Source organism: Arachis ipaensis, chromosome B2 (assembly GCF_059453495.1).
Source record: "Arachis ipaensis isolate K30076 ecotype BB chromosome B2, ASM5945349v1, whole genome shotgun sequence".
In the NCBI taxonomy this organism is placed as follows: domain Eukaryota; kingdom Viridiplantae; phylum Streptophyta; class Magnoliopsida; order Fabales; family Fabaceae; genus Arachis; species Arachis ipaensis.
Window position 1 is genome coordinate 3,902,498 of NC_142437.1, and position 142,908 is coordinate 4,045,405.

At 37.9% G+C, this 142,908-nt stretch overlaps 14 protein-coding genes and 4 pseudogenes across 17 annotated transcripts; 11 read left to right on the top strand and 7 right to left on the bottom strand.

Moving 5' to 3' along the window:
* The first annotated feature begins 781 nt into the window (after positions 1 to 781).
* On the top strand, positions 782 to 4,243 carry LOC148572855 (putative disease resistance protein RGA1). The gene is made up of 2 exons (XM_088506280.1): positions 782 to 3,522; positions 3,811 to 4,243. Exon 1 carries the CDS (start codon positions 782 to 784, stop codon positions 3,482 to 3,484), a length of 2,703 nt encoding a protein of 900 aa, XP_088362406.1. The 3' UTR covers positions 3,485 to 3,522; positions 3,811 to 4,243.
* Positions 4,244 to 10,382: 6,139 nt separating this feature from the next.
* LOC148572856 (putative disease resistance protein At3g14460) lies at positions 10,383 to 15,432 on the top strand. Its single transcript, XM_088505501.1, has 4 exons — positions 10,383 to 14,277; positions 14,525 to 14,643; positions 14,727 to 14,841; positions 14,977 to 15,432. Exon 1 carries the CDS (start codon positions 12,719 to 12,721, stop codon positions 14,261 to 14,263), a length of 1,545 nt encoding a protein of 514 aa, XP_088361627.1. The 5' UTR covers positions 10,383 to 12,718; the 3' UTR covers positions 14,264 to 14,277; positions 14,525 to 14,643; positions 14,727 to 14,841; positions 14,977 to 15,432.
* Positions 10,603 to 12,719, top strand: LOC148572857 (putative disease resistance RPP13-like protein 1). Its single transcript, XM_088505553.1, has 2 exons — positions 10,603 to 12,620; positions 12,713 to 12,719. The coding sequence occupies exons 1-2, from the start codon at positions 10,603 to 10,605 to the stop codon at positions 12,717 to 12,719; spliced, it is 2,025 nt and encodes a 674-aa protein (XP_088361679.1).
* Positions 15,433 to 15,813: 381 nt separating the features above from the next.
* Positions 15,814 to 18,114, bottom strand: LOC148572858 (uncharacterized; annotated as a pseudogene).
* A 2,231-nt stretch (positions 18,115 to 20,345) lies between these two features.
* On the top strand, positions 20,346 to 23,923 carry LOC107623322 (putative disease resistance protein RGA1). The gene is made up of 2 exons (XM_016325533.3): positions 20,346 to 23,225; positions 23,514 to 23,923. Exon 1 carries the CDS (start codon positions 20,485 to 20,487, stop codon positions 23,185 to 23,187), a length of 2,703 nt encoding a protein of 900 aa, XP_016181019.2. The 5' UTR covers positions 20,346 to 20,484; the 3' UTR covers positions 23,188 to 23,225; positions 23,514 to 23,923.
* Positions 23,924 to 30,071: 6,148 nt separating this feature from the next.
* On the top strand, positions 30,072 to 34,795 carry LOC148572859 (putative disease resistance RPP13-like protein 1). The gene is made up of 4 exons (XM_088503621.1): positions 30,072 to 33,982; positions 34,230 to 34,348; positions 34,432 to 34,546; positions 34,682 to 34,795. Exon 1 carries the CDS (start codon positions 30,306 to 30,308, stop codon positions 33,966 to 33,968), a length of 3,663 nt encoding a protein of 1,220 aa, XP_088359747.1. The 5' UTR covers positions 30,072 to 30,305; the 3' UTR covers positions 33,969 to 33,982; positions 34,230 to 34,348; positions 34,432 to 34,546; positions 34,682 to 34,795.
* Positions 34,796 to 35,535: 740 nt separating this feature from the next.
* On the bottom strand, positions 35,536 to 37,819 carry LOC148572860 (uncharacterized; annotated as a pseudogene).
* Positions 37,820 to 40,043: 2,224 nt separating this feature from the next.
* Positions 40,044 to 43,621, top strand: LOC148572861 (putative disease resistance protein RGA1). Its single transcript, XM_088505426.1, has 2 exons — positions 40,044 to 42,923; positions 43,212 to 43,621. Exon 1 carries the CDS (start codon positions 40,183 to 40,185, stop codon positions 42,883 to 42,885), a length of 2,703 nt encoding a protein of 900 aa, XP_088361552.1. The 5' UTR covers positions 40,044 to 40,182; the 3' UTR covers positions 42,886 to 42,923; positions 43,212 to 43,621.
* A 6,148-nt stretch (positions 43,622 to 49,769) lies between these two features.
* Positions 49,770 to 54,816, top strand: LOC148572862 (putative disease resistance RPP13-like protein 1). Its single transcript, XM_088506338.1, has 4 exons — positions 49,770 to 53,680; positions 53,928 to 54,046; positions 54,130 to 54,244; positions 54,380 to 54,816. The coding sequence occupies exon 1, from the start codon at positions 50,004 to 50,006 to the stop codon at positions 53,664 to 53,666; it is 3,663 nt and encodes a 1,220-aa protein (XP_088362464.1). The 5' UTR covers positions 49,770 to 50,003; the 3' UTR covers positions 53,667 to 53,680; positions 53,928 to 54,046; positions 54,130 to 54,244; positions 54,380 to 54,816.
* A 400-nt stretch (positions 54,817 to 55,216) lies between these two features.
* On the bottom strand, positions 55,217 to 57,517 carry LOC148572863 (uncharacterized; annotated as a pseudogene).
* Positions 57,518 to 59,887: 2,370 nt separating this feature from the next.
* On the top strand, positions 59,888 to 62,590 carry LOC148572864 (putative disease resistance protein RGA1). 2 transcript variants are annotated; one of them, XM_088506354.1, is made up of 2 exons: positions 59,888 to 60,900; positions 61,033 to 62,590. In XM_088506354.1, exons 1-2 carry the CDS (start codon positions 59,888 to 59,890, stop codon positions 62,588 to 62,590), a joined length of 2,571 nt encoding a protein of 856 aa, XP_088362480.1. The 2 variants fall into 2 exon arrangements, with proteins under 2 accessions (XP_088362480.1, XP_088362479.1); XM_088506353.1 differs by having other exon boundaries at positions 59,888 to 62,590.
* Positions 62,591 to 69,490: 6,900 nt separating this feature from the next.
* Positions 69,491 to 74,516, top strand: LOC148572865 (putative disease resistance RPP13-like protein 1). Its single transcript, XM_088506308.1, has 4 exons — positions 69,491 to 73,383; positions 73,631 to 73,749; positions 73,833 to 73,947; positions 74,083 to 74,516. The coding sequence occupies exon 1, from the start codon at positions 69,707 to 69,709 to the stop codon at positions 73,367 to 73,369; it is 3,663 nt and encodes a 1,220-aa protein (XP_088362434.1). The 5' UTR covers positions 69,491 to 69,706; the 3' UTR covers positions 73,370 to 73,383; positions 73,631 to 73,749; positions 73,833 to 73,947; positions 74,083 to 74,516.
* A 403-nt stretch (positions 74,517 to 74,919) lies between these two features.
* Positions 74,920 to 77,220, bottom strand: LOC148572866 (uncharacterized; annotated as a pseudogene).
* Positions 77,221 to 79,583: 2,363 nt separating this feature from the next.
* LOC148572867 (putative disease resistance protein RGA1) lies at positions 79,584 to 82,286 on the top strand. Of its 2 annotated transcripts, XM_088506316.1 has the most exons (2): positions 79,584 to 80,596; positions 80,729 to 82,286. In XM_088506316.1, the coding sequence occupies exons 1-2, from the start codon at positions 79,584 to 79,586 to the stop codon at positions 82,284 to 82,286; spliced, it is 2,571 nt and encodes an 856-aa protein (XP_088362442.1). The 2 variants fall into 2 exon arrangements, with proteins under 2 accessions (XP_088362442.1, XP_088362441.1); XM_088506315.1 differs by having other exon boundaries at positions 79,584 to 82,286.
* Positions 82,287 to 86,389: 4,103 nt separating this feature from the next.
* LOC110269137 (putative disease resistance RPP13-like protein 1) lies at positions 86,390 to 107,640 on the bottom strand. The gene is made up of 3 exons (XM_088505554.1): positions 107,104 to 107,640; positions 98,545 to 98,683; positions 86,390 to 88,596 (listed from the first exon to the last, which is right to left on the bottom strand). Exons 1-3 carry the CDS (start codon positions 107,509 to 107,511, stop codon positions 86,390 to 86,392), a joined length of 2,754 nt encoding a protein of 917 aa, XP_088361680.1. The 5' UTR covers positions 107,512 to 107,640.
* Positions 105,175 to 106,421, bottom strand: LOC110268640 (uncharacterized). Its single transcript, XM_088506275.1, has 2 exons — positions 106,409 to 106,421; positions 105,175 to 105,512 (listed from the first exon to the last, which is right to left on the bottom strand). Exons 1-2 carry the CDS (start codon positions 106,419 to 106,421, stop codon positions 105,175 to 105,177), a joined length of 351 nt encoding a protein of 116 aa, XP_088362401.1.
* Positions 107,641 to 109,014: 1,374 nt separating the features above from the next.
* Positions 109,015 to 111,559, top strand: LOC107623328 (uncharacterized). Of its 2 annotated transcripts, none has more exons than XM_021115194.2 (2): positions 109,015 to 109,305; positions 109,377 to 111,559. In XM_021115194.2, the coding sequence occupies exon 2, from the start codon at positions 109,441 to 109,443 to the stop codon at positions 111,439 to 111,441; it is 2,001 nt and encodes a 666-aa protein (XP_020970853.1). In that variant the 5' UTR covers positions 109,015 to 109,305; positions 109,377 to 109,440; the 3' UTR covers positions 111,442 to 111,559. The 2 variants fall into 2 exon arrangements, with proteins under 2 accessions (XP_020970853.1, XP_088359660.1); XM_088503534.1 differs by having other exon boundaries at positions 109,380 to 111,559.
* A 530-nt stretch (positions 111,560 to 112,089) lies between these two features.
* On the bottom strand, positions 112,090 to 116,960 carry LOC107623334 (putative disease resistance RPP13-like protein 1). The gene is made up of 4 exons (XM_016325551.3): positions 113,242 to 116,960; positions 112,876 to 112,994; positions 112,677 to 112,792; positions 112,090 to 112,541 (listed from the first exon to the last, which is right to left on the bottom strand). Exon 1 carries the CDS (start codon positions 116,904 to 116,906, stop codon positions 113,256 to 113,258), a length of 3,651 nt encoding a protein of 1,216 aa, XP_016181037.1. The 5' UTR covers positions 116,907 to 116,960; the 3' UTR covers positions 112,090 to 112,541; positions 112,677 to 112,792; positions 112,876 to 112,994; positions 113,242 to 113,255.
* Positions 116,961 to 142,908: the final 25,948 nt, after the last annotated feature.

The following is a 142,908-nucleotide window of genomic DNA, read 5'->3' on the forward strand; positions in this document are numbered from 1 at the left end:
AATGGACACGAGGACAGAGTTACGAAACATAACACCACAAATAGAATTTACGACGCGGTAAGGGTGATGACATGGTGAGGTGTGACAATGCGGTGAGAAAGGTGGCGGGGGTAGTTGCAGAGAGGTTGGATGGAGTATGGACAGTATTAGGAATTTCTTAATTGAAGAAGGGTTATGCAAATAAAGATTAGGAATTTTGGATTTCTATATATATGTGTATGAGAAATGACTAAAAAACATATATAAAAAATAAACTATTAAAAATAATTTAGAAAATTCATAATTTTCGGAAAATAGCGAAAATGGAACGGGAATCCTCGCGCCTGCTTCAGAAAAATTTTGTTTCCCATCCCCATCCCCACAAAAAAAATTCCTCACAATCGAATCTCCGTTCGGGGCAGTCCCGCAAGAATCCCCGCCATCCCTAGTATTTACAAGAGAAGTGACTTCTGAACCCTTCCCTGATAGTAATAAATGGTTTATTCTCCAATGTATAAAAATGGATTGCACCATTTCCCCCTTGTCGATAACATCACCGTTCCATTGCATACCCTGTAACTAAATTTTGCCCGTTGGCCCAATGATGCATAAGGAGCGTGCCAATGGTTCCGACCTGGCCCCCTAAAATAGACTTGTCCTGAGCTCAAGTCTAACCAAACAAACTAACAGAAAACAGATACATACATTCGCGAGTGGCGTTCTTGTTATTAATATTGGAGTTCCGCTACGTACCTTCCTGGGTTCTCAAACACTCAAACAATCAGAAAACAAAGTGATTACCATGGGCAATAATCGCGATACAGTGATCATGGCAGGAGCAAAGGTTTTGGAGAACGCGGAATCTCATCATGAGCCGAGGGCATCAGAGATATCCCTTGCTGTCCTGGATGTCATCGAAGACGCAGAGAAGAAACAAGTGAAGCATCTACAAGTGAAGTCATGGTTTCAGGGCATCAAAGATCTATGCTATGAGTTAATTGATGTTTCTGAAGAATTCGAATTAGTGCAACAGGCGAAGAGGTTACGCTTTGTAGGCCTTCCACTCCTTCAACACCGTAAGGTGAGAAGAATCATTCGTGAGTTTGAGACCCTAATTAAAGACGTCAGCGACTTGAAACTTAGTTCGAGTTCGGAACTACCAGTACCCGAGGCTGAGCTTGAGCCAGTAAATCTTCATTCGAATATTATTGGCAAAGAACTCCTGGTTGGTCGAGATGCTGAAATTCAAGGCTTAATTAGAAGGTTGACTAAGGGATATCATAGATGCATATGCATTGTTGGTGAAGAGGTTGGAACAGGAAAGACAGCACTAGCCCGAAGTGTCTACAACAGTACTCAAGTGAAAAGTAAGTTTCATTTCATGGCATGGGTAACTGTCTCTCGACAATTCAATGTGAAGCGAATTGTTAAGACTATGCTGGAATTTGCTCCTGAAAAACCAGAGTACGTTGGTGATGAATTTGAATTATTGGAACTTGAGCTTCATAAGTTCGTAGTGGACAGGGAAGTCCTTCTTGTTCTGGACGACGTCGTCAAGCTCGATTCGAACCACTTGTCAGATCTAATGAACGTCTTCCGTAGTTCCTCGTGTAGAATTTTGATAACCACGAGGAAGAAGGAAGTCGCAGAAGTAGCAAAAGAAGTAGAAGAATCCACACACACCGTGTTTATGACAAGTCTCTCCCCGGAAGCTTGCTGGTCAATTATCAAACATAACGCATTTGGTGATGATCTGAAGAATGAGTCAACCGTGGAAAGGATATTCGGCCAAGTTGGAAGACAAATAGCAGAAAAGTGCGAGGGGAAGCCAGTTGTTGCTAAATCTTTTGGTGTTATGTTGCGTGGCAGATCTTACGAAGAATGGCATCATGTAATGATGAGTGAAAAGCTGTGGTGGTACGACTTGACATCTGCATCCATGTTGAGTGAATACTTGTATTCTAGAATGCCTCCTGCTTTGAGACAATGCTTGCTGCATTGTTCCATCTTCCCTAAGAATCACTCCATTCAAGTTGACAAGCTCGTCAAACTGTGGATGGCACAGGGCTTTATTGCCTCCCATGAAGAGGACAAGATGGAAATACAAGGCTGGAAATACGTCAAACAATTGCGAGATTGCTCTGCCTTCCAAGAATTTGAACCGGATGGCGAGGGCGCCTTCGTATGCAAATTGGAGGAAGGAATGCATGAATTTATCCAAGATCTTGCGCGAAACGAATACTGCATAAAGTTTCTTGATGAAGGGGCAACCGTGGAAGAGTCCGGTGACAGTGACACCTTAACAAAGCCTCCTCGCTATCGTCACTGTACCCTGTGTCTTGAAGATCAAACCTCTTTCCCAGATTCAATTGACAATGCAGGTAAACTACACACTCTAATGGTTTTGTCCGAGTCTTCCGACATAGATCCAACAAATCTTGCCAGCCTTCTGTATTCTATGAAGAGGGTCAGGGCGTTGGATTTGAGCTCTTGTGCAATAAAGGAGCTTCCGTTGAAGGCAGCTGAATTGCTACATCTAAGGTACCTTAACCTGTCTTTCAATCATGAGCTAAAAAAGTTGCCTTCTGCAATAAGTAATTTGCTTAATTTGCAAACTTTAAATCTCAACGGATGTGATAGTCTTCAGAAACTGCCAAAAAGTATAGGAAAATTGATCAAGTTGCGACATCTTGAGATTCTCTGGACAGCAAGCCTTAGCTACCTACCAAAAGGGATTGCAAGCTTAACCTTGTTGAGAACCTTAAATCGATTCTTTGGGAGCAGTGGTGGTGCTAGCAGAAGCAAAGCATGCAGTCTTGGAGATTTGGAAAATCTAAATAATATCGAAGGGTGTCTTACCATAGATGGATTGGGTGGTGAAACTAAAATTTCTGAATCTACAAGAGCTGGTCTAAAGAACAAGAAAAATCTGCGTGGCTTGGAACTGTGGTTTTCAAAGGTAGGATTGAAGGGCGACGATCAAGTCCTACTTGATAGTTTAGAAGCACCTCCCCAATTGCAATTCCTTGGAATATTTTTCTACCGAGGAAGTTCATTCCCCAACTGGATGATTGAACTGAATGAGCTAAAACATCTAATGCTTGTTAACTGCAGTGAATGCAATGTTTTGCCGCCTTTAGGGAAACTCCCATTCCTTGAATCACTTGAGATCAAGAATATGCCTAATGTGGAGATGGTAGATTTCCAATTTCTGGGAATAGGATTAAACCATGAGGATGCTGGCAACGAAGGCTCCTCATCTGATGAAATTGCATTTCCCAGATTGAAAAAGCTTCACTTCATAAAGTTGGATAAGTGGAAAGGGTGGACTGGAATCAATGTTGATGGTGGAGATAAGAAGATTATGCCTCTACTATCTTCTTTGTCAGTTGTAAACTGTGAAAAGTTAGAATCACTTCCTGACTACATCAAGAGGAAGGAAAATCTGAAACCAGTTATTGAAGGATGTCCTTTGCTACCAGAAAACAAAAAGGCACAAGAATAGATGAAGAGCATGGAGTTCAAGAAACAAAGCAGATTAAGGTAAGCTATTCTTCAACCTGTCCTATAGTAAACATTGTTGGAGTTAATATCTTCTATTAGGTAGCTATATTTCTTTGTCAAATATGTGGATTCTGCATAGCATACAACTGTATTCATAGTTTCAGTTTGCTTGTTTTGCAATTTATGTACATTCATTTTAAGCTAACACTTTAAATAGACTCAGCAATAATTTTTTAAAATGATTAGAAGTTACTTCTTACACTTGTTAGCAAAACTATGCTTGTCAGTACCTATTAACGTTATTATTCCTCCTTACCTGTTAATCAGGTTCAGTTTAGTGTGTTCAAAATCTGCAACCACTGTGGAGTCTACAAAGAATGTTGCACAGATGTGTGTTTTCAACTTTTCTGTGCTCTAGACTAAAAAATCTATTAAGAAGTTGAAGATTGAAGGTCTGTGGTGTCTGGTGCCGAAATTAAAGTCCAATTTCTCAATAAATTGTGTCCAGATATGATAGCACAGTTGTGTGATTTCAACTCAGTTTGGCAAACATCTAAGCTTTGCTACTATGATCATGATGTAGTAAGTTATGGCTATGTACTTGCATGACTATTGAGTTTGCTTTCTATATTCTGTGAGATTTCACTGTAATTTTCCTCTTTCCATGTGTTTCCTCAGAGAACTTGTAACACCATGATTCTGAATATAATTAGTAGCCTTCTCAGTTTGAAGTAAAATTGGTGGTTTTTATTTTTGGAAAGTAGTAAAATTTGTATAAACTATAAACTAGATTGACTATTAATCATGAATATTACTAATTTACTATGAGTTTTATATCGATTATTGTAAGAACAAAATGCTATTATTATATATATACCACTATGGACTATGGTTTCTATTTGTTGGTGATTATTGGCTTGTCATATTATGGTTCTGTAAAATGATGGTAGAGTTTGCACAATGTTAATGGTGTGCCGTAAGTGCTGTGTATTTCTTTTTCTCCAAAAAGATAGTCAAGATATTCTATTTCATCAGTGTTGGAATATGCTCGAAAGGTATAATCTTTGTAGTAAGTTGACTAAGTTCTGTGTATTTCTATTTTATCCTTTATTTTTAGGGTTAACATTATTAAGCATTTTGTTTCTTGTCAAAGCAATATTTGTTTATTGATTTATATATCTTTTAGGTTCTGAACAAGAACAATAACCGTGTCTTGAAATCATATTGATGATCAATGCAACTACATAGCTACCTTGCTCTTTGCACGAGTCAAGAAAGCGTTTTTCCTCCTAGTGGAATTTGCAGGGAAAGATTATTGAGATTTTAGATCCCTATTCAAAGCAAATTGTAGGTTTGGAACTAATGGTGTTATATCATTTTTTTATGTGCATGTTTCTAAGGAACCTGGTTAATGCAAATATGCAATGTTTGTTGTATCTACTACCATGCTTTTGAAAGTTTCATATATGTGGAAAATTGAGGCTATGCACATATTATAGGTTCAGTTCAATTGATTGGACAATGTTTCTACAGCATTAGTATCCTCACAAAATATAACCTTAATCAGTGATGGTGAACCTGAAAATGACATACGTTGATCAGTTGATGTACGGAAATTTATGCATCTATGTGTTTAATTGTGGTAACATGGGAAATATGAAGATCAGAGAATTACATGCTCAGAAATATCTACTAAGAAAAATATGTCCTCTTTGATGTGAATAGTGGGGGTGTGGGAAAATTTGGGCCAAATTTGTTCATGCTTCTGCTTGCAACGATGTTGAGGCAGCTGAGGCAGCATGCAGCAATTGTTGCAATACTTCAGAGATACACGTGTCATGTTTCAGTAAGAAGTAGGAACAATGTCCAACCCAATTTGAAAATATTGTACCCTTGTATCCCTTGATTTTCAACTCCTTCAGACAGACCATTGTGCGGTTGCAAACTGTATATCTCTTTCCGTTTGTGTTTGGAACCATATCATCAACTGAACACCATTCTTTGCGCTCTTTGCTTCTTTCAGATCAACAATATCCTCCTACTTCTTGGATTCCATTGTCTTTGCGCTTGCCCACGACAAAGGATCTTAAAATCCCAAAGTGTTTTAATTTGCTCATTTTTCCGGGCATTTCTTTCAAATTTTTCCTAATAATGTAATTACTTAAATGGATACAATCAATTAATTCTTACCTGAATTACGTAATAAATTTCCTTTTCTTTCACTTTGTAGTTGTAGATAGACTTGTAGCTAAAAGTCACTGCTATGTGTGATACTTATCTTCCATATTTTTCAAAAAATCGAATTTGAAGAGGAACATACGAATCACCATGAACTAAATATTGAAATACTGGAATCAAATTTACTGTTTTTACCATCTTCTGCAGGTAGCTTCAGGATTTCAGAAGAATATGGCAGGAGAAAAGCTGTCTTCCTCTCTATCACTACTTCAAATTCAAGACTGTCCTTTGCTCGGAGAACGCTGCAAGAAGAGTTGCTGCTGAACTCTCCGTAAAGGTAACTATAAACTTGATGGATCTATAGTTATTGATATTTGAAATTGCTCTATATGAATCTAATACCAACTCAAATAGACTTTATATGGGCCTGAAGAGATAGAGAACTACTATGGTCAAGATAAGGATCTGATTTCATTATGGATTCAACCATTAGAATGTGCATTAGGACAGCTTCTGTGGCAGTTGCAACTTGGTGAGCATGTAAGTACTTTTCTAAAAATTTTTCATTGTGGTATTGTTATTTTGATATCAAACTTTTCTCAAGCTGAGTTTATCCCTTTCAGTTCTGTTTTCAAAGCTAAAAAGGATGGCAACAATGTTGAACACATCATTGTGCATTTATCAAAGCAGGTTCTGATCATTTTCTTATGTGAGTGTCTCTCTATATTCCCATTATTAGTGACACATTAAAATGTTCATCATATCATAATTTTATATAAAATTAACGTTTATTAGGAACAGCTTCTAAGAAAAAAGTTTAAAACTTTGCAACAAAATTTCCACAAAGAAAATAATTCCATTGGTCACACAAAAGGCTTGAATGATACTCCTCTCATGCGCTTAGTATACTTTAGCTGGTATTATAAGATTATGTTTGCAAGCTTAATTTGGATATTCCTTTTGAAAATTTGGTAACATAAAATGCTAATTATATTATTGGATTGTAACTGCTAGCTTTCAACTAAACTCTCTATGAGGATTAAGCTTGATGATCAATGGGTATTCAATCTTTTTTTTTTTGGTCTTGGGGGTATTCATATTTCATATCGCTCTATCTCGTGCATTTCTTGTGGATATCAACTAAAAATAGATTTTCTAGAGGGCCTGAAGATTTTTTTTGTTAATCTAGTTCGGGGATTTGGGCTGGACTTTTTTTTTTCAGATTGACATATACATCATTGTACAAAAAATTAATGGAACAAATTCCAAGCATGAGTATTGAGTGCTCATTTTATGTTTGATAGGTAGACAGTGTAAAACATAGTTATTTTTAACCTCTGTTATATTATATAATTAGATGTATGTATAAAATAACGAGAACGCATCAAATTAAATTCAATAAGAAATGACATAAAAAGCAAGAAAGATCTAATTTTCAAGAGGGTCTGAAGATGAAATTCTGAAGTAAATTTTTTTTGTTAATCTACTTCGGGCTGGGCTTTTTTTTCAAATTGACACATACATCGTTGTACAAAAAAATTGATGGAACATTGCTTATGGGATGAATTCCTAGCATTAGTGCTCAGTTTATGTTTGATATAGGTAGACTATGTAAAACGATGAACCACATCCTTTTTTTTTTGAAGATTATTTATACAGTTAATGTAAAACATAGTTATTTTTACCATTGTGATATTACGTAATTGAATGCGCGTGTAAAATTAATTTATACTGATAATATATTAAAATTAAATTCAATAAGAAATGACATAAAAAGCAAGAAAGATCTAAACAGAGAAAACAGAATTCCAATTACATGTACCGATGATGTTCTAATATTACATTGAACTTGTTAAATATCTTTTTCTTGACAAAGGTATGTTTGTTTTCACTATTACCAACCCAAGTAAATGTTAGGTCCCAAAAAATAATAATAACATCAACATGAGCTGCTCCTCACTAATATTAGCATTAAGAGTATCCAGATGCTCATTTTAAATAAAAGCAACCTCAGTGAGCGATAAAATTTGTAGAAGACCGAGTAAAGATTTACTTCATTTGACAAACAAATTATGGACCATCTTGTTATTAGATAAATAAATATTTGTTTCTATGGTTTAATAAACTAAAGTTGATTCATCTGACCAATCACCTAATTAAAGATTGATAACTATTACCTTTGTCGTGATTCATGCCACAGTTGAAGCCTTCCTCAACTTGCAGTTTTGTTGCATCTTAGAGACTTAAAAAGATACAATAAAAGTTCAAAACAAACTATCTAAGACTAAGGCATTAAATTATTAAGACAAGTACCATGCATTCTTGTTATTAATAACTTAATAATATAAGGGTAATGCTAGGGAGATAAAAAAAAAACAGCCAGAACTTACTTTATTTAGCATTCATTAATTATCGCAACAATTAATATGTTACCATGATATACATACAAAAATCTGGTGCCAAAATGCTCTTAGTTTTATATAGTAAGTTTCCACAAAGACTAGTAGTGTCAATTGGTGACGCGGAAACAACACCACTTGCAAGAAAGAATTAAAAAATGAGTTAGAGCAAAGCCAATTAAGCACTCCATTTCTATGAATTTTCTAAGTTACCTCGGAGACCGATACCGTGTCTTGTTGCTATAAGGAATCATTGACCGCGTCTAAGTATATACCACTTTTTTTGGAAAGCTTTCTTGGGTTAGAGTATAATTAAGATCAATTAGCATTATTTAGCATATTTAAATATTAATTATAGGATATGTTATTTTTATTATATCGATTTTTTTAATACTTATAAATACTCTTCTATATTTTATCATGAGGAATGCTAGGGGGCCAGCAATTTTGGTGTTTTGTAACCATCAATTGGCCATCAATAGTATTTTTAATGGTGTGAGATTATATCTAATGGTGGAGATCACTCACTTTTGATTTGATGGTTAAGTGCTGGCCAGAAAATACAAAAGTTGGTGGCCTCCTAGACTTTTCCATTTATCATTTCACACAACTTAAATACACTCAAACCTTTTCTCTATCGTCCTCTTTTACCTTTCTAACACTTGGTTTTAACTCTCTAGAATTTCTTGATAATGTATTTCTCTAAGAAGACAACAATATTTACATCCAAAAATTCAATAAAAGAATCATTATGATAATTACCGAATGCTGTAATTACCTAATGCACGTTTAAATTTTGGTCGTGCATCAGTTGAAAAATGCTTCCTCAACTTGCAAATCTAATAGCTTTATAGCATCCCTGGGAACTAAAAACACAGAATGTGCATACAAGGAGAAAAATCATCGTTTCTACCAACAGCCACATTTTTCCAACCAAAAACGTGGCCACAAAGTAAGCGTAGCAATTGATACCAAAATACGTGGCTATAGAAAATTGTCCACAGTTGAACAGGTGACCATTTGAAAAGCGTGACCAGTTATAGCCACATTTTTCAGCTTTTCAGTACACTTCTAATTAAAACATGGTATAAGACAAATTTTCTTGTAGTAATATAACCGGAAAAAAAAAAAAAAAGAAAACTGAATTCAATTTGGTTGTACTCAACTTAAGAATATGGATTAACAATTTGGTTGTCTCTACTAGCTAGGAATATATTATTGAAAAAGTAAGGATATAATGGATTATGTTTTACAAATGTAACCTTACTTCATGTATTAGAGCATGAATTCCATAAGTAATCTGCAGGATCAAGCATCATGATCTTAACAATCTTTAATCTGACTGCTCAAATAATTGCATTTATTATTGGTTGCATATTTCACTGTCATTGATTTTTGGTATCAATATTAGTGTGAAATATAATTTTCATATAGATTTGTTGTCATGCAAGTATATTTGCTACTAATTATTTTATTTTCTGAGTAATTACCCAAATCAGTCCCCAAGGATTTTAAAAGTGGACACTTTAGTCCCCAAGAAAAATTAATACACAGATTAGTCCCCAAGGTTTTATTTTGGCGGACAAATCAATCCCAGTTCATTTTTCGGGCAAAGTAATTACCAAAATCAGTCCCTAAGGATTTTAAAAACGGACATTTTAGTTCCCAAGAAAAATGAATTGGGGACTGATTTGTCCGCCAAAGTAAAATCTTGGGGATTGATCTGTGTATTAATTTTTCTTGGGGACTAAAGTGTTCGCTTTTAAAATCCTTGGGGACTGATTTGGGTAATTACTCTTATTTTCTTTTACAAAATGTACATATTTTCTTTTATTAACCGTACTAGCTATTACCTTGGTTGTGCAAAAGTTTGAAACCTTGCTCAAGTTGCAATTTTCATTTGTTACATCTCTCTCGGAAATAAAAACACGAAAAATGATCATAAACTAAGCATAAGACGTTTGTTTGGAATGCTAAGAATTAGAATTCATTGAAGAATTGAATTTTTTTTATTGTTTTGGAACAATTTAAAATGAATGATTTGAATTTTTTTGAGAATTTCAATTCTCATCTTTCGACCAAAAGGGAATTCTAATTTTCAAATTTACTCACACACTCTTTAAACTTGAATTCTATTCTATTAATATATTATAGTCATTTCAAATTATAGAATTGAGTTTCAAATATAAATAAATTTTTTTCTTAAAAGAAATAGAGTTAAATGGTTTCCAAACAACTTCACAAAGGTGCTTAAAGACAGGTACCGCGTGAAGCCAATGTCTAAACACTTAATTTCCACGAAGACTAGTTTCCATTGGTCACGCTCTAGATTTTTTGAATACTTTGTTTCATCCTTCAAAGAAGAAGAAGAAGAAGATAAAAATGAAGTCAACTGCAAAGTCAGCTATGCACTCCACTGCTTAAAATTATCCCCTATTATTGCTGAATACCTTTACCTTGCAGCATTATTGCACTCTCTTCTTTACATTCTCAAAATCCAATCACTCACTCATTCATTTCCTGTTGTTGTGATCATCATACCATGGCTGGACCACTATTTTCTGGAGGTTTAGTTTCTGGCTTGGCCAACGTTGTTCTAGACAGGCTCAGTTCACATGAGTTTGTCTTGGTGTGGGGCAACAAGCTGGTTGAGAGGCTCAGGACTGCTATCCGGGTTGCAGAAGATCTGGCTGCTAACATTGAGCAGGAGCAGTTTGGAAACGAACTTGTGAGAAAATGGCTTGATAGTTTCAGGGATGCTCTCTACACTGCTAATGATTTGCTGGACGATGTGCTCACCAAAGCCGCCACTCAAAAGGTGGTACGTTTCTGGCGCTTTAACTACGTCAATCCTGAAGGTAGGCAGACAGTAGTAGATAAGATGCAAGAGGTGGTTGAAAGAATAGAAGAACTTGCGAAAAGGGAATCTAGCCTTGGTCTCATATTTATTCCAACGGGTAGCCCCTCATTGAGATTGAGACCTCCATCCACTTCTCTTGTGAAGAGGAATGTGTTCGGCAGGGATGGTGACCAACAGGCACTAATCAAGATGCTCAATGACAACAATCATCATAACTTGTCCGTCATCTCTATTGTTGGTATGGCCGGGGTTGGTAAAACTACTTTAGCACAATGCCTGTACAACAACATGGATGTGAGGATGGAGTTTGATCTAAGAGCATGGATTTGTGTTTCTGAACATTTTGATGTTGTTGACGCTACAAAGAATATTATAAAACGGATCTCTTGGGGTGTTTGTAGTCTTGACAGCTTTGATTTACTTCAACAAGATTTGAAGGAAAAACTGTTAGGAAAGAAGTTCTTCATTGTTTTGGACGATGTTTGGAGTGAAGACGCTGACAAGTGGAATAGTTTTATCACCCCTTTTCAACATGGGAGAAAGGGAAGCACTATTCTTCTAACTACCCGCAAGGTAAATGTTGGTTCAGGGATCCAAAATTGTAACTCATACCCTCTTGAGAAACTGTCGGATGATTATTGTTGGTCTATTTTTGCGGATAATGTATTCTTTCCTAAATTAAATGGGAGTTCAGACCTCGAAAGAATCGGCAGAAAGATTGTCGAGAAATGTGATGGCTTGCCGTTAGCTGCAGAAACACTTGGAAGCTTTTTGCGCGCAAAGCATGATGCGAGGGAATGGAATAAAATACTATCGAGTAACATTTTGCAAATTCCTACGATAGAAAATAAGGTTATGTCTTCATTATTAACAAGTTACTATCATCTGCCGACATATTTAAAACAATGTTTCATTTATTGCTCGTTGTTCCCAAAAGATTATTATTTTGATAAAGATGAACTAATCTTGCTGTGGATGGCCGAAGATCTGTTACCACCACAACGGCGGAGAGAGAGTTTAGAAGAAATTGGTTGTAAGTGTTTTGATGAACTAGTTTCCAGATTATTTTTCAGAAAGATTCAATTTCATCACAATTATTTTGTGATGGATGATATCTTGCATGAGTTAGCAATACATCTTGCTGGAGAATTCCATTGCAACTTGGAAAACCTTGGTGAAAATGAGGAGATAAAGATTCAGACTCGGTATTTGTCCTTTGGAATGTTGAATAGTCGTAATTCCATTGCTAAATTGGAAAATCTAACGACATCCTTGTGTGTGGACGATTTGTTTAGCATGGAAAGCATAGCATCAAATTTAAAAAACTTGAGAGTTTTATCCTTTTGTAAACTTGATGTATTGCCTGAAATAATAGGTGAATTGATTCGTTTACGCTATTTGAATCTCTCTTGGACAAATATTAAGACACTGCCAGAGTCGTTGTGCAACTTGTACAATCTACAAACATTAATGTTGTATGAATGTACCAAGTTGACCATGTTGCCTAGTGGCATGCACAAGCTTGTGAAGTTAAGGCATCTTGATGTTAGGAAAACTCCTTTGAAAGAAATGCCGGGAGGAATAAGCAAATTGGAAAACTTGCAATTTTTAAGTAGCTTTGTTGCGGGCAAGCATGAAGATAACGGAATCCAAGAAGTAGGAGGGCTTGCTAATCTTCACGGATCATTTGAGATTAAGAAGTTGGAGAATGTTGTTGACGTCAGCCAAGGAAGGAGTGCAAGGATAATAGATAAGACGCACATCGACGAATTATGCTTGGAATGGTCTTCAGCTGCTAATGTGGTTCAAAACACAAACAGAAAGAGATATACTGGAGAGCTTGCAAGCGCACGATGACTTGAAAGTGTTGAAAATCAAGGGATACAAGGGTACAACATTTCCAGATTGGTTGGGGCACTCTGCCTTCACCAATATGACAAGTGTATCTCTGGTGTCTTGCAACAATTGCTTCAAGCTGCCTTCACTTGGAGAGTTGTCATCTCTAAAGTCCCTGCGCATTGAAAGGTTTGATCAACTCAGGAGTATTGGCATGGAGTTGTACAAGAACGAAGGGGATCATCATTCTTCGCATATTCCACCATTTCCCTCACTGGAGACATTGGAATTTCATGATATGCCATCTTGGGAGGAGTGGCACTTACCTGACTTTGAAACTTTTCCTCAACTCCAGAAGCTTCAGTTAACAAATTGTCCAATGTTGAAGGGCGATATGCTTAATGGCGTATTCTTGAGGATGGTTTCTTCTTTGTCAGATGGTTTGGAAGTTCGCAAACTACATATATCAGAAGTTCCAGAGGGATGGAATCAAGAGATGATACTTAATGGCTATACTTTATCAATTAAGGGATGTGTGTCGGTGGTGGATTCTGCGTTTAAGGCAATGAGCAACAACCATCTAAGTCACCTCCAAGAAATGCACATCTCAGGGTGTTGGTCTGGTTTATCCTTTCCGGGCAATTCTTTACCCAGATCTTTGCAAAAGTTGAAGATCATGGATTGCAGAAAACTGGAATTCCCCCAGCAACAGCCGGAGCAGAAGTATGATTTGGTAGAGCTACAAATTGAAGACAGCTGCCATTCACTTACCTCATTATCATTGGATTCCTTTCCCAATCTCACGAATCTCGAGATATCGTTGTGTCTGAATCTGGAATCAGTTTCAATGTCAGAGCCACCGCACGCTGCTCTTCAACGTCTCACCATCAATGGATGCCATAAATTAGTGTCATTTGCAGGAGAAGGACTGGCTGCACCCAACTTGACTCATCTCAGCATCACATATTGTGACAAGTTGGAGGCATTTCCGAGTCACATGAATACTCTTCTTCCAAGTTTACACTCTCTCTGCATAGGAGCTTGCCGGAAAATCTGTAAGGTGCCAGAGGGTGGTTTTCCGCCTAACTTGAAAGAGCTTGTTTTGGAAGGTAGCGACGAGCAAATGAAGGAGCTATCATGGATGGCCAACTTAGGCGCCCTCACTAAGCTTACTATGGATTTTTCTTGCGTGAGGTCATTCACACAGGTTGGTTTGCTGCCTTGTCTTCCCTCCCTTACCACTTTGCACCTTTGTTACTTTCAAAATCTGGAGACTTTGGAGTGCAACCAGCTTCTCGGCCTCACTTCGCTCCAACAATTACACATTTCATATTGTCCAAAGCTGGAGAAGATGGAAGGAGAAAAGCTGCCTTCCTCTCTCTCACTACTCAAAATTCAAGACTGTGATTTGCTGGGAGAACTCTGCAAGAACAAACATGAACCAATTTGGCCTAAAATTTCCCACATCCCCACCATCGAAGTCAATGGGCAACAAATTTCTGAATAGAGATTTCTGACAAGGTAATACTCTAATCTTTCATGTTTGTCATACCACAGTTAAATTCATACATGCTTAAATGATACTTCTTAACACATATTTTTCTATAAAATTGCATTTAGAGCAGAACAGAAGATATTAATTAGTAATTACCATGAATTAAGAGTTCATTCTGGGTGGTTAAGTGGACTAATATGTTAGGAATCGTAAGACTTGATTTCTATTTTAGCTTCAAGTTGGTACTTTATTCCTCGCCATATTTTACTTCAGGTTGGAGAAATATGCTGGGAGAGAAACTGCCTTCCTCTCTGTTACTACTTCAATTCAAGACTGTCTGTTGCTTGGAGAACACTGCAAGAAGAAGAGTTGCTGCTAAACTCTGTATGAAGGTAACTATAAACTTAATGGATCTATAGGTAGTGATACTTGAGATTGCTCTATTTAGTAACATTTCTTATGGATACCTACTCAGATTTTCCAGGGGCATGAAGAGATGGGTAACTACTAGGGTCAACCTAAGGATCTGCTTTCTTTATGGATTCCACCATTAAAGTGTGCATTAGGCAGCAATTCAACTTGGTGAGCATGTAAGTACGTTTGTAAAATATTCTATTGCAGTATTGTTATTTTTCTCAAGCTGAATTTTTCCCTTTCAATTCTGTTTTTGAAGCTAAAAAGGAAGGCAACAAACTTGATCTCATCCTTTTGTATTTATTATGCAGATCATTTTCCTTTATGTGAGCAAACACTTTTTGGGGTTCCTCTCTAAATTCCCATTAGTGTATTAACCTCATCAAGTGAACGATCGAATGGTCAAATCTTTTCTTGTCTAAGTGGAGATTCTTCACTCATAGTACTTCAATTTCGAGGTGTGGTTGTGATCTGAGCTCTCAAGTCGAACTGCCAGAAAGTCTGTAAACAAGCATCATTGATTTCATTTTGTTGATGTGTATGTGTCCTTGTACAAGAGTTGTATATGTATGCTTATTAGTACTTCTAAGTTTTGAGACATCTTTGTAGCTTTGATTTGGATAATAGTATACCTATATACCTTCCTGTGGGTTTTTTTGATCTCTCACATTGAGAGGTTTTTTCCCACATTAAACTTTGGTGTTCTGTTTTTCTGCATTTTCTTCAATATTTTACTGCTATTAACTATTATCATAGTGTGACTATATTATGTTTGCCTTTGTCAGGTCCATTCCCTTCCCACTATTCTTAGATTGAAGTCAAATATAATTGAGTATATTGCTTATGAACCATAAATATATAGGATTCTCACAAGATTAGAAGCCTAAGCAAATCATATTAAGGTGCTTAATGTTTCCAAATGCACACAAAAGGAGAAAATCTTGGTTTCTAGCTTGGTGGAATATGCCATATAACCTAAGGAAACCAAATTCAATTTGGTTGTATCAACTCAAGAATATTGATTAACAACGCTGCTAATATTTAAAACTGAAAATAATGCATCAACTATTAATTAGCCTAAAATGTTTTCATAGGTGTATACAAGAACTAATATCTTGGCATATACACTTTACTGGAATACAAAAATGAAAGTGAAGAATCATCCTCTTCCAAAAGGGAATATAATTCATTAAGTATTTTCATGGCATTGTCAGCGGTTAAAATGCTTTAAACAAGAGTTGGCTTGGCTGATCAAGAAGATCCAAGAATGACAACAAACATTTTCTTTTAAAAATATGAAAAACAGAAGATCATAACACCATACAAAGTTGAATTTGCTGCATCACTTATAAGTAAGAACTTAGTAATTTACTTCTTACACATCCCCATCCATCATTTTGGGTTTCTACACTGAGTCCCTTCCGCCCAATATCAAATTGTTCGCTCAAACCAAGTTCTGCCATGAGAAGACAAACATGAGTGAGAAATTCTCCTCCTCTTCGGAGTTGCTGAGCATGTGCCTCCCATTCACACTGACTTGCAGCATAAGTAAGCATCTCTATCCACACATTACAAATCACTTCCCATGAAACTCTCTGATCTTCAATCTGTGAAGCAAGGCGGCAACCTTCATGGAGCAAAGACTTGCCAGTCTTTTCCACTCGAAGTTGTTCGAGTGGCTGGTGACACTGCGTGTACATTTGAATCAGCAATGTTGAAGCGCTTGCAGCATCTTTCACCGGCAGCTGCTCACGCTGCAATATCCTTATGGCTTCCCTGAAAGTGTTCCGAACGTGAGTAATCCTGTTGATCCATTTAGGCAGCATGAGTGGACGCAGGAGTAAAAGATACAACATATAATTTGATATTCTTTTGCTCACTTCCCTGTAGTCCTTTTCGGATTCTTCTGTTCTAGAGTGGTAGCATATATCAGTTGCAATATGCCAAATGAGTAAGCTATGACCGAATTCCACCTCAACACTCCAGCCAATATTTTTTATTGAAATGGAAGCATTGTCACCTTTATAAGAGAGCAATTTCTTGAGAAAATTGTAATCAAATCCTTGTTCTTTGTACAGCTCTTGTTTTTGTGTGAGATGTTTAAAGATAAACTGTTTGAGATCAGCATCAGCATCTTCCCATGTCCTTTGCCTGTATAATTCCATCACAAAGTAGCTTCTGAAAAGAAAATCATTTCGAATGCATCTTGTTACCCTCTTCTTCATGCAAAAATTCAACAAGTTGTGTTGAGCTAACTGCCCTGACCACCTTTTCCGACAACGAGACAAAACCCAGCATATGAAATTCTGCAGTGAACTATGCTTGTTGACAACTAGCCAATTCAAAGTCCAATCCGACAAAACAAGGGACACAAATGCATAAAGCTCGAGTAAAAAAGCCCCAATAAATAAACAATATGTTATAGGAACATCAACCCTTGAGTACTCATGCTCATGAACATTAAGGAAGACAACATATGAAGCTAAAGCAGACACTATGGATAAAACACAAAACGAAAAATGAGACCTAGTAGAGAGTAAATTATAGTTGATTTCGTGTAAAGCAAGTCATACAAAAACAATTGGTAGGTTCGCTGACCCTCAGCGAACCTTAGGCTCAGATTGGCATAGAGACGCTTGAGAACAGGAAACAAGTAGTATCCTCTGTGAACATACTCCAGCTCGGCATTGGCATAAGAAAGCTTGAGATTTGGAGGTTGTATGGCCGGAGCGGAGAGCAAAGATTCTTCAAGTTGTTCGGCGCTAGCGGATCTCAGAACCCAAGTGCGCTCTGCATACTTAATGATCCCGGAAACAAACACTGCAATGGCTATAAAAGTCAAGGCAGTGGTGCTCCAAGATCTTAAGTAGATGTAGAAGGCCACGGAAACTTGGACAAGTAGACCGAGCAAATGGCGTAGCCATAAGGTGTTGTCTTCTAAGGCGTAAGCAGTGATTGTGTCGGGGCCGCCGAGATGGAGGAGAAGGAAGGGAGCCCAAATGGTCTGCAGGGCGTGGTTCCTATCTTGTGTGCTCGCGTCTCCTTGGTTGTTGGCAAGTGTGCCCAAAGAAACCGTGGCTAACCAATCTGCTGACAAATATGTTACCCAAACGACGAAGCGGATGAAGCCACCACGGGCACGCTTCCTCCATGAGCCACAAATGATGAGGACAACCTGCCATGTTAGGCTTAGCAAAACCAGCCCCCTCAGCTCCCATTCGTTCCACAGATGTCGCACGTGTTCTGGGAAGATCTCCATGTTCTCAATTAAAAATACACTTGGAAGTAAGAACGTGAACCTCTCCAAGCTCCTCTGTCACGGTTTTTATGGTGCACAAGTGCTGAAAAGACTTAGAGGCTAGACAGAGGTCTTGATTGTTTTGTTTTGTCACAGTTTAAAACGCCTCAAAACAGTGGCAAAAGGATGAATCGACTACCTTTTTAGTTTTTACCCACCACAGTCTCATTCGTCGCCACGGTTTTCACGTACATTAATAACGGTTTTAGTCTATTTCTCTTGTAGTGCAACCCAAATTCAAATGAAATACAAGAGAATTAACCAAAGTAATTTACGATTCTACTGTAAGAAAAATTATTTTTAATATTACGCAAAAGATAATAAAGAATAGGAAAAGTATAGGTAAATAATGAAAATATTAAATAATGTAAACAGTAGATATATCGGATATTCATTTTATTAGTGTACGGATGGTTATTTTAATATTAAAATTTAGATGATTAATTTAGAGGTGTAGTTGGTTTTTATTTGATTGGTGGTTATTCATGTTGTTTAAAATAGTCATTATTTCTCTAGCATTCTCCTAAAAAATATACCTTTGCCAACAAGTTATAACTCAAATGATATAATCTCTTATACTTATTTAGAGGTCTTAAATTCGAGTCTCACTTATAATTTTAAAAAAATAAAATAAAGAATATATCCTTGTGTCTTGTATAAATCTCTACACCGAATTCAAACCATGACTAAAAGATTTATATATCTCTTATTTATAAAAGTTAGAGACTTATTTATATTTAAATTTGATGAAAAACTTATTTGTTTTTGTGATAAAAAATAGAGATTATTTATTTTTTTAAATAAAAATTGATAGAATTAATTTTTATTATATAATTATTATAAAATTTATTAGGATACAAATTTTTTGTTTTAAGAGTTAGATAGATTATTTTGTAATTAATTATAGAATTTAAAAATTATTTATTATTTATAATATTTAAACAATTATTTATAATTTTTTTAATATTATCTTCAGGAGAGTTGCCAAGAAATTGCCCTCGGAGGGCCCAATTTGGGTAGGCCAATAATCAGTTGCGACTCACACGGAGTCGCGGACTGTTGGGTCAACCTCGACGACTCAACTCTGTATATATGGTTCAATTGTTTTAGTCCTCTCTTTCTTTCCTTTTTTTAAAAAATAATTAACTTATAAAATTACATTTCTAAATCTAGTTATAAACAAATAGTGCATTACACTACTCAATCAACTGTGTACTGTTTTTTCTTTTACGGAAACTGTGTATTGTTGTACACTGCATGCTGCATAGCACATGTGAAATTATTTGGGTCCGAATGTAATGTTCAAATATTCGAGTAAAAATAATTTTGATGCTTAAGTCAATAAGAATTTTAATAAGTTTTTAGTAAACTAAAATTGAATGGTATCTAAATTTGATGAGGTATTTACTAGGAATGTCAACGGGATAGGACGGGAGACGGGGAATGTCTCCCTGTTTCTTATTTTCGCCTTTAAATTTGTTCTTCATCCTCGTTCTTATTTTCTGGTCGTGGAGAAATATTGTTCTTCATCCCCATTTTTTACGGGTTTCATTTTCTGCGGGACTCCATTTCCCATCTACATAATAATTCTAATTAATTATTAATTTCCATATGAATAGAGCTCTTATACAAAAACTGCAAGATTTTATACAAAAAGTCTAAATGACGCAATGGGGGGACAACGACGAGCCAAAGGACAAAGCAGTGGACGAGGTGGGAGACACGGCAACAAAGAGGAGAATGGACACGAGGACAGAGTTACGAAACGTAACACCACAAATAGAATTTACGACGCGGTAAGGGTGATGACATGGTGAGGTGTGACAATGCGGTGAGAAAGGTGGCGGGGGTAGTTGCAGAGAGGTTGGATGGAGTATGGACAGTATTAGGAATTTCTTAATTGAAGAAGGGTTATGCAAATAAAGATTAGGAATTTTGGATTTCTATATATATGTGTATGAGAAATGACTAAAAAACATATATAAAAAATAAACTATTAAAAATAATTTAGAAAATTCATAATTTTCGGAAAATAGCGAAAATGGAACGGGAATCCTCGCGCCTGCTTCAGAAAAATTTTGTTTCCCATCCCCATCCCCACAAAAAAAATTCCTCACAATCGAATCTCCGTTCGGGGCAGTCCCCGCAAGAATCCCCGCCATCCCTAGTATTTACAAGAGAAGTGACTTCTGAATCCTTCCCTGATAGTAATAAATGGTTTATTCTCCAATGTATAAAAATGGATTGCACCATTTCCCCCTTGTCGATAACATCACCGTTCCATTGCATACCCTGTAACTAAATTTTGCCCGTTGGCCCAATGATGCATAAGGAGCGTGCCAATGGTTCCGACCTGGCCCCCTAAAATAGACTTGTCCTGAGCTCAAGTCTAACCAAACAAACTAACAGAAAACAGATACATACATTCGCGAGTGGCGTTCTTGTTATTAATATTGGAGTTCCGCTACGTACCTTCCTGGGTTCTCAAACACTCAAACAATCAGAAAACAAAGTGATTACCATGGGCAATAATCGCGATACAGTGATCATGGCAGGAGCAAAGGTTTTGGAGAACGCGGAATCTCATCATGAGCCGAGGGCATCAGAGATATCCCTTGCTGTCCTGGATGTCATCGAAGACGCAGAGAAGAAACAAGTGAAGCATCTACAAGTGAAGTCATGGTTTCAGGGCATCAAAGATCTATGCTATGAGTTAATTGATGTTTCTGAAGAATTCGAATTAGTGCAACAGGCGAAGAGGTTACGCTTTGTAGGCCTTCCACTCCTTCAACACCGTAAGGTGAGAAGAATCATTCGTGAGTTTGAGACCCTAATTAAAGACGTCAGCGACTTGAAACTTAGTTCGAGTTCGGAACTACCAGTACCCGAGGCTGAGCTCGAGCCAGTAAATCTTCATTCGAATATTATTGGCAAAGAACTCCTGGTTGGTCGAGATGCTGAAATTCAAGGCTTAATTAGAAGGTTGACTAAGGGATATCATAGATGCATATGCATTGTTGGTGAAGAGGTTGGAACAGGAAAGACAGCACTAGCCCGAAGTGTCTACAACAGTACTCAAGTGAAAAGTAAGTTTCATTTCATGGCATGGGTAACTGTCTCTCGACAATTCAATGTGAAGCGAATTGTTAAGACTATGCTGGAATTTGCTCCTGAAAAACCAGAGTACGTTGGTGATGAATTTGAATTATTGGAACTTGAGCTTCATAAGTTCGTAGTGGACAGGGAAGTCCTTCTTGTTCTGGACGACGTCGTCAAGCTCGATTCGAACCACTTGTCAGATCTAATGAACGTCTTCCGTAGTTCCTCGTGTAGAATTTTGATAACCACGAGGAAGAAGGAAGTCGCAGAAGTAGCAAAAGAAGTAGAAGAATCCACACACACCGTGTTTATGACAAGTCTCTCCCCGGAAGCTTGCTGGTCAATTATCAAACATAACGCATTTGGTGATGATCTGAAGAATGAGTCAACCGTGGAAAGGATATTCGGCCAAGTTGGAAGACAAATAGCAGAAAAGTGCGAGGGGAAGCCAGTTGTTGCTAAATCTTTTGGTGTTATGTTGCGTGGCAGATCTTACGAAGAATGGCATCATGTAATGATGAGTGAAAAGCTGTGGTGGTACGACTTGACATCTGCATCCATGTTGAGTGAATACTTGTATTCTAGAATGCCTCCTGCTTTGAGACAATGCTTGCTGCATTGTTCCATCTTCCCTAAGAATCACTCCATTCAAGTTGACAAGCTCGTCAAACTGTGGATGGCACAGGGCTTTATTGCCTCCCATGAAGAGGACAAGATGGAAATACAAGGCTGGAAATACGTCAAACAATTGCGAGATTGCTCTGCCTTCCAAGAATTTGAACCGGATGGCGAGGGCGCCTTCGTATGCAAATTGGAGGAAGGAATGCATGAATTTATCCAAGATCTTGCGCGAAACGAATACTGCATAAAGTTTCTTGATGAAGGGGCAACCGTGGAAGAGTCCGGTGACAGTGACACCTTAACAAAGCCTCCTCGCTATCGTCACTGTACCCTGTGTCTTGAAGATCAAACCTCTTTCCCAGATTCAATTGACAATGCAGGTAAACTACACACTCTAATGGTTTTGTCCGAGTCTTCCGACATAGATCCAACAAATCTTGCCAGCCTTCTGTATTCTATGAAGAGGGTCAGGGCGTTGGATTTGAGCTCTTGTGCAATAAAGGAGCTTCCGTTGAAGGCAGCTGAATTGCTACATCTAAGGTACCTTAACCTGTCTTTCAATCATGAGCTAAAAAAGTTGCCTTCTGCAATAAGTAATTTGCTTAATTTGCAAACTTTAAATCTCAACGGATGTGATAGTCTTCAGAAACTGCCAAAAAGTATAGGAAAATTGATCAAGTTGCGACATCTTGAGATTCTCTGGACATCAAGCCTTAGCTACCTACCAAAAGGGATTGCAAGCTTAACCTTGTTGAGAACCTTAAATCGATTCTTTGGGAGCAGTGGTGGTGCTAGCAGAAGCAAAGCATGCAGTCTTGGAGATTTGGAAAATCTAAATAATATCGAAGGGTGTCTTACCATAGATGGATTGGGTGGTGAAACTAAAATTTCTGAATCTACAAGAGCTGGTCTAAAGAACAAGAAAAATCTGCGTGGCTTGGAACTGTGGTTTTCAAAGGTAGGATTGAAGGGCGACGATCAAGTCCTACTTGATAGTTTAGAAGCACCTCCCCAATTGCAATTCCTTGGAATATTTTTCTACCGAGGAAGTTCATTCCCCAACTGGATGATTGAACTGAATGAGCTAAAACATCTAATGCTTGTTAACTGCAGTGAATGCAATGTTTTGCCGCCTTTAGGGAAACTCCCATTCCTTGAATCACTTGAGATCAAGAATATGCCTAATGTGGAGATGGTAGATTTCCAATTTCTGGGAATAGGATTAAACCATGAGGATGCTGGCAACGAAGGCTCCTCATCTGATGAAATTGCATTTCCCAGATTGAAAAAGCTTCACTTCATAAAGTTGGATAAGTGGAAAGGGTGGACTGGAATCAATGTTGATGGTGGAGATAAGAAGATTATGCCTCTACTATCTTCTTTGTCAGTTGTAAACTGTGAAAAGTTAGAATCACTTCCTGACTACATCAAGAGGAAGGAAAATCTGAAACCAGTTATTGAAGGATGTCCTTTGCTACCAGAAAACAAAAAGGCACAAGAATAGATGAAGAGCATGGAGTTCAAGAAACAAAGCAGATTAAGGTAAGCTATTCTTCAACCTGTCCTATAGTAAACATTGTTGGAGTTAATATCTTCTATTAGGTAGCTATATTTCTTTGTCAAATATGTGGATTCTGCATAGCATACAACTGTATTCATAGTTTCAGTTTGCTTGTTTTGCAATTTATGTACATTCATTTTAAGCTAACACTTTAAATAGACTCAGCAATAATTTTTTAAAATGATTAGAAGTTACTTCTTACACTTGTTAGCAAAACTATGCTTGTCAGTACCTATTAACGTTATTATTCCTCCTTACCTGTTAATCAGGTTCAGTTTAGTGTGTTCAAAATCTGCAACCACTGTGGAGTCTACAAAGAATGTTGCACAGATGTGTGTTTTCAACTTTTCTGTGCTCTAGACTAAAAAATCTATTAAGAAGTTGAAGATTGAAGGTCTGTGGTGTCTGGTGCCGAAATTAAAGTCCAATTTCTCAATAAATTGTGTCCAGATATGATAGCACAGTTGTGTGATTTCAACTCAGTTTGGCAAACATCTAAGCTTTGCTACTATGATCATGATGTAGTAAGTTATGGCTATGTACTTGCATGACTATTGAGTTTGCTTTCTATATTCTGTGAGATTTCACTGTAATTTTCCTCTTTCCATGTGTTTCCTCAGAGAACTTGTAACACCATGATTCTGAATATAATTAGTAGCCTTCTCAGTTTGAAGTAAAATTGGTGGTTTTTATTTTTGGAAAGTAGTAAAATTTGTATAAACTATAAACTAGATTGACTATTAATCATGAATATTACTAATTTACTATGAGTTTTATATCGATTATTGTAAGAACAAAATGCTATTATTATATATATACCACTATGGACTATGGTTTCTATTTGTTGGTGATTATTGGCTTGTCATATTATGGTTCTGTAAAATGATGGTAGAGTTTGCACAATGTTAATGGTGTGCCGTAAGTGCTGTGTATTTCTTTTTCTCCAAAAAGATAGTCAAGATATTCTATTTCATCAGTGTTGGAATATGCTCGAAAGGTATAATCTTTGTAGTAAGTTGACTAAGTTCTGTGTATTTCTATTTTATCCTTTATTTTTAGGGTTAACATTATTAAGCATTTTGTTTCTTGTCAAAGCAATATTTGTTTATTGATTTATATATCTTTTAGGTTCTGAACAAGAACAATAACCGTGTCTTGAAATCATATTGATGATCAATGCAACTACATAGCTACCTTGCTCTTTGCACGAGTCAAGAAAGCGTTTTTCCTCCTAGTGGAATTTGCAGGGAAAGATTATTGAGATTTTAGATCCCTATTCAAAGCAAATTGTAGGTTTGGAACTAATGGTGTTATATCATTTTTTTATGTGCATGTTTCTAAGGAACCTGGTTAATGCAAATATGCAATGTTTGTTGTATCTACTACCATGCTTTTGAAAGTTTCATATATGTGGAAAATTGAGGCTATGCACATATTATAGGTTCAGTTCAATTGATTGGACAATGTTTCTACAGCATTAGTATCCTCACAAAATATAACCTTAATCAGTGATGGTGAACCTGAAAATGACATACGTTGATCAGTTGATGTACGGAAATTTATGCATCTATGTGTTTAATTGTGGTAACATGGGAAATATGAAGATCAGAGAATTACATGCTCAGAAATATCTACTAAGAAAAATATGTCCTCTTTGATGTGAATAGTGGGGGTGTGGGAAAATTTGGGCCAAATTTGTTCATGCTTCTGCTTGCAACGATGTTGAGGCAGCTGAGGCAGCATGCAGCAATTGTTGCAATACTTCAGAGATACACGTGTCATGTTTCAGTAAGAAGTAGGAACAATGTCCAACCCAATTTGAAAATATTGTACCCTTGTATCCCTTGATTTTCAACTCCTTCAGACAGACCATTGTGCGGTTGCAAACTGTATATCTCTTTCCGTTTGTGTTTGGAACCATATCATCAACTGAACACCATTCTTTGCGCTCTTTGCTTCTTTCAGATCAACAATATCCTCCTACTTCTTGGATTCCATTGTCTTTGCGCTTGCCCACGACAAAGGATCTTAAAATCCCAAAGTGTTTTAATTTGCTCATTTTTCCGGGCATTTCTTTCAAATTTTTCCTAATAATGTAATTACTTAAATGGATACAATCAATTAATTCTTACCTGAATTACGTAATAAATTTCCTTTTCTTTCACTTTGTAGTTGTAGATAGACTTGTAGCTAAAAGTCACTGCTATGTGTGATACTTATCTTCCATATTTTTCAAAAAATCGAATTTGAAGAGGAACATACGAATCACCATGAACTAAATATTGAAATACTGGAATCAAATTTACTGTTTTTACCATCTTCTGCAGGTAGCTTCAGGATTTCAGAAGAATATGGCAGGAGAAAAGCTGTCTTCCTCTCTATCACTACTTCAAATTCAAGACTGTCCTTTGCTCGGAGAACGCTGCAAGAAGAGTTGCTGCTGAACTCTCCGTAAAGGTAACTATAAACTTGATGGATCTATAGTTATTGATATTTGAAATTGCTCTATATGAATCTAATACCAACTCAAATAGACTTTATAGGGGCCTGAAGAGATAGAGAACTACTATGGTCAAGATAAGGATCTGATTTCATTATGGATTCAACCATTAGAATGTGCATTAGGACAGCTTCTGTGGCAGTTGCAACTTGGTGAGCATGTAAGTACTTTTCTAAAAATTTTTCATTGTGGTATTGTTATTTTGATATCAAACTTTTCTCAAGCTGAGTTTATCCCTTTCAGTTCTGTTTTCAAAGCTAAAAAGGATGGCAACAATGTTGAACACATCATTGTGTATTTATCAAAGCAGGTTCTGATCATTTTCTTATGTGAGTGTCTCTCTATATTCCCATTATTAGTGACACATTAAAATGTTCATCATATCATAATTTTATATAAAATTAACGTTTATTAGGAACAGCTTCTAAGAAAAAAGTTTAAAACTTTGCAACAAAATTTCCACAAAGAAAATAATTCCATTGGTCACACAAAAGGCTTGAATGATACTCCTCTCATGCGCTTAGTATACTTTAGCTGGTATTATAAGATTATGTTTGCAAGCTTAATTTGGATATTCCTTTTGAAAATTTGGTAACATAAAATGCTAATTATATTATTGGATTGTAACTGCTAGCTTTCAACTAAACTCTCTATGAGGATTAAGCTTGATGATCAATGGGTATTCAATCTTTTTTTTTTTGGTCTTGGGGGTATTCATATTTCATATCGCTCTATCTCGTGCATTTCTTGTGGATATCAACTAAAAATAGATTTTCTAGAGGGCCTGAAGATTTTTTTTGTTAATCTAGTTCGGGGATTTGGGCTGGACTTTTTTTTTTCAGATTGACATATACATCATTGTACAAAAAATTAATGGAACAAATTCCAAGCATGAGTATTGAGTGCTCATTTTATGTTTGATAGGTAGACAGTGTAAAACATAGTTATTTTTAACCTCTGTTATATTATATAATTAGATGTATGTATAAAATAACGAGAACGCATCAAATTAAATTCAATAAGAAATGACATAAAAAGCAAGAAAGATCTAATTTTCAAGAGGGTCTGAAGATGAAATTCTGAAGTAAATTTTTTTTGTTAATCTACTTCGGGCTGGGCTTTTTTTTCAAATTGACACATACATCGTTGTACAAAAAAATTGATGGAACATTGCTTATGGGATGAATTCCTAGCATTAGTGCTCAGTTTATGTTTGATATAGGTAGACTATGTAAAACGATGAACCACATCCTTTTTTTTTTGAAGATTATTTATACAGTTAATGTAAAACATAGTTATTTTTACCATTGTGATATTACGTAATTGAATGCGCGTGTAAAATTAATTTATACTGATAATATATTAAAATTAAATTCAATAAGAAATGACATAAAAAGCAAGAAAGATCTAAACAGAGAAAACAGAATTCCAATTACATGTATCGATGATGTTCTAATATTACATTGAACTTGTTAAATATCTTTTTCTTGACAAAGGTATGTTTGTTTTCACTATTACCAACCCAAGTAAATGTTAGGTCCCAAAAAATAATAATAACATCAACATGAGCTGCTCCTCACTAATATTAGCATTAAGAGTATCCAGATGCTCATTTTAAATAAAAGCAACCTCAGTGAGCGATAAAATTTGTAGAAGACCGAGTAAAGATTTACTTCATTTGACAAACAAATTATGGACCATCTTGTTATTAGATAAATAAATATTTGTTTCTATGGTTTAATAAACTAAAGTTGATTCATCTGACCAATCACCTAATTAAAGATTGATAACTATTACCTTTGTCGTGATTCATGCCACAGTTGAAGCCTTCCTCAACTTGCAGTTTTGTTGCATCTTAGAGACTTAAAAAGATACAATAAAAGTTCAAAACAAACTATCTAAGACTAAGGCATTAAATTATTAAGACAAGTACCATGCATTCTTGTTATTAATAACTTAATAATATAAGGGTAATGCTAGGGAGATAAAAAAAAAACAGCCAGAACTTACTTTATTTAGCATTCATTAATTATCGCAACAATTAATATGTTACCATGATATACATACAAAAATCTGGTGCCAAAATGCTCTTAGTTTTATATAGTAAGTTTCCACAAAGACTAGTAGTGTCAATTGGTGACGCGGAAACAACACCACTTGCAAGAAAGAATTAAAAAATGAGTTAGAGCAAAGCCAATTAAGCACTCCATTTCTATGAATTTTCTAAGTTACCTCGGAGACCGATACCGTGTCTTGTTGCTATAAGGAATCATTGACCGCGTCTAAGTATATACCACTTTTTTTGGAAAGCTTTCTTGGGTTAGAGTATAATTAAGATCAATTAGCATTATTTAGCATATTTAAATATTAATTATAGGATATGTTATTTTTATTATATCGATTTTTTTAACACTTATAAATACTCTTCTATATTTTATCATGAGGAATGCTAGGGGGCCAGCAATTTTGGTGTTTTGTAACCATCAATTGGCCATCAATAGTATTTTTAATGGTGTGAGATTATATCTAATGGTGGAGATCACTCACTTTTGATTTGATGGTTAAGTGCTGGCCAGAAAATACAAAAGTTGGTGGCCTCCTAGACTTTTCCATTTATCATTTCACACAACTTAAATACACTCAAACCTTTTCTCTATCGTCCTCTTTTACCTTTCTAACACTTGGTTTTAACTCTCTAGAATTTCTTGATAATGTATTTCTCTAAGAAGACAACAATATTTACATCCAAAAATTCAATAAAAGAATCATTATGATAATTACCGAATGCTGTAATTACCTAATGCACGTTTAAATTTTGGTCGTGCATCAGTTGAAAAATGCTTCCTCAACTTGCAAATCTAATAGCTTTATAGCATCCCTAGGAACTAAAAACACAGAATGTGCATACAAGGAGAAAAATCATCGTTTCTACCAACAGCCACATTTTTCCAACCAAAAACGTGGCCACAAAGTAAGCGTAGCAATTGATACCAAAATACGTGGCTATAGAAAATTGTCCACAGTTGAACAGGTGACCATTTGAAAAGCGTGACCAGTTATAGCCACATTTTTCAGCTTTTCAGTACACTTCTAATTAAAACATGGTATAAGACAAATTTTCTTGTAGTAATATAACCGGAAAAAAAAAAAAAAAGAAAACTGAATTCAATTTGGTTGTACTCAACTTAAGAATATGGATTAACAATTTGGTTGTCTCTACTAGCTAGGAATATATTATTGAAAAAGTAAGGATATAATGGATTATGTTTTACAAATGTAACCTTACTTCATGTATTAGAGCATGAATTCCATAAGTAATCTGCAGGATCAAGCATCATGATCTTAACAATCTTTAATCTGACTGCTCAAATAATTGCATTTATTATTGGTTGCATATTTCACTGTCATTGATTTTTGGTATCAATATTAGTGTGAAATATAATTTTCATATAGATTTGTTGTCATGCAAGTATATTTGCTACTAATTATTTTATTTTCTGAGTAATTACCCAAATCAGTCCCCAAGGATTTTAAAAGTGGACACTTTAGTCCCCAAGAAAAATTAATACACAGATTAGTCCCCAAGGTTTTATTTTGGCGGACAAATCAATCCCAGTTCATTTTTCGGGCAAAGTAATTACCAAAATCAGTCCCTAAGGATTTTAAAAACGGACATTTTAGTTCCCAAGAAAAATGAATTGGGGACTGATTTGTCCGCCAAAGTAAAATCTTGGGGATTGATCTGTGTATTAATTTTTCTTGGGGACTAAAGTGTTCGCTTTTAAAATCCTTGGGGACTGATTTGGGTAATTACTCTTATTTTCTTTTACAAAATGTACATATTTTCTTTTATTAACCGTACTAGCTATTACCTTGGTTGTGCAAAAGTTTGAAACCTTGCTCAAGTTGCAATTTTCATTTGTTACATCTCTCTCGGAAATAAAAACACGAAAAATGATCATAAACTAAGCATAAGACGTTTGTTTGGAATGCTAAGAATTAGAATTCATTGAAGAATTGAATTTTTTTTATTGTTTTGGAACAATTTAAAATGAATGATTTGAATTTTTTTGAGAATTTCAATTCTCATCTTTCGACCAAAAGGGAATTCTAATTTTCAAATTTACTCACACACTCTTTAAACTTGAATTCTATTCTATTAATATATTATAGTCATTTCAAATTATAGAATTGAGTTTCAAATATAAATAAATTTTTTTCTTAAAAGAAATAGAGTTAAATGGTTTCCAAACAACTTCACAAAGGTGCTTAAAGACAGGTACCGCGTGAAGCCAATGTCTAAACACTTAATTTCCACGAAGACTAGTTTCCATTGGTCACGCTCTAGATTTTTTGAATACTTTGTTTCATCCTTCAAAGAAGAAGAAGAAGAAGATAAAAATGAAGTCAACTGCAAAGTCAGCTATGCACTCCACTGCTTAAAATTATCCCCTATTATTGCTGAATACCTTTACCTTGCAGCATTATTGCACTCTCTTCTTTACATTCTCAAAATCCAATCACTCACTCATTCATTTCCTGTTGTTGTGATCATCATACCATGGCTGGACCACTATTTTCTGGAGGTTTAGTTTCTGGCTTGGCCAACGTTGTTCTAGACAGGCTCAGTTCACATGAGTTTGTCTTGGTGTGGGGCAACAAGCTGGTTGAGAGGCTCAGGACTGCTATCCGGGTTGCAGAAGATCTGGCTGCTAACATTGAGCAGGAGCAGTTTGGAAACGAACTTGTGAGAAAATGGCTTGATAGTTTCAGGGATGCTCTCTACACTGCTAATGATTTGCTGGACGATGTGCTCACCAAAGCCGCCACTCAAAAGGTGGTACGTTTCTGGCGCTTTAACTACGTCAATCCTGAAGGTAGGCAGACAGTAGTAGATAAGATGCAAGAGGTGGTTGAAAGAATAGAAGAACTTGCGAAAAGGGAATCTAGCCTTGGTCTCATATTTATTCCAACGGGTAGCCCCTCATTGAGATTGAGACCTCCATCCACTTCTCTTGTGAAGAGGAATGTGTTCGGCAGGGATGGTGACCAACAGGCACTAATCAAGATGCTCAATGACAACAATCATCATAACTTGTCCGTCATCTCTATTGTTGGTATGGCCGGGGTTGGTAAAACTACTTTAGCACAATGCCTGTACAACAACATGGATGTGAGGATGGAGTTTGATCTAAGAGCATGGATTTGTGTTTCTGAACATTTTGATGTTGTTGACGCTACAAAGAATATTATAAAACGGATCTCTTGGGGTGTTTGTAGTCTTGACAGCTTTGATTTACTTCAACAAGATTTGAAGGAAAAACTGTTAGGAAAGAAGTTCTTCATTGTTTTGGACGATGTTTGGAGTGAAGACGCTGACAAGTGGAATAGTTTTATCACCCCTTTTCAACATGGGAGAAAGGGAAGCACTATTCTTCTAACTACCCGCAAGGTAAATGTTGGTTCAGGGATCCAAAATTGTAACTCATACCCTCTTGAGAAACTGTCGGATGATTATTGTTGGTCTATTTTTGCGGATAATGTATTCTTTCCTAAATTAAATGGGAGTTCAGACCTCGAAAGAATCGGCAGAAAGATTGTCGAGAAATGTGATGGCTTGCCGTTAGCTGCAGAAACACTTGGAAGCTTTTTGCGCGCAAAGCATGATGCGAGGGAATGGAATAAAATACTATCGAGTAACATTTTGCAAATTCCTACGATAGAAAATAAGGTTATGTCTTCATTATTAACAAGTTACTATCATCTGCCGACATATTTAAAACAATGTTTCATTTATTGCTCGTTGTTCCCAAAAGATTATTATTTTGATAAAGATGAACTAATCTTGCTGTGGATGGCCGAAGATCTGTTACCACCACAACGGCGGAGAGAGAGTTTAGAAGAAATTGGTTGTAAGTGTTTTGATGAACTAGTTTCCAGATTATTTTTCAGAAAGATTCAATTTCATCACAATTATTTTGTGATGGATGATATCTTGCATGAGTTAGCAATACATCTTGCTGGAGAATTCCATTGCAACTTGGAAAACCTTGGTGAAAATGAGGAGATAAAGATTCAGACTCGGTATTTGTCCTTTGGAATGTTGAATAGTCGTAATTCCATTGCTAAATTGGAAAATCTAACGACATCCTTGTGTGTGGACGATTTGTTTAGCATGGAAAGCATAGCATCAAATTTAAAAAACTTGAGAGTTTTATCCTTTTGTAAACTTGATGTATTGCCTGAAATAATAGGTGAATTGATTCGTTTATGCTATTTGAATCTCTCTTGGACAAATATTAAGACACTGCCAGAGTCGTTGTGCAACTTGTACAATCTACAAACATTAATGTTGTATGAATGTACCAAGTTGACCATGTTGCCTAGTGGCATGCACAAGCTTGTGAAGTTAAGGCATCTTGATGTTAGGAAAACTCCTTTGAAAGAAATGCCGGGAGGAATAAGCAAATTGGAAAACTTGCAATTTTTAAGTAGCTTTGTTGCGGGCAAGCATGAAGATAACGGAATCCAAGAAGTAGGAGGGCTTGCTAATCTTCACGGATCATTTGAGATTAAGAAGTTGGAGAATGTTGTTGACGTCAGCCAAGGAAGGAGTGCAAGGATAATAGATAAGACGCACATCGACGAATTATGCTTGGAATGGTCTTCAGCTGCTAATGTGGTTCAAAACACAGAAACAGAAAGAGATATACTGGAGAGCTTGCAAGCGCACGATGACTTGAAAGTGTTGAAAATCAAGGGATACAAGGGTACAACATTTCCAGATTGGTTGGGGCACTCTGCCTTCACCAATATGACAAGTGTATCTCTGGTGTCTTGCAACAATTGCTTCAAGCTGCCTTCACTTGGAGAGTTGTCATCTCTAAAGTCCCTGCGCATTGAAAGGTTTGATCAACTCAGGAGTATTGGCATGGAGTTGTACAAGAACGAAGGGGATCATCATTCTTCGCATATTCCACCATTTCCCTCACTGGAGACATTGGAATTTCATGATATGCCATCTTGGGAGGAGTGGCACTTACCTGACTTTGAAACTTTTCCTCAACTCCAGAAGCTTCAGTTAACAAATTGTCCAATGTTGAAGGGCGATATGCTTAATGGCGTATTCTTGAGGATGGTTTCTTCTTTGTCAGATGGTTTGGAAGTTCGCAAACTACATATATCAGAAGTTCCAGAGGGATGGAATCAAGAGATGATACTTAATGGCTATACTTTATCAATTAAGGGATGCGTGTCGGTGGTGGATTCTGCGTTTAAGGCAATGAGCAACAACCATCTAAGTCACCTCCAAGAAATGCACATCTCAGGGTGTTGGTCTGGTTTATCCTTTCCGGGCAATTCTTTACCCAGATCTTTGCAAAAGTTGAAGATCATGGATTGCAGAAAACTGGAATTCCCCCAGCAACAGCCGGAGCAGAAGTATGATTTGGTAGAGCTACAAATTGAAGACAGCTGCCATTCACTTACCTCATTATCATTGGATTCCTTTCCCAATCTCACGAATCTCGAGATATCGTTGTGTCTGAATCTGGAATCAGTTTCAATGTCAGAGCCACCGCACGCTGCTCTTCAACGTCTCACCATCAATGGATGCCATAAATTAGTGTCATTTGCAGGAGAAGGACTGGCTGCACCCAACTTGACTCATCTCAGCATCACATATTGTGACAAGTTGGAGGCATTTCCGAGTCACATGAATACTCTTCTTCCAAGTTTACACTCTCTCTGCATAGGAGCTTGCCGGAAAATCTGTAAGGTGCCAGAGGGTGGTTTTCCGCCTAACTTGAAAGAGCTTGTTTTGGAAGGTAGCGACGAGCAAATGAAGGAGCTATCATGGATGGCCAACTTAGGCGCCCTCACTAAGCTTACTATGGATTTTTCTTGCGTGAGGTCATTCACACAGGTTGGTTTGCTGCCTTGTCTTCCCTCCCTTACCACTTTGCACCTTTGTTACTTTCAAAATCTGGAGACTTTGGAGTGCAACCAGCTTCTCGGCCTCACTTCGCTCCAACAATTACACATTTCATATTGTCCAAAGCTGGAGAAGATGGAAGGAGAAAAGCTGCCTTCCTCTCTCTCACTACTCAAAATTCAAGACTGTGATTTGCTGGGAGAACTCTGCAAGAACAAACATGAACCAATTTGGCCTAAAATTTCCCACATCCCCACCATCGAAGTCAATGGGCAACAAATTTCTGAATAGAGATTTCTGACAAGGTAATACTCTAATCTTTCATGTTTGTCATACCACAGTTAAATTCATACATGCTTAAATGATACTTCTTAACACATATTTTTCTATAAAATTGCATTTAGAGCAGAACAGAAGATATTAATTAGTAATTACCATGAATTAAGAGTTCATTCTGGGTGGTTAAGTGGACTAATATGTTAGGAATCGTAAGACTTGATTTCTATTTTAGCTTCAAGTTGGTACTTTATTCCTCGCCATATTTTACTTCAGGTTGGAGAAATATGCTGGGAGAGAAACTGCCTTCCTCTCTGTTACTACTTCAATTCAAGACTGTCTGTTGCTTGGAGAACACTGCAAGAAGAAGAGTTGCTGCTAAACTCTGTATGAAGGTAACTATAAACTTAATGGATCTATAGGTAGTGATACTTGAGATTGCTCTATTTAGTAACATTTCTTATGGATACCTACTCAGATTTTCCAGGGGCATGAAGAGATGGGTAACTACTAGGGTCAACCTAAGGATCTGCTTTCTTTATGGATTCCACCATTAAAGTGTGCATTAGGCAGCAATTCAACTTGGTGAGCATGTAAGTACGTTTGTAAAATATTCTATTGCAGTATTGTTATTTTTCTCAAGCTGAATTTTTCCCTTTCAATTCTGTTTTTGAAGCTAAAAAGGAAGGCAACAAACTTGATCTCATCCTTTTGTATTTATTATGCAGATCATTTTCCTTTATGTGAGCAAACACTTTTTGGGGTTCCTCTCTAAATTCCCATTAGTGTATTAACCTCATCAAGTGAACGATCGAATGGTCAAATCTTTTCTTGTCTAAGTGAAGATTCTTCACTCATAGTACTTCAATTTCGAGGTGTGGTTGTGATCTGAGCTCTCAAGTCGAACTGCCAGAAAGTCTGTAAACAAGCATCATTGATTTCATTTTGTTGATGTGTATGTGTCCTTGTACAAGAGTTGTATATGTATGCTTATTAGTACTTCTAAGTTTTGAGACATCTTTGTAGCTTTGATTTGGATAATAGTATACCTATATACCTTCCTGTGGGTTTTTTTGATCTCTCACATTGAGAGGTTTTTTCCCACATTAAACTTTGGTGTTCTGTTTTTCTGCATTTTCTTCAATATTTTACTGCTATTAACTATTATCATAGTGTGACTATATTATGTTTGCCTTTGTCAGGTCCATTCCCTTCCCACTATTCTTAGATTGAAGTCAAATATAATTGAGTATATTGCTTATGAACCATAAATATATAGGATTCTCACAAGATTAGAAGCCTAAGCAAATCATATTAAGGTGCTTAATGTTTCCAAATGCACACAAAAGGAGAAAATCTTGGTTTCTAGCTTGGTGGAATATGCCATATAACCTAAGGAAACCAAATTCAATTTGGTTGTATCAACTCAAGAATATTGATTAACAACGCTGCTAATATTTAAAACTGAAAATAATGCATCAACTATTAATTAGCCTAAAATGTTTTCATAGGTGTATACAAGAACTAATATCTTGGCATATACACTTTACTGGAATACAAAAATGAAAGTGAAGAATCATCCTCTTCCAAAAGGGAATATAATTCATTAAGTATTTTCATGGCATTGTCAGCGGTTAAAATGCTTTAAACAAGAGTTGGCTTGGCTGATCAAGAAGATCCAAGAATGACAACAAACATTTTCTTTTAAAAATATGAAAAACAGAAGATCATAACACCATACAAAGTTGAATTTGCTGCATCACTTATAAGTAAGAACTTAGTAATTTACTTCTTACACATCCCCATCCATCATTTTGGGTTTCTACACTGAGTCCCTTCCGCCCAATATCAAATTGTTCGCTCAAACCAAGTTCTGCCATGAGAAGACAAACATGAGTGAGAAATTCTCCTCCTCTTCGGAGTTGCTGAGCATGTGCCTCCCATTCACACTGACTTGCAGCATAAGTAAGCATCTCTATCCACACATTACAAATCACTTCCCATGAAACTCTCTGATCTTCAATCTGTGAAGCAAGGCGGCAACCTTCATGGAGCAAAGACTTGCCAGTCTTTTCCACTCGAAGTTGTTCGAGTGGCTGGTGACACTGCGTGTACATTTGAATCAGCAATGTTGAAGCGCTTGCAGCATCTTTCACCGGCAGCTGCTCACGCTGCAATATCCTTATGGCTTCCCTGAAAGTGTTCCGAACGTGAGTAATCCTGTTGATCCATTTAGGCAGCATGAGTGGACGCAGGAGTAAAAGATACAACATATAATTTGATATTCTTTTGCTCACTTCCCTGTAGTCCTTTTCGGATTCTTCTGTTCTAGAGTGGTAGCATATATCAGTTGCAATATGCCAAATGAGTAAGCTATGACCGAATTCCACCTCAACACTCCAGCCAATATTTTTTATTGAAATGGAAGCATTGTCACCTTTATAAGAGAGCAATTTCTTGAGAAAATTGTAATCAAATCCTTGTTCTTTGTACAGCTCTTGTTTTTGTGTGAGATGTTTAAAGATAAACTGTTTGAGATCAGCATCAGCATCTTCCCATGTCCTTTGCCTGTATAATTCCATCACAAAGTAGCTTCTGAAAAGAAAATCATTTCGAATGCATCTTGTTACCCTCTTCTTCATGCAAAAATTCAACAAGTTGTGTTGAGCTAACTGCCCTGACCACCTTTTCCGACAACGAGACAAAACCCAGCATATGAAATTCTGCAGTGAACTATGCTTGTTGACAACTAGCCAATTCAAAGTCCAATCCGACAAAACAAGAGACACAAATGCATAAAGCTCGAGTAAAAAAGCCCCAATAAATAAACAATATGTTATAGGAACATCAACCCTTGAGTACTCATGCTCATGAACATTAAGGAAGACAACATATGAAGCTAAAGCAGACACTATGGATAAAACACAAAACGAAAAATGAGACCTAGTAGAGAGTAAATTATAGTTGATTTCGTGTAAAGCAAGTCATACAAAAACAATTGGTAGGTTCGCTGACCCTCAGCGAACCTTAGGCTCAGATTGGCATAGAGACGCTTGAGAACAGGAAACAAGTAGTATCCTCTGTGAACATACTCCAGCTCGGCATTGGCATAAGAAAGCTTGAGATTTGGAGGTTGTATGGCCGGAGCGGAGAGCAAAGATTCTTCAAGTTGTTCGGCGCTAGCGGATCTCAGAACCCAAGTGCGCTCTGCATACTTAATGATCCCGGAAACAAACACTGCAATGGCTATAAAAGTCAAGGCAGTGGTGCTCCAAGATCTTAAGTAGATGTAGAAGGCCACGGAAACTTGGACAAGTAGACCGAGCAAATGGCGTAGCCATAAGGTGTTGTCTTCTAAGGCGTAAGCAGTGATTGTGTCGGGGCCGCCGAGATGGAGGAGAAGGAAGGGAGCCCAAATGGTCTGCAGGGCGTGGTTCCTATCTTGTGTGCTCGCGTCTCCTTGGTTGTTGGCAAGTGTGCCCAAAGAAACCGTGGCTAACCAATCTGCTGACAAATATGTTACCCAAACGACGAAGCGGATGAAGCCACCACGGGCACGCTTCCTCCATGAGCCACAAATGATGAGGACAACCTGCCATGTTAGGCTTAGCAAAACCAGCCCCCTCAGCTCCCATTCGTTCCACAGATGTCGCACGTGTTCTGGGAAGATCTCCATGTTCTCAATTAAAAATACACTTGGAAGTAAGAACGTGAACCTCTCCAAGCTCCTCTGTCACGGTTTTTATGGTGCACAAGTGCTGAAAAGACTTAGAGGCTAGACAGAGGTCTTGATTGTTTTGTTTTGTCACAGTTTAAAACGCCTCAAAACAGTGGCAAAAGGATGAATCGACTACCTTTTTAGTTTTTACCCACCACAGTCTCATTCGTCGCCACGGTTTTCACGTACATTAATAACGGTTTTAGTCTATTTCTCTTGTAGTGCAACCCAAATTCAAATGAAATACAAGAGAATTAACCAAAGTAATTTACGATTCTACTGTAAGAAAAATTATTTTTAATATTACGCAAAAGATAATAAAGAATAGGAAAAGTATAGGTAAATAATGAAAATATTAAATAATGTAAACAGTAGATATATCGGATATTCATTTTATTAGTGTACGGATGGTTATTTTAATATTAAAATTTAGATGATTAATTTAGAGGTGTAGTTGGTTTTTATTTGATTGGTGGTTATTCATGTTGTTTAAAATAGTCATTATTTCTCTAGCATTCTCCTAAAAAATATACCTTTGCCAACAAGTTATAACTCAAATGATATAATCTCTTATACTTATTTAGAGGTCTTAAATTCGAGTCTCACTTATAATTTTAAAAAAATAAAATAAAGAATATATCCTTGTGTCTTGTATAAATCTCTACACCGAATTCAAACCATGACTAAAAGATTTATATATCTCTTATTTATAAAAGTTAGAGACTTATTTATATTTAAATTTGATGAAAAACTTATTTGTTTTTGTGATAAAAAATAGAGATTATTTATTTTTTTAAATAAAAATTGATAGAATTAATTTTTATTATATAATTATTATAAAATTTATTAGGATACAAATTTTTTGTTTTAAGAGTTAGATAGATTATTTTGTAATTAATTATAGAATTTAAAAATTATTTATTATTTATAATATTTAAACAATTATTTATAATTTTTTTAATATTATCTTCAGGAGAGTTGCCAAGAAATTGCCCTCGGAGGGCCCAATTTGGGTAGGCCAATAATCAGTTGCGACTCACACGGAGTCGCGGACTGTTGGGTCAACCTCGACGACTCAACTCTGTATATATGGTTCAATTGTTTTAGTCCTCTCTTTCTTTCCTTTTTTTAAAAAATAATTAACTTATAAAATTACATTTCTAAATCTAGTTATAAACAAATAGTGCATTACACTACTCAATCAACTGTGTACTGTTTTTTCTTTTACGGAAACTGTGTATTGTTGTACACTGCATGCTGCATAGCACATGTGAAATTATTTGGGTCCGAATGTAATGTTCAAATATTCGAGTAAAAATAATTTTGATGCTTAAGTCAATAAGAATTTTAATAAGTTTTTAGTAAACTAAAATTGAATGGTATCTAAATTTGATGAGGTATTTACTAGGAATGTCAACGGGATAGGACGGGAGACGGGGAATGTCTCCCTGTTTCTTATTTTCGCCTTTAAATTTGTTCTTCATCCTCGTTCTTATTTTCTGGTCGTGGAGAAATATTGTTCTTCATCCCCATTTTTTACGGGTTTCATTTTCTGCGGGACTCCATTTCCCATCTACATAATAATTCTAATTAATTATTAATTTCCATATGAATAGAGCTCTTATACAAAAACTGCAAGATTTTATACAAAAAGTCTAAATGACGCAATGGGGGGACAACGACGAGCCAAAGGACAAAGCAGTGGACGAGGTGGGAGACACGGCAACAAAGAGGAGAATGGACACGAGGACAGAGTTACGAAACGTAACGCCACAAATAGAATTTACGACGCGGTAAGGGTGATGACATGGTGAGGTGTGACAATGCGGTGAGAAAGGTGGCGGGGTAGTTGCAGAGAGGTTGGATGGAGTATGGACAGTATTAGGAATTTCTTAATTGAAGAAGGGTTATGCAAATAAAGATTAGGAATTTTGGATTTCTATATATATGTGTATGAGAAATGACTAAAAAACATATATAAAAAATAAACTATTAAAAATAATTTAGAAAATTCATAATTTTCGGAAAATAGCGAAAATGGAACGGGAATCCTCGCGCAAGAAAAATTTTGTTTCCCATCCCCATCCCCACAAAAAAAATTCCTCACAATCGAATCTCCGTTCGGGGCAGTCCCCGCAAGAATCCCCGCCATCCCTAGTATTTACAAGAGAAGTGACTTCTGAACCCTTCCCTGATAGTAATAAATGGTTTATTCTCCAATGTATAAAAATGGATTGCACCATTTCCCCCTTGTCGATAACATCACCGTTCCATTGCATACCCTGTAACTAAATTTTGCCCGTTGGCCCAATGATGCATAAGGAGCGTGCCAATGGTTCCGACCTGGCCCCCTAAAATAGACTTGTCCTGAGCTCAAGTCTAACCAAACAAACTAACAGAAAACAGATACATACATTCGCGAGTGGCGTTCTTGTTATTAATATTGGAGTTCCGCTACGTACCTTCCTGGGTTCTCAAACACTCAAACAATCAGAAAACAAAGTGATTACCATGGGCAATAATCGCGATACAGTGATCATGGCAGGAGCAAAGGTTTTGGAGAACGCGGAATCTCATCATGAGCCGAGGGCATCAGAGATATCCCTTGCTGTCCTGGATGTCATCGAAGACGCAGAGAAGAAACAAGTGAAGCATCTACAAGTGAAGTCATGGTTTCAGGGCATCAAAGATCTATGCTATGAGTTAATTGATGTTTCTGAAGAATTCGAATTAGTGCAACAGGCGAAGAGGTTACGCTTTGTAGGCCTTCCACTCCTTCAACACCGTAAGGTGAGAAGAATCATTCGTGAGTTTGAGACCCTAATTAAAGACGTCAGCGACTTGAAACTTAGTTCGAGTTCGGAACTACCAGTACCCGAGGCTGAGCTCGAGCCAGTAAATCTTCATTCGAATATTATTGGCAAAGAACTCCTGGTTGGTCGAGATGCTGAAATTCAAGGCTTAATTAGAAGGTTGACTAAGGGATATCATAGATGCATATGCATTGTTGGTGAAGAGGTTGGAACAGGAAAGACAGCACTAGCCCGAAGTGTCTACAACAGTACTCAAGTGAAAAGTAAGTTTCATTTCATGGCATGGGTAACTGTCTCTCGACAATTCAATGTGAAGCGAATTGTTAAGACTATGCTGGAATTTGCTCCTGAAAAACCAGAGTACGTTGGTGATGAATTTGAATTATTGGAACTTGAGCTTCATAAGTTCGTAGTGGACAGGGAAGTCCTTCTTGTTCTGGACGACGTCGTCAAGCTCGATTCGAACCACTTGTCAGATCTAATGAACGTCTTCCGTAGTTCCTCGTGTAGAATTTTGATAACCACGAGGAAGAAGGAAGTCGCAGAAGTAGCAAAAGAAGTAGAAGAATCCACACACACCGTGTTTATGACAAGTCTCTCCCCGGAAGCTTGCTGGTCAATTATCAAACATAACGCATTTGGTGATGATCTGAAGAATGAGTCAACCGTGGAAAGGATATTCGGCCAAGTTGGAAGACAAATAGCAGAAAAGTGCGAGGGGAAGCCAGTTGTTGCTAAATCTTTTGGTGTTATGTTGCGTGGCAGATCTTACGAAGAATGGCATCATGTAATGATGAGTGAAAAGCTGTGGTGGTACGACTTGACATCTGCATCCATGTTGAGTGAATACTTGTATTCTAGAATGCCTCCTGCTTTGAGACAATGCTTGCTGCATTGTTCCATCTTCCCTAAGAATCACTCCATTCAAGTTGACAAGCTCGTCAAACTGTGGATGGCACAGGGCTTTATTGCCTCCCATGAAGAGGACAAGATGGAAATACAAGGCTGGAAATACGTCAAACAATTGCGAGATTGCTCTGCCTTCCAAGAATTTGAACCGGATGGCGAGGGCGCCTTCGTATGCAAATTGGAGGAAGGAATGCATGAATTTATCCAAGATCTTGCGCGAAACGAATACTGCATAAAGTTTCTTGATGAAGGGGCAACCGTGGAAGAGTCCGGTGACAGTGACACCTTAACAAAGCCTCCTCGCTATCGTCACTGTACCCTGTGTCTTGAAGATCAAACCTCTTTCCCAGATTCAATTGACAATGCAGGTAAACTACACACTCTAATGGTTTTGTCCGAGTCTTCCGACATAGATCCAACAAATCTTGCCAGCCTTCTGTATTCTATGAAGAGGGTCAGGGCGTTGGATTTGAGCTCTTGTGCAATAAAGGAGCTTCCGTTGAAGGCAGCTGAATTGCTACATCTAAGGTACCTTAACCTGTCTTTCAATCATGAGCTAAAAAAGTTGCCTTCTGCAATAAGTAATTTGCTTAATTTGCAAACTTTAAATCTCAACGGATGTGATAGTCTTCAGAAACTGCCAAAAAGTATAGGAAAATTGATCAAGTTGCGACATCTTGAGATTCTCTGGACAGCAAGCCTTAGCTACCTACCAAAAGGGATTGCAAGCTTAACCTTGTTGAGAACCTTAAATCGATTCTTTGGGAGCAGTGGTGGTGCTAGCAGAAGCAAAGCATGCAGTCTTGGAGATTTGGAAAATCTAAATAATATCGAAGGGTGTCTTACCATAGATGGATTGGGTGGTGAAACTAAAATTTCTGAATCTACAAGAGCTGGTCTAAAGAACAAGAAAAATCTGCGTGGCTTGGAACTGTGGTTTTCAAAGGTAGGATTGAAGGGCGACGATCAAGTCCTACTTGATAGTTTAGAAGCACCTCCCCAATTGCAATTCCTTGGAATATTTTTCTACCGAGGAAGTTCATTCCCCAACTGGATGATTGAACTGAATGAGCTAAAACATCTAATGCTTGTTAACTGCAGTGAATGCAATGTTTTGCCGCCTTTAGGGAAACTCCCATTCCTTGAATCACTTGAGATCAAGAATATGCCTAATGTGGAGATGGTAGATTTCCAATTTCTGGGAATAGGATTAAACCATGAGGATGCTGGCAACGAAGGCTCCTCATCTGATGAAATTGCATTTCCCAGATTGAAAAAGCTTCACTTCATAAAGTTGGATAAGTGGAAAGGGTGGACTGGAATCAATGTTGATGGTGGAGATAAGAAGATTATGCCTCTACTATCTTCTTTGTCAGTTGTAAACTGTGAAAAGTTAGAATCACTTCCTGACTACATCAAGAGGAAGGAAAATCTGAAACCAGTTATTGAAGGATGTCCTTTGCTACCAGAAAACAAAAAGGCACAAGAATAGATGAAGAGCATGGAGTTCAAGAAACAAAGCAGATTAAGGTAAGCTATTCTTCAACCTGTCCTATAGTAAACATTGTTGGAGTTAATATCTTCTATTAGGTAGCTATATTTCTTTGTCAAATATGTGGATTCTGCATAGCATACAACTGTATTCATAGTTTCAGTTTGCTTGTTTTGCAATTTATGTACATTCATTTTAAGCTAACACTTTAAATAGACTCAGCAATAATTTTTTAAAATGATTAGAAGTTACTTCTTACACTTGTTAGCAAAACTATGCTTGTCAGTACCTATTAACGTTATTATTCCTCCTTACCTGTTAATCAGGTTCAGTTTAGTGTGTTCAAAATCTGCAACCACTGTGGAGTCTACAAAGAATGTTGCACAGATGTGTGTTTTCAACTTTTCTGTGCTCTAGACTAAAAAATCTATTAAGAAGTTGAAGATTGAAGGTCTGTGGTGTCTGGTGCCGAAATTAAAGTCCAATTTCTCAATAAATTGTGTCCAGATATGATAGCACAGTTGTGTGATTTCAACTCAGTTTGGCAAACATCTAAGCTTTGCTACTATGATCATGATGTAGTAAGTTATGGCTATGTACTTGCATGACTATTGAGTTTGCTTTCTATATTCTGTGAGATTTCACTGTAATTTTCCTCTTTCCATGTGTTTCCTCAGAGAACTTGTAACACCATGATTCTGAATATAATTAGTAGCCTTCTCAGTTTGAAGTAAAATTGGTGGTTTTTATTTTTGGAAAGTAGTAAAATTTGTATAAACTATAAACTAGATTGACTATTAATCATGAATATTACTAATTTACTATGAGTTTTATATCGATTATTGTAAGAACAAAATGCTATTATTATATATATACCACTATGGACTATGGTTTCTATTTGTTGGTGATTATTGGCTTGTCATATTATGGTTCTGTAAAATGATGGTAGAGTTTGCACAATGTTAATGGTGTGCCGTAAGTGCTGTGTATTTCTTTTTCTCCAAAAAGATAGTCAAGATATTCTATTTCATCAGTGTTGGAATATGCTCGAAAGGTATAATCTTTGTAGTAAGTTGACTAAGTTCTGTGTATTTCTATTTTATCCTTTATTTTTAGGGTTAACATTATTAAGCATTTTGTTTCTTGTCAAAGCAATATTTGTTTATTGATTTATATATCTTTTAGGTTCTGAACAAGAACAATAACCGTGTCTTGAAATCATATTGATGATCAATGCAACTACATAGCTACCTTGCTCTTTGCACGAGTCAAGAAAGCGTTTTTCCTCCTAGTGGAATTTGCAGGGAAAGATTATTGAGATTTTAGATCCCTATTCAAAGCAAATTGTAGGTTTGGAACTAATGGTGTTATATCATTTTTTTATGTGCATGTTTCTAAGGAACCTGGTTAATGCAAATATGCAATGTTTGTTGTATCTACTACCATGCTTTTGAAAGTTTCATATATGTGGAAAATTGAGGCTATGCACATATTATAGGTTCAGTTCAATTGATTGGACAATGTTTCTACAGCATTAGTATCCTCACAAAATATAACCTTAATCAGTGATGGTGAACCTGAAAATGACATACGTTGATCAGTTGATGTACGGAAATTTATGCATCTATGTGTTTAATTGTGGTAACATGGGAAATATGAAGATCAGAGAATTACATGCTCAGAAATATCTACTAAGAAAAATATGTCCTCTTTGATGTGAATAGTGGGGGTGTGGGAAAATTTGGGCCAAATTTGTTCATGCTTCTGCTTGCAACGATGTTGAGGCAGCTGAGGCAGCATGCAGCAATTGTTGCAATACTTCAGAGATACACGTGTCATGTTTCAGTAAGAAGTAGGAACAATGTCCAACCCAATTTGAAAATATTGTACCCTTGTATCCCTTGATTTTCAACTCCTTCAGACAGACCATTGTGCGGTTGCAAACTGTATATCTCTTTCCGTTTGTGTTTGGAACCATATCATCAACTGAACACCATTCTTTGCGCTCTTTGCTTCTTTCAGATCAACAATATCCTCCTACTTCTTGGATTCCATTGTCTTTGCGCTTGCCCACGACAAAGGATCTTAAAATCCCAAAGTGTTTTAATTTGCTCATTTTTCCGGGCATTTCTTTCAAATTTTTCCTAATAATGTAATTACTTAAATGGATACAATCAATTAATTCTTACCTGAATTACGTAATAAATTTCCTTTTCTTTCACTTTGTAGTTGTAGATAGACTTGTAGCTAAAAGTCACTGCTATGTGTGATACTTATCTTCCATATTTTTCAAAAAATCGAATTTGAAGAGGAACATACGAATCACCATGAACTAAATATTGAAATACTGGAATCAAATTTACTGTTTTTACCATCTTCTGCAGGTAGCTTCAGGATTTCAGAAGAATATGGCAGGAGAAAAGCTGTCTTCCTCTCTATCACTACTTCAAATTCAAGACTGTCCTTTGCTCGGAGAACGCTGCAAGAAGAGTTGCTGCTGAACTCTCCGTAAAGGTAACTATAAACTTGATGGATCTATAGTTATTGATATTTGAAATTGCTCTATATGAATCTAATACCAACTCAAATAGACTTTATAGGGGCCTGAAGAGATAGAGAACTACTATGGTCAAGATAAGGATCTGATTTCATTATGGATTCAACCATTAGAATGTGCATTAGGACAGCTTCTGTGGCAGTTGCAACTTGGTGAGCATGTAAGTACTTTTCTAAAAATTTTTCATTGTGGTATTGTTATTTTGATATCAAACTTTTCTCAAGCTGAGTTTATCCCTTTCAGTTCTGTTTTCAAAGCTAAAAAGGATGGCAACAATGTTGAACACATCATTGTGTATTTATCAAAGCAGGTTCTGATCATTTTCTTATGTGAGTGTCTCTCTATATTCCCATTATTAGTGACACATTAAAATGTTCATCATATCATAATTTTATATAAAATTAACGTTTATTAGGAACAGCTTCTAAGAAAAAAGTTTAAAACTTTGCAACAAAATTTCCACAAAGAAAATAATTCCATTGGTCACACAAAAGGCTTGAATGATACTCCTCTCATGCGCTTAGTATACTTTAGCTGGTATTATAAGATTATGTTTGCAAGCTTAATTTGGATATTCCTTTTGAAAATTTGGTAACATAAAATGCTAATTATATTATTGGATTGTAACTGCTAGCTTTCAACTAAACTCTCTATGAGGATTAAGCTTGATGATCAATGGGTATTCAATCTTTTTTTTTTTGGTCTTGGGGGTATTCATATTTCATATCGCTCTATCTCGTGCATTTCTTGTGGATATCAACTAAAAATAGATTTTCTAGAGGGCTTGAAGATTTTTTTTGTTAATCTAGTTCGGGGATTTGGGCTGGACTTTTTTTTTTCAGATTGACATATACATCATTGTACAAAAAATTAATGGAACAAATTCCAAGCATGAGTATTGAGTGCTCATTTTATGTTTGATAGGTAGACAGTGTAAAACATAGTTATTTTTAACCTCTGTTATATTATATAATTAGATGTATGTATAAAATAACGAGAACGCATCAAATTAAATTCAATAAGAAATGACATAAAAAGCAAGAAAGATCTAATTTTCAAGAGGGTCTGAAGATGAAATTCTGAAGTAAATTTTTTTTGTTAATCTACTTCGGGCTGGGCTTTTTTTTCAAATTGACACATACATCGTTGTACAAAAAAATTGATGGAACATTGCTTATGGGATGAATTCCTAGCATTAGTGCTCAGTTTATGTTTGATATAGGTAGACTATGTAAAACGATGAACCACATCCTTTTTTTTTTGAAGATTATTTATACAGTTAATGTAAAACATAGTTATTTTTACCATTGTGATATTACGTAATTGAATGCGCGTGTAAAATTAATTTATACTGATAATATATTAAAATTAAATTCAATAAGAAATGACATAAAAAGCAAGAAAGATCTAAACAGAGAAAACAGAATTCCAATTACATGTACCGATGATGTTCTAATATTACATTGAACTTGTTAAATATCTTTTTCTTGACAAAGGTATGTTTGTTTTCACTATTACCAACCCAAGTAAATGTTAGGTCCCAAAAAATAATAATAACATCAACATGAGCTGCTCCTCACTAATATTAGCATTAAGAGTATCCAGATGCTCATTTTAAATAAAAGCAACCTCAGTGAGCGATAAAATTTGTAGAAGACCGAGTAAAGATTTACTTCATTTGACAAACAAATTATGGACCATCTTGTTATTAGATAAATAAATATTTGTTTCTATGGTTTAATAAACTAAAGTTGATTCATCTGACCAATCACCTAATTAAAGATTGATAACTATTACCTTTGTCGTGATTCATGCCACAGTTGAAGCCTTCCTCAACTTGCAGTTTTGTTGCATCTTAGAGACTTAAAAAGATACAATAAAAGTTCAAAACAAACTATCTAAGACTAAGGCATTAAATTATTAAGACAAGTACCATGCATTCTTGTTATTAATAACTTAATAATATAAGGGTAATGCTAGGGAGATAAAAAAAAAACAGCCAGAACTTACTTTATTTAGCATTCATTAATTATCGCAACAATTAATATGTTACCATGATATACATACAAAAATCTGGTGCCAAAATGCTCTTAGTTTTATATAGTAAGTTTCCACAAAGACTAGTAGTGTCAATTGGTGACGCGGAAACAACACCACTTGCAAGAAAGAATTAAAAAATGAGTTAGAGCAAAGCCAATTAAGCACTCCATTTCTATGAATTTTCTAAGTTACCTCGGAGACCGATACCGTGTCTTGTTGCTATAAGGAATCATTGACCGCGTCTAAGTATATACCACTTTTTTTGGAAAGCTTTCTTGGGTTAGAGTATAATTAAGATCAATTAGCATTATTTAGCATATTTAAATATTAATTATAGGATATGTTATTTTTATTATATCGATTTTTTTAACACTTATAAATACTCTTCTATATTTTATCATGAGGAATGCTAGGGGGCCAGCAATTTTGGTGTTTTGTAACCATCAATTGGCCATCAATAGTATTTTTAATGGTGTGAGATTATATCTAATGGTGGAGATCACTCACTTTTGATTTGATGGTTAAGTGCTGGCCAGAAAATACAAAAGTTGGTGGCCTCCTAGACTTTTCCATTTATCATTTCACACAACTTAAATACACTCAAACCTTTTCTCTATCGTCCTCTTTTACCTTTCTAACACTTGGTTTTAACTCTCTAGAATTTCTTGATAATGTATTTCTCTAAGAAGACAACAATATTTACATCCAAAAATTCAATAAAAGAATCATTATGATAATTACCGAATGCTGTAATTACCTAATGCACGTTTAAATTTTGGTCGTGCATCAGTTGAAAAATGCTTCCTCAACTTGCAAATCTAATAGCTTTATAGCATCCCTGGGAACTAAAAACACAGAATGTGCATACAAGGAGAAAAATCATCGTTTCTACCAACAGCCACATTTTTCCAACCAAAAACGTGGCCACAAAGTAAGCGTAGCAATTGATACCAAAATACGTGGCTATAGAAAATTGTCCACAGTTGAACAGGTGACCATTTGAAAAGCGTGACCAGTTATAGCCACATTTTTCAGCTTTTCAGTACACTTCTAATTAAAACATGGTATAAGACAAATTTTCTTGTAGTAATATAACCGGAAAAAAAAAAAAAAAGAAAACTGAATTCAATTTGGTTGTACTCAACTTAAGAATATGGATTAACAATTTGGTTGTCTCTACTAGCTAGGAATATATTATTGAAAAAGTAAGGATATAATGGATTATGTTTTACAAATGTAACCTTACTTCATGTATTAGAGCATGAATTCCATAAGTAATCTGCAGGATCAAGCATCATGATCTTAACAATCTTTAATCTGACTGCTCAAATAATTGCATTTATTATTGGTTGCATATTTCACTGTCATTGATTTTTGGTATCAATATTAGTGTGAAATATAATTTTCATATAGATTTGTTGTCATGCAAGTATATTTGCTACTAATTATTTTATTTTCTGAGTAATTACCCAAATCAGTCCCCAAGGATTTTAAAAGTGGACACTTTAGTCCCCAAGAAAAATTAATACACAGATTAGTCCCCAAGGTTTTATTTTGGCGGACAAATCAATCCCAGTTCATTTTTCGGGCAAAGTAATTACCAAAATCAGTCCCTAAGGATTTTAAAAACGGACATTTTAGTTCCCAAGAAAAATGAATTGGGGACTGATTTGTCCGCCAAAGTAAAATCTTGGGGATTGATCTGTGTATTAATTTTTCTTGGGGACTAAAGTGTTCGCTTTTAAAATCCTTGGGGACTGATTTGGGTAATTACTCTTATTTTCTTTTACAAAATGTACATATTTTCTTTTATTAACCGTACTAGCTATTACCTTGGTTGTGCAAAAGTTTGAAACCTTGCTCAAGTTGCAATTTTCATTTGTTACATCTCTCTCGGAAATAAAAACACGAAAAATGATCATAAACTAAGCATAAGACGTTTGTTTGGAATGCTAAGAATTAGAATTCATTGAAGAATTGAATTTTTTTTATTGTTTTGGAACAATTTAAAATGAATGATTTGAATTTTTTTGAGAATTTCAATTCTCATCTTTCGACCAAAAGGGAATTCTAATTTTCAAATTTACTCACACACTCTTTAAACTTGAATTCTATTCTATTAATATATTATAGTCATTTCAAATTATAGAATTGAGTTTCAAATATAAATAAATTTTTTTCTTAAAAGAAATAGAGTTAAATGGTTTCCAAACAACTTCACAAAGGTGCTTAAAGACAGGTACCGCGTGAAGCCAATGTCTAAACACTTAATTTCCACGAAGACTAGTTTCCATTGGTCACGCTCTAGATTTTTTGAATACTTTGTTTCATCCTTCAAAGAAGAAGAAGAAGAAGATAAAAATGAAGTCAACTGCAAAGTCAGCTATGCACTCCACTGCTTAAAATTATCCCCTATTATTGCTGAATACCTTTACCTTGCAGCATTATTGCACTCTCTTCTTTACATTCTCAAAATCCAATCACTCACTCATTCATTTCCTGTTGTTGTGATCATCATACCATGGCTGGACCACTATTTTCTGGAGGTTTAGTTTCTGGCTTGGCCAACGTTGTTCTAGACAGGCTCAGTTCACATGAGTTTGTCTTGGTGTGGGGCAACAAGCTGGTTGAGAGGCTCAGGACTGCTATCCGGGTTGCAGAAGATCTGGCTGCTAACATTGAGCAGGAGCAGTTTGGAAACGAACTTGTGAGAAAATGGCTTGATAGTTTCAGGGATGCTCTCTACACTGCTAATGATTTGCTGGACGATGTGCTCACCAAAGCCGCCACTCAAAAGGTGGTACGTTTCTGGCGCTTTAACTACGTCAATCCTGAAGGTAGGCAGACAGTAGTAGATAAGATGCAAGAGGTGGTTGAAAGAATAGAAGAACTTGCGAAAAGGGAATCTAGCCTTGGTCTCATATTTATTCCAACGGGTAGCCCCTCATTGAGATTGAGACCTCCATCCACTTCTCTTGTGAAGAGGAATGTGTTCGGCAGGGATGGTGACCAACAGGCACTAATCAAGATGCTCAATGACAACAATCATCATAACTTGTCCGTCATCTCTATTGTTGGTATGGCCGGGGTTGGTAAAACTACTTTAGCACAATGCCTGTACAACAACATGGATGTGAGGATGGAGTTTGATCTAAGAGCATGGATTTGTGTTTCTGAACATTTTGATGTTGTTGACGCTACAAAGAATATTATAAAACGGATCTCTTGGGGTGTTTGTAGTCTTGACAGCTTTGATTTACTTCAACAAGATTTGAAGGAAAAACTGTTAGGAAAGAAGTTCTTCATTGTTTTGGACGATGTTTGGAGTGAAGACGCTGACAAGTGGAATAGTTTTATCACCCCTTTTCAACATGGGAGAAAGGGAAGCACTATTCTTCTAACTACCCGCAAGGTAAATGTTGGTTCAGGGATCCAAAATTGTAACTCATACCCTCTTGAGAAACTGTCGGATGATTATTGTTGGTCTATTTTTGCGGATAATGTATTCTTTCCTAAATTAAATGGGAGTTCAGACCTCGAAAGAATCGGCAGAAAGATTGTCGAGAAATGTGATGGCTTGCCGTTAGCTGCAGAAACACTTGGAAGCTTTTTGCGCGCAAAGCATGATGCGAGGGAATGGAATAAAATACTATCGAGTAACATTTTGCAAATTCCTACGATAGAAAATAAGGTTATGTCTTCATTATTAACAAGTTACTATCATCTGCCGACATATTTAAAACAATGTTTCATTTATTGCTCGTTGTTCCCAAAAGATTATTATTTTGATAAAGATGAACTAATCTTGCTGTGGATGGCCGAAGATCTGTTACCACCACAACGGCGGAGAGAGAGTTTAGAAGAAATTGGTTGTAAGTGTTTTGATGAACTAGTTTCCAGATTATTTTTCAGAAAGATTCAATTTCATCACAATTATTTTGTGATGGATGATATCTTGCATGAGTTAGCAATACATCTTGCTGGAGAATTCCATTGCAACTTGGAAAACCTTGGTGAAAATGAGGAGATAAAGATTCAGACTCGGTATTTGTCCTTTGGAATGTTGAATAGTCGTAATTCCATTGCTAAATTGGAAAATCTAACGACATCCTTGTGTGTGGACGATTTGTTTAGCATGGAAAGCATAGCATCAAATTTAAAAAACTTGAGAGTTTTATCCTTTTGTAAACTTGATGTATTGCCTGAAATAATAGGTGAATTGATTCGTTTACGCTATTTGAATCTCTCTTGGACAAATATTAAGACACTGCCAGAGTCGTTGTGCAACTTGTACAATCTACAAACATTAATGTTGTATGAATGTACCAAGTTGACCATGTTGCCTAGTGGCATGCACAAGCTTGTGAAGTTAAGGCATCTTGATGTTAGGAAAACTCCTTTGAAAGAAATGCCGGGAGGAATAAGCAAATTGGAAAACTTGCAATTTTTAAGTAGCTTTGTTGCGGGCAAGCATGAAGATAACGGAATCCAAGAAGTAGGAGGGCTTGCTAATCTTCACGGATCATTTGAGATTAAGAAGTTGGAGAATGTTGTTGACGTCAGCCAAGGAAGGAGTGCAAGGATAATAGATAAGACGCACATCGACGAATTATGCTTGGAATGGTCTTCAGCTGCTAATGTGGTTCAAAACACAGAAACAGAAAGAGATATACTGGAGAGCTTGCAAGCGCACGATGACTTGAAAGTGTTGAAAATCAAGGGATACAAGGGTACAACATTTCCAGATTGGTTGGGGCACTCTGCCTTCACCAATATGACAAGTGTATCTCTGGTGTCTTGCAACAATTGCTTCAAGCTGCCTTCACTTGGAGAGTTGTCATCTCTAAAGTCCCTGCGCATTGAAAGGTTTGATCAACTCAGGAGTATTGGCATGGAGTTGTACAAGAACGAAGGGGATCATCATTCTTCGCATATTCCACCATTTCCCTCACTGGAGACATTGGAATTTCATGATATGCCATCTTGGGAGGAGTGGCACTTACCTGACTTTGAAACTTTTCCTCAACTCCAGAAGCTTCAGTTAACAAATTGTCCAATGTTGAAGGGCGATATGCTTAATGGCGTATTCTTGAGGATGGTTTCTTCTTTGTCAGATGGTTTGGAAGTTCGCAAACTACATATATCAGAAGTTCCAGAGGGATGGAATCAAGAGATGATACTTAATGGCTATACTTTATCAATTAAGGGATGTGTGTCGGTGGTGGATTCTGCGTTTAAGGCAATGAGCAACAACCATCTAAGTCACCTCCAAGAAATGCACATCTCAGGGTGTTGGTCTGGTTTATCCTTTCCGGGCAATTCTTTACCCAGATCTTTGCAAAAGTTGAAGATCATGGATTGCAGAAAACTGGAATTCCCCCAGCAACAGCCGGAGCAGAAGTATGATTTGGTAGAGCTACAAATTGAAGACAGCTGCCATTCACTTACCTCATTATCATTGGATTCCTTTCCCAATCTCACGAATCTCGAGATATCGTTGTGTCTGAATCTGGAATCAGTTTCAATGTCAGAGCCACCGCACGCTGCTCTTCAACGTCTCACCATCAATGGATGCCATAAATTAGTGTCATTTGCAGGAGAAGGACTGGCTGCACCCAACTTGACTCATCTCAGCATCACATATTGTGACAAGTTGGAGGCATTTCCGAGTCACATGAATACTCTTCTTCCAAGTTTACACTCTCTCTGCATAGGAGCTTGCCGGAAAATCTGTAAGGTGCCAGAGGGTGGTTTTCCGCCTAACTTGAAAGAGCTTGTTTTGGAAGGTAGCGACGAGCAAATGAAGGAGCTATCATGGATGGCCAACTTAGGCGCCCTCACTAAGCTTACTATGGATTTTTCTTGCGTGAGGTCATTCACACAGGTTGGTTTGCTGCCTTGTCTTCCCTCCCTTACCACTTTGCACCTTTGTTACTTTCAAAATCTGGAGACTTTGGAGTGCAACCAGCTTCTCGGCCTCACTTCGCTCCAACAATTACACATTTCATATTGTCCAAAGCTGGAGAAGATGGAAGGAGAAAAGCTGACTTCCTCTCTCTCACTACTCAAAATTCAAGACTGTGATTTGCTGGGAGAACTCTGCAAGAACAAACATGAACCAATTTGGCCTAAAATTTCCCACATCCCCACCATCGAAGTCAATGGGCAACAAATTTCTGAATAGAGATTTCTGACAAGGTAATACTCTAATCTTTCATGTTTGTCATACCACAGTTAAATTCATACATGCTTAAATGATACTTCTTAACACATATTTTTCTATAAAATTGCATTTAGAGCAGAACAGAAGATATTAATTAGTAATTACCATGAATTAAGAGTTCATTCTGGGTGGTTAAGTGGACTAATATGTTAGGAATCGTAAGACTTGATTTCTATTTTAGCTTCAAGTTGGTACTTTATTCCTCGCCATATTTTACTTCAGGTTGGAGAAATATGCTGGGAGAGAAACTGCCTTCCTCTCTGTTACTACTTCAATTCAAGACTGTCTGTTGCTTGGAGAACACTGCAAGAAGAAGAGTTGCTGCTAAACTCTGTATGAAGGTAACTATAAACTTAATGGATCTATAGGTAGTGATACTTGAGATTGCTCTATTTAGTAACATTTCTTATGGATACCTACTCAGATTTTCCAGGGGCATGAAGAGATGGGTAACTACTAGGGTCAACCTAAGGATCTGCTTTCTTTATGGATTCCACCATTAAAGTGTGCATTAGGCAGCAATTCAACTTGGTGAGCATGTAAGTACGTTTGTAAAATATTCTATTGCAGTATTGTTATTTTTCTCAAGCTGAATTTTTCCCTTTCAATTCTGTTTTTGAAGCTAAAAAGGAAGGCAACAAACTTGATCTCATCCTTTTGTATTTATTATGCAGATCATTTTCCTTTATGTGAGCAAACACTTTTTGGGGTTCCTCTCTAAATTCCCATTAGTGTATTAACCTCATCAAGTGAACGATCGAATGGTCAAATCTTTTCTTGTCTAAGTGGAGATTCTTCACTCATAGTACTTCAATTTCGAGGTGTGGTTGTGATCTGAGCTCTCAAGTCGAACTGCCAGAAAGTCTGTAAACAAGCATCATTGATTTCATTTTGTTGATGTGTATGTGTCCTTGTACAAGAGTTGTATATGTATGCTTATTAGTACTTCTAAGTTTTGAGACATCTTTGTAGCTTTGATTTGGATAATAGTATACCTATATACCTTCCTGTGGGTTTTTTTGATCTCTCACATTGAGAGGTTTTTTCCCACATTAAACTTTGGTGTTCTGTTTTTCTGCATTTTCTTCAATATTTTACTGCTATTAACTATTATCATAGTGTGACTATATTATGTTTGCCTTTGTCAGGTCCATTCCCTTCCCACTATTCTTAGATTGAAGTCAAATATAATTGAGTATATTGCTTATGAACCATAAATATATAGGATTCTCACAAGATTAGAAGCCTAAGCAAATCATATTAAGGTGCTTAATGTTTCCAAATGCACACAAAAGGAGAAAATCTTGGTTTCTAGCTTGGTGGAATATGCCATATAACCTAAGGAAACCAAATTCAATTTGGTTGTATCAACTCAAGAATATTGATTAACAACGCTGCTAATATTTAAAACTGAAAATAATGCATCAACTATTAATTAGCCTAAAATGTTTTCATAGGTGTATACAAGAACTAATATCTTGGCATATACACTTTACTGGAATACAAAAATGAAAGTGAAGAATCATCCTCTTCCAAAAGGGAATATAATTCATTAAGTATTTTCATGGCATTGTCAGCGGTTAAAATGCTTTAAACAAGAGTTGGCTTGGCTGATCAAGAAGATCCAAGAATGACAACAAACATTTTCTTTTAAAAATATGAAAAACAGAAGATCATAACACCATACAAAGTTGAATTTGCTGCATCACTTATAAGTAAGAACTTAGTAATTTACTTCTTACACATCCCCATCCATCATTTTGGGTTTCTACACTGAGTCCCTTCCGCCCAATATCAAATTGTTCGCTCAAACCAAGTTCTGCCATGAGAAGACAAACATGAGTGAGAAATTCTCCTCCTCTTCGGAGTTGCTGAGCATGTGCCTCCCATTCACACTGACTTGCAGCATAAGTAAGCATCTCTATCCACACATTACAAATCACTTCCCATGAAACTCTCTGATCTTCAATCTGTGAAGCAAGGCGGCAACCTTCATGGAGCAAAGACTTGCCAGTCTTTTCCACTCGAAGTTGTTCGAGTGGCTGGTGACACTGCGTGTACATTTGAATCAGCAATGTTGAAGCGCTTGCAGCATCTTTCACCGGCAGCTGCTCACGCTGCAATATCCTTATGGCTTCCCTGAAAGTGTTCCGAACGTGAGTAATCCTGTTGATCCATTTAGGCAGCATGAGTGGACGCAGGAGTAAAAGATACAACATATAATTTGATATTCTTTTGCTCACTTCCCTGTAGTCCTTTTCGGATTCTTCTGTTCTAGAGTGGTAGCATATATCAGTTGCAATATGCCAAATGAGTAAGCTATGACCGAATTCCACCTCAACACTCCAGCCAATATTTTTTATTGAAATGGAAGCATTGTCACCTTTATAAGAGAGCAATTTCTTGAGAAAATTGTAATCAAATCCTTGTTCTTTGTACAGCTCTTGTTTTTGTGTGAGATGTTTAAAGATAAACTGTTTGAGATCAGCATCAGCATCTTCCCATGTCCTTTGCCTGTATAATTCCATCACAAAGTAGCTTCTGAAAAGAAAATCATTTCGAATGCATCTTGTTACCCTCTTCTTCATGCAAAAATTCAACAAGTTGTGTTGAGCTAACTGCCCTGACCACCTTTTCCGACAACGAGACAAAACCCAGCATATGAAATTCTGCAGTGAACTATGCTTGTTGACAACTAGCCAATTCAAAGTCCAATCCGACAAAACAAGGGACACAAATGCATAAAGCTCGAGTAAAAAAGCCCCAATAAATAAACAATATGTTATAGGAACATCAACCCTTGAGTACTCATGCTCATGAACATTAAGGAAGACAACATATGAAGCTAAAGCAGACACTATGGATAAAACACAAAACGAAAAATGAGACCTAGTAGAGAGTAAATTATAGTTGATTTCGTGTAAAGCAAGTCATACAAAAACAATTGGTAGGTTCGCTGACCCTCAGCGAACCTTAGGCTCAGATTGGCATAGAGACGCTTGAGAACAGGAAACAAGTAGTATCCTCTGTGAACATACTCCAGCTCGGCATTGGCATAAGAAAGCTTGAGATTTGGAGGTTGTATGGCCGGAGCGGAGAGCAAAGATTCTTCAAGTTGTTCGGCGCTAGCGGATCTCAGAACCCAAGTGCGCTCTGCATACTTAATGATCCCGGAAACAAACACTGCAATGGCTATAAAAGTCAAGGCAGTGGTGCTCCAAGATCTTAAGTAGATGTAGAAGGCCACGGAAACTTGGACAAGTAGACCGAGCAAATGGCGTAGCCATAAGGTGTTGTCTTCTAAGGCGTAAGCAGTGATTGTGTCGGGGCCGCCGAGATGGAGGAGAAGGAAGGGAGCCCAAATGGTCTGCAGGGCGTGGTTCCTATCTTGTGTGCTCGCGTCTCCTTGGTTGTTGGCAAGTGTGCCCAAAGAAACCGTGGCTAACCAATCTGCTGACAAATATGTTACCCAAACGACGAAGCGGATGAAGCCACCACGGGCACGCTTCCTCCATGAGCCACAAATGATGAGGACAACCTGCCATGTTAGGCTTAGCAAAACCAGCCCCCTCAGCTCCCATTCGTTCCACAGATGTCGCACGTGTTCTGGGAAGATCTCCATGTTCTCAATTAAAAATACACTTGGAAGTAAGAACGTGAACCTCTCCAAGCTCCTCTGTCACGGTTTTTATGGTGCACAAGTGCTGAAAAGACTTAGAGGCTAGACAGAGGTCTTGATTGTTTTGTTTTGTCACAGTTTAAAACGCCTCAAAACAGTGGCAAAAGGATGAATCGACTACCTTTTTAGTTTTTACCCACCACAGTCTCATTCGTCGCCACGGTTTTCACGTACATTAATAACGGTTTTAGTCTATTTCTCTTGTAGTGCAACCCAAATTCAAATGAAATACAAGAGAATTAACCAAAGTAATTTACGATTCTACTGTAAGAAAAATTATTTTTAATATTATGCAAAAGATAATAAAGAATAGGAAAAGTATAGGTAAATAATGAAAATATTAAATAATGTAAACAGTAGATATATCGGATATTCATTTTATTAGTGTACGGATGGTTATTTTAATATTAAAATTTAGATGATTAATTTAGAGGTGTAGTTGGTTTTTATTTGATTGGTGGTTATTCATGTTGTTTAAAATAGTCATTATTTCTCTAGCATTCTCCTAAAAAATATACCTTTGCCAACAAGTTATAACTCAAATGATATAATCTCTTATACTTATTTAGAGGTCTTAAATTCGAGTCTCACTTATAATTTTAAAAAAATAAAATAAAGAATATATCCTTGTGTCTTGTATAAATCTCTACACCGAATTCAAACCATGACTAAAAGATTTATATATCTCTTATTTATAAAAGTTAGAGACTTATTTATATTTAAATTTGATGAAAAACTTATTTATTTTTGTGATAAAAAATAGAGATTATTTATTTTTTTAAATAAAAATTGATAGAATTAATTTTTATTATATAATTATTATAAAATTTATTAGGATACAAATTTTTTGTTTTAAGAGTTAGATAGATTATTTTGTAATTAATTATAGAATTTAAAAATTATTTATTATTTATAATATTTAAACAATTATTTATAATTTTTTTAATATTATCTTCAGGAGAGTTGCCAAGAAATTGCCCTCGGAGGGCCCAATTTGGGTAGGCCAATAATCAGTTGCGACTCACACGGAGTCGCGGACTGTTGGGTCAACCTCGACGACTCAACTCTGTATATATGGTTCAATTGTTTTAGTCCTCTCTTTCTTTCCTTTTTTTAAAAAATAATTAACTTATAAAATTACATTTCTAAATCTAGTTATAAACAAATAGTGCATTACACTACTCAATCAACTGTGTACTGTTTTTTCTTTTACGGAAACTGTGTATTGTTGTACACTGCATGCTGCATAGCACATGTGAAATTATTTGGGTCCGAATGTAATGTTCAAATATTCGAGTAAAAATAATTTTGATGCTTAAGTCAATAAGAATTTTAATAAGTTTTTAGTAAACTAAAATTGAATGGTATCTAAATTTGATGAGGTATTTACTAGGAATGTCAACGGGATAGGACGGGAGACGGGGAATGTCTCCCTGTTTCTTATTTTCGCCTTTAAATTTGTTCTTCATCCTCGTTCTTATTTTCTGGTCGTGGAGAAATATTGTTCTTCATCCCCATTTTTTACGGGTTTCATTTTCTGCGGGACTCCATTTCCCATCTACATAATAATTCTAATTAATTATTAATTTCCATATGAATAGAGCTCTTATACAAAAACTGCAAGATTTTATACAAAAAGTCTAAATGACGCAATGGGGGGACAACGACGAGCCAAAGGACAAAGCAGTGGACGAGGTGGGAGACACGGCAACAAAGAGGAGAATGGACACGAGGACAGAGTTACGAAACGTAACGCCACAAATAGAATTTACGACGCGGTAAGGGTGATGACATGGTGAGGTGTGACAATGCGGTGAGAAAGGTGGCGGGGGTAGTTGCAGAGAGGTTGGATGGAGTATGGACAGTATTAGGAATTTCTTAATTGAAGAAGGGTTATGCAAATAAAGATTAGGAATTTTGGATTTCTATATATATGTGTATGAGAAATGACTAAAAAACATATATAAAAAATAAACTATTAAAAATAATTTAGAAAATTCATAATTTTCGGAAAATAGCGAAAATGGAACGGGAATCCTCGCGCCTGCTTCAGAAAAATTTTGTTTCCCATCCCCATCCCCACAAAAAAAATTCCTCACAATCGAATCTCCGTTCGGGGCAGTCCCCGCAAGAATCCCCGCCATCCCTAGTATTTACAAGAGAAGTGACTTCTGAACCCTTCCCTGATAGTAATAAATGGTTTATTCTCCAATGTATAAAAATGGATTGCACCATTTCCCCCTTGTCGATAACATCACCGTTCCATTGCATACCCTGTAACTAAATTTTGCCCGTTGGCCCAATGATGCATAAGGAGCGTGCCAATGGTTCCGACCTGGCCCCCTAAAATAGACTTGTCCTGAGCTCAAGTCTAACCAAACAAACTAACAGAAAACAGATACATACATTCGCGAGTGGCGTTCTTGTTATTAATATTGGAGTTCCGCTACGTACCTTCCTGGGTTCTCAAACACTCAAACAATCAGAAAACAAAGTGATTACCATGGGCAATAATCGCGATACAGTGATCATGGCAGGAGCAAAGGTTTTGGAGAACGCGGAATCTCATCATGAGCCGAGGGCATCAGAGATATCCCTTGCTGTCCTGGATGTCATCGAAGACGCAGAGAAGAAACAAGTGAAGCATCTACAAGTGAAGTCATGGTTTCAGGGCATCAAAGATATATGCTATGAGTTAATTGATGTTTCTGAAGAATTCGAATTAGTGCAACAGGCGAAGAGGTTACGCTTTGTAGGCCTTCCACTCCTTCAACACCGTAAGGTGAGAAGAATCATTCGTGAGTTTGAGACCCTAATTAAAGACGTCAGCGACTTGAAACTTAGTTCGAGTTCGGAACTACCAGTACCCGAGGCTGAGCTCGAGCCAGTAAATCTTCATTCGAATATTATTGGCAAAGAACTCCTGGTTGGTCGAGATGCTGAAATTCAAGGCTTAATTAGAAGGTTGACTAAGGGATATCATAGATGCATATGCATTGTTGGTGAAGAGGTTGGAACAGGAAAGACAGCACTAGCCCGAAGTGTCTACAACAGTACTCAAGTGAAAAGTAAGTTTCATTTCATGGCATGGGTAACTGTCTCTCGACAATTCAATGTGAAGCGAATTGTTAAGACTATGCTGGAATTTGCTCCTGAAAAACCAGAGTACGTTGGTGATGAATTTGAATTATTGGAACTTGAGCTTCATAAGTTCGTAGTGGACAGGGAAGTCCTTCTTGTTCTGGACGACGTCGTCAAGCTCGATTCGAACCACTTGTCAGATCTAATGAACGTCTTCCGTAGTTCCTCGTGTAGAATTTTGATAACCACGAGGAAGAAGGAAGTCGCAGAAGTAGCAAAAGAAGTAGAAGAATCCACACACACCGTGTTTATGACAAGTCTCTCCCCGGAAGCTTGCTGGTCAATTATCAAACATAACGCATTTGGTGATGATCTGAAGAATGAGTCAACCGTGGAAAGGATATTCGGCCAAGTTGGAAGACAAATAGCAGAAAAGTGCGAGGGGAAGCCAGTTGTTGCTAAATCTTTTGGTGTTATGTTGCGTGGCAGATCTTACGAAGAATGGCATCATGTAATGATGAGTGAAAAGCTGTGGTGGTACGACTTGACATCTGCATCCATGTTGAGTGAATACTTGTATTCTAGAATGCCTCCTGCTTTGAGACAATGCTTGCTGCATTGTTCCATCTTCCCTAAGAATCACTCCATTCAAGTTGACAAGCTCGTCAAACTGTGGATGGCACAGGGCTTTATTGCCTCCCATGAAGAGGAAAAGATGGAAATACAAGGCTGGAAATACGTCAAACAATTGCGAGATTGCTCTGCCTTCCAAGAATTTGAACCGGATGGCGAGGGCGCCTTCGTATGCAAATTGGAGGAAGGAATGCATGAATTTATCCAAGATCTTGCGCGAAACGAATACTGCATAAAGTTTCTTGATGAAGGGGCAACCGTGGAAGAGTCCGGTGACAGTGACACCTTAACAAAGCCTCCTCGCTATCGTCACTGTACCCTGTGTCTTGAAGATCAAACCTCTTTCCCAGATTCAATTGACAATGCAGGTAAACTACACACTCTAATGGTTTTGTCCGAGTCTTCCGACATAGATCCAACAAATCTTGCCAGCCTTCTGTATTCTATGAAGAGGGTCAGGGCGTTGGATTTGAGCTCTTGTGCAATAAAGGAGCTTCCGTTGAAGGCAGCTGAATTGCTACATCTAAGGTACCTTAACCTGTCTTTCAATCATGAGCTAAAAAAGTTGCCTTCTGCAATAAGTAATTTGCTTAATTTGCAAACTTTAAATCTCAACGGATGTGATAGTCTTCAGAAACTGCCAAAAAGTATAGGAAAATTGATCAAGTTGCGACATCTTGAGATTCTCTGGACAGCAAGCCTTAGCTACCTACCAAAAGGGATTGCAAGCTTAACCTTGTTGAGAACCTTAAATCGATTCTTTGGGAGCAGTGGTGGTGCTAGCAGAAGCAAAGCATGCAGTCTTGGAGATTTGGAAAATCTAAATAATATGGAAGGGTGTCTTACCATAGATGGATTGGGTGGTGAAACTAAAATTTCTGAATCTACAAGAGCTGGTCTAAAGAACAAGAAAAATCTGCGTGGCTTGGAACTGTGGTTTTCAAAGGTAGGATTGAAGGGCGACGATCAAGTCCTACTTGATAGTTTAGAAGCACCTCCCCAATTGCAATTCCTTGGAATATTTTTCTACCGAGGAAGTTCATTCCCCAACTGGATGATTGAACTGAATGAGCTAAAACATCTAATGCTTGTTAACTGCAGTGAATGCAATGTTTTGCCGCCTTTAGGGAAACTCCCATTCCTTGAATCACTTGAGATCAAGAATATGCCTAATGTGGAGATGGTAGATTTCCAATTTCTGGGAATAGGATTAAACCATGAGGATGCTGGCAACGAAGGCTCCTCATCTGATGAAATTGCATTTCCCAGATTGAAAAAGCTTCACTTCATAAAGTTGGATAAGTGGAAAGGGTGGACTGGAATCAATGTTGATGGTGGAGATAAGAAGATTATGCCTCTACTATCTTCTTTGTCAGTTGTAAACTGTGAAAAGTTAGAATCACTTCCTGACTACATCAAGAGGAAGGAAAATCTGAAACCAGTTATTGAAGGATGTCCTTTGCTACCAGAAAACAAAAAGGCACAAGAATAGATGAAGAGCATGGAGTTCAAGAAACAAAGCAGATTAAGGTAAGCTATTCTTCAACCTGTCCTATAGTAAACATTGTTGGAGTTAATATCTTCTATTAGGTAGCTATATTTCTTTGTCAAATATGTGGATTCTGCATAGCATACAACTGTATTCATAGTTTCAGTTTGCTTGTTTTGCAATTTATGTACATTCATTTTAAGCTAACACTTTAAATAGACTCAGCAATAATTTTTTAAAATGATTAGAAGTTACTTCTTACACTTGTTAGCAAAACTATGCTTGTCAGTACCTATTAACGTTATTATTCCTCCTTACCTGTTAATCAGGTTCAGTTTAGTGTGTTCAAAATCTGCAACCACTGTGGAGTCTACAAAGAATGTTGCACAGATGTGTGTTTTCAACTTTTCTGTGCTCTAGACTAAAAAATCTATTAAGAAGTTGAAGATTGAAGGTCTGTGGTGTCTGGTGCCGAAATTAAAGTCCAATTTCTCAATAAATTGTGTCCAGATATGATAGCACAGTTGTGTGATTTCAACTCAGTTTGGCAAACATCTAAGCTTTGCTACTATGATCATGATGTAGTAAGTTATGGCTATGTACTTGCATGACTATTGAGTTTGCTTTCTATATTCTGTGAGATTTCACTGTAATTTTCCTCTTTCCATGTGTTTCCTCAGAGAACTTGTAACACCATGATTCTGAATATAATTAGTAGCCTTCTCAGTTTGAAGTAAAATTGGTGGTTTTTATTTTTGGAAAGTAGTAAAATTTGTATAAACTATAAACTAGATTGACTATTAATCATGAATATTACTAATTTACTATGAGTTTTATATCGATTATTGTAAGAACAAAATGCTATTATTATATATATACCACTATGGACTATGGTTTCTATTTGTTGGTGATTATTGGCTTGTCATATTATGGTTCTGTAAAATGATGGTAGAGTTTGCACAATGTTAATGGTGTGCCGTAAGTGCTGTGTATTTCTTTTTCTCCAAAAAGATAGTCAAGATATTCTATTTCATCAGTGTTGGAATATGCTCGAAAGGTATAATCTTTGTAGTAAGTTGACTAAGTTCTGTGTATTTCTATTTTATCCTTTATTTTTAGGGTTAACATTATTAAGCATTTTGTTTCTTGTCAAAGCAATATTTGTTTATTGATTTATATATCTTTTAGGTTCTGAACAAGAACAATAACCGTGTCTTGAAATCATATTGATGATCAATGCAACTACATAGCTACCTTGCTCTTTGCACGAGTCAAGAAAGCGTTTTTCCTCCTAGTGGAATTTGCAGGGAAAGATTATTGAGATTTTAGATCCCTATTCAAAGCAAATTGTAGGTTTGGAACTAATGGTGTTATATCATTTTTTTATGTGCATGTTTCTAAGGAACCTGGTTAATGCAAATATGCAATGTTTGTTGTATCTACTACCATGCTTTTGAAAGTTTCATATATGTGGAAAATTGAGGCTATGCACATATTATAGGTTCAGTTCAATTGATTGGACAATGTTTCTACAGCATTAGTATCCTCACAAAATATAACCTTAATCAGTGATGGTGAACCTGAAAATGACATACGTTGATCAGTTGATGTACGGAAATTTATGCATCTATGTGTTTAATTGTGGTAACATGGGAAATATGAAGATCAGAGAATTACATGCTCAGAAATATCTACTAAGAAAAATATGTCCTCTTTGATGTGAATAGTGGGGGTGTGGGAAAATTTGGGCCAAATTTGTTCATGCTTCTGCTTGCAACGATGTTGAGGCAGCTGAGGCAGCATGCAGCAATTGTTGCAATACTTCAGAGATACACGTGTCATGTTTCAGTAAGAAGTAGGAACAATGTCCAACCCAATTTGAAAATATTGTACCCTTGTATCCCTTGATTTTCAACTCCTTCAGACAGACCATTGTGCGGTTGCAAACTGTATATCTCTTTCCGTTTGTGTTTGGAACCATATCATCAACTGAACACCATTCTTTGCGCTCTTTGCTTCTTTCAGATCAACAATATCCTCCTACTTCTTGGATTCCATTGTCTTTGCGCTTGCCCACGACAAAGGATCTTAAAATCCCAAAGTGTTTTAATTTGCTCATTTTTCCGGGCATTTCTTTCAAATTTTTCCTAATAATGTAATTACTTAAATGGATACAATCAATTAATTCTTACCTGAATTACGTAATAAATTTCCTTTTCTTTCACTTTGTAGTTGTAGATAGACTTGTAGCTAAAAGTCACTGCTATGTGTGATACTTATCTTCCATATTTTTCAAAAAATCGAATTTGAAGAGGAACATACGAATCACCATGAACTAAATATTGAAATACTGGAATCAAATTTACTGTTTTTACCATCTTCTGCAGGTAGCTTCAGGATTTCAGAAGAATATGGCAGGAGAAAAGCTGTCTTCCTCTCTATCACTACTTCAAATTCAAGACTGTCCTTTGCTCGGAGAACGCTGCAAGAAGAGTTGCTGCTGAACTCTCCGTAAAGGTAACTATAAACTTGATGGATCTATAGTTATTGATATTTGAAATTGCTCTATATGAATCTAATACCAACTCAAATAGACTTTATAGGGGCCTGAAGAGATAGAGAACTACTATGGTCAAGATAAGGATCTGATTTCATTATGGATTCAACCATTAGAATGTGCATTAGGACAGCTTCTGTGGCAGTTGCAACTTGGTGAGCATGTAAGTACTTTTCTAAAAATTTTTCATTGTGGTATTGTTATTTTGATATCAAACTTTTCTCAAGCTGAGTTTATCCCTTTCAGTTCTGTTTTCAAAGCTAAAAAGGATGGAAACAATGTTGAACACATCATTGTGTATTTATCAAAGCAGGTTCTGATCATTTTCTTATGTGAGTGTCTCTCTATATTCCCATTATTAGTGACACATTAAAATGTTCATCATATCATAATTTTATATAAAATTAACGTTTATTAGGAACAGCTTCTAAGAAAAAAGTTTAAAACTTTGCAACAAAATTTCCACAAAGAAAATAATTCCATTGGTCACACAAAAGGCTTGAATGATACTCCTCTCATGCGCTTAGTATACTTTAGCTGGTATTATAAGATTATGTTTGCAAGCTTAATTTGGATATTCCTTTTGAAAATTTGGTAACATAAAATGCTAATTATATTATTGGATTGTAACTGCTAGCTTTCAACTAAACTCTCTATGAGGATTAAGCTTGATGATCAATGGGTATTCAATCTTTTTTTTTTGGTCTTGGGGGTATTCATATTTCATATCGCTCTATCTCGTGCATTTCTTGTGGATATCAACTAAAAATAGATTTTCTAGAGGGCCTGAAGATTTTTTTTGTTAATCTAGTTCGGGGATTTGGGCTGGACTTTTTTTTTTCAGATTGACATATACATCATTGTACAAAAAATTAATGGAACAAATTCCAAGCATGAGTATTGAGTGCTCATTTTATGTTTGATAGGTAGACAGTGTAAAACATAGTTATTTTTAACCTCTGTTATATTATATAATTAGATGTATGTATAAAATAACGAGAACGCATCAAATTAAATTCAATAAGAAATGACATAAAAAGCAAGAAAGATCTAATTTTCAAGAGGGTCTGAAGATGAAATTCTGAAGTAAATTTTTTTTGTTAATCTACTTCGGGCTGGGCTTTTTTTTCAAATTGACACATACATCGTTGTACAAAAAAATTGATGGAACATTGCTTATGGGATGAATTCCTAGCATTAGTGCTCAGTTTATGTTTGATATAGGTAGACTATGTAAAACGATGAACCACATCCTTTTTTTTTTGAAGATTATTTATACAGTTAATGTAAAACATAGTTATTTTTACCATTGTGATATTACGTAATTGAATGCGCGTGTAAAATTAATTTATACTGATAATATATTAAAATTAAATTCAATAAGAAATGACATAAAAAGCAAGAAAGATCTAAACAGAGAAAACAGAATTCCAATTACATGTACCGATGATGTTCTAATATTACATTGAACTTGTTAAATATCTTTTTCTTGACAAAGGTATGTTTGTTTTCACTATTACCAACCCAAGTAAATGTTAGGTCCCAAAAAATAATAATAACATCAACATGAGCTGCTCCTCACTAATATTAGCATTAAGAGTATCCAGATGCTCATTTTAAATAAAAGCAACCTCAGTGAGCGATAAAATTTGTAGAAGACCGAGTAAAGATTTACTTCATTTGACAAACAAATTATGGACCATCTTGTTATTAGATAAATAAATATTTGTTTCTATGGTTTAATAAACTAAAGTTGATTCATCTGACCAATCACCTAATTAAAGATTGATAACTATTACCTTTGTCGTGATTCATGCCACAGTTGAAGCCTTCCTCAACTTGCAGTTTTGTTGCATCTTAGAGACTTAAAAAGATACAATAAAAGTTCAAAACAAACTATCTAAGACTAAGGCATTAAATTATTAAGACAAGTACCATGCATTCTTGTTATTAATAACTTAATAATATAAGGGTAATGCTAGGGAGATAAAAAAAAAACAGCCAGAACTTACTTTATTTAGCATTCATTAATTATCGCAACAATTAATATGTTACCATGATATACATACAAAAATCTGGTGCCAAAATGCTCTTAGTTTTATATAGTAAGTTTCCACAAAGACTAGTAGTGTCAATTGGTGACGCGGAAACAACACCACTTGCAAGAAAGAATTAAAAAATGAGTTAGAGCAAAGCCAATTAAGCACTCCATTTCTATGAATTTTCTAAGTTACCTCGGAGACCGATACCGTGTCTTGTTGCTATAAGGAATCATTGACCGCGTCTAAGTATATACCACTTTTTTTGGAAAGCTTTCTTGGGTTAGAGTATAATTAAGATCAATTAGCATTATTTAGCATATTTAAATATTAATTATAGGATATGTTATTTTTATTATATCGATTTTTTTAACACTTATAAATACTCTTCTATATTTTATCATGAGGAATGCTAGGGGGCCAGCAATTTTGGTGTTTTGTAACCATCAATTGGCCATCAATAGTATTTTTAATGGTGTGAGATTATATCTAATGGTGGAGATCACTCACTTTTGATTTGATGGTTAAGTGCTGGCCAGAAAATACAAAAGTTGGTGGCCTCCTAGACTTTTCCATTTATCATTTCACACAACTTAAATACACTCAAACCTTTTCTCTATCGTCCTCTTTTACCTTTCTAACACTTGGTTTTAACTCTCTAGAATTTCTTGATAATGTATTTCTCTAAGAAGACAACAATATTTACATCCAAAAATTCAATAAAAGAATCATTATGATAATTACCGAATGCTGTAATTACCTAATGCACGTTTAAATTTTGGTCGTGCATCAGTTGAAAAATGCTTCCTCAACTTGCAAATCTAATAGCTTTATAGCATCCCTGGGAACTAAAAACACAGAATGTGCATACAAGGAGAAAAATCATCGTTTCTACCAACAGCCACATTTTTCCAACCAAAAACGTGGCCACAAAGTAAGCGTAGCAATTGATACCAAAATACGTGGCTATAGAAAATTGTCCACAGTTGAACAGGTGACCATTTGAAAAGCGTGACCAGTTATAGCCACATTTTTCAGCTTTTCAGTACACTTCTAATTAAAACATGGTATAAGACAAATTTTCTTGTAGTAATATAACCGGAAAAAAAAAAAAAAGAAAACTGAATTCAATTTGGTTGTACTCAACTTAAGAATATGGATTAACAATTTGGTTGTCTCTACTAGCTAGGAATATATTATTGAAAAAGTAAGGATATAATGGATTATGTTTTACAAATGTAACCTTACTTCATGTATTAGAGCATGAATTCCATAAGTAATCTGCAGGATCAAGCATCATGATCTTAACAATCTTTAATCTGACTGCTCAAATAATTGCATTTATTATTGGTTGCATATTTCACTGTCATTGATTTTTGGTATCAATATTAGTGTGAAATATAATTTTCATATAGATTTGTTGTCATGCAAGTATATTTGCTACTAATTATTTTATTTTCTGAGTAATTACCCAAATCAGTCCCCAAGGATTTTAAAAGTGGACACTTTAGTCCCCAAGAAAAATTAATACACAGATTAGTCCCCAAGGTTTTATTTTGGCGGACAAATCAATCCCAGTTCATTTTTCGGGCAAAGTAATTACCAAAATCAGTCCCTAAGGATTTTAAAAACGGACATTTTAGTTCCCAAGAAAAATGAATTGGGGACTGATTTGTCCGCCAAAGTAAAATCTTGGGGATTGATCTGTGTATTAATTTTTCTTGGGGACTAAAGTGTTCGCTTTTAAAATCCTTGGGGACTGATTTGGGTAATTACTCTTATTTTCTTTTACAAAATGTACATATTTTCTTTTATTAACCGTACTAGCTATTACCTTGGTTGTGCAAAAGTTTGAAACCTTGCTCAAGTTGCAATTTTCATTTGTTACATCTCTCTCGGAAATAAAAACACGAAAAATGATCATAAACTAAGCATAAGACGTTTGTTTGGAATGCTAAGAATTAGAATTCATTGAAGAATTGAATTTTTTTTATTGTTTTGGAACAATTTAAAATGAATGATTTGAATTTTTTTGAGAATTTCAATTCTCATCTTTCGACCAAAAGGGAATTCTAATTTTCAAATTTACTCACACACTCTTTAAACTTGAATTCTATTCTATTAATATATTATAGTCATTTCAAATTATAGAATTGAGTTTCAAATATAAATAAATTTTTTTCTTAAAAGAAATAGAGTTAAATGGTTTCCAAACAACTTCACAAAGGTGCTTAAAGACAGGTACCGCGTGAAGCCAATGTCTAAACACTTAATTTCCACGAAGACTAGTTTCCATTGGTCACGCTCTAGATTTTTTGAATACTTTGTTTCATCCTTCAAAGAAGAAGAAGAAGAAGATAAAAATGAAGTCAACTGCAAAGTCAGCTATGCACTCCACTGCTTAAAATTATCCCCTATTATTGCTGAATACCTTTACCTTGCAGCATTATTGCACTCTCTTCTTTACATTCTCAAAATCCAATCACTCACTCATTCATTTCCTGTTGTTGTGATCATCATACCATGGCTGGACCACTATTTTCTGGAGGTTTAGTTTCTGGCTTGGCCAACGTTGTTCTAGACAGGCTCAGTTCACATGAGTTTGTCTTGGTGTGGGGCAACAAGCTGGTTGAGAGGCTCAGGACTGCTATCCGGGTTGCAGAAGATCTGGCTGCTAACATTGAGCAGGAGCAGTTTGGAAACGAACTTGTGAGAAAATGGCTTGATAGTTTCAGGGATGCTCTCTACACTGCTAATGATTTGCTGGACGATGTGCTCACCAAAGCCGCCACTCAAAAGGTGGTACGTTTCTGGCGCTTTAACTACGTCAATCCTGAAGGTAGGCAGACAGTAGTAGATAAGATGCAAGAGGTGGTTGAAAGAATAGAAGAACTTGCGAAAAGGGAATCTAGCCTTGGTCTCATATTTATTCCAACGGGTAGCCCCTCATTGAGATTGAGACCTCCATCCACTTCTCTTGTGAAGAGGAATGTGTTCGGCAGGGATGGTGACCAACAGGCACTAATCAAGATGCTCAATGACAACAATCATCATAACTTGTCCGTCATCTCTATTGTTGGTATGGCCGGGGTTGGTAAAACTACTTTAGCACAATGCCTGTACAACAACATGGATGTGAGGATGGAGTTTGATCTAAGAGCATGGATTTGTGTTTCTGAACATTTTGATGTTGTTGACGCTACAAAGAATATTATAAAACGGATCTCTTGGGGTGTTTGTAGTCTTGACAGCTTTGATTTACTTCAACAAGATTTGAAGGAAAAACTGTTAGGAAAGAAGTTCTTCATTGTTTTGGACGATGTTTGGAGTGAAGACGCTGACAAGTGGAATAGTTTTATCACCCCTTTTCAACATGGGAGAAAGGGAAGCACTATTCTTCTAACTACCCGCAAGGTAAATGTTGGTTCAGGGATCCAAAATTGTAACTCATACCCTCTTGAGAAACTGTCGGATGATTATTGTTGGTCTATTTTTGCGGATAATGTATTCTTTCCTAAATTAAATGGGAGTTCAGACCTCGAAAGAATCGGCAGAAAGATTGTCGAGAAATGTGATGGCTTGCCGTTAGCTGCAGAAACACTTGGAAGCTTTTTGCGCGCAAAGCATGATGCGAGGGAATGGAATAAAATACTATCGAGTAACATTTTGCAAATTCCTACGATAGAAAATAAGGTTATGTCTTCATTATTAACAAGTTACTATCATCTGCCGACATATTTAAAACAATGTTTCATTTATTGCTCGTTGTTCCCAAAAGATTATTATTTTGATAAAGATGAACTAATCTTGCTGTGGATGGCCGAAGATCTGTTACCACCACAACGGCGGAGAGAGAGTTTAGAAGAAATTGGTTGTAAGTGTTTTGATGAACTAGTTTCCAGATTATTTTTCAGAAAGATTCAATTTCATCACAATTATTTTGTGATGGATGATATCTTGCATGAGTTAGCAATACATCTTGCTGGAGAATTCCATTGCAACTTGGAAAACCTTGGTGAAAATGAGGAGATAAAGATTCAGACTCGGTATTTGTCCTTTGGAATGTTGAATAGTCGTAATTCCATTGCTAAATTGGAAAATCTAACGACATCCTTGTGTGTGGACGATTTGTTTAGCATGGAAAGCATAGCATCAAATTTAAAAAACTTGAGAGTTTTATCCTTTTGTAAACTTGATGTATTGCCTGAAATAATAGGTGAATTGATTCGTTTACGCTATTTGAATCTCTCTTGGACAAATATTAAGACACTGCCAGAGTCGTTGTGCAACTTGTACAATCTACAAACATTAATGTTGTATGAATGTACCAAGTTGACCATGTTGCCTAGTGGCATGCACAAGCTTGTGAAGTTAAGGCATCTTGATGTTAGGAAAACTCCTTTGAAAGAAATGCCGGGAGGAATAAGCAAATTGGAAAACTTGCAATTTTTAAGTAGCTTTGTTGCGGGCAAGCATGAAGATAACGGAATCCAAGAAGTAGGAGGGCTTGCTAATCTTCACGGATCATTTGAGATTAAGAAGTTGGAGAATGTTGTTGACGTCAGCCAAGGAAGGAGTGCAAGGATAATAGATAAGACGCACATCGACGAATTATGCTTGGAATGGTCTTCAGCTGCTAATGTGGTTCAAAACACAGAAACAGAAAGAGATATACTGGAGAGCTTGCAAGCGCACGATGACTTGAAAGTGTTGAAAATCAAGGGATACAAGGGTACAACATTTCCAGATTGGTTGGGGCACTCTGCCTTCACCAATATGACAAGTGTATCTCTGGTGTCTTGCAACAATTGCTTCAAGCTGCCTTCACTTGGAGAGTTGTCATCTCTAAAGTCCCTGCGCATTGAAAGGTTTGATCAACTCAGGAGTATTGGCATGGAGTTGTACAAGAACGAAGGGGATCATCATTCTTCGCATATTCCACCATTTCCCTCACTGGAGACATTGGAATTTCATGATATGCCATCTTGGGAGGAGTGGCACTTACCTGACTTTGAAACTTTTCCTCAACTCCAGAAGCTTCAGTTAACAAATTGTCCAATGTTGAAGGGCGATATGCTTAATGGCGTATTCTTGAGGATGGTTTCTTCTTTGTCAGATGGTTTGGAAGTTCGCAAACTACATATATCAGAAGTTCCAGAGGGATGGAATCAAGAGATGATACTTAATGGCTATACTTTATCAATTAAGGGATGTGTGTCGGTGGTGGATTCTGCGTTTAAGGCAATGAGCAACAACCATCTAAGTCACCTCCAAGAAATGCACATCTCAGGGTGTTGGTCTGGTTTATCCTTTCCGGGCAATTCTTTACCCAGATCTTTGCAAAAGTTGAAGATCATGGATTGCAGAAAACTGGAATTCCCCCAGCAACAGCCGGAGCAGAAGTATGATTTGGTAGAGCTACAAATTGAAGACAGCTGCCATTCACTTACCTCATTATCATTGGATTCCTTTCCCAATCTCACGAATCTCGAGATATCGTTGTGTCTGAATCTGGAATCAGTTTCAATGTCAGAGCCACCGCACGCTGCTCTTCAACGTCTCACCATCAATGGATGCCATAAATTAGTGTCATTTGCAGGAGAAGGACTGGCTGCACCCAACTTGACTCATCTCAGCATCACATATTGTGACAAGTTGGAGGCATTTCCGAGTCACATGAATACTCTTCTTCCAAGTTTACACTCTCTCTGCATAGGAGCTTGCCGGAAAATCTGTAAGGTGCCAGAGGGTGGTTTTCCGCCTAACTTGAAAGAGCTTGTTTTGGAAGGTAGCGACGAGCAAATGAAGGAGCTATCATGGATGGCCAACTTAGGCGCCCTCACTAAGCTTACTATGGATTTTTCTTGCGTGAGGTCATTCACACAGGTTGGTTTGCTGCCTTGTCTTCCCTCCCTTACCACTTTGCACCTTTGTTACTTTCAAAATCTGGAGACTTTGGAGTGCAACCAGCTTCTCGGCCTCACTTCGCTCCAACAATTACACATTTCATATTGTCCAAAGCTGGAGAAGATGGAAGGAGAAAAGCTGCCTTCCTCTCTCTCACTACTCAAAATTCAAGACTGTGATTTGCTGGGAGAACTCTGCAAGAACAAACATGAACCAATTTGGCCTAAAATTTCCCACATCCCCACCATCGAAGTCAATGGGCAACAAATTTCTGAATAGAGATTTCTGACAAGGTAATACTCTAATCTTTCATGTTTGTCATACCACAGTTAAATTCATACATGCTTAAATGATACTTCTTAACACATATTTTTCTATAAAATTGCATTTAGAGCAGAACAGAAGATATTAATTAGTAATTACCATGAATTAAGAGTTCATTCTGGGTGGTTAAGTGGACTAATATGTTAGGAATCGTAAGACTTGATTTCTATTTTAGCTTCAAGTTGGTACTTTATTCCTCGCCATATTTTACTTCAGGTTGGAGAAATATGCTGGGAGAGAAACTGCCTTCCTCTCTGTTACTACTTCAATTCAAGACTGTCTGTTGCTTGGAGAACACTGCAAGAAGAAGAGTTGCTGCTAAACTCTGTATGAAGGTAACTATAAACTTAATGGATCTATAGGTAGTGATACTTGAGATTGCTCTATTTAGTAACATTTCTTATGGATACCTACTCAGATTTTCCAGGGGCATGAAGAGATGGGTAACTACTAGGGTCAACCTAAGGATCTGCTTTCTTTATGGATTCCACCATTAAAGTGTGCATTAGGCAGCAATTCAACTTGGTGAGCATGTAAGTACGTTTGTAAAATATTCTATTGCAGTATTGTTATTTTTCTCAAGCTGAATTTTTCCCTTTCAATTCTGTTTTTGAAGCTAAAAAGGAAGGCAACAAACTTGATCTCATCCTTTTGTATTTATTATGCAGATCATTTTCCTTTATGTGAGCAAACACTTTTTGGGGTTCCTCTCTAAATTCCCATTAGTGTATTAACCTCATCAAGTGAACGATCGAATGGTCAAATCTTTTCTTGTCTAAGTGGAGATTCTTCACTCATAGTACTTCAATTTCGAGGTGTGGTTGTGATCTGAGCTCTCAAGTCGAACTGCCAGAAAGTCTGTAAACAAGCATCATTGATTTCATTTTGTTGATGTGTATGTGTCCTTGTACAAGAGTTGTATATGTATGCTTATTAGTACTTCTAAGTTTTGAGACATCTTTGTAGCTTTGATTTGGATAATAGTATACCTATATACCTTCCTGTGGGTTTTTTTGATCTCTCACATTGAGAGGTTTTTTCCCACATTAAACTTTGGTGTTCTGTTTTTCTGCATTTTCTTCAATATTTTACTGCTATTAACTATTATCATAGTGTGACTATATTATGTTTGCCTTTGTCAGGTCCATTCCCTTCCCACTATTCTTAGATTGAAGTCAAATATAATTGAGTATATTGCTTATGAACCATAAATATATAGGATTCTCACAAGATTAGAAGCCTAAGCAAATCATATTAAGGTGCTTAATGTTTCCAAATGCACACAAAAGGAGAAAATCTTGGTTTCTAGCTTGGTGGAATATGCCATATAACCTAAGGAAACCAAATTCAATTTGGTTGTATCAACTCAAGAATATTGATTAACAACGCTGCTAATATTTAAAACTGAAAATAATGCATCAACTATTAATTAGCCTAAAATGTTTTCATAGGTGTATACAAGAACTAATATCTTGGCATATACACTTTACTGGAATACAAAAATGAAAGTGAAGAATCATCCTCTTCCAAAAGGGAATATAATTCATTAAGTATTTTCATGGCATTGTCAGCGGTTAAAATGCTTTAAACAAGAGTTGGCTTGGCTGATCAAGAAGATCCAAGAATGACAACAAACATTTTCTTTTAAAAATATGAAAAACAGAAGATCATAACACCATACAAAGTTGAATTTGCTGCATCACTTATAAGTAAGAACTTAGTAATTTACTTCTTACACATCCCCATCCATCATTTTGGGTTTCTACACTGAGTCCCTTCCGCCCAATATCAAATTGTTCGCTCAAACCAAGTTCTGCCATGAGAAGACAAACATGAGTGAGAAATTCTCCTCCTCTTCGGAGTTGCTGAGCATGTGCCTCCCATTCACACTGACTTGCAGCATAAGTAAGCATCTCTATCCACACATTACAAATCACTTCCCATGAAACTCTCTGATCTTCAATCTGTGAAGCAAGGCGGCAACCTTCATGGAGCAAAGACTTGCCAGTCTTTTCCACTCGAAGTTGTTCGAGTGGCTGGTGACACTGCGTGTACATTTGAATCAGCAATGTTGAAGCGCTTGCAGCATCTTTCACCGGCAGCTGCTCACGCTGCAATATCCTTATGGCTTCCCTGAAAGTGTTCCGAACGTGAGTAATCCTGTTGATCCATTTAGGCAGCATGAGTGGACGCAGGAGTAAAAGATACAACATATAATTTGATATTCTTTTGCTCACTTCCCTGTAGTCCTTTTCGGATTCTTCTGTTCTAGAGTGGTAGCATATATCAGTTGCAATATGCCAAATGAGTAAGCTATGACCGAATTCCACCTCAACACTCCAGCCAATATTTTTTATTGAAATGGAAGCATTGTCACCTTTATAAGAGAGCAATTTCTTGAGAAAATTGTAATCAAATCCTTGTTCTTTGTACAGCTCTTGTTTTTGTGTGAGATGTTTAAAGATAAACTGTTTGAGATCAGCATCAGCATCTTCCCATGTCCTTTGCCTGTATAATTCCATCACAAAGTAGCTTCTGAAAAGAAAATCATTTCGAATGCATCTTGTTACCCTCTTCTTCATGCAAAAATTCAACAAGTTGTGTTGAGCTAACTGCCCTGACCACCTTTTCCGACAACGAGACAAAACCCAGCATATGAAATTCTGCAGTGAACTATGCTTGTTGACAACTAGCCAATTCAAAGTCCAATCCGACAAAACAAGGGACACAAATGCATAAAGCTCGAGTAAAAAAGCCCCAATAAATAAACAATATGTTATAGGAACATCAACCCTTGAGTACTCATGCTCATGAACATTAAGGAAGACAACATATGAAGCTAAAGCAGACACTATGGATAAAACACAAAACGAAAAATGAGACCTAGTAGAGAGTAAATTATAGTTGATTTCGTGTAAAGCAAGTCATACAAAAACAATTGGTAGGTTCGCTGACCCTCAGCGAACCTTAGGCTCAGATTGGCATAGAGACGCTTGAGAACAGGAAACAAGTAGTATCCTCTGTGAACATACTCCAGCTCGGCATTGGCATAAGAAAGCTTGAGATTTGGAGGTTGTATGGCCGGAGCGGAGAGCAAAGATTCTTCAAGTTGTTCGGCGCTAGCGGATCTCAGAACCCAAGTGCGCTCTGCATACTTAATGATCCCGGAAACAAACACTGCAATGGCTATAAAAGTCAAGGCAGTGGTGCTCCAAGATCTTAAGTAGATGTAGAAGGCCACGGAAACTTGGACAAGTAGACCGAGCAAATGGCGTAGCCATAAGGTGTTGTCTTCTAAGGCGTAAGCAGTGATTGTGTCGGGGCCGCCGAGATGGAGGAGAAGGAAGGGAGCCCAAATGGTCTGCAGGGCGTGGTTCCTATCTTGTGTGCTCGCGTCTCCTTGGTTGTTGGCAAGTGTGCCCAAAGAAACCGTGGCTAACCAATCTGCTGACAAATATGTTACCCAAACGACGAAGCGGATGAAGCCACCACGGGCACGCTTCCTCCATGAGCCACAAATGATGAGGACAACCTGCCATGTTAGGCTTAGCAAAACCAGCCCCCTCAGCTCCCATTCGTTCCACAGATGTCGCACGTGTTCTGGGAAGATCTCCATGTTCTCAATTAAAAATACACTTGGAAGTAAGAACGTGAACCTCTCCAAGCTCCTCTGTCACGGTTTTTATGGTGCACAAGTGCTGAAAAGACTTAGAGGCTAGACAGAGGTCTTGATTGTTTTGTTTTGTCACAGTTTAAAACGCCTCAAAACAGTGGCAAAAGGATGAATCGACTACCTTTTTAGTTTTTACCCACCACAGTCTCATTCGTCGCCACGGTTTTCACGTACATTAATAACGGTTTTAGTCTATTTCTCTTGTAGTGCAACCCAAATTCAAATGAAATACAAGAGAATTAACCAAAGTAATTTACGATTCTACTGTAAGAAAAATTATTTTTAATATTACGCAAAAGATAATAAAGAATAGGAAAAGTATAGGTAAATAATGAAAATATTAAATAATGTAAACAGTAGATATATCGGATATTCATTTTATTAGTGTACGGATGGTTATTTTAATATTAAAATTTAGATGATTAATTTAGAGGTGTAGTTGGTTTTTATTTGATTGGTGGTTATTCATGTTGTTTAAAATAGTCATTATTTCTCTAGCATTCTCCTAAAAAATATACCTTTGCCAACAAGTTATAACTCAAATGATATAATCTCTTATACTTATTTAGAGGTCTTAAATTCGAGTCTCACTTATAATTTTAAAAAAATAAAATAAAGAATATATCCTTGTGTCTTGTATAAATCTCTACACCGAATTCAAACCATGACTAAAAGATTTATATATCTCTTATTTATAAAAGTTAGAGACTTATTTATATTTAAATTTGATGAAAAACTTATTTGTTTTTGTGATAAAAAATAGAGATTATTTATTTTTTTAAATAAAAATTGATAGAATTAATTTTTATTATATAATTATTATAAAATTTATTAGGATACAAATTTTTTGTTTTAAGAGTTAGATAGATTATTTTGTAATTAATTATAGAATTTAAAAATTATTTATTATTTATAATATTTAAACAATTATTTATAATTTTTTTAATATTATCTTCAGGAGAGTTGCCAAGAAATTGCCCTCGGAGGGCCCAATTTGGGTAGGCCAATAATCAGTTGCGACTCACACGGAGTCGCGGACTGTTGGGTCAACCTCGACGACTCAACTCTGTATATATGGTTCAATTGTTTTAGTCCTCTCTTTCTTTCCTTTTTTTAAAAAATAATTAACTTATAAAATTACATTTCTAAATCTAGTTATAAACAAATAGTGCATTACACTACTCAATCAACTGTGTACTGTTTTTTCTTTTACGGAAACTGTGTATTGTTGTACACTGCATGCTGCATAGCACATGTGAAATTATTTGGGTCCGAATGTAATGTTCAAATATTCGAGTAAAAATAATTTTGATGCTTAAGTCAATAAGAATTTTAATAAGTTTTTAGTAAACTAAAATTGAATGGTATCTAAATTTGATGAGGTATTTACTAGGAATGTCAACGGGATAGGACGGGAGACGGGGAATGTCTCCCTGTTTCTTATTTTCGCCTTTAAATTTGTTCTTCATCCTCGTTCTTATTTTCTGGTCGTGGAGAAATATTGTTCTTCATCCCCATTTTTTACGGGTTTCATTTTCTGCGGGACTCCATTTCCCATCTACATAATAATTCTAATTAATTATTAATTTCCATATGAATAGAGCTCTTATACAAAAACTGCAAGATTTTATACAAAAAGTCTAAATGACGCAATGGGGGGACAACGACGAGCCAAAGGACAAAGCAGTGGACGAGGTGGGAGACACGGCAACAAAGAGGAGAATGGACACGAGGACAGAGTTACGAAACGTAACGCCACAAATAGAATTTACGACGCGGTAAGGGTGATGACATGGTGAGGTGTGACAATGCGGTGAGAAAGGTGGCGGGGTAGTTGCAGAGAGGTTGGATGGAGTATGGACAGTATTAGGAATTTCTTAATTGAAGAAGGGTTATGCAAATAAAGATTAGGAATTTTGGATTTCTATATATATGTGTATGAGAAATGACTAAAAAACATATATAAAAAATAAACTATTAAAAATAATTTAGAAAATTCATAATTTTCGGAAAATAGCGAAAATGGAACGGGAATCCTCGCGCAAGAAAAATTTTGTTTCCCATCCCCATCCCCACAAAAAAAATTCCTCACAATCGAATCTCCGTTCGGGGCAGTCCCCGCAAGAATCCCCGCCATCCCTAGTATTTACAAGAGAAGTGACTTCTGAACCCTTCCCTGATAGTAATAAATGGTTTATTCTCCAATGTATAAAAATGGATTGCACCATTTCCCCCTTGTCGATAACATCACCGTTCCATTGCATACCCTGTAACTAAATTTTGCCCGTTGGCCCAATGATGCATAAGGAGCGTGCCAATGGTTCCGACCTGGCCCCCTAAAATAGACTTGTCCTGAGCTCAAGTCTAACCAAACAAACTAACAGAAAACAGATACATACATTCGCGAGTGGCGTTCTTGTTATTAATATTGGAGTTCCGCTACGTACCTTCCTGGGTTCTCAAACACTCAAACAATCAGAAAACAAAGTGATTACCATGGGCAATAATCGCGATACAGTGATCATGGCAGGAGCAAAGGTTTTGGAGAACGCGGAATCTCATCATGAGCCGAGGGCATCAGAGATATCCCTTGCTGTCCTGGATGTCATCGAAGACGCAGAGAAGAAACAAGTGAAGCATCTACAAGTGAAGTCATGGTTTCAGGGCATCAAAGATCTATGCTATGAGTTAATTGATGTTTCTGAAGAATTCGAATTAGTGCAACAGGCGAAGAGGTTACGCTTTGTAGGCCTTCCACTCCTTCAACACCGTAAGGTGAGAAGAATCATTCGTGAGTTTGAGACCCTAATTAAAGACGTCAGCGACTTGAAACTTAGTTCGAGTTCGGAACTACCAGTACCCGAGGCTGAGCTCGAGCCAGTAAATCTTCATTCGAATATTATTGGCAAAGAACTCCTGGTTGGTCGAGATGCTGAAATTCAAGGCTTAATTAGAAGGTTGACTAAGGGATATCATAGATGCATATGCATTGTTGGTGAAGAGGTTGGAACAGGAAAGACAGCACTAGCCCGAAGTGTCTACAACAGTACTCAAGTGAAAAGTAAGTTTCATTTCATGGCATGGGTAACTGTCTCTCGACAATTCAATGTGAAGCGAATTGTTAAGACTATGCTGGAATTTGCTCCTGAAAAACCAGAGTACGTTGGTGATGAATTTGAATTATTGGAACTTGAGCTTCATAAGTTCGTAGTGGACAGGGAAGTCCTTCTTGTTCTGGACGACGTCGTCAAGCTCGATTCGAACCACTTGTCAGATCTAATGAACGTCTTCCGTAGTTCCTCGTGTAGAATTTTGATAACCACGAGGAAGAAGGAAGTCGCAGAAGTAGCAAAAGAAGTAGAAGAATCCACACACACCGTGTTTATGACAAGTCTCTCCCCGGAAGCTTGCTGGTCAATTATCAAACATAACGCATTTGGTGATGATCTGAAGAATGAGTCAACCGTGGAAAGGATATTCGGCCAAGTTGGAAGACAAATAGCAGAAAAGTGCGAGGGGAAGCCAGTTGTTGCTAAATCTTTTGGTGTTATGTTGCGTGGCAGATCTTACGAAGAATGGCATCATGTAATGATGAGTGAAAAGCTGTGGTGGTACGACTTGACATCTGCATCCATGTTGAGTGAATACTTGTATTCTAGAATGCCTCCTGCTTTGAGACAATGCTTGCTGCATTGTTCCATCTTCCCTAAGAATCACTCCATTCAAGTTGACAAGCTCGTCAAACTGTGGATGGCACAGGGCTTTATTGCCTCCCATGAAGAGGACAAGATGGAAATACAAGGCTGGAAATACGTCAAACAATTGCGAGATTGCTCTGCCTTCCAAGAATTTGAACCGGATGGCGAGGGCGCCTTCGTATGCAAATTGGAGGAAGGAATGCATGAATTTATCCAAGATCTTGCGCGAAACGAATACTGCATAAAGTTTCTTGATGAAGGGGCAACCGTGGAAGAGTCCGGTGACAGTGACACCTTAACAAAGCCTCCTCGCTATCGTCACTGTACCCTGTGTCTTGAAGATCAAACCTCTTTCCCAGATTCAATTGACAATGCAGGTAAACTACACACTCTAATGGTTTTGTCCGAGTCTTCCGACATAGATCCAACAAATCTTGCCAGCCTTCTGTATTCTATGAAGAGGGTCAGGGCGTTGGATTTGAGCTCTTGTGCAATAAAGGAGCTTCCGTTGAAGGCAGCTGAATTGCTACATCTAAGGTACCTTAACCTGTCTTTCAATCATGAGCTAAAAAAGTTGCCTTCTGCAATAAGTAATTTGCTTAATTTGCAAACTTTAAATCTCAACGGATGTGATAGTCTTCAGAAACTGCCAAAAAGTATAGGAAAATTGATCAAGTTGCGACATCTTGAGATTCTCTGGACAGCAAGCCTTAGCTACCTACCAAAAGGGATTGCAAGCTTAACCTTGTTGAGAACCTTAAATCGATTCTTTGGGAGCAGTGGTGGTGCTAGCAGAAGCAAAGCATGCAGTCTTGGAGATTTGGAAAATCTAAATAATATGGAAGGGTGTCTTACCATAGATGGATTGGGTGGTGAAACTAAAATTTCTGAATCTACAAGAGCTGGTCTAAAGAACAAGAAAAATCTGCGTGGCTTGGAACTGTGGTTTTCAAAGGTAGGATTGAAGGGCGACGATCAAGTCCTACTTGATAGTTTAGAAGCACCTCCCCAATTGCAATTCCTTGGAATATTTTTCTACCGAGGAAGTTCATTCCCCAACTGGATGATTGAACTGAATGAGCTAAAACATCTAATGCTTGTTAACTGCAGTGAATGCAATGTTTTGCCGCCTTTAGGGAAACTCCCATTCCTTGAATCACTTGAGATCAAGAATATGCCTAATGTGGAGATGGTAGATTTCCAATTTCTGGGAATAGGATTAAACCATGAGGATGCTGGCAACGAAGGCTCCTCATCTGATGAAATTGCATTTCCCAGATTGAAAAAGCTTCACTTCATAAAGTTGGATAAGTGGAAAGGGTGGACTGGAATCAATGTTGATGGTGGAGATAAGAAGATTATGCCTCTACTATCTTCTTTGTCAGTTGTAAACTGTGAAAAGTTAGAATCACTTCCTGACTACATCAAGAGGAAGGAAAATCTGAAACCAGTTATTGAAGGATGTCCTTTGCTACCAGAAAACAAAAAGGCACAAGAATAGATGAAGAGCATGGAGTTCAAGAAACAAAGCAGATTAAGGTAAGCTATTCTTCAACCTGTCCTATAGTAAACATTGTTGGAGTTAATATCTTCTATTAGGTAGCTATATTTCTTTGTCAAATATGTGGATTCTGCATAGCATACAACTGTATTCATAGTTTCAGTTTGCTTGTTTTGCAATTTATGTACATTCATTTTAAGCTAACACTTTAAATAGACTCAGCAATAATTTTTTAAAATGATTAGAAGTTACTTCTTACACTTGTTAGCAAAACTATGCTTGTCAGTACCTATTAACGTTATTATTCCTCCTTACCTGTTAATCAGGTTCAGTTTAGTGTGTTCAAAATCTGCAACCACTGTGGAGTCTACAAAGAATGTTGCACAGATGTGTGTTTTCAACTTTTCTGTGCTCTAGACTAAAAAATCTATTAAGAAGTTGAAGATTGAAGGTCTGTGGTGTCTGGTGCCGAAATTAAAGTCCAATTTCTCAATAAATTGTGTCCAGATATGATAGCACAGTTGTGTGATTTCAACTCAGTTTGGCAAACATCTAAGCTTTGCTACTATGATCATGATGTAGTAAGTTATGGCTATGTACTTGCATGACTATTGAGTTTGCTTTCTATATTCTGTGAGATTTCACTGTAATTTTCCTCTTTCCATGTGTTTCCTCAGAGAACTTGTAACACCATGATTCTGAATATAATTAGTAGCCTTCTCAGTTTGAAGTAAAATTGGTGGTTTTTATTTTTGGAAAGTAGTAAAATTTGTATAAACTATAAACTAGATTGACTATTAATCATGAATATTACTAATTTACTATGAGTTTTATATCGATTATTGTAAGAACAAAATGCTATTATTATATATATACCACTATGGACTATGGTTTCTATTTGTTGGTGATTATTGGCTTGTCATATTATGGTTCTGTAAAATGATGGTAGAGTTTGCACAATGTTAATGGTGTGCCGTAAGTGCTGTGTATTTCTTTTTCTCCAAAAAGATAGTCAAGATATTCTATTTCATCAGTGTTGGAATATGCTCGAAAGGTATAATCTTTGTAGTAAGTTGACTAAGTTCTGTGTATTTCTATTTTATCCTTTATTTTTAGGGTTAACATTATTAAGCATTTTGTTTCTTGTCAAAGCAATATTTGTTTATTGATTTATATATCTTTTAGGTTCTGAACAAGAACAATAACCGTGTCTTGAAATCATATTGATGATCAATGCAACTACATAGCTACCTTGCTCTTTGCACGAGTCAAGAAAGCGTTTTTCCTCCTAGTGGAATTTGCAGGGAAAGATTATTGAGATTTTAGATCCCTATTCAAAGCAAATTGTAGGTTTGGAACTAATGGTGTTATATCATTTTTTTATGTGCATGTTTCTAAGGAACCTGGTTAATGCAAATATGCAATGTTTGTTGTATCTACTACCATGCTTTTGAAAGTTTCATATATGTGGAAAATTGAGGCTATGCACATATTATAGGTTCAGTTCAATTGATTGGACAATGTTTCTACAGCATTAGTATCCTCACAAAATATAACCTTAATCAGTGATGGTGAACCTGAAAATGACATACGTTGATCAGTTGATGTACGGAAATTTATGCATCTATGTGTTTAATTGTGGTAACATGGGAAATATGAAGATCAGAGAATTACATGCTCAGAAATATCTACTAAGAAAAATATGTCCTCTTTGATGTGAATAGTGGGGGTGTGGGAAAATTTGGGCCAAATTTGTTCATGCTTCTGCTTGCAACGATGTTGAGGCAGCTGAGGCAGCATGCAGCAATTGTTGCAATACTTCAGAGATACACGTGTCATGTTTCAGTAAGAAGTAGGAACAATGTCCAACCCAATTTGAAAATATTGTACCCTTGTATCCCTTGATTTTCAACTCCTTCAGACAGACCATTGTGCGGTTGCAAACTGTATATCTCTTTCCGTTTGTGTTTGGAACCATATCATCAACTGAACACCATTCTTTGCGCTCTTTGCTTCTTTCAGATCAACAATATCCTCCTACTTCTTGGATTCCATTGTCTTTGCGCTTGCCCACGACAAAGGATCTTAAAATCCCAAAGTGTTTTAATTTGCTCATTTTTCCGGGCATTTCTTTCAAATTTTTCCTAATAATGTAATTACTTAAATGGATACAATCAATTAATTCTTACCTGAATTACGTAATAAATTTCCTTTTCTTTCACTTTGTAGTTGTAGATAGACTTGTAGCTAAAAGTCACTGCTATGTGTGATACTTATCTTCCATATTTTTCAAAAAATCGAATTTGAAGAGGAACATACGAAATACCATGAACTAAAAATTGAAATACAGGAATCAAATTTACTGTTTTTACCATCTTCTGCAGGTAGCTTCAGGATTTCAGGAGAATATGGCAGGAGAAAAGCTGTCTTCCTCTCTATCACTACAAATTCAAGACTGTCCTTTGCTCGGAGAACGCTGCAAGAAGAGTTGCAGCTAAACTCTCTGTAAAGGTAACTATAAACTTGATGGATCTATAGTTATTGATATTTGAAATTGCTCTATATGAATCTAACACCAACTCAAATAGACTTTTTAGGGGCCTGAAGAGATAGATAACTACTATGGTCAAGATAAGGATCTGATTTCATTATGGATTCAACCATTAGAATGTGCATTAGCATGTAAGTACTTTTCTAAAATTTTTTCATTGTGGTATTGTTATTTTGAAATCAAACTTTTCTCAAGCTGAGTTTATCCCTTTCAGTTCTGTTTTCAAAGCTAAAAAGGATGGCAACAATGTTGAACACATCATTGTGTATTTATCATAGCAGGTTCTGATCATTTTCTTATGTGAGTGTCTCTCTATATTCCCATTATTAGTGTATCAGCCTGATCAAGTGAATGATCTGATAATCAAATCTATTCTTGTTTAAGTGGAGATTCAATATTATCAGTCAATTCATTAAGAAGCCATTATTATTAAATGCATCGAATGAGTGCACGCTTTATCACAAGTACAAGAAATCATTATGAATTTTTGCTACAAATGTTTTATTGGACAACACATTAAAATGTTCATCATATCATAATTTTACATAAAATTAACATTTATTAGGAACAGCTTCTAAGAAAAAAGTTTAAACTTTGCAACAAAATTTCCACAAAGACAATAATTCCATTGGTCACACAAAAGGCTTGAATGATACTCCTCTCATGCGCTTAGTATACTTTAGCATCTTTTACAGAACCATAATATGACAAACCAATAATCACCAACAAATAGAAACCATAGTCCATAGTGTTATATGTATAATAATAGCACTTTGTTCTTACAATAATTGATATAAAACTCATAGTAAATTAGTGATATTCATGATTAATAGTCAATCTAGTTGATAGTCTATACCAATTTTACTACTATTCACTTTTCAAAAATAAAAATCACCAATTTTACTTCAAACTGAGAAGGCTACTAATTATATTCAGAATCATGGTGTTACAAGTTCTCTGAGGAAACACATGGAAAGAGTAAAATTACAGTGAAATCTCACAGAATATAGAAAGCAAACTCAATAGTCATGCAAGTACATAGCCATAACTTATTACATCATGATCGTAGCAGCAAAGCCTAGATGTTTTTGCCAAACTGAGTTGAAATCACACAACTGTGCTATAATATCTGGAAACAATTTATTGAGAAATTGGACTTTAATTTCGGCACCAGACACCACAGACCTTCAATCTTCAACTTCTTACGAGATTTTTTAATATAGAGCACAGAAAAGTTGAAAACACACATCTGTGCAACATTCTTTGGAGACTCCTCAGTGGTTGCAGATTTTGAACACACTAAACTGAACCTGATTAACAGGTGAGGAGGAATAATATCATTAATAGGTACTGACAAGCATAGTTTTGCTAACAAGTAAGAAGTAACTTTCAATAATTTTAAGAAATTATTGCCGAGTCTATTTAAAGTGTTAGCTTAAAATGAATGTACTTAAATTGCAAGACAAGCAAACTGAAACTATGAAATCACAGTTGTATGCTATGCAGAGTCCACATATTTGACAAAGAAATATTACTATAAGAATAGCTTACCTTAATCTGCTTTGTTTATTGAATCCATGCTCTTCATCTCTTTTTGCGCCTTTTCTTTTTCTAGTAGCAAAGGACATCCTTCAATAATTGGTTTCAGATTTTCCTTCCTCTTGATGTAGTTAGGAAGTGATTCTAACTTTTCACAGTTTACAACTGACAAAGAAGATAGTAGAGGCATAATCTTCTTATCTCCACCATCAACATTGATTCCAGTCCACCCTTTCCACTTATCCAACTTTATGAAGTGAAGCTTTCTCAATCTGGGAAATGCAATTTCTTCAGATGAGGAGCCTTCGTTGCCAGCATCCTCATGGTTTAATCCTATTCCCAGAAATTGGAAATCTACCATCTCCACATTAGGCATATTCTTGATCTCAAGTGATTCAAGGAATGGGAGTTTCCCAAAAGGGGGCAAAAGATTGCATTCACTACAGTTAACAAGCATTAGGTGTGTTAGTTTCTTCAATTCCATCATCCAGTTGGGGAATGAACTTCCTCGGTAGTAAAATATTCCAAGGAATTGCAATTGGGGAGGTGCTTCTAAACGATCAAGTAGGATTTGATCGTCGCCCTTCAATCGTACCATAGAAAACCACAGTTCCAAGCCACGCAGATTTTTCTTGTTCTTTAGACCAGCTCTTTTAGCTTCAGAAATTTCAGTTTCACCACCCAATCCATCTATGGTAAGACACCCTTCAATATTGTTTAGATTTTCCAAATCTCCAAGACTGCATGCTTTGCTTCTGCTAGCACCACCACTGCTCCCAAAGAATCGATTTAAGGTTCTCAAGAAGGTTAAGCTTGCAATCCCTTTTGGTAGGTAGCTAAGGCTTGCTGTCCAGAGAATCTCAAGATGTCGCAACTTGATCAATTTTCCTATACTTTTTGGCAGTTTCTGAAGACTATCACATCCGTTGAGATTTAAACTTTGCAAATTAAGCAAATTACTTATTGCAGAAGGCAACTTTTTTAGCTCATGATTGAAAGACAGGTTAAGGTACCTTAGATGTAGCAATTCATCTGCCTTCAATGGAAGCTCCTTTATTGCACAAGAGCTCAAATCCAACGCCCTGATCCTCTTCATAGAATACAGAAGGCTGGCAAGATTTGTTGGATCTATGTCGGAAGACTCGGACAAAACCATTAGAGTGTGTAGTTTACCTGCATTGTCAATTGAATCTGGGAAAGAGGTTTGAGCTTCAAGACACAGGGTACAGTGACGAAAGCGAGGAGGCTTTGTTAAGGTGTCATTGTCTCCGGACTCTTCCACGGTTGCCCCTTCATCAAGAAACTTTATGCAGTATTCGTTTCGCGCAAGATCTTGGATAAATTCATGCATTCCTTCCTCCAATTTGCATACAAAGGCGCCCTCGCCATCCGGTTCAAATTCTTGGAAGGCAGAGCAATCTCGCAATTGCTTGACGTATTTCCAGCCTTGTATTTCCATCTTGTCCTCTTCATGGGAGGCAATAAAGCCCTGTGCCATCCACAGTTTGACGAGCTTGTCAACTTGAATGGAGTGATTCTTGGGAAAGATGGAACAATACAGCAAGCATTGTCTCAAAGCAGGAGGCATTCTAGAATACAAGTATTCACTCAACATGGATGCAGATGTCAAGTCGTACCACCACAGCTTTTCACTCATCATTACATGATGCCATTCTTCGTAAGATCTGCCACGCAACATAACACCAAAAGATTTAGCAACAACTGGCTTCCGCTCGCACTTTTCTGCTATTTGTCTTCCAACTTGGCCGAATATCCTTTCCACGGTTGACTCATTCTTCAGATCATCACCAAATGCGTGATGTTTGATAATTGACCAGCAAGCTTCGGGGGAGAGACTTGTCATTAACACGGTGTGTGTGGATTCTTCTACTTCTTTTGCTACTTTTGCGACTTCCTTCTTCCTCGTGGTTATCAAAATTCTACACGAGGAACTACGGAAGACGTTCATCAGATCTGACAAGTGGTTCCAATCAAGCTTGACGACGTCGTCCAGAACAAGAAGGACTTCCCTGTCCACTACGAACTTATGAAGCTCAAGTTCCAATAATTCAAATTCATCACCAACGTACTCTGGTTTTTCAGGAGCAAATTCCAGCATAGTCTTAACAATTCGCTTCACATTGAATTGTCGAGAGACAGTTACCCATGCCATGAAATGAAACTTACTTTTCACTTGAGTACTGTTGTAGACACTTCGGGCTAGTGTTGTTGTTGAGCCTAGTTTGATTTTGGTTACATTATGATGACAAACATTTATTTGGGTTGAAAGCCCAATAGTGCTTAATGTGTGCTTCATTGTGGCAGGCCCAAGTATACTAGCTTATATTGCAGCAGCCCATCAAAGCAAATAGAAAAGCAGCTCACATTGTTCCTTAATGCAGTAACCGAATCCAACAATTCCTCATAAGCAACATTAAATGATTATGTAAATATTTGCTAAAAGCAATATGAGGACAGCTGTATCATGCAAGGACAAGTGTGGCTCTGAGAAAGCAAGCAAGGACATCACCAAAAGCACTGCTATGGATCGTGGTTATGCAAAACACAAACTTGCATAGAGCAGCAGCAAGGAAATGGAGCAGAATGGAAAAGAGGAACATGCCAAGGAAGAAAGAAACACCAAGGACAGCAGAGGTAGTGGGAGAGCTCCTCGGATAGCAGGGGAGGTGGAGCAAGATGAAGAAAGGACTGCATGCCATCAAGGACCACTCCAACGGGCAGCAAGAAAAAGCAAAAGAGGATGAAGCTAGAATGAAGCCTAGCTGAAGATATATAATATGCCTCACTTCAACATTTCAAGCCAAGGAAGAGAGCACACACATTCAGAGCATCATCTCTAACACTGAGCTGAAATCTCTTTCTTCTACTCAAGCTTAATTCTGATTTATTGTTATGGCTGTCTTGCGTTATTTTCTATTTTGAGAAAAGGCAATTATGTGAGGTTCAAAAGCCAAGAGAAAAAAAGCAGGAGTGATGCAAAATAGCCACTGTTTGTTTTCTGATGTAATTTGGGTATCTGAACTAGGATTAGTTCCCCTTGCCAAGTTGGGTTAGCACTTGGTGAGAATTGAATCTGTGAAGATTCCCCTTCCAAGTTGGGATAGCACTTTGGGGTAGCTAAGCTTTGGTTAAGAAAGCTTAGGGGTTGATACTAGTTGAATTAGGGAAAAATTCAATAGTATTGGTGTATGTAACCTGAGAATTATAGTGAAAATTCCACCATGGGTTGTGGTGGAGACTGGACGTAGGATTCATGGCACCAAGAATCCGAACCAGGATACATGCTGGCCTCTTTCTCCTCTTCTCTGCTCTTTTAATGTTCTGTGTATGAGACTATTTTAAATAATCTCCTGCAACTCGTGCAACAGTTTAAATTGAGCTTGAAATTTTAAGTTTAAAGCAGACTTGATTCAACCCCCCCCTTCTCAAGTTCAACCAGAACCTTCAATTGGTATCAGAGCAAGGTCTCAAGAAGGCAAGCTTCACAGCTTGTAGTAAAGATCCATGGCCAACAACATGAATCCCAACATCGTGGCTTTCACTCTCACTGAAGGGCAGTCCAATAATAGACCTCCCTACTTCAATGGCAGCAACTACTCTTACTGGAAAGAGAGAATGAGAATCTTCGTGCAATCAATCGACTACAACATCTGGAAGATCATCCTCAATGGTCCAGACGTTCCTACCAAACAAAATGCAGATGGAGAAGTTGTGACAAAAGAGGACAACGAATGGACAGATGAAGAAAAGAAGAAGGTTGAACTCAATGCCAAAGCAATCAACCTGATGCACTGTGCAATCAGTTTTGAAGAATTCAGAAAAGTGTCAAGGTGTAAAACGGTGAAAGAAATCTGGGATAAGCTCAGACTCACTCATGAAGGCACCAAGCAAGTGAGGGAGACCAGAATCGACATGTTAATGAAGGAGTATGAAATGTTCAGTATGAAGGAAGATGAGAGCATTGATCAAATGTTCGAAAGGTTCTCGATAATCATCAACAATCTGGACGCTATGGGAAGAAGCTACTCTGAAGAAACGTTAGTAAGAAAGATTCTGAGGAGTCTTACTAAGAAATGGGAAGTGAAAAGCACAGCCATCTCTGAAAGGAATGATTTGATCAAAATCACCTATGATGAGCTGAGAGGCAAGCTGCTGGCTTATGAAACCACTCACATGTCTCAAGACAAAGATGACAAAAAGAAAAGTATAGCACTAAAATCAAGAATGACAGCCCAAGGAGAAGAATCTGATGACAGCTTCTCAGATGAAGAAATGGTGCTCTTTGCAAGGAAAATGAGAAGACTACTAAGATACAAAAACAAAGGCAAAGGAAGCTCTTCATCCAAAGAGGTCAAGAAAGATCAAGTCAAGTTCACATGCCATCACTGCAAGGAACCTGGTCACTTCAAGTCAGATTGCCCTCAACTTAAGAAAGGCAAAAAATTCAAGAAAGACAAAAAGAAGGTGATGATGGCAACATGGGAGGACTTGGAGAACGACACCAGCTCAGAAAGCTCAGATCAGGAAGCTCAACTATGCCTGATGGCAGATCATGATGATGAAGATGAGGTAGATCTCTCTGACTTATCTATTGATGAACTGCACTACATTATCAAAGACATTTCTGTGAACTCTAAGAAACTCTTGGATAAGTATGCTAAATATAAGACAGAAAATGAGGCTTTGAGGACAGAAAATGATCTTCTTTTGAAAAAGGTTAAGGCAAATGAAACTAACAATGAAAAGTTTTTAAAAGAAGAAAACATTGTCTTGCGAACTGAATTAGAAAAATTCAAACTCAAGTATGAAGTTTCTGCCTCCACTGATTTGACTTCTAAAAACAAAAAGCTGAATGAACAAATAAAAAGTTTGAATGAAGACTTAGCAAAGTTTGTTCAAGGTTCTCAAAATCTGAACAAACTACTTGCTTGTCAAAGGTTTGGGTCTGAAAAATCTGGACTTGGTTTCATAGAGGGAAATAAATCAGTTGTCAAACCAAACTTTCAAAAATCTGAATCTTCCTCTTCCAAGTTTGTCAAACCAAAAGGATTCAGCAAAACCCAGAAATCAGTGGGCAAAAATCAGTGCTACAAGTGCAATAGAAATGGTCATGATCCTCCTCAATGTTTCATCTTTCTTAGGTCTTTTGGTAATGATAGTAAGTTATATAAAGTTGTTCATGATTTTAATGCTCTTGGGCAACCAAGAAGATTTCACATCAAAGGATCCAAATGGATTTGGATACCTAAGGTTAGTTGAAGAACATGCAGGTTTGCCTTGCATCCAAGAAGAAAATGGACATGTGGTATCTTGATAGTGGATGTTCAAGGCATATGACCGGAAGGGATACTTTCTTTATTAAACTCAACAAGTATAATGGAGGATTTGTCACTTTTGGAGATAATGGTAAAGGTAAAATAATTGCCATTGGTAAGGTTGGCAAAGATTTTTCAACTTGCATTGATAGTGTCTTCTTAGTTGATGGGTTAAAGCATAATCTATTGAGTATAAGTCAATTGTGTGACCTTGAGTATGCTGTAACCTTTAGGAAATCTGATTGTAAAGTCATAAATGAGAAAACAGGGGCTGTTTTGTTTGTTGCCAAAAGAAGTGACAATGTTTATGGTATCACTCTAGATGATCTAAAAGTTCAAAATGTAACTTGTTTCTCTTCAATGGAGTCTGAAAAATGGATGTGGCATAAGAGGTTAGGACATGCTAGCATGTTCCAAATCTCTAAGCTTATAAAGAGAGGCTTAGTTAGAGGTCTTCCTAATATAAAATTTGATAAGGACATCATTTGTGATGCTTGTCAAATGGGTAAACAAATTAAAACCTCTTTCAAACCCAAGGAAGATGTCTCTACTAAGAAACCATTGGAGTTGTTACATCTTGATCTGTTTGGACCAACTAGGACTCAAAGTCTTGGAGGAAAGAGTTATGGCATGGTAATTGTGGATGACTATACTAGATTTGGCTGGGTGTTCTTTCTTGCTCATAAACATGAGGCTTTTTCAGTTTTTGAGAAATTCAGCAAAAAGGTTCAAAATGAAAAAGGTTTAAAAATTGTTTCAATTAGAAGTGACCATGGCAAAGAATTTGAAAATCAATTTTTTGAATCTTTTTGTGATGAACAAGGTATATCACATAACTTCTCTTGTCCAAGAACACCTCAACAAAATGGTGTTGTGGAAAGAAGAAATAGAAGTTTGCAAGAAATGGCTAGAGCTATGTTATGTGAATATGAAATCCCCAAGTTCTTATGGGCTGAAGCTGTGAATACAGCTTGCTATGTTTTAAATAGAACCATCATTAGGAAGTTTTTGAAGAAAACCCCATATGAACTTTGGAAAGGGCATCCTCCTAATCTTAGTCATTTTCATGTGTTTGGCTGCAAGTGTTTCATTCTGAATATCAAAGAAAATTTAGGAAAATTTGATCCTAAAACACATGAAGGGATTTTTCTTGGTTATTCCACAAATAGCAAGGCCTATAGAGTTTATAACAAGAACTCCAAAGCTGTTGAGGAAACCATGCATGTCACTTTCTGTGAGACTAACATTGTTCCTAGTGTTTGTATTGATGATAGTCCAGGTTTTGAAGCTGAATTACCAAAGAACTCTGAACCAGTTCCACAAAATCCAAGTTCCTATGAAACTGCACCTAGTAGCTGCGAAAATTCCAATTCTGCAGGAGACAATTTGGAATCATCTCCTGTCACTACTGATAACACTGATGCAGAGGCCATCATTGATCAAGAGGAACCTGAATCCTCTAACCAGTCAAGAAGACCAAGAGAATGGAGGTTTCTAAAAAACTACCCTGAAGAGTTCATAATTGGAAATCCCTCCACTGGTAGGACCACTCGTTCATCTTTGAAAAGAGCCGAATCCAACAACATTGCTCTTCTATCAAAGATTGAACCTCAAAACATCCAAGAAGCTCTTGCTGATCCATCTTGGGTGTTAGCCATGAAGGAGGAATTGCAGCAATTTGAGAAGAATCAGGTCTGGTCATTAGTGCCTTATCCAAATGGAAAGAAAGTCACTGGCACTAAATGGATTTTCAGAAACAAGCTGGGTGAAGATGGATCCATAGTCCGAAACAAAGCCAGATTGGTTGCTCAAGGATATGATCAAGAGGAAGGGATTGATTTTGATGAATCATTTGCACCTGTAGCTCGAATGGAAGCCATCAGATTGCTCCTTGCATATGCAGCTCATTGTGGCTTCAAGCTGTTCCAAATGGACGTAAAGTGTGCTTTCCTCAATGGCATAATAGATAGAGAGGTTTATGTGGCTCAACCACCTGGGTTTGAAAACAAAACTTTTCCTAACCATGTTTTCAAACTAGCTAAAGCCTTATATGGTTTAAGACAAGCTCCTAGAGCTTGGTATGAGAGGCTTAGCTCATTTTTGTTGAAAAATAATTTTCAAAGAGGAGCCACTGACACCACTTTATTTATTAGGAACTATCATGATCATTTTATTCTTGTGCAAGTTTATGTTGATGATATTATATTTGGTTCGGCTAATGAGGATTTGTGTGCAGATTTTGCTAAGCTTATGACCAATGAATTTGATATGAGCATGATGGGAGAACTCAATTTCTTCCTAGGCTTGCAAATCAAGCAAACTGCAGAAGGCATATTCATCCATCAAGAAAAATATGCAAAGGAACTTGTCAAGAAGTTTGGGCTGGACTGTGCTAAGCCAATGGGAACTCCCATGCATCCTAACATCAAGCTTGATAAGGATGAACATGGTAGAGATGTTGATGAGACACGTTATAGAGGGATGATTGGATCTTTGATGTATCTATCCTCCTCAAGGCCTGATATCATCCAAAGTGTTGGAGTTTGCTCAAGGTTTCAATCAAGGCCTAAGGAGTCCCACCTCTCAGCTGTCAAGAGGATCATTCGATATGTACTTTGTACCACTAATTATGGTTTATGGTTTCCCAAGACTGATTCATTTCAATTAGTGGGTTTCTGTGATGCAGATTTTGCTGGGGATAGGATTGATAGAAGAAGCACAAGTGGCATGTGCTGCTTTCTTGGGAAATCCCTCATTGTTTGGTCTAGCAAAAAGCAAGCTACGGTAGCACTTTCAACAGCCGAAGCTGAGTACATTGCAGCCTCCTCTTGTTGTTCTCAATTATTATGGCTGAAAACTCAACTAGCTGACTATAAATTGAATGTCTCAAATATTCCATTATTTTGTGACAACATGAGTGCTATCAATATTTCCAAAAACCCTGTTTTGCACTCAAGAACAAAGCACATTGAAGTTCGTTTTCATTCTATAAGAGAACATGTGTAAAATGGAAATTTAGATATTCAGTTTGTTAATTCTGAGGGTCAGCTAGCTGATATATTCACCAAACCACTGATAGAGGAGAGGTTCTGCAAGTTAAGAACTGAACTGGGCATTCTAACTTCATCTCTGTTTTCTTAATGTTTCTGATAATGAGATCTTTTGTATTTTGTCTCATAAATCGCGGTGAGATTTTTTGGCAGATGATGAGTAACCTTCATTGGGTCACTATGAAGCCTACAGGATTCAAGCCTGAATGATGAACATCACGTGCTGAAGCAGTCTCGACATATGGGCTTTCTTTACTGAATCCAATTGAGCCCATTTCATAGTTGCTTTTTCATTTTTTTGAAAATAAGTTTTTGGGCCTCATTTAAAATTTGTTTTCAAATCCAAATTTTATTTTGCTTTTGTTCCCATCTGCAACGTACAACAATTACAGCTGTTACTTCCTATACGTTTTTAAAGTTGGGATTTTTATTTTTTCAAGGAGCAACCTTTACACTTCTCTAAGTTTATAATAACTTCCCACTGCATGCATCCTTTCACACCACACTCTCCACTCTCCATTCTCCACTCCTTCATCTTCTCCAAACCAGTGCTTCTATAAATATGGCTCGAAAGAAGAGAGTTGCTCACAGAGGCTCCCACAGTGGCTCCCACAGTGGCTCCCACCGTTCTGATCACACACACTCTTCTCCCTCTCATTCCCCCACTCATTCCTCACCATCTCCACCACCAAACCCTTCTCCTGACATGGCCCGCACGAAGACCACTGCTCGCCGCCCTGGCGTTGCCCCTCGCCCTACACCTCCTCCTCCTCCACCAAACATGTCTCAGCCTAGTTCTTCCAAACCTAGCTCTTCCAGAGGAAAGAGGCCTCTTCACGAAGACGAAGAGACTCGCCCCACTCAGAGTCACCATACTCGCGGTACAGTCATTGCCTTTGACCTCCGTCCTGTTGCTGAACCTAGGCTCTCAAATCCTATTGCTTACAAGTCATTTTATGCTGATTTTCCTGATGAGTCCTTTGATCGTCGTCGTTTTCAATCTCTCATGAACTATCTGTTTTTCTGCAAAGATGTTTACAAGCGTAAACTCTGTCCCTCGAAGCTTGTCAATCTTGACAAACTCCATAGGAAAGGCCTGAACTTTACCCCATTGTTTGCATATCAAGGTTGGACATCCATACTGTCCATCAAAGAGAAAATTTACCCTGATTTGGTAAAACAGTTTTATAGCAACATGTCCTACAAAGAAGGGAGAATCGCCTCTTTTGTTAAAGGCAAAGTGATTATTCTTGACAAATATCACCTAGGCAAAGCCCTAGATTACCAGGATCGAGGCCCTGATGTCTACACCTCTGGTAAGTGGGACGAAACGCTCAATGTTTCATACTTTGATGCCCTAAGCACTGTCTGCATCAATATCCCTCTCTTAGAAGGTAACACTCCTACTCATAAGTCTCTTGGTCCAGTCCGTACCCAGCTGCACAGGATTGTAAACCATGTCATCTTGCCTCAGAGCGGCTCTTTTCAACGCGTCTCATTCTATGACACACTGGTTTTGTATGCACTGCTTTCAAAAATTCCCATCTCTTTTGCTTATTTACTTGTAAGGCATATGTATGCTTGTGTCAGTACCAAAAATGCGTTACCATATGGCATGCTTCTTACAAAAATTTTTCAATATTACAATGTTGATTTTGGGGCTGAAATTGCCATAGATTGTAACTCATATATTAAAGGGGGTGGTGCAGTAAAGAAAACAGCTCCCAAGCGTCGCCAAACTGATGACAGCACTGATGTTCCCTCTGTTGATGAGGATCCTCTGATTTCCCCTTCCACATCCACTACAATCAAGGTCATGACCTGCATTCTGAAGAATGTGCTTGAAGAATTTATCAATCTGACTGACCTTCTTCTCCATCATGGTGCTGAGCGCAAAAGGAATCAAGTTTTGGAGGAGAATGCTCTTAAGAAGACCAAAGGAAGGATTCGCATTCTGAGGGACTTTGTGGAGGATGTTGAGGTTGGCCTCACCACATCTGACAATGAGGGGGAGGACGATGGAACCTCTGATGAATCCAACTCTGATGCCTAGCTCATTTTATCTCATCTGTGATTATGACTTAGTTTCCTTTTGAACTTGTTAAATATTTTAGATGACTGTAAAGACTTTAACTACTCTGCTACTTAAACTATATGCACCATCCACTAACAAATTTTGTGCAAGTTGTTTTTTCCTTTCCTCCCTTGATGACAAAAGGGGGAGAAAAGAAAAGGAATGTTAGTTTTGGCTTAGGGATTAATAGTAATAGTTAAGAACAATGTTTTGTAGTGCTATGATTTATCTTGTGTTGTGCTTAGTGTTAATTGCTCTGTGCTTCCATTACTGTGATATATTGTTTGGATATATTGGTGTTGGCTATTTTTAAGTTTTGTTCAGGAAAAGATGTAAGCCATGATCAAGGGGGAGCAATGCTAGCATTCAGGGGGAGCAACTCACAATCCGAATGTCATCAAAGGGAAGTGTTCTTAACTTATTTAAATTTTTCTTTAAGTTCCCTATTTTATCATGTTTGTCAACAAGGGGGAGATTGTTGAGCCTAGTTTGATTTTGGTTACATTATGATGACAAACATTTATTTGGGTTGAAAGCCCAATAGTGCTTAATGTGTGCTTCATTGTGGCAGGCCCAAGTATACTAGCTTATATTGCAGCAGCCCATCAAAGCAAATAGAAAAGCAGCTCACATTGTTCCTTAATGCAGTAACCGAGTCCAACAATTCCTCATAAGCAACATTAAATGATTATGTAAATATTTGCTAAAAGCAATATGAGGACAGCTGTATCATGCAAGGACAAGTGTGGCTCTGAGAAAGCAAGCAAGGACATCACCAAAAGCACTGCTATGGATCGTGGTTATGCAAAACACAAACTTGCATAGAGCAGCAGCAAGGAAATGGAGCAGAATGGAAAAGAGGAACATGCCAAGGAAGAAAGAAACACCAAGGACAGCAGAGGTAGTGGGAGAGCTCCTCGGATAGCAGGGGAGGTGGAGCAAGATGAAGAAAGGACTGCATGCCATCAAGGACCACTCCAACGGGCAGCAAGAAAAAGCAAAAGAGGATGAAGCTAGAATGAAGCCTAGCTTAAGATATATAATATGCCTCACTTCAACATTTCAAGCCAAGGAAGAGAGCACACACATTCAGAGCATCATCTCTAACACTGAGCTGAAATCTCTTTCTTCTACTCAAGCTTAATTCTGATTTATTGTTATGGCTGTCTTGCGTTATTTTCTGTTTTGAGAAAAGGCAATTATGTGAGGTTCAAAAGCCAGGAGAGAAAAGGCAAGAGTGATGCAAAATAGCCACTGTTTGTTTTCTGATGTAATTTGGGTATCTGAACTAGGATTAGTTCCCCTTGCCAAGTTGGGTTAGCACTTGGTGAGAATTGAATCTGTGAAGATTCCCCTTCCAAGTTGGGATATCACTTTGGGGTAGCTAAGCTTTGGTTAAGAAAGCTTAGGGGTTGATACTAGTTGAATTAGGGAAAAATTCAATAGTATTGGTGTATGTAACCTGAGAATTATAGTGAAAATTCCACCATGGGTTGTGGTGGAGACTGGACATAGGATTCATGGCACCAAGAATCCGAACCAGGATACATGCTGGCCTCTTTCTCCTCTTCTCTGCTCTTTTAATGTTCTGTGTATGAGACTATTTTAAATAATCTCCTGCAACTCGTGCAACAGTTTAAACTAAGCTTGAAATTTTAAGTTTAAAGCTGACTTGATTCAACCCCCCCTTCTCAAGTTCAACCAGAACCTTCAGTTGTCTTTCCTATTCCAACCTCTTCACCAACAATGCATATGTATCTATGATATCCCTTAGTCAACCTTCTAATTAAGCCTTGAATTTCAGCATCTCGACCAACCAGGAGCTCTTTGCCAACAATATTGGTGTACTATACCAATATCCTCGGCTATAGAATCATTGACCGAACAATCAACACAACGGCTTTTTATAACCGCCCCATAAGAATCTCCGCGCTACAGCCGGTCGACAACAGAAACAGTAAAACAAACCCAAGGATCTCGGAGTATCCACCAGGAAGTTACAAATTTCAGTACTTGGAAATATCTATATAAACGAACCGAAATAACAAGTGCAGTCAGATTTGACTAAAAGCAGATACTGAGCAACATTAAAGAAACACACATCAATCTCATACTCCTTGTTTTTATTTTTCGTATTCCTAAGAAACTTACTGACTTGGGCGTCAGAGTCCTTTTTTCAGGTCCCACGCCGACGTTCACGGAACCTTGAGGAATTCACTCCGAGCATTGGAACAACTGTTCAAGGGAGCACCCTAGCGAGTTATAGCTCGGAGAAAGAATCCCAGCACGGAACATTTGGCGCCCACCGTGGGGCTCGGTCTACTTAACCCCATTTTTCTTTTTCCTTTTCACGATCTCCTTTTTACTTAACAGGCCATACGCCAATGACGGACAACGGAGCGTCAACACCCTCCCAGGCGGAGATAATGGCCATGATCGCAAGCCTCCAGGCAGAGGTCCGGAAAATAGCCGAGCAGTCGTCCAAGGTTTCCAACGGAAACCCCCTCCATGCTCGAGAAGCTGAGTCCTTGGAGGTTACTCCACCAAAAGAAAAGCTCACACTGGACAACCCCTTTTCCGAGGAAGTCATGAGCGTCAAGATGCCAGAGAACTTTGTACTCCCAACGGGCCTCAAACCCTATGAAGGATTCGGTGACCCCCGGGTGCACGTTAAAAAGTTTCAGTCCATGATGTTTTTTAACGGCGCCTCGGACCCTGTACTTTGTCGTTCTTTTCCTACTTATTTAGATGGTGCTGCTTTACTCTGGTTCTCAAAAATTCCTGTAGGTTCCATTTCCAGTTTCGAGGACTTAGCAAGATCTTTCATAGACTATTTCGCAGCCTCAAGAATATATGTCCACGGGTCGGACTACCTCAGCACCATCAAGCAGGGACAACACGAAAGTTTGAAGGACTACATGACCAGGTTCGCCAAAGCAACCGTGGAGATACCCGATCTCGACCCTAAGGTCCACCTCCACGCATTAAAAAGCGGCCTGAGGCCGGGCAAATTCCAGGAAACAATCGCGGTGACAAAACCGAAGACCCTGGAGGAATTTCGCGAAAGGGCGGCCGGACAAATGGAAATCGAGGAACTTAGAAAGGCTCGACGAGTAGAGAGATTACAACCTCGCAAGGAGGACGAAAAACACCCCAGGTTACCCAATCAGAAAGATAGTAGGAGACCTTTCAAGCTAACCCCGAAGTATGACGCATACACCCAATTCAATACAAAGAAGGAAGACATCATTAAAGAAATTCTAAACGCCAAGATCATCAAACCACCCAGCAGAGCGGGGTCCTACCAGGATCAACGATACGTCGATAAAACTAAACATTGCGCTTTTCATCAGAAGTTCGGACACACCACCGATGAGTGTGTAATTGCCAAGGACCTCCTCGAGAGACTCGCCAGACAGGGACACCTGGATAAGTACATCAGCGGTCGAATTAAACAAGCTCAAACGAACGCCGATCACCAATCAGATCGAGAACCGCATACCACAGAAAGGCCGAAACACCAACCGACACCAACACGGGGAATCATCAACTGCATCTCGGGTGGATACGCCGGAGGTGGAAGCAACAGCTCAGTAAGAAAAAGGAGCTACTGAGCCATGCTGACTATCTAGAGAACAGGCGAAACCACAACAAAGCAAACAACCATGGCAACGATAACCTTCGATCAAACCGATCACAAGCCAAAGAGCAGCAACCTCGATGACCCCGTGGTAATATCAATACAAGCAGGAGACCTCCTAGTCCGAAAGGTGCTCCTGGACCCAGGAAGCAGCGCCGACGTCCTCTTCTATTCAACCTTCCAGAAAATGAAGCTCAGCACAAATACAATACAACCATCCTCAGGTGAACTGGTCGGGTTCTCCGGAGAGCGAGTCTCCATCCTCGGAAGCATCTGGCTACAAATGACACTAGGGGACCACCCCCTGTGCAGAACAAAAGACGTCCTGCTTCTAGTCGTCGATTGCCCGAGTCCTTACAACATCATCCTCGGCAGACCATCACTAAACTCCTTTTGTGCTCTTGTGTCCACAGTCCATCTATGTGTCAAATTCCAAACAGATGACAACAAGACAGGAACCGTCTACTCGAACCAAATCCAAGCGAGACGATGCTATAACGAGAGCTTAAAAGTCAAAACCTCGGGGAACTCAGGAGGAATGAAACAAAACACAATTCCGCAGATGTCAAACATATCCGAAATTGCCGATCTTGACCCTCGAGAGAACCAACCAGACCGACCTTCACCAGCCGACGATCTCGAAAAGGTAACTTTAGATTCTAACAAAGACCACGTCACTTACATTAGCTCTTCATTACCCGCAGGTATTAAAGAACAAATAACAAAAATTCTGCGAAAGAATGCTGATCTCTTCGCATGGACCCCAGCTGACATGCCAGGGATCGACCCCAGCCTGATCTGCCACAAACTACAGATCGACCCAAAAATCCGACCTATAGCTCAGAAGAAAAGAAACATGGGAGACGAGAAAAAGTCAGCTTGCTTGCAAAAAACCAAGAAACTCCTAGACGCCGGCTTCATCAGAGAGCTCCGATTCACAACTTGGCTGTCAAATGTAGTAATGGTAAGGAAGGCGTCAGGTAAGTGGCGCATGTGCGTCGATTTTACAAACCTAAATAAAGCATGCCCCAAAGATGCATATCCCCTCCCATGCATTGATAAGCTCGTAGACAATGCATCAGGATACAATATTTTGAGCTTTTTAGATGCATACTCAGGATATAATCAAATCCTTATGCACCCCAAAGATCAGGATAAAACAACTTTTATCACTGAAATGGGGAACTATTGTTATAACGTAATGCCTTTCGGACTAAAAAACGCAGGTGCCACCTACCAGCGACTAATGGATAAAGTTTTCAACCGACAAGTAGGACGAAACCTCAAGGTATACGTGGACGATATGGTGATCAAAACCAAACAATCAAAAAGCCACGGAGAAGATATCGAGGAAATCTTCACACAACTCAGAAAACACAACATGCGTCTAAATCCAGACAAATGTGCATTTGGAGTAAAAGGAGGGAAATTCCTTGGTTTCATGTTAACATCCAGAGGAATAGAAGCCAACCAAGAAAAATGTGAAGCAATAATGAAGATGAGAAGTCCTCAAACAATCAAAGAAGTGCAAAGACTGAATGGCAGAATTGCAGCCCTATCTAGGTTCCTTCCAGCAATTTCCACACATTCTCAACATTTTTTCAACATACTAAGGAAAGGACAAGCATTCAAATGGAACAACGAGTGCGAAGTAGCTTTTCAAAAGCTCAAATCAATACTCTCAACTCCACCAATACTACAAAAACCAGAACAAGGTAAATCGTTGTTACTTTATCTATCTATCTCCACTAACGCAATAAGCTCAGTCCTAGTTACAGAAACAGGAGGACAACAAAACCCAGTCTATTTCGTCAGCAAAACACTGCAGAACGCCGAGCTCCGGTACGCACCAATGGAAAAGCTCGCATACGCAATAATCGTGACGGCGCGAAGATTGCGTCACTATTTTCAAAGCCACCCAATAATAATCAGGACTAACCAACCTATACGCCAAGTTCTACTAAGGCCCGAAGCATCTGGAAGGATGACGAAATGGTCAATCGAACTATCAGAGTTCGACATCTCCTACGAACCAAGGACAGCCATGAGGGCACAATTTCTGGCCGACTTCATAGTCGAACTAGCCGACCAAACAGTAGAGGATCAAGAGTGGGAACTATATGTTGACGGCGCTTCAAACTCAGAAGGATCTGGAGCAGGAGTGCTACTCACAAACAAACGAGACCTCCAAACCGAATAGTCTATACGGTTCAAATTCAAGGCAAGTAATAATCAAGCCGAGTATGAGGCATTGCTCGCGGGACTCAGACTAGCTCAATCCCTCAGCATTTCCAACCTCCAGGTATACTGCGACTCACAACTGATCGTGCAACAGGTAACAGGTCAGTTCCAGGTAAAGGATCAATTACTAGAAAAATACCACTCACTAGCCAGAGAGCTTATGTCCCACTTTAATTCAATTAAAATCAGGCATGTAGCTCGGGAGCAAAACACCCGAGCAGATGCCTTATCAAAACTAGCAACAACTAGGAAACCCCAACAAGAGCCTATTATATCTCAACTAACAATAGCTGAGCCTAGCTTCAGCAACAGTTCAATTTTCTCAATATCACAGGGACACGATTGGCGAACACCATACAGGCATTACCTACAAACAGGGGGCATCCCAGACGATGTGAAAGACAAGAGAACATTCAGAAGGAAAGCAGCCTCTTACACCCTACTCGGAAACACCCTTTACAAAAGGGGATTCTCCCAACCCCTACTACGATGCGTGGACAAAGACGAAGCTGACATCATTATGAACGAAGTTCACGAAGGAGTATGTGACAACCACATAGGAGGAATGAGCTTAGCATCCAAAATAACCAGGGCCGGATACTATTGGCCAACCATAAAACAAGACTGCATCAGCAAAGTAAAAAATATGCGACAATTGTCAGAAACACTCACCGAGCATACGGAACCCAGCCGAGCTATTGCATACATCAGAGGTAAGCTGGCCTTTTAACAAATGGGGGCTCGACATCCTCGGCCCATTCCCAAAAGCCCCGGGCCAGGTAAAATATTTACTCGTAGCAATTGACTATTTTTCAAAATAGATAGAGGCACTGCCTTTAGCCAAAATCGGAGCTAATAAAATACGTTCCTTCATATGGAAACACATCATCTGCCGATTTGGATTACCACATGAAATCATCACTGACAATGGTCGGCAATTCACCGATCAAAGCTTAGCTACATTTTTGCAGGGTTTCAAAATCAAACATCATTTCTCCTCAGTAGAGCACCCACAAACAAATAGGCTAGCCGAGGCTGCAAACAAGGTCATCCTACAAGCTATCAAGAAGAAGGTCGGCGAAGCCAAAGGAGACTGGGCCGACCTGATACCAGAAATTTTATGGGGTTATAATACAACAAAACAGACGACTACGCGCGAATCCCCTTTTCGACTAGTCTATGGCTCTGATGCCATGATACCAGTCGAGATCGCAGTAAGCTCACCAAGAATCGAGAACATCCCATCCGACGACATAAGACAAATAGAATTGGACATAATAGAAGAATTCCGAGCCAAAGCAAAGCTACAACATAAAGCAATGCAAGAGATAATCAAACGAAAATACAACAAGCGAGTGCAACCAAGAACATTCGCCGAAAACGACCTAGTACTCAGACGAAAAGAGGAAGCCAGGAAACCACCAACACATGGGAAGCTCGCAGCAACGTGGGAAGGACCATACAGAGTTCAACGCGTCCTCGGCAAAGGCGCCTACACATTGCAATCACTAGGAGGGGAGGAAATACCTGGAATTTGGAATATCTCCTCTTTAAGAAGCTATTTTATGTAACCGGGTTGAGGACACGAGGAGACACTCTTTTTCCTACTACTGTGGTTTTTCCCAACTTGGGTTTTTTGTCACAGAGAGGTTTTAATGAGGTCCCTCACCCCTCACCGAAGCATGTATAATGTCAAAATTAAGAACAAACACATTACTTATCAAACTAATAGCAAACAAACAAACCCTGAACAGGGATACATACTACAAAACATTCCAATACGGAATTCAAACTTCAGTTTCGCGAAACAAACAATTTCAAAATAAGTCAAATCCATAGACAACCAAAATACATATAGACAAACATCAAACAAAACACTAATCAACTTTTCCAACCGATTCACTCTCACCCTGCTTCTCCTCCAAAGTCCCATCTTCTATCAATTGACCATCCTGAACAATCTTCGTGACATCTAACATAGCAACGTCCACATCAGGAGCCACAACACCGATTTGGCTAACTGCCCGATCGAAACCCAAAGTAAACGCAGAAAGGACTTCATCCTCTAGCTCAGCAACCCTAGCAGACAGTCTACCGACCTCAACATTAGAATCATTCTTCAACTTGGTAAGCTCGGAACCCACCTCCTTTATCTTTTCCTTTGCTGCCTTCAATTCATTCCTCAGTTTCAAAATCTTCTCATCTTTCTCCTGAGCCGAAGCCTTCAGCTTTTTTAAGGCAGCAGCATTATCCCCCTCCAAAATAGAATCCAGCTCGGAAGTCCTCCCAATAGACATCAACCGAGCCCCAATAACCTAGCAAGAGCAAGCATATGAATAACACTAAAACAAAAAGAAAACCAACAAACAGAATAGCAAAAAATAAGGTGTTAACCTGCAAGTACCGAGCCACGCCAGTTTTGCCAGCCTCATGGATAATCTTCACGTCAGAATCTACCTAAGCAAATTCATCCGAGACAGCCATAAAAGGATAACCAGCTGACCACAAAGACTGTTCAGGACCATCTCTATAGCCATAGAGCATCACCTGGCTCTCATAAGCAGAACAGATCTCCTCAGCAGTAAAGGCCCCAACATCCTCCTTAGCACCAGTAAGATCAAGGACCTTTGACGACCCATCTCCCCTCTTTCTTTTCAAACCAACATCAGAGGTCACACGTCCAGTGACAACCTCATTCTCTCTTACATTCGTCGACGAACCCTCCTTCTCCTTCTTCCTAGCTTTTGAAATGAACGCTTTCAAATTCGCGGTCGTAAGAGTAGAAGTTTTTTCACCTGCAAAAAAGCCAGCATGAATAACTATCACAAAAGCAAACCACAAAAAACAAAAGATACACAACACATTACCCAAATACTCTTCCATAGCCTCCCTATCTCCCTCCAACTTTAAAATACTCGATATCGACAACAATTCAGAAGAAGACATAGCAGAAACTAGAAAATCCAACACATATTCTTCACTCTTTACCCTATCATCACAGTCCAAAATCTGTTTAGGCTCGGGAGACCAATAAACAGGAAACCTTTCAACCATTAAGGAGTTCAAGAAGAAAGGGTAAAACTCTTCCTCAATCTGAACCTTAACAAACATTTCTTTGAAATCCTTGAAAGACTGTTTGTACAAGCTAAAAACGCTTCGGCCAGGGTGACTGCTCAAATTAACCCACCCTCCCCTCCACACCCATTTCGCCTGAAATAAGGAGAAGAATAAAGCCAACGATGGATAACACCCAAGGTATTCCATCAAACACTCAAAAGCCCAGACAAAAGTCCAGGAATTTGGATGCAACTGTGTCGGAGCACAGTTAAGTTGAGAAAGTACACCACATTCGAAATCAGAAAAGAGGAACCTCACCCCCAATTCGGTCAACATGCAAGTATAAACGTAGAAGTACAACCAGTCTGACCGTCGTTCGCAAACCCTATCATCCTTACCACAAGGCAAGATCCTAACTCCCAACTGCACCCCATTTCTCACCCATCTACACTCATTCAACTGAGAAACTAATTCAGCAGAGCTAAAGATCGAAGCATGACCTTTAACGTCAGCATCCGCCCAACCATACAAATCATCACTATCGACCACAACCTTATCCTTTTTTCCCATAACACGACAACAAGAAAAGCAGCGAAAGAAGAAAAGATGAAAGTGAAAACGTTAAAAAACTAACCTTTCTTACTCATTGTTTTAACTGGAACAGAAGACAAGCAGACAGCAAGTGGAAGTTACCAAGACAAACTTTCCTAATAAACCGCACGTTCTCCAATACCCACCCAAAGCGGCACCCCAAGGCCCACACGCAACATCTAACAAAAAAAAAAGTTGATCTTGGAGACCCATATACACAATGAAACTACAAACAATGATTCTATCACCAAAATAAAGCTCAACCTGTTTTTTACATGCTAAGCTTGGGGGCTGTGTACTATACCAATATCCTCGGCTATAGAATCATTGACCGAACAATCAACACAACGGCTTTTTATGACCGCCCCATAAGAACTCCGCGCTATAGCCGGTCGACAACAGAAACAGTAAAACAAACCCAAGGTTCTCGGAGTATCCACCAGGAAGTTACAAAGTTCAGTATTTGGAAATATCTATATAAACGAACCGAAATAACAAGTGCAGTCAGATTTGACTAAAAGCAGATACTGAGCAACATTAAAGAAACACACATCAATCTCATACTCCTTGTTTTTATTTTTCGTATTCCTAAGAAACTTACTGACTTGGGCGTCGGAGTCCTTTTTTCAGGTCCCACGCCGACGTTCACGGAACCTTGAGGAATTCACTCCGAGCATTGGAACAACTGTTCAAGGGAGCAACCTAGCGAGTTATAGCTCGGAGAAAGAATCCCAGCACGGAACAATTGGAATGCAGATTTACTGGCTCGAGCTCAGCCTCGGGTACTGGTAGTTCCGAACTCGAACTAAGTTTCAACTTGCCGACCTCTTTAATTAAGGTCTCAAACTCGCGAATGATTCTTGTCACCTTACGTTGTTGAAGGAGTGGAAGGCCTACAAAGCGTAACCTCTTCGCCTGTTGCACTAATTCGAATTCTTCTGAAACATCAATTAACTCATAGCATAGATCTTTAATGCCCTGAAACCATGACTTCACTTGTAGATGCTTCACTTGTTTCTTCTCTGCGTCTTCGATGACATCCAGGACAGCAAGGGATATCTCTGATGCCCTCGGCTCATGATGAGATTCCGCGTTCTCCAAAACCTTTGCTCCTGCCATGATCACTGTATCGCGATTATTGCCCATGGTACATCACTTTGTTTTCTGATTGTTTTGAGTGTTTGAGCACCCAGGAAGATACGTAGCGGAACTCCAATATTATTAGCAAGAACGCCACTCTCGATTCTCGTATGTATGTATTTGTTTTCTGTTAGTTTGTTTGGTTAGACTTGAGCTTAGGACAAGTCTATTTTAGGGGGCCGGGTCGGAACCATTGGCACACTCCTCATGCATCATTAGGGCCAACGGGCAAAATTATAGTTACAGGATATGCAATGGAACGGTGATGCTACATTGCTACCTGACAAGTCTAACAAAAAATTTTAGTTGAAGCAGAATGAATGAGTAAAAGCATAAAAAAAATTAGTTGGACTTAATTAGGAAATAAATTGTTCAGCTAACCTAATGGGGGCAAGGTAGCATGACTTGTGTCCAATTCGACTTGCCAAGCAAAGACCATGTCATCTACTACCTTAGGTATTATTTACAGTGTAATCACCATTCACCACTGTAATATGGGATAATTTTTTATACATTGGAGAAGAAACCATTTATTACTATAAGCGAAGGGATTCAGAAGTCACTTCTTTTGTAGATACCTCATCAAATTTAGATACGATTCAATTTAAGTTTACTCAAAACTTATTAAAATTCTTATTGACTTAGACATCAAGATTACTTTCACTCAGGTATTTGAACATGTGCTATGCAGCAATGGTATGTATTGTATAACAATACACAGTTTCCGTCAAAAAAAAAAAAAAATACACAGTTGATTGAGTAGTGTAATACTGTAATGCACTATTTGTTTATAACTAGATTTAGAAATGTAATTTTATAAGTTAATTATTTTTTAAAAAAAGAAAAGAAAAAGAGAGGACTAAAACAATTGACCCATATGGCCACATATAGAGTTGAGTCGTCGAGGTTGACCGAACAGTCCGCGACTCCGCGTGAGTCGCAACTGTTTATTGGCCTACCCAAATTGGGCCCTTCGAGGGCAATTTCTTGGCAAGTCTCCTAAAGATAAAATTAAAATAAATTTAAAAATAATTTTTTAAATGTTATAAATAATACATAATTTTTTAATTCTATAATTAATTACAAAATAATCTATCTAACTCTTAAAACAAAAACTTTGTATCATAATAAATTTTATAATAATTATATAATAAAAATTTATTCTATCAATTTATATTTAAAAAAAGGATAAATAAATCTCTATTTTTTATCCTAAAAATAAATAATTTTTTTTGTCAAATTTAAATATAAATAAGTCTCTAACTTTTACAAATGAGAGATATATAAATTTTTTTAGTGATGGTTTGAATCTGGTGCAAAGATTTATACCAGACACAATGGTATATTCTTAATTTTTTTTGTAAGTTAGGAGTGAGACTCGAATTTAGGACTTTTAGACAAAGATAGGAAAAATATGCCATTTGAGTTATAATTCGTTGGCAAGGGTATATTCTTTATCAAAAATGTTATTCGTACACCAATATGAACCACAAATGTATTTGTGTATAAATACATGTGTGATTTATTTTATTTTCAACGTGTATTTATATTTCAATATATATTATATTGGTCCTTTAGTGGTTGATTTTGGTGTACATGTAACATAGTCCATTCTTTATTACCTTTTGCCTAAAATTAAAAATTTTTTTCTTACAGTTGAATCGTAAATTAGTTTGATTAATTCTCTTGTATTTCATCTGAATTTGGGGTTACACTACAAGAGAAATAGGCTAAAACCGTTGTTAATGTACGTGAAAACCGTGGCGACGAATGAGACTGTGGTGGGTAAAAACTAAAAAGGTAGTCGATTCATCCTTTTGCCACTGTTTTGAGGCGTTTTAAACTGTGACAAAATACTCGAGTCTTTTCAGCAGGTGCACCATAACAACCGTGACAGAGGAGCTTGGAGAAGAAGAGTGCACAAGTCACAAGGACATGGAGATCTTCCCAGAACACGTGCGACATCTGTGGAACGAATGGGAACTGAGGGGGCTGGTTTTGCTAAGCCTAACATGGCAGGTTGTCCTCATCATATGTGGCTCTTGGAGGAAGCGTGCCCGTGGTGGCTTCATCAGCTTCGTCGTTTGGGTAACATATCTCTCAGCAGATTGGTTAGCCACAGTTTCTTTGGGCACACTTGCCAACAACCAAGGAGACGTGGCCACACAAGATAGGAACCACGCCCTGCAGGCCATTTGGGCTCCCTTCCTTCTCCTCCATCTCGGCGGCCCTGACACAATCACTGCTTACGCCTTAGAAGACAACACTTTATGGCTACGCCATTTGCTCGGTCTACTTGTCCAAGTTTCCGTGGCCTTCTACATCTACTTAAGATCTTGGAGCACCACTGCCTTGACTTTTATAGCCATTCCAGTGTTTGTTTCCGGGATCATTAAGTATGCAGAGCGCACTTGGGTTCTGAGATCCGCTAGCCCCGAACAACTTGAAGAATCTTTGCTCTCCGCTCCGGCCATACAACCTCCAAATCTCAAGCTTTCTTATGCCAATGCCGAGCTTGAGTATGTTCACGGAGGATACTACTTGTTTCCTGTTCTCAAGCGTCTCTATGCCAATCTGAGCCTAAGGTTCGCTGAGGGTCAGCGAACCTACCAATTGATGGTGAAAAAGGAACATGTGGAGGACAAAGATTACAAGAAACACAGTAATTATGCTTTTAAATTGGTTGAGGTCCAGTTGGGTTTTTTGTATGACTTGCTTTACACGAAATCAACTATAATTTACTCTCCACTAGGTCTCATTTTTCGTTTCGTTAGTGTTTTATCCATAGTGTCTGCTTTAGCTTCATATGTTGTCTTCCTTAATGTTCATGAGCATGAGTACTCAAGGGTTGACGTTCCTATAACATATTGTTTATTTATTGGGGCTATTTTGCTCGAGCTTTATGCATTTGTGTCCCTTGTTTTCTCGGATTGGACTTTGAATTGGCTAGTTGTCAACAAGCATAGTTCACTGCAGAATTTCATATGCTGGGTTTTGTCTCGTTGTCGGAAAAGGTGGTCAGGGCAGTTAGCTCAACACAACTTGTTGAATTTTTGCATGAAGAAGAGGGTAACAAGATGCATTCGAAATGATTTTCTTTTCAGAAGCTACTTTGTGATGGAATTATACAGGCAAAGGACATGGGAAGATGCTGATGCTGATCTCAAACAGTTTATCTTTAAACATCTCACACAAAAACAAGAGCTGTACAAAGAACAAGGATTTGATTACAATTTTCTCAAGAAATTGCTCTCTTATAAAGGTGACAATGCTTCCATTTCAATAAAAAATATTGGCTGGAGTGTTGAGGTCGAATTCGGTCATAGCTTACTCATTTGGCATATTGCAACTGATATATGCTATCACTCTAGAACAGAAGAATCCGAAAAGGACTACAGGGAAGTGAGCAAAAGAATATCAAATTATATGTTGTATCTTTTACTCATGCGTCCACTCATGCTGCCTAAATGGATAAACAGGATTACTCACGTTCGGAACACTTTCAGGGAAGCCATAAGGATATTGCAGCGAGAGCAGCTGCCGGTTCAAGATGCTGCAAGCGCTTCAACATTGCTGATTCAAATGTACACGCAGTGTCACCAGCCACTCGAACAACTTCGAGTGGAAAAGACTGGCAAGTCTTTGCTCCATGAAGGTTGCCGCCTTGCTTCACAGATTGAAGATCAGAGAGTTTCATGGGAAGTGATTTGTAATGTGTGGATAGAGATGCTTACTTATGCTGCAAGTCAGTGTGAATGGGAGGCACATGCTCAGCAACTCCGAAGAGGAGGAGAATTTCTCACTCATGTTTGTCTTCTCATGGCAGAACTTGGTTTGAGCGAACAATTTGATATTGGGAGGAAGGGACTCAGTGTAGAAACCCAAAATGATGGATGGGGATGTGTAAGAAGTAAATTACTCAGTTCTTACTTATAAGTGATGCAGCAAATTCAACTTTGTATGGTGTTATGGTCTTCTGTTTTTCAATTGTGATAAGATTTGACCATTTACTGAAACTAAAAGAACAATGCTGAATAATGTGTTATTGATTTTCCTTCTTCTCTTTCTTTTTTTTTAATTGTTTTAGAATTTCATATTTTTAAAAGAAATTTTTTGTTGTCATTCTTGGATCTTGATCAGCCAAGCCAACTCTTGTTTAAAGCATTTTAACCGCTGACAATGCCATGGAAATACTTAATGAACTGAATTCCCTTTTGGAAGAGGATTATTGGATGATTCTTTACTTTCATTTTTGTATTCCAGTTTAGTGTATATGCCAAGATATTAGTTCTTGTATACACCTATGAAAACATTTTAGGCTAATTAATAGTTGATGCATTATTTTCAGTTTTAAATATTAGCAGCATTGTTAATCAATATTCTTGAGTTGATACAACCAAATTGTATATGGCATATTCCAAGCTAGAAACCAAGATTTTCTCCTTTTGTGTGCATTTGGAAACATTAAGCACCTTAATCTTGTGAGAATCCTATATATTTATGGTTCATAGGCAACATAATTATATTTGACTTCACTCTAAGAATAGTGGGAAGGGAATGGACCTCACAAAGGCAAACATAATATAGTCACACTATGATAATAGTTAATAGCAGTAAAATATTGAAGAAAATGCAGAAAAACAGAACACCAAAGTTTAACGTGGGAAAAAACCTCTCAATGTGAGAAATCAAAAAAACCCACAGGAAGGTATAAAGGTATACTATTATCCAATCAAAGCTACAAAGATGTCTCAAAACTTAGAAGTACTAATAAGCATACATACACAACTCTTGTACAAGGACACATACACATCAACAAAATGAAATCAATGATGCTTGTTTACAGACTTTCTGGCAGTTCGACTTGAGAGCTCAGATCACAACCACAACTCGAAATTGAAGTACTATGAGTGAAGAATCTCCACTTAGACAAGAAAAGATTTGACCATTCGATCGTTCACTTGATGAGGTTAATACACTAATGGGAATTTAGAGAGGAACCCCAAAAAGTGTTTGCTCACATAAAGGAAAATGATCTGCATAATAAATACAAAAGGATGAGATCAAGTTTGTTGCCTTCCTTTTTAGCTTCAAAAACAGAAGTGAAAGGGAAAAATTCAGCTTGAGAAAAATAACAATACTGCAATGGAATATTTTACAAATGTACTTACATGCTCACCAAGTTGAAATTGCTGCCTAATGCACACTTTAATGGTGGAATCCATAAAGAAAGCAGATCCTTAGGTTGACCCTAGTAGTTACCCATCTCTTCATGCCCCTGGAAAATCTGAGTAGGTATCCATAAGAAATGCTACTAAATAGAGCAATCTCAAGTATCACTACCTATAGATCCATTAAGTTTGTAGTTACCTTCATACAGAGTTTAGCAGCAACTCTTCTTCTTGCAGTGTTCTCCAAGCAACCGACAGTCTTGAATTGAAGTACTAACAGAGAGGAAGGCAGTTTCTCTCCCAGCATATTTCTCCAACCTGAAGTAAAATATGGCGAGGAATAAAGTACCAACTTGAAGCTAAAATAGAAATCAAGTCTTCCGATTCCTAACATATTAGTCCACTTAACCACCCAGAATGAACTCTTAATTCATGGTAATTACTAATTAATATCTTCTGTTCTGCTCTAAATGCAATTTTATAGAAAAATATGTGTTAAGAAGTATCACTTATGCATGTATGAATTTAACTCTGGTATGACAAACATGAAAGATTAGAGTATTACCTGGTCAGAAATCTCTATTCAGAAATTTGTTGCCCATTGACTTCGATGGTGGGGATGTGGGAAATTTTAGGCCAAATTGGTTCATGTTTGTTCTTGCAGTGTTCTCCCAGCAAATCACAGTCTTGAATTTTGAGTAGTGAGAGAGAGGAAGGCAGCTTTTCTCCTTCCATCTTCTCCAGCTTTGGACAATATGAAATGTGTAATTGTTGGAGCGAAGTGAGGCCGAGAAGCTGGTTGCACTCCAAAGTCTCCAGATTTTGAAAGTAACAAAGGTGCAAAGTGGTAAGGGAGGGAAGATGAGGCAGCAAACCAACCTGTGTGCATGACCTCACGCAAGAAAAATCCATAGTAAGCTTAGTGAGGGCGCCTAAGTTGGCCATCCATGATAGCTCCTTCATTTGCTCGTCACTACCTTCCAAAACAAGCTCTTTCAAGTTAGGCGGCAAGCCACCCTCTGGCACCTTACAGATTTTCCGGCAAGCTCCTATGCAGAGAGAGTGTAAACTTGGAAGAAGAGTATTCATGTGACTCGGAAATGCCTCCAACTTGTCACAATATGTGATGCTGAGATGAGTCAAGTTGGGTGCAGCCAGTCCTTCTCCGGCAAATGACACTAATTTATGGCATCCATTGATGGTGAGACGTTGAAGAGCAGCGTGCGGTGGCTCTGACATTGAAACTGATTCCAGATTCAGACACAAAGATATCTCGAGATTCTTGAGATTGGGAAAGGAATCCAATGATAATGAGGTGAGTGAATGGCAGCTGTCTTCAATTTGTAGCTCTACCAAATCATACTTCTGCTGTGGCTGTTGCTGGGGGAATTCCAGTTTTCTGCAATCCATGATCTTCAACTTTTGCAAAGATCTGGGTAAAGAATTGCCCGGAATGGATAAAGCAGACCAACACCCTGAGATGTGTATTTCTTGGAGGTGACTTAGATGGTTGTTGCTCATTGCCTTAAACGCAGAATCCACCACCGACACACATCCCTTAATTGATAAAGTATCGCCAATAAGTATCATCTCTCGATTCCATCCTTCTGGAACTTCCAACATATGTAGTTCGCGAACTTTGAAACCATCCGACAAAGAAGAAACCATCCTCGAGAATACGGCATTAAGCATGTCTCCCTTTAACATTGGACAGTTTCTTAATTGAAGCTTCTGGAGTCGAGAAAAAGTTTTAAAGTCAGGTAAGTGCCACTCCTCCCAAGATGGCATATCATGAAATTCCAATGTCTCCAGTGAGAGAAATGGTGGAATATGCGAAGAATGGTGATCCCCTTCGTTCTTGTAAAACTCCATGCCAATACTCCTGAGTTGATCAAACCTTTCAATGCGCAGGGACTTAAGAGATGTTATCTCTCCAAGTGAAGGCAGCTTGAAGCAATTGTTGCAAGACACCAGAGATACACTTGTCATATTGTTGTAGGCAAAGTTCCCCAACCAATTTGGAAATGTTGTACCCTTGTATCCCTTGATTTTCAACACTTTCAAGTCATTGTGCGGTTGCAAGCTCTCCAGTATATCTCTTACTGTTTCTGTGTTTTGAACCACATCATCAGCTGAAGACCATTCCAAGCATAATTCGTTGATGTGCGTCTTATCTAGTATCCTTGCTCTCCTTCCTTGGCCGACGTCAACAACATTCTCCAACTTCTTAATCTCAAATGATCGGTGAAGATTTGCAAGCCCTCCTACTTCTTGGATTCCGTTATCTTCCTGCTTGCCCACAACAAAGCTACTTAAAAATTGCAAGACTTTCAATTGGCTTATTCTTCTGGGCATTTCTTTCAAAGCAGTTTTTCTAACATCAAGATGCCGTAAATTCACAAGCTTGTGCGTGCCACTAGGCAACATGGTCAACTTAGTACATTCATACAATATTAATGTTTGTAGATTATACAAGTTGCATAACGACTCTGGCAATGTCTTAATATTTGTCCAAGAGAAATTCAAATAGCGTAGATGAATCAATTTGCCTATTACATCAGGCAATACATCAAGTCTACAACAGGATAAAACTCTCAAGTTTTTTAAATTTGATGCTATGCTTTCCATGCTAAACAAATCGTCGACATACAAGCATGTCGATAGATTTTCCAACATAGCAATGGAATTACGACTATTCAATCTTCCAAATGACAAATGCCGAGTCTGAAAATGTATCTCCTCTTCTTCATCAAGTTTTTCCAAGTTGCAATAGAATTCTCCAGCAAGATGTATGGCTAAGTCATGGAACAGATCGTGCATCACAAAATAATTGTGATGAAATTCAACTTTTCTGAAAAATAATCTGGAAACTAGTTCATTAAAACACATGTAACCAACTTCTTCTAAAGTCTTTCCTCTTCTTGGTGATTGTAAAATGTTTTCAGCCATCCACAGCAAGATTAGTTCATCTTTATCAAAATAATAATCTTTTGGAAACAACGAGCAATAAATGAAACAGCCTTTTGATTGTTCACGCAGTTGATGATAACTTAATAACAATGCAGGAACAATCTTACCATTTTCCTGAGGAAGTTCCCAAATATCACTTGATAGTATTTTATTCCACTCCGCGACATCATGATTTGAGCGCAACAAGCGTCCAAGTGTTTCTACAGCTAACGGCAAGCCATCACACTTCTCGACAATCTCTCTACCTATTCCTTCGAGTATTGAACTCCCACTTATTTGAGAATTGGACACAAAAATAGACCAACAGTCATCACTTGACAGTCCCTTGAGAAAGTAACATTTACAATTTTGGACTATTGGACCAACATTTTCCATGCGGGTAGTTAGAAGAATAGTGCTTCCTTTTCTCGCATGTTGAAAAGGGGAAAGAAAACTATTCCACTTGTCAGCATCTTCACTCCAAGCATCGTCCAAAACAATGAAGAACTTCTTTTCTGACAGTTTTTCCTTCAAATCTTGTTGAATTAAATCGAAGCTGTCAAGACTACAAATACCTGAAGCGATCCCCTTTATAAGATTCTTTGTAGTCTCAACAACATCAAAATTTTCAGAAACACAAGTCCATGCTTTTAGATCAAACCCCCTCATCAAATCATCATTGTTGTACAGGCATTGTGCTAAAGTAGTTTTACCAACACCGCCCATACCAACAATAGAGATGACGGACAAGTTATGATCATTATTGTCATTGAGCATCTTGATTAGTGCCTGTTGATCACCATCCCTGCCGAACACATTCTCCTGGACAAGAGCACTTGTGGATGAAGGTCTCCATGATGAGGAGCTATGCGTTGGAATCTCTTTGAGACCAAGGGTATCTTTGCGTTTCTGAAGATCTTCTATTCTTTCAACCACCTCTTGCATCTTATCTACTGTCTGCCTACCTTCAGGGTTGAGGAAGTTAAAGCGCCAGAAACATACCACCTTTTGAGAGGCGGCTTTGGTGAGGACAGCGTCCAGCAAATTATTAGCAGTGTAGAGAGCATCCTTGAAACTATCAAGCCATTTTCTCACAAGTTCGTTTGCATACTGCTTCTGCTCAGCGTCAGCAGCCAGAGCTTTGGCAGCCAAGATAGCAGTCTTCAGCCTCTCAACCAACTCCTGGTCTAGCTTCTTGCCCACCACCAAGTTGACAAACTCAGGTGAAATGAGCCTGTCAAGAACAACGTTAATGGAGCCAGAAAGAAGTGCTTCAGCCATGGTACGATGATCAGAAAACAGGAAATGAATGAGTGAGTGATTGGATTTTGAGAATGTAAGGAAGAGAGAGCAATATTGCACAGCCAAGGTAATAGCTAGTACGGTTTATAAAAGAAAACATGTAAATTTTGTAAAAGAAAATAAAAATATAAAATAGTTAGTAGCAAATATAATATACTTGCATGACAAAAAATCTAAATGAAAAGTATATTTCACACTAATATTGATCCCAAAAATCAATGACAATGAAATATGCAACCAATAATAAATGCAATTCTTTGAGCACTCAGATTAGAGAACTTGGTAAGATCATGATGCTAGATCCTGCAGATTACTTATGGAATTGATGCTCTAATACATAAAGAATGGTTCCATTTATTTGTAAAACATAATCCATTATATGCTTACTTTTTCAATAATATATCCCTGGCTAGTAGAGACAACCAAATTGTTAATCAGTATTCTCAAGTTGAGTACAACTAAATTGAATTCAGTTTTTTTTTCCCGATTATATTACTACAAGAAAATTTGTCTTTTACTATGTTTTAAAAGTGTACTGAAAAGCTGAAAAATGTGGCTATAACTGGCCACGCTTTTCAAATAGTCACCTGTTCAACCGTGGACAATTTTCTATAGCCACGGTTTTTGGTATCAATTGCTACGCTTATTTTTTGCCACGTTTTTGGTTGGAAAAGTGTGGCTGTTGGTAGAAACGATGATTTTTCTCCTTGTATGCACAATTTTTCTCCTTGGTTTATGTTATTATGAAGTTATTAATAACAAGAATGCATGGTATTTTCTCTTTGATTTTGCTGGAAGCTTGAGAACTTTTTCACGAGGAGGCTTTTAAAGAATAGTTTTTTTCCTTATTTGGTTGGTTTCTGATTTTGAACAAAGAGAAGCAGTAAAGGTAATGGGGAGAAACCGAAGGGTTGGAGGAAGGAGTTATGAAGGGAGAAGATAGAGTGTTGGTAACTGCACCATAAAAAAAGATTTTCTTAAAACATGCAACTGTATCATCTATGATTTGACCTTGAAAGGACTTGACATCACAAAGAAAAAGTGATTTGATTTTATTAAAAATTAAAACAGAAAGTAATTTTTTTTTGGTTTCCCACGGTATCCCCCAGCCCGGCAGGCCAAAGACTAATCCGTCGCAGTACTGAGCTCCATTTAAGGGTTTGCCACTGGCCAATAGGTTGTTGCATGCACAAGGCGGGATTCGAAAAACAAAAAGTAATTTTAAATTTGAAAACTATTGACTAAAGGATAAAAGGAATAAAATAAAATAAAACACATGGATAATGTAATACTCATTTTGGGCTCAGAGGTAGTTGGGTTTAAGGAAACACATTGGACCACTCAGAATCTGAATTTTTAAGGTTGGCCCAGATGATTCAGCATGTGCAATAAGGCCCAGAGAACGAAGTTCAGAGAGATGGTTCTTCATATGCCCAGAATTGTCTCATCCAACCTATGAGACAAAAACTTCAACAAACACATCAGCAATTTTCAAACAATGAGTCATGACTTAAAATCCCTAGACTAGTCCTAAGCATGCAAAATCTGTCTTCAGTGAGTGGTTTAGTGAAAATATCAGCTAATTGCTCCTCTGATTTAATAAATTGAATGTTAATATCCCCTTTTTGAACATGTTCTCTTATTGAGTGAAATCTCACTTCAATATGTTTAGTTCTAGAGTGCAAAACTGGATTCTTTGAAATATTAATGGCACTCATATTGTCACACAACAAGGGAATATTTTCAGCATTTAGTTTATAATCAGCAAGCTGTGTTTTTAACCACATAAGCTGAGAACAACAAGAAGAAGCAGCTATATACTCAGCCTTTACAGTGGATAAAGCCACTGTGGACTGCTTCTTACTTGACCAGACATTTAGAGACTTTCCAATGAAATAACATATGACTGATGTGCTCCTTCTATTAACTCTATCACCAACAAAATCTGCATCACAATAACCAACTGCAGAAAAATCATCAGTCTTAGGATACCATAAACCAAAATTGGATGTGCCATGAACATATCTAATGATCCTCTTAACTGCTGAAAGATGTGACTCTTTTGGTTTTGATTGGAATCTTGAACACATTCCAACACTTTGCACAATATCAGGTCTAGAGGAAGTTAAGTACATAAGAGAGCCAATCATTCCTCTATACCTAGTCTCATCTACATCTTTCTCAGTTTCTCCCTTTTCTAATTTTGAATTAGGGTGCATGGGAGTTTCCATGGGTTTGGCATTTTCCATACCAAATTTCTTAACTAGTTCCTTGGTTACTTCTCTTGATGAATAAAAATATCATTTTTAGTTTGCTTAATTTGAAGCCCAAGGAAAAAATTAAGTTCACCCATCATACTCATGTCAAATTCACTTGTCATGAGTTTTCCAAATTCAGTACAAAGGGATTCATTTGCTGATCCAAAAATAATGTCATCAACATAAACTTGGACTAGAATGAAAGAATAATTAGAATTCTTGATAAATAGAGTAGTGTCTGTGGTGCCTCTTTGAACACCATTTTTCAAAAGAAAAGAGCTAAGTCTCTCATACCAAACTCTAGGAGTTTGTCTTAAACCATAGAGAGCTTTTGATAGTTTGAAAACATTATTAGAAAATTTTTTATTTTCAAAATCAGGCGGCTGAGTCACATATACTTCTCTATCTATCACACCATTCAAGAATACATATTTCACATCCATTTGATATAATTAAAACCACAAAAAGCAGCATAAGCTAGAAGAAGTCTTATGACTTCTATTCGGGCAACAGGGGCAAATGATTCATCAAAATCTATTCCCTCTTCTTGGTCACATCCTTGTGCCACCAATCCTGCTTTATTTCTAACAATGCTTCCATCTTCACCAAGCTTGTTCCGAAATATCCATTTGGTGCCTGTTACTTTCTTTCCACTTGGCTTTGGAACCAATGTCTAAACTTGGTTCTTCTCAAACTCATGAAGCTCATCTTCCATTACATTTACCCAAGAGGGGTCATCAAGGACTTCCTTGATGTTTCGAGGCTCCATTTGAGATAGAAAAGCAATGTTAGATTCTTCATCTGCATTTCTAGTAAAGGAACGAGTTTTGACACCATGTGAGACATCTCTAATGACAAATTTCTCAGGATAATTCTTTAAGAATCTCCATTCACGAGGTCTAGTGGACTTGGAGGCAGGTTCAGTCACTAAGGGATTCAAGGAATTGGTGGCTTCATGATTTCCTCCATATTCATGAGACAAAACAGAATTGTCTCTTGCTGAATCTGCAGTAGTTGCAGTTTCTAGTTCAGTTTGCCCAGAATGTTCATTTTCATGATTTTGTGCTTTTTCATCATCCTTTTGAACCTGATTTCCTGCATCACAATCTTCCAAAATACTTTGAACCAAGTTAGTTTCACAAAATATAACATGTATGGACTCCTCAATTATCCTAGCATCTTGATGATAAACTCTATATGCTTTACTATTTGTGGAGTATCCTACAAATAAGCACTCATATGCTTTTGGATCAAAATTTTCCAAATTATATTTGTTATTTAGAACAAAACATTTGCATACAAAGATATACAAGTAATTTAAATTTAGTGGGTGACCTTTCCAAAGTTCATAAGGTGTTTTCTTCAAAAATTTCGTTATGATAGTTCTATTCAAAATGTGGCAAGCTGTGTTAACCGCTTCAGCCCAAAAGAATTTTGGAACATTACTCTCACAAAGCATGGCTCTTGTCATTTCTTGAATACTTCTATTTCTTCTTTTCACAACACCATTTCGTTGTGGTGTCCTTGGACAAGATAAGTTGTGAGATATTCCAAATTCCTCATAAAAGGATTCAAATAATTGGTTTTCAAATTCAGTTCCATGATCACTTCTTATAGAAGAGATCTTTAAATCCTTTTCATTTTGAACTTTCTCGCTAAAAATTTCAAAGGCCGAAAAGGCTTCATTTTTGTATGCAAGAAATAAAATCCAACCAAACCTAGATTAGTCATCCACAATTAGTAAACCATAATGTTTACCACCTAAGCTTTGAGTTCTTGTTGGACTAAATAAATCAATATATAGCAATTCAAGTGGTCTTTTAGTAGAGATGTCTTCCTTTGATTTAAATGAACTCTTTGTTTGTTTTCCCATTTGGCAAGCATCACAAGTGATGTCTTTGTCAAACCTTATCAAAGGAAGACCTCTTACTAATCCTTTCTTGACAAGTTTATTTATTTGAAACATACTTGCATGGCCCAATCTCTTGTGCCATAGCCACTTTTCAGATTCTTTAGAATGAAAACAAGTTACATTTTGATCCTTTAGTTCATCAAGGGTAAGTCCATACACATTATTACAACGCTTAGCAATAAACAACACTTCATTGGTCTTTTCATTTACAATACAGCATTCCAATCTTTTAAAAATCACCAAATAACCTAAATCACACAATTGACTTATGCTCAACAAGTTATGTCTTAAACCATTAACCAAAAAGACATCATCAATGAAGGTAGATTGATTGTTACCTACTTTTTCAATAGCCACAATTTTATCTTTTCCATCATCTCCAAAGGTCACAAAGCCTCTATCATACTTGTTTAGTTTGATGAAGAAAGTTGACCTTCCAGTCATGTATCTTGAGCATCCACTGTCCAAGTACCACATATCCTTTTTGTTCTTGGATGCTAGGCAAATCTCATCAAATTGATCATCACCATCCATGAAGCAGATTTGTCTTCGCATTTAGAGTCTTCTTCCTCATCCGAATCATTTTCAAGATCTTCCCAAGATGCCATGAGCACTCTTTTCTTTTCTTTCTTTCCTTTTTCTTCCTTCTTGAGCTTCGGATAGTTGAACTTAAAATGTCCAACCTCCTTGTAATGATGAAAAATTACCTTGCTCAAGTCCTTCTTGTGTTCTTTTGAGTTTGAACCCTTGTACTTGCCTTTGTTCCTTATTAGCCTTCTAAGTCTCGTAGCAAAAGACACAAGTTCATCATCTGAAAACACATCACTAGACTCACTATCTTTTGATTCTATTTTTGACTTAAGAGCTATTCCCTTTTTCTTTGTGTCCGGGTTAGTATGTGTGGCTTCATAGGCAAGGAGTTTATCTCTCAGCTCATTATAGGTTATGAGGCTTAGGTTATTACTCTCGGCTAGGACATTGATAGTTGTTTCCCATTCTTTTGTGAGGCTTCTAAGGAGTTTTCTCACTAGGGTTTGTTCTGAGTAGGTTGTACCCATAGCATCAAGGTTGTTGATTATGATTGAGAATCTCTCAAACACTTTATCAATGCTTTCTCTATCCTTCATATTAAACATCTCGTACTCTTTTCGCAGCATATCAATCCTCGTTTCTTTAACCTATTTAGTACCTTTGTGTGTAACATGGAGTTTCTCCCAAATTTCTTTAGCTGTCTTGCATCTAGACACCTTTTGGTACTCTTCAAAGCTGATAGTACAGTGAATAAGGTTGATGCCTTTAGCATTCAGCTCCACTTTCTTCTTGTCGTCGTCATTCCATTCAGTTTCTTCTTTTAGAGTCACCACTCCATTAGCACTTATTTTTGTTGGAATCTTGGGACCACTTACAACAATCTTCCATATGTTGAAGGGAGGCCTATTGTTTGACTGGCCTTTAGTTAGAGTATAGGCAACTGTGGTTGTGCCCAAGTTGTTCACCATTGGACCTTTGCTCCAAGCGGTGAAGCTTGATTCTTGAGACCAAGACTCTTAATACCAATTGAAGGTTGTAGAAGGCTTAGAGAAGGGGGTTGAATCTATGACCTTCTTTTACTTTAATAAAATACCCCTTTAATTACAAGCTTTCAATATGAATCTGTTTGAACTCAGCAGCAGAAAATTTATGAGACAATTTCATTTTATCTCATGAATATCAGAAAACAGAACAGAGAAGGGAAGAGAGAAGCTGACACCATCATGTATCCTAGTTCAGTTGCCTTGTGCAATGCAACCAACATCCAGTCTCCACCACAAGGTGGAATTTTTACTATAGTTAAAGTATTACATACACCAATTTCACAGGATTGACACAATCCTTCCACTCTCAAGTTCTAACCTAACTTGACTTGGCTATGCTAATACCCAACTCTTCACTCTTAGTGCTTACCCAACTAAGAAAGGGGTACCTCACTGGTACAAGATACAAGACAAAAAACCAACTTAAAGAAATCTGGAATCACTCTAGACTTTTCACTCAAGTGTATCACTCAGTATTTTGTCAATCTTTGGCCTTTTGTTTTCATGAACTCTCTCATTCAGCCTTTTACCTCAAGAAATTACAGAAAGATAAACATTAAAAATGAAATTACAATATGTAAAATATGAAGGAGATTGAATGCTTCAATAGCCTCTGTTGCTATGTGATGAACCAGATTTGCTTGACTCTAATTTAGTTTCTCATTCTGGTAGAATCCTCCTTTGAAAGAAAGCACTGTCTAAGTTGATGAACTCTCTCAGAGAAGACTTCTCAGAACATGAACTTCAAACCCCTAGTTCTCTCTCCTTGTTTCAGTATAAGCAAGAAATTTCTTTTTGTATCTCCTTGCATGTTGCTGAGATGCTCTCTTCCAAGTCAATCCTTAAGCTTTGTACTTCACCAACTTAGCTATTCACTTTCTTCCATTAATCTCCAAATTGGAATTTTGGAACAGATCCCTTTTTCTTCATCGAATGACTCAGAACAGAAAAGAAGAAAAGTTTTCAATGACAATCCCACATCTGAACCCTTGAGATACTACTTGGCCCCCAAGAAATAATCTTGGCCTTTAATTCACAGTAGTGTGTTTCAGAAATCACTTTTTCCATATATCTCAAAATAAAGTAGCAGAGAGTTAGAAAATGAGAGAAGAAAGTAAGATGCATGTAAAAGTAAGTGAATCACCTTTAGCCTCTGACTTAGCTTTATATGGTTTGATTTGGGTGATTAGACTTCAATCTTTTTTGCTTAACCCTTCTCTTTCTTTCTTCTTCGATGATTGACTTAGAAACGAAGCACTCTCTCTCTTATCTGAGTTCTATCCGAATTGAAAAAGGAACGTTGCTTTGGAGGTAAGCACTTGGAGAGATCAGCTTGAGAGAATTACATTGGGCTTAGATTCAGGGACGGATCTATATGGGAGAGTGTGGGGGCAAGTGCTCCCATTGAGATTTTATGAAATTCTATGTATTACACGGGATAAAAACTTATTTGCCCCCACTCAATAAATAAATTTAACCCTATTTTAAATTTTTTTAATCCATTTCTGTCTTCATAATGTATAAAGAGAAGATCTCACTATCTTATAATAATATTATATTTGATTATTTAATAAAAAATAATTAAATAATAATAATAATAAAAATAATAATTAAAAAATAAGTCAATAATTTAAATTTAAATACTAAAAGCATATTTTTTTATACTTTCTAAAATTTTAATTATCTTCTCTTGTTCATTTTTATTTTCTATTTTCTAGTAAGACTCATTAATTTTATTCTTTAATTTTTTTTATTTAATTAAATATTTATTTTTAAATATTTTTTATTCATTCAATTATTTTACATTTTATTTTGTAGTTATGTTATTGTATATATTTTTTAGGGTAAAGTATACTTTTTGTCCCTGAAGTTTGGCAAAAATTTCAAAAATATCCCTAAATTTTATTTTATTTCAATTTTGTTTTAGAAATTTTCGATTTGCATCAAATATACCATCGACAGCTAAATTTTCAAAAAATTTAAGACCAATCTAACAATAATGCGTAAAAATTATACTTGATTTGCTTGTGTTGAGAGTTGTTCTTATGAAATTGTTGTTGAATTGGTCTTAAATTTTTTGAAAAATTAGCCGTCATGAGTATATTTGATGCAAATTGAAAACTTTTGGGACAAAATTGAAACAAAATAAAAATTAGGGGTATTTTTAAAATTTTTGTCAAACTTCAGGAACAAAAAGTATCTTTTACCCTATTTTTTATTACATGGTTAATAGTTATTGAATAATAAGATATCAGTAATTTAAATTTTGAAATATAGTAATATTAGTTAGCAACAAATAACAATTGAAATAAAAAGTAAGATCTAAATACATGGATATTCATTGGTGTTTCTTCTTTTAAAGTTAGCTTTAGTTTTGTTGGTAATAATGACATTAACTAAAAAAAACTGTAGTTATAAATATTATAAAGAGTCGATTTCGTAATTCTATGAGAGATGAATTTTTAAATGATTATTTAGTGACATATATAAAAAAATAGATATTTAATTGTATTGACAATGAAAGTATTATTCAATCTTTTCAGAATATAAAATTTAGAAGAATAAAACTCTAAGTTATATGTTATTATTTAAATTACTATACAAGTATTTTAATTTATCAGTTAAATAATTAGAAGACTAATTATATTTTATAATAATAAAATTATTATCATATTATATATACTTTGCCCCCACTGATAAAATTTTTTAGATCCGTCACTGCTTAGGTTGCCTTTGATCCAATTGACCCAGCTGAATTCCTTGCTTTGTTTTCTTTGAATTTCCTTTGTTTAGACAGCCACCAGCAGATTTATTTTGTTCCATATTGGGTTGCTGCTATGTTTGCTAATTATGGCTTGCATCACTTAATCAGAAATAATCAAAACTAATTGAATGATTAACCCACCAAAAATAATGTTTGTCATCATCAATTTAATTTAGTTAATTTCTTAACTCAACAATACTAATATTGATACAAAAAATCAATGACAATGAAATATCCAACCAATAATAAATGCAATTCTTTGAGCAGTCAGATTAGAGAACTTGGTAAGATCATGATTACTAATGGAATTGATGCTCTAATACATAAAGAAAGGTTACATTTATTTGTAAAACATAATCCATTATATGCTTACTTTTTCAATAATATATCCCTAGCTAGTAGAGACAACCAAATTGTTAATCCATATTCTTAAGTTGAGTACAACCAAATTGAATTCAATTTTCTTTTTTTTTCCGGTTATATTACTACAAGAAAATTTGTCTTATACCATGTTTTAATTAAAAGTGTACTGAAAAGCTGAAAAATGTGGCTATAACTGGTCACGCTTTTCAAATGGTCACCTGTTCAACTGTGGACAATTTTCTATAGCCATGTTTTTTGGTATCAATTGCTACGCTTACTTTATGGCCATGCTTTTTGTTGGAAAAATGTGGCTGTTGGTAGAAACGATGATTTGTCTCCTTGTATGCACATTCTGTGTTTTTAGTTCGGAGGGATGCTATAAAGCTATTAGATTTGCAAGTTGAGGAAGCATTTTTCAACTGATGCACGACCAAAATTTAAACGTGCATTAGGTAATTACAACATTCGGTAATTATCATAATAATTCTTTTATTGAATTTTTGGATGTAAATATTGTCGTCTTCTTAGAGAAATACATTATCACAAAATTCTAGAGAGTTAAAACCAAGTGTTAGAAAGGTAAAAAAAGATGATAGAGAAAAGGTTTGAGTGTATTTAAATTGTGTGAAATGATACAATATAGAAGAGTATTTATAAGTAATAAGAGAATCGATAGTGTTCTTGCCTGCGAAATAGATCGGCCTCTAGTGATAGATGACTACCGAACTATGTCCTCGGAGGCTGATCGTCCAATCCTTGAGTCCGAGCTCTTCTTTCTGGTGTGACGCGAGAATATGAATGTCGGAAAAAAGGGGAGAGTGTACCTGCAAAGGCACTCTAAAGCTTAAGTCAGTATAGTGTATTATTATCTCTTATCCAAGAAAAAATGTCTTACCTTCCTTTATATGATGGGTTTCTCGTCCGTTACGCTTTTGGTGTTAATGTGGTTTTGAAATGATGAACAACGTAACTGACAATTTCACGTTTGGATGTCGGTTATGACAAGAAAATAAACGAAACCGAGTTATGACTCATAAAAGCTGAGCTATAACGGGTGATACTGAGTTATAGCTCGTATTGATGATGGTCATAATACCGAGTTATAGCTCGTATTGATGACGGCCATATCACAGCCCTCAAACTTAGCCTGAGGAGAGTTTTTATGAAGCAAGTTGAGCTTCCTTGATGAGTTATAACTCGGTAAAATAGGTAACCTCGGTGAGCCCCCAGTTCAACGTACTTCATTAAAAAGAAAATTTTTATTGGGGAACGTGGGGGGGGGTCGTGTCTACTTTTATTGAGGAGAGAGAAAGATTCCTTGGAGCATTTAAAGCTTGTTATGTTTCCAAAGCAACCTCACCTTTTGATTTGATTGAGGTAGCAGTTACTTTGTGGTGTGGTTAAGTTGATGGTTTGGGTTCCAAGTTGTGTATCACTGACCCTTGGTTTCTGCTACTTAGAAAACAAAATGAGTAAAAGAGGTATGCATGCCATTTCTCTCTTTTTCATTTTATCATCTGCGTCTTCTTCCTTTTGTTTTTCTGTTCTTATTTGCTCATGGGGTTTGAGAAAGAGAAAAAAGATAAGATAGACTAGTCTTATGACTGGATTAGTGAGGATGTGAGATCTTGAGTTTCCTTATTCCGTGATGAAGCTGCTGTGAAGGAAGTTGATGTAGCCAAGGTTGTAAAGGCTGGTTCTGGAGTTCGAGTTGAGTTGTTTTCGTGTAGCATTGATGATAGGGTTTACCATCGGGGGCAGGGGTTCGAATTTTTCTATATGCATAGCTGTTTCTTAGAAGAGCTGAGAGTGAAGTTGCCATTTACAAAGTTTGAATGTCAGGTTTTAAAACAGTTAAACTGTGCTACATCTCAGTTTCATTCAAATAGGTGGGCGTTCCTCCGTTCCTTTGAGATTCTGATGGAATTTCTTGAAGAGATGCCATCAGTGGACTGTTCTATTCTTTATTTCAAGCAAAGGGGGTGTGGAAGGGGGGATGGATAAATTTCAATAGCACCCGTGGGTTTGGTATATTCAAGTTGTATAAATCCTCTTTTAAGGATTTTAAGAAAATGTACCTGAAGGTTAGAAACCTGGAAAAAGATTTTCCTTTTTATATTGATGAGAATTTGGCCGAGAGGTTTCCATTGTGGTGGTGCTTGGAACCTCAAAATATACTCGGTCCCGAGGTTATATCTCCGAGGAATGTTTGTTTGATTGAGTTCTTGGTGGAAAATATTGATCGTAAGGATCTGATATCTATGTATGAGTTACACAAGTGGGAAGAAAATAAAGATGTTGTTTTAGAGTATTTGGGTGAGTTTGGGTTTTTATTTGACGTGTATATTATTCTTCTAAGGATGGCTAACATATGGTGTGTTTTGTAGGTGCTAAATACCCTGGGGTTTCAGCTGCATCTCTGAGGTGCCGATTTAAAAATAAAAATTTGTAGAAGGAAGTGTCATCGTCTAACCGCGAAAAAGCGGCTGTGGCTGGAGAAGTTACTCAGCCCCCTCGGGGTCGGACAAAAGTGATTTTGAAGAAGAGAAATTCGGACGTGGTGGAGTTGTCCGAAGACTCTAGTAGGAAGGATCAGGGGGTTCCTTTGGAAGAAATACAGGCTTTCATGGTTAATCATGAAAAGCTTCATGAGATGTCTGAACAAAGTGAGGGTTTATCAGTGTGGGGGAGGGATTATCCTTATATGGCTGTGGCGGATGAGTACTGCCAATCTTCAGCGGATGTGTCTCTGGCTAATGAGGTCGGTGAGATGGCGATCGGGCAATATATGCAGGTAATCATCTGAATTTGTTTACCCTATGATTTTATTGGGGCAGTAATTTTATATATATATATATATATAATTTTTTTTTATGATGGTTTGTAGGTTGTTGGTTTGAGGCTAGCTAGTTTAGGGCATAGCCAGGACTTGAAGCATAAGAAGGTAACAGTTGAAAGGGAGAAAAAGAAGGGTGATGAGATTTTAGATTCATTTGTTGAAGGATTTGAAAGGGCTCGCTTACAGATGAAGTTTCTGGCCCCAGAAGTTGATCTATTCGAGATGGATCCTGGGAAGATCGTCCGTGATGGCCAGATGGTCGAGGATGATGGTGATGCCGAAGATGAGGCTGATAATGTTTAATGTGTTCTGTTTATCATTGTGTTTTGCTTTATAGAACCTCATATGCTTTTTTTTGAATATTTTGCTGCTGCGGGTGTAATAGATAATAGCTTGTGATGGTTTTGAACTTGAATTGTTTTGGGTTGCAGGATTGTTAGCCTTTGGTTATATGGCATATTTGAAATTGCTTTTTGTTTTGGAAAAAGTTGTACTTAATTGGTCGGAATCTTTCCGTTTTTTGATTGCCGAGTATAAGCAGATTGTAATTAGACAAAAAATTTTGTCGTTTGAACTTATATGGATAATAGATAAGTTGCATCTTTTGATGATAAAAATTACTGACAATATAATTCGCGTAAACGTTAGTCAAAGAGAATGAGATAGATTTTATTTCTCATGTACAGTAAAATGTTGAACCTTTGGATACAAAGGTGCAGGTAGGCTAGCCTCGTTAAAACCCCTCCAAGCAAAACCCTTTGGGAAAAAAGCTTGGTAGTAGGAAAAAGAGTACAAGCCTGACCCTGACTTTTAACTATAAAATTTCTTTAGGGAGGAAACATTCCAAGTATTAGGTAGGATTGTACCATTTATTGATTCTAGCTTATATGCTCCGTTTCCGAAGGCTTCTGCTACTCGGTATGGGCCGTCCCAGTTTGCTGCGAGCTTTCCATGGGAAGGTGGTTTCTGAGCAGTCTCTGTCTTTCGAAGTACTAAGTCACCCTTTTGAAATGATCGGCTTTTTACCAATTTATCGTGTCGCCGAGATATTGTCTGTTGCGCTACATGTTGTCGAAGTGTTGCTGTATCCCTTATTTCCTCGATGATATCTAACTCGGCTCTCCGAGCTTCATCGTGGCTACCGAACTTAGTTCTGATGGAGGTTTGCGAAATTTCTAGTGGTATCATAGCTTCAGAGCCATAGACTAGTTGGAATGGCGTTTCTTTCGTTGTTGATTGTGGTGTTGTATTATATCCCCAAAGGACTTCAGGTATTAATTCGGCCTAGAGACCTTTAGCATCATCTAACTTCTTCTTGAGTGCGTGCAATATGACTTTATTTGCGGTCTCAGCTAATCCGTTTGTCTGAGGATGTTCAACCGAAGCAAAATGCTATTTGATTTTAAGGTTCTGGCCTGGTGCTGTTGGGAATGGACCGAGTATATCCAGCCCCCATCGGTTGAAAGGCCAACTAACATCAGAATGATGTAAATTCTCGGCAGGAATATGTATGATTGGTGCATGTTTTTGGAAATTGTCACAAGTCTGAACCTTGTTTTGGCAATCATATTTCATCGTGGGCCAAAAGAAACCAGCGCGGAAGATTTTTGAGGTTAAGCTCCGAGCTCCTGTATGCGTTCTGCAAATTCCTTCATGTGCCTCGGCCAATGCTATATCGGCTTCAGCTTTGTTAAGGCACTTTAGCAATGGGCGAGTATATCCTCACCTATATAATGTTCCATTGAGTAATGTGAAAAAAGATGCTTGTCTGCGGAACTTCTTTGTATTGTCGACGTTATCTGGTACATGACCTGTTTGTAAATATTGTATGAAGTCGTTTCTCCAATCCTTTTCCTGTGTAACACTTAACATATCTGTTAGACTAACACTTGGAGACATTATAGTGAATTGATGTAGTGTAGATAAGTCGGATTGTGTGCTGCCGAGTTTAGATAAAACGTCGGCCCTTTGGTTTTGTTCTCGTGGTATGTGTTGTATTTCAAATTTTGAGAACTTTGAAGTTAAATCTTTCACTAATAGTAGATATTTAGAAAGAAGAGGATCCCTTACCTGGAAAAGGTCGTTTACCTGTTGTACTATCAGTAGGGAGTCACAATATACCTTTATGGCAGATATTTGGAGATCCAAACAAAGTCGGAGTCCTGCGACTAGGGCTTCATATTCTGATTGGTTGTTGCTGGCTTTAAAAGATAAGTGTAAGGAATGTTCCAGGATAAAGCCATCGTCAGCCTCCAGACGGATTCCAGCTCCACATCCCTCATTGTTGGATGAGCCGTCTATATATAAAGTCCATTGCTTTGTATGGTCCTCTTCTGAAGGCATTGTAAGCTCTGCAATGAAATCGGCCAAGAACTGGATCTTAATCGGTCCTCTAGATTGATACCTGATGTCGAACTCAGACAATTCGATTGCCCATTTTATAAGTCTGCCTGCAATTTCTGGTTTGTGTAGCACCTGTCTTAATGGGTGATCTGTTCTGACATAGATTACATGGCTCTGAAAATAAGGTCGGAGTCTTCTCGCCGAAAATATTAGGGCTAAGGCGAGCTTTTCTATTCTCGGATAGTTGAGCTCGGCGTGTTGGAGAGTTTTATTGACAAAGTATATCGGATGATAAACTTTGTTCCTTTCTGTAACAAGAGCAGAACTTATCACCCAATCAGTAACTGATAAATATAAGAATAAATCCTCCCCTTGCAGGGGTTTTTGCAAGATCGGCGGTTGTGAGAGAGTTGTTTTTAGTTTGGTAAAAGCTCTCTCACAGTCGTCGTTCCATTGAAATTTGCTTTTCTCTATTATTGTTTGGAAAAAAGGAATAGACTTTGAAGCTAAGCATGGTATAAATCTCGATAGCGCAACAAGTCTTCCTGTAAGGCGTTGTACTTCTTTTACTGTTTTTGGGCTTGTCATATCCACAACTGCTCGGCATTTGTCAGGATTTGCCTCAATGCCCCTGCTTGTTAGTAAAAAAGCTAAGAACTTACCACCTTGAATGGCGAATGCACATTTCTCCGGGTTTAGGCGCATGCTGTAGCGGCGTATTTCGTCGAAGATTTCTGTTAAATCGTCGATATGGTTTTTGCCGACCTTTGTCTTGGCGACCATGTCATCGACATACACTTCAATATTTCTGCCGATCTGTTTGGCGAAGACCTTATCCATAAGACGTCGATAAGTTGCTCCTGCATTCTTTAATCCAAAGGGCATAACTTTATAACAGTAGTTACCAAAATCAGTGATAAATGCCGTTTTACTTTGATCAGAGGGGTGCATGAGGATTTGATTATAACCCAAATACGCATCCATGAAACTTAAGGTAGCATAACCTGAGGCGTTATCTACCAAAGAGTCTATGGATGTTAAAGGGTAAGAATCCTTCGGGCATGCTTTGTTTAAGTCAGTAAAGTCGACGCACATGCGCTACTTACCGTTTTGTTTCCTTACCATTACCACATTTGCAAGCCAGGTAGTAAATCTGATTTCTTTGATGAATTTCGCGTTAATCAGCTATTGAGTTTCTTCTAATGACGCCCTTTTCTTTTCATCGCTGAGTTTTCTTTTCCTCTGCTGCACTGGTCGGGCGGTTGGGTTATAGCTAGTTTGTGGCTGATGATTTGTGGGTCGATGCCGGGCATGTCTGAAAGCGTCCATGCAAATAAGTCGGCTTGTTCTTGTAGAAAGGTTGCGATGGCCTTTAGCTCCGTGGCGCTGATTGATGTACCTACATAAGTAAATTTATTAGGATCATTATTGAAATAAACTTTCTGTAAGTCGCCTGATGGTGTAGGTCGTTCAAGAAAGTTGGCTCTTGGATCAAGGTCGGCTAATGCCGAGCTGTTGGTGACGAGATCAACATTGTTGACTTGTTGCTTTGAACGATTTGGGAATTTCATGCTGATGTTGTAATATTGGCATGCCTCTTTATGATCTCCGTGGATCGTTACAACTTGATCGTTCTGCAAAGAAAACTTGACACACAGGTGAACTGTAGAGACAATTGCGCCGAACTTGTTTAAGAAAGGTCGGCCAAGTATAAGATTATATGGGCTAAAGCAATCTACTACTAAATATTGAATATCATATATTTTTGAAAGAGGATGCTCACCCAGTGTGGTTTGTAACCACACTGAACCCAATATTGGAACTCGTTCTCCCGAGAAACTGTAACAACCCCGATTTTCGAGTATGTGAGATCTTTTATGAAAATATGGATTTCTCCAGAAGATCAGTAAGGGGAGAACTTCTGATATATCATCAAGTATCTCAATCCTTATTGTCATTATGTCATCCTTAAGCTAGAACCTCTTCTGAGGCAAGCTCGACAATGCAATTGCGAAGAACCTAGTTTTTGAACCGTATCGGTTAGGAGTTTTGATTCTAGTTTTCGTAAATAGTCTCAGTTTGATGAACCGGACTCGATTCATGAGAGAAGAGAGATAATAGGATAATATTATCATTATATTAGTATTAGAAGCTTCTTGAATGATATTATAAGGTTACTTGGTCTGTTTTAGTTGAAAACGAAAAATCGGTTTAACCGGGTTCACAATTTACTGGTGCAGCTTAGCACCAGCACTCTCTGATGACTTTAGCAATGCTAAGGCCTCATTATACATGTTTTATTATCATAATAAATATGTTACTAGTGTCATTTATGCTAGTAGCTCAGAAAATAATTTTTAGAAATATTTTTACAAGTGTTCCGATACACCTAGTTTTAGCAGTTATACACCAGAGATATTTTAATATTATTTTAATCCACCTCCAAGCCAACCAATCACCACTCACCTTACACCCCCCAAAACCTCCAAGGCTGTCTCATTTCTTCATTTTGGCCAAAAATAACAAGAGAGAAAAGAGAGAAACTTTCATGAACACTTAATCTTCAAAGCTTGATTTCTTCTGAACTAAAACCCAAATCAAACTTCCGATTTCACCAAAATGATCCTCTCTTCTTTCTCTACATAACCATATAATATATCAAGGCTGGAAATAAGGTGAGATGGCTGTCTCCCTCCCTCTTCAATTCGGTTTTCAAGGAAAACCATGTGTACAAGATGTCTCTGGTACGGGTTGAGAGATGGGTCGGGAGCTCGCGGGTCGTGGCAGATGCCGGATTGTTTGATGGAAGCGATGGTGGGGAGGTACCTGCAAAGACACTCCGATGCTCAAGTCAGAATGAATCTAAGAGGTATGAGGTGTGAGGAATGAGTGAATACCTGGGGAGACCTGGGTCCTCTTATTTATAGGTGGTGACGGTTATCTTATCTTATCACATAAGATAGGCTTTTGAATTCAAAAGTTGGTTGGGGGATCTAGTTGGGCCGGTTCCAGGCCTTCTAGAGGGTTTCTTCGGTTCGGACCCAGGTAGCCGTGTTTGAGTTTTACCCTGGGTTAGGGATCCGTGGGCTGGATCCGTAACAGTTGCCCCGCAGTGGGAGAGCGAGCGAGGTCGGTCTGTCGCTGGGAGATGTGGTTTCGACCGTGAGCTAGGTCAGTTTGTCATCGGGAGATGCGGTCTTGACCTGGGGGTCTCCAGTCCCTCTCGGGTAGTCGTTTGATTCTTTTTTAGGGGAAGTCGATGTGCCGGCCCCGGTCTTTATGGTCGTGCCGAAGATTCGTCTGGCCATTTTGGTCTGACGTGACTCTTCTGTGTCCAATGCGCCCGTTGTGTTTTTTGAGGCATGCTTTTATTGGTTTCTTTTTCCAAAGAGGGCATTTGTTGTGAGGGGACATTTTTAGGTGTCTTTCCTTTATTGCCCTTACGCACCTTTTTATTATTCAGGGCTATTTGCGTCTTTCTGCCCCCCTTTTGAAACCGTTTTGGCTTTCCTTCTCACTTCCCTCATTCATTTTAACTTTTCTTTTGCTCTCTCTTCTGAAGAAGATTCTCTTTCTCTCTGTTGTGTTTCTGGTGTTTCTTCGAGGTTGGGTTTCTGCTTCTCAGCTTCATTTTCCAGGCTCATTTTTTGTATTTATCAGGTTGGCATTCCTCTGTTCTTTCTTGCTTTCATTTTTTGTGATGTTTCGTTGTTCTGCGTTTGCTATGCGTTGTTCTGCTATTTTCTTTTTGCACTGTGTTTTGTGTTTTGGGTGGTGGTATTCGTGTTTTGAAGGGGCTGAGCACCGTTGTTTTGGGTTGATAGTGGGCAGTAGGTTTTTGGTTGTCTTCCTTGCTTCTGCGTAGGGTTAGTAGGATGATGGTGGTACTCCTCCCTGTTTTAGGTATGCATCGGCGAAGGAGTGAGGGTGTGGGTACTCTGATAGCCCCCTCCAGGGGTGTCCCCGCTCGCTATGCTTGGGTGACTAGCGATGTGTGGGGCGTTCTGTTGCGGATGACGGCGGCCAATCTTCAAAGGCTCCGTGATCAGGGGGCAATTTGTGGTGGAGGCGAAGTGGAGCGGCAGTATGAGCTTGCCCTCCCGGACGCCGATGAGCGTGTTTGTTATCTGAACCTCAATTCGCCCACTGTGCCAGATTGGATGTGGGTTTATGAATCGATGTTCACTCGGCTCGGCGTGTGACTTCTTTTTTTACCGTTTGTTCAGGAGCTGTTGAGTCGGTGTTCCGTGGTGCCGTCTCAGCTTCACCCGAATAGCTGGGCGGCCATTCGGTCTTTTGAGTTTGTGTGTCAGTACCTCGATCTTCCGGTTTCTGTTCCTGTCTTCCTTTTTCTTTTCTTATGTACTCTTCCGACCAAAGAGAGGAAGCATAAGAAAGGGTATATGTCGTTCCGGGCTTAGCCTCATCGACGTATTTTTTGTTTGTTTGAAGATTCTTTTCATGGTTTCAAGAGAGAGTATTTTAAAGTGCGCCCTGTCCGGGGGCATCATCCACTTTGGTTGACGTTAGAGGGCGAGCGCCAGTTTCCGACCTATTGGAATTTCTGTGCCGGGCCATCGGTTTTTACTAAGGTCACCTATGATGGTTTGTCTCCAGAGGATAAGGACATTGCTAGTGTCCTGTGGTATTTGTTCGGGAAGCATCCGTTAAATCCTCGAGACGTCATGGGGGATCCTGTGGCCTGTCGAACGTATATCGGTGTGTGGCTATCTCTTTCTTTTATTTTCATGTTTGTTTTCCGATTTTGTAACTTTGTGCTTTTCTTTGGTTTTTTCAATTGAGATGGCTGGTGGTCTGACTTATCTGGCGCGGCTGAAGGCAGCGATGGATCGGGAGGAGGGGTCGTCGGCGTCTCCTGCCACCCCTGTCTCTAATTCTGCTGCGGATTCTTGAGCTGTTTCCCAGGAGGTGATTTCGTCTGGGGTGAGGGTTGGTGCTCGGGTTTCACCTGGTCCCGTGAACTCGCCTGAGGAGGAAGTCGTTGTGGTTACAACTGCCGAGGCCTCTCGGAAGAGAAAGAGGCTTGAGGAACCTAGTAGTGGGACCTTGGGGGAGGAGGGTGCTGTTCCCACTGTGATGGACCGACGTTTTGATGCTTCGGGGTTCATAGATCAGTACTTGATGCCTGGCACAGAGCCATTTTTTATAATTGTGATGATCTCTTTTCAAGCCAAGTCAGTGTATCGCGCCCTTCTCCGTTCTGCTGTTATTGTCCGGAAGGCTGATCCCGTGATGGCTCAGGTCGGTTTGTTGGACAAGAAGCTCCGTCACTCCCAAGCTGATGTGGCTACGTTGAAAGAGCAGCTTGAATCTGCCGAGGTAGCAAGAGAGAAGGTAGTGAAGTCTTTCAAGGAAGCTGGGGCGGAGATCCTCTGTCTTTCTGAGGTCGAGACTTCGCTTCTTTCTCAGCTGGGCGTGCAGCGGCAACGGGCTTCCGATGCGGGTTCTTAGGCTGCCATGCTTCTTGGAGAGGTGGAGGTTTTGAAGGCCGAGGTTGCTGCTCTGAAGAAGGAGAAGGTGGAGTTGTTGGCTGATGCGAAGGGTGCGATTGTGGCTACCGAGAAAACGATGAGTGCTCAGGCTTCGGTGTTGGCCCTGGGTGTGGATGTGTCCGTGATGGGGGCTTTCAAGACCGTCTGTGATGGCCGAATCGTTGACCTTGAGTAGTTTTATTATACCTTGTTATTTTGGTTTGTCAAAACTTGGTTTTATTTTGGATATTTGGTTGGCCTTGGGCCGTATATTTGGTATGTTTTGAACTTTGGTTTGTGCCATTGTGGCCGCTTGTAACTCGCTTTTCTTTGATGACTCGTGTGGCCATTCGGGCTTTTCTGTTTTATTTTGAGCCGTTATATGTTTAAGCCGTCGTGACTTAAGACCTTTGGTAGGCCGTTAGTGTTTGGGGATATCCGTTTGTTAGGCCCCGAGGGTGATCAGTTCTCGGTGTTGTGGCCGTGTCTCAATTCCGTTTTGGGAGGTAAAAAAAGGGGAAAAGGTAAAATACAATGGAATTTTATTGGGCTTCGTTAAAACCCTCCGTTTCTGGCGGGAAAGAGTACCCGTGATTAATACTTTAAAATTTTTAAAAGGGGAAAACAAATGTAGTACTAGTAAAGAAGGGAAATGAGTAAAATCCGAAAAACATTAGAAAGATAAGGGATGACCTAAGGAGGTCGGTCTAAGTGTAGTAGCGTCGTAAGTTGGCGACGTTCCATGTCCTCGGGATTTCGTCGCCGTTGAGTCGTTCGAGCTTGTATGCTCCCTTTCCGATTGTGACTTTGATTCTGTATGGTCCTTTCCAGTTGGGGGTGAGTTTTCTTTCCCCTGGGGTTGGGGTTCCGATGTCATTTCGCTGTAGGACGAGGTCGTCGGGTGCGAATTCTCGTCGGATGACGCCGTGGTTGTACCTTAGGCTGATTCTTTGTTTTAGGGCTAGTTCTATGACATGGGCTATGCTTCTCTCTTCGTCGATGAGGTTTCATTCTGCTTCCTCGTCGTTACCTACGACCGTTCTTCTTGGGCTTGCGTCTCTTATCTCCACCGGGATGACGGCCTCCACGCCGTATGTTAATCGGAAAGGGGTTTCCCCCGTGGTCGTTTGGGGGGTTGTTCGATATGACCATAAGACTGATCCGAGTTCGTCGGCCCATAGTCCCTTGGCCTTGTCGAGCCACTTCTTGAGTCCTTTGACGATTATTTTTTTTGCGGATTCTACCTGCCCGTTTATTTGGGGGTGCTCTACCGAACTGAAACGGTGGGATACGTGTAGCCCTTCTAGGAATTCTCTGAATTTTCTATCGGTGAACTGGGTTCCATTGTCCGAGATGACGACCTCGGGGATTCCAAACCGGGTTATGATCTGTCGCCAGAGGAATTTTTGGCATTGGGTTGTCGTGATGGAGGCCAGGGGTTTGGCCTCGATCCATTTAGTGTAATAGTCTATGGCGACAATGAGATACCGGAGTTGGTCGGGTGCCGTAGGAAAGGGCCCGACGAGGTCGATTCTCCAGGTACCGAATGGCCGTTCTGCTGATATAATGCTGAGCTGGTACGGGGCGGCTTGGTGGATGTTGGCGTGCTTTTGGCATTTGTCGCAGTTCTTTACTAGCTGTATGGATTTCCGAATGATCATGGGCCAGAAGTATCTGGCCCTGATGATTTTCTGGGCCAGGGATTTACCCCCGATATGGTGGCCGTAACAGTTGATGAGTATTTTGGTGAAAAATAAATTTCTCCCAAAACACACCAATCTAACCGGCAAGTGCACCGGGTCGCATCAAGTAATAAAAACTCACGGGAGTGAGGTCGATCCCACAGGGATTGAAGGATTGAGCAATTTTAGCTTAGTGGTTGATTTAGTCAAGCGAATCGAGTGTTGGTTGGGTGATTTGTGATTTGCAGAATGTAAATTGCATGAAAGTAAAGAGAGCAGGAATTTAAATTGCTGAATCTTAAGGAACAAGAATTTAAATGGCAGAAACTTAGAGTGCAAGAAATGTAAATTGCGGAATCTTAAAGTGCAAGAAATGTAAATTGCTTGAAATGTAAAGGGGATTGGGGAGTGGATTTGTAGAATTTAAACAAGGAAAAGTTAAATTGCATCAAACAAAAGAGAAAAAGGGAATGGGGATTGAAACGGATCTTGAAGCAGTAAAGTAAATGAACATAGAAAGGAAAGAAACAGAATGTAAATTGGGGATTTGGATCTCAGGACCCAGAGACTAGAAAACCAAGTCTAGATCTCAATGCCTTCCTAGATCCAACAAGAACAATTGCAAGGGAATTGTAAATTGCAAAGAGAATAGATGAAGAGCAATTAACCGGAAATGAAATTCAATTAACAGTAAAGGAACGGAGAGATCCAAGATTGAGATTGAAACAGAATTTCTTCAATTCTCCAATCCAAGATCCAAGACAAGTGTAAATGAAATTGAAAGCAATGAAAACAAAGAAATTAAAATTCACTCAATAACAAAAGCTCTCCGAAAACTATTATGAAAATTCCAAAAAGAAAGCTCCCCGAAGAACTTGAATTCTATCCTATTTATACACTTTCTTCAAATGATCTTCAAGCCTTGAGTTGGGCCTTTGCTCTTGGTGGAATTGGGTTGAAAGAGGCCTTGGTTGATTGCTCTTGAAGTTTGGAGAAGAACCAAAGTGAACCAATTGAACCGGTTTTGAGGTTAGCAAAAGTTGGACCAAAAGTTTGAGCTCTAACTTTTCATAGCAGCCAGCACAATTTGCTGGTATGAACGTTGGTGCCAACGTTAGGGGTCTAACTTTGACCCTAACGTTGGCCTTGCCTTGTGTGCTAGTGACGCCAACGTTAGCCTCCAAGTTAGGGGGCTAACGTTGGCGCAAACTTTTGCTCTTCCCCATTGAAATTTCATGTGCCAACGTTAGCCTCCAAGTTAGGGGGCTAACGTTGGCGCAAACGTTGGATGGCCAGGGAGGAATTCATGTGCCAACGTTAGCCTCCAAGTTAGGGGGCTAACGTTGGCGCAAACTTTTGGAGCCCAGGGGAGAATTTTCAAGTTCCAACGTTAGCCTCCAAGTTAGGGGGCTAACGTTGGAGCTAACTTTTCAACCAAAAGTTTGTGCAAAAGTTTGATGCTAACTTTAGGTCCAGCTTCTTGCTTCCTGGTTCAATTTCACTTATTCCATTGTCCTCTCTTCACTCCTAGCCATTCCTTCTTGCTTCAACCTTTCTCCAAGCTTTTTTCACCTATCATTAATCAACCAAACTCATCAAGGCTATGCTCAAAATCATGAGATATTCATTCTTTCATAATATGCAACAAATATAGCATAAAACCTCATGAAATGGCATGAATTCATATATGGTTGATTCAATCAAGGGAAACATGAAAATCTACTCAATTAGCTTGCTTGTAGCTCAAGAAAGTGCATAATTCTAATGAAAACAAGAGAAAAAGACTAGCTAAAATAGGCTAGGATGACTTGTCATCAACAGTCTTCATGGATTTCGCGGAGTATGTACTCCGTGTCCCCGGGCTCGATGTATTTGAGAAGGGGTTATGAGAATCCGCGCTTGTATAGTTGTCCTGCAATGACCATGTAGTTGGTGGCTTCCCTTTTTGTCCGTTTTTCTTCCTTGGGGTCTTTTGGCAGTGTTCCGTTGAGGAGGTATTGTAGGATAGGGTAGGTCCATGACTCTTGGCTAGAGTGTGTCAGGTAAGTGTTAGTTGTGGTTGATATGGATGGCGACTTAACGACTTCCTGAATTAGCGACTTGTTGCCGTGTCCTGGTTTGGTGCTGGCTAGTTTAGAGAGGATGTCTGCCCTGGCATTTCGTTCTCTAGGAACGTGCTATATGGTTACACGATCGAATCCTTCTTTCAGCTCGTTTACCTTGGCAAGGTATTGTTGGAGTAGGGGATCTCGCGTTTGGTAGTCTCCGTTAATATGGGAACTGACTACCTGGGAATCGGTATTTACTTCCAGGACTTTTGCTCCGACTTCCTTAGCTAGGGCTAGGCCTGCTAAGAGGGCCTCATATTCTGCTTGATTATTTAAAACTGGGAACTTGTATCATACTGACTGTTCGATTACGAGTCCGTTTTGACTTTTGAGTATGACTCCGGCACCTTCGGAGGTGAGGTTTGATGAGTCGTCGACGTGTAGCTTCCATGACTCGGGGGTGGGGTTTCCTAGCATCATCTCGGTGATGAAATCGGTCATGGCTTGTGCTTTGATTGCATTTCGGGGTTCGAACTTGATTTGGAACTGGGACAGCTCGATGGACCATGCTAGCATTCTTCCCGCTAGGTCGGGTTTTTGTAGTACCTGTTTGACCGCTTGGTTGGTTCGGACTGTCACGGGGCGGGCCTGAAAATATTGTCGCAAGCGCCGAGAGGACGTGAGGAGCGCGAAAGCGAGTTTTTCTAGGCGTGAGTAGCGGGTTTCTGTGTCTTGTAGGACTTTGCTTATGAAGTATATGGGTTTTTGTTCTCTCTGCTCATTTTCGCGGATGAGTGCTGCTGCAAATGCCTCTTCCGTTATGGAGAGGTATAGGTAGAGGGTTTCCTCTGTTTGGGGTTTAGCGAGAACTGGTGGTTCCGCTAGGACTCTTTTGAAGTGTTGAAAAGCTTCTTCGCATTTTGCTTCCCATTTGAAGGGGGCTCCTTTCTTCATCAGTTTGAAGAAGGGGATTGCTTTTTGTGCCGATGCTCCGAGGAAGCGGGATAGCGCTGTGAGCCGGCCGGTGAGCTTTTGGATGTCGTTGAGGTATTTTGGGCTTGTCATGTCAAGGATGGCACAACATTTCTTTGGGTTAGCTTCGACTCCACGTTGCGTGATCATGAAGCCGAGGAACTTTCCTGCCTCCATTTCGAAGGCACATTTTGTCGGGTTGAGTCGCATTCGGTGCTTTTGTAAGGTGTTCATTATGAGCCTGAGGTCGCTGATGAGTTGTTCGCCGGATTCGGTTTTGGCGAGCATGTCGTCTATATAGACTTCTAATTTGGTCCCGGACAGATTTTGGAATATCTTATTAACGAGCCTTTGGTAGGTTGCTCCGACATTCTTTAGGCCGAAAGGCATGACTGTGTAGCAGTACATCCCGTCGGGGGTGATGAACGCTGTTTTTTTCTCGTCGGGTCGGTGCATTGGTATTTGATTGTGGCCGGAGTATGCGTCCAGAAAGCTGAGGTATCGATGACCGGATGCAGCATCTACCAATCCATCGATGTTGGGTAGGGGAAAGGCGTCTTTTGGACAGGCTTTGTTAAGGTCCGTGTAATCGACGCACATTCGCCACTTCCCGTTGGTCTTCTTTACTAGTACGACGTTTGCCAACCACGTCGTGTAGGGTAGTTCTCTGATGAAATTTGCTTCGAGTAAGGCCTTTACTTGTCTTTTGACCTTGGCTGCCCGGTCTTGGGACATTTTTCATCTTCTTTGTGCCACGGGTTTGGCTTTGGGATCTACGGCCAGCCGGTGGGACATTAGGTCGAGGTCTATCCCGGGCATGTCGACTGGTGTGAAAGCGAACAAGTCTCTGTTTTGTTTCAAGAATTGAGAAAGGTCCTCTTTAAGGTCGTATGGGAGGTTCCTGTTGATGAAAGTGTATTCCTCTTTGGTTCGTCCTACTTGTAGTTTTTCCATGTCACCTTCTGGTTCTGGCATGGGCTGGCCATCTTGTCAGGCATCCAAGTTGGCTAGGAATATCCCAGCCGCATCGCGAGACTTCTTCCATAAAGCTAGGCTGGTGTTGTCGCATTTTGTTGTGACCTCGCGGTCTCCATGGATAGTGCCGATGGAGCCGTCTTCCGTTATGAATTTCATAAGGAGGTATTTAGTAAAAATGATGGCAGAGAAGTCATTGATTGTTTTTCTTTCGAGGATGATGTTGTAGGCGGTGGAATCTTTTAGGACCACAAATTTGGACAGAATTGTCTTCCTTTGGTTGCTTGTCCCTATGGTGAGGAATGAGTGAATACCTGGGCGGACCTGGGTCCTCTTATTTATAGGTGGTGACGGTTATCTTATCTTATCAAATAAGATAGACGTTTGAATTCGAAAGTTGGTTGGGGGCTCTAGTTGGGCCGGTTCCAAGCCTTCTAGAGGGTTTTGTCGGTCCAGACCCGAGTAGCCGTGTTTGGGTTTTACCCCGAGTCAGGGATCCGTGGGCTGGATCCGTAACACCATGTAAAATATGTGTTTTCTTGATGTTCTTCCTTAGGAATCATGCTTAACTTGACTTGAGGGCCAAGAAACATTAATTTCCAGCAACTCTAAGGTGAGAAATCCCTTCCTAACATGCTGAGTGAGATTTGGTCAGTTGAGAGTTTTTGGATTTAAAGTTGTTCTTGATGTGATTTAGGAGGAAAAGTGCTTAAGGACCACCTAAGGACATAACCGAATTAGGAGCAACAAAACCAGGTA

What these genes read in the sequence shown, in the direction of transcription:
- LOC148572855 (XM_088506280.1), top strand. Translation starts at nt 782, where the DNA reads ATGGGCAATAATCGCGATACAGTGATCATGGCAGGAGCAAAGGTTTTG.
- LOC148572857 (XM_088505553.1), top strand. Translation starts at nt 10,603, where the DNA reads ATGGCTGGACCACTATTTTCTGGAGGTTTAGTTTCTGGCTTGGCCAAC.
- LOC148572856 (XM_088505501.1), top strand. Translation starts at nt 12,719, where the DNA reads ATGTGGTTCAAAACACAAACAGAAAGAGATATACTGGAGAGCTTGCAA.
- LOC107623322 (XM_016325533.3), top strand. Translation starts at nt 20,485, where the DNA reads ATGGGCAATAATCGCGATACAGTGATCATGGCAGGAGCAAAGGTTTTG.
- LOC148572859 (XM_088503621.1), top strand. Translation starts at nt 30,306, where the DNA reads ATGGCTGGACCACTATTTTCTGGAGGTTTAGTTTCTGGCTTGGCCAAC.
- LOC148572861 (XM_088505426.1), top strand. Translation starts at nt 40,183, where the DNA reads ATGGGCAATAATCGCGATACAGTGATCATGGCAGGAGCAAAGGTTTTG.
- LOC148572862 (XM_088506338.1), top strand. Translation starts at nt 50,004, where the DNA reads ATGGCTGGACCACTATTTTCTGGAGGTTTAGTTTCTGGCTTGGCCAAC.
- LOC148572864 (XM_088506353.1), top strand. Translation starts at nt 59,888, where the DNA reads ATGGGCAATAATCGCGATACAGTGATCATGGCAGGAGCAAAGGTTTTG.
- LOC148572865 (XM_088506308.1), top strand. Translation starts at nt 69,707, where the DNA reads ATGGCTGGACCACTATTTTCTGGAGGTTTAGTTTCTGGCTTGGCCAAC.
- LOC148572867 (XM_088506315.1), top strand. Translation starts at nt 79,584, where the DNA reads ATGGGCAATAATCGCGATACAGTGATCATGGCAGGAGCAAAGGTTTTG.
- LOC110269137 (XM_088505554.1), bottom strand. Translation starts at nt 107,511, where the DNA reads ATGGGCAATAATCGCGATACAGTGATCATGGCAGGAGCAAAGGTTTTG. An exon ending in ATCTGCATTCCAATTGTTCC is followed by an intron (nt 98,684 to 107,103) that starts GTGCTGGGATTC and finishes ATATTGGTATAG; the next exon opens with TACACCAATATTGTTGGCAA. An exon ending in AATAGGAAAGACAACTGAAG is followed by an intron (nt 88,597 to 98,544) that starts GTTCTGGTTGAA and finishes CAACAACACTAG; the next exon opens with CCCGAAGTGTCTACAACAGT.
- LOC107623328 (XM_021115194.2), top strand. Translation starts at nt 109,441, where the DNA reads ATGGAGATCTTCCCAGAACACGTGCGACATCTGTGGAACGAATGGGAA.
- LOC107623334 (XM_016325551.3), bottom strand. Translation starts at nt 116,906, where the DNA reads ATGGCTGAAGCACTTCTTTCTGGCTCCATTAACGTTGTTCTTGACAGG.